A 113,193-nucleotide genomic window follows, 5' to 3' on the forward strand; every position below is an offset into this window, starting at 1 on the left:
GAAACCATGACATCCTTTCATATCTTTTATATATTAACATATATCTGATCCAGTTCTGAAGGTTTTGGCGTTAAATGTGTGCCCCTGATTAATTGCTGCATCAGTAGCATTAGCATTTTATAACATGGCCTGTGTGGATTTTAATGTAAGAAAGAGATGATAACCATATTGCATTGTTTCTAATATGGATTTATTTATTTTTAAAACATTGAGCATGTCATTTTACAATAAAAAAAAACAATAAAACATCCTGTATATGATAAATATATACCTTGAATAGTAGAGTGAGCAATGGTGAGGTTTTTTATCAAGAGTGTATGGTGGTGTTGCACTCGGTACAAAAGCATTTAACTATGGTACGGTTTACAGATGTAAGACTGTTTGTCCATGTGTGCAATTATTCACATTCATACAGTATGAATTGTGGCGCAGTGGGGTGTTATGCCGATACAAATTGCTGTACTCGGTAGAGAGCCAATTTTAAGGTATTATCTCAGATAAAGCAGTAGAAAAATTGGCAGGTCAAAAATCCACTGCACTATTCTGCAGAAATTGCCAACAAAAAGGCCAGGTCTTTTTTAGTGGCGGAGGATACGCCGCAGTGTGTATCAGGGGAGTGGCTGGGTTAGAACAGGGCGCCCATTGAAATGAGGTTAATTGGCCACCACTGGTTCCCCCACCACATTTTGACCATGATAGGTAATTGGCCTGTTGATTTTAATGAAGAAAGTGCTCAGTGCGAGAAGCCTTTAAATGTAGAGGAGACGCTTTTAAATTGTAGTCCTATGTGCATAGCAGCTGACCCCGGGCCACACACACCAACCGCTCTCTACTATATACTTTATTAGATTGATATTATTTATTTACTTTAGGAGTCAGTATTATACGTAAGTACCATTGATTCAGTAGGGTGAGCAATGCTGTGTATAAATATGGAGATTCTTATTTGTGATTTTTCACAAGCCTCACATTATACATATTAGTCAATGACTCTGACAGACATAAGTTTAAGCCAGAAAAACATTGAAAGGTTCGAGAAAGTTCACTTTTTTTCTTCCTATTCTGCTACATGTCATAACAGGGTTACTGCGAGATGGATTTTCTATAAGAGTCTGAATGTTAGTATAGGGTTTAAACTCGAGATGTTTGCAGAATCAGGTTCACGGTTTTTTAACAAGTGCAGGGAAATAACAGTGCCAGACTATACAGCAGCATCTCAAAAGCCCCTTTGGAAAACAGGCCTTTGTATGTTTCATCTGCCCTGTGTGTGTTAGCCTAATAGTCCCTGAGATATTCTGAGTGCTACAGAAATTGATGTAAGAAAAGAAAGAAAAATAAACATGAGTGGGTGATGCCTACCGGAAACATGGGGGATTTCAAAGATAAAAAAACAAAACGGATACAGAGGAATAAATGGCACAAACAAATCACTGCAAGTAGATTCAATCAGTTGTTGAGGCTTCTGGTCATCCACGCTTTCCCTTGTTTGGTAATTAGATCTTATTTATTTCCGATTCGAAACAAATCCAAGTTGTAGGCTCTGCATTATTTAAAATGTACATTTGCTGACTCCATGCCAGTCTTGTGGCTATGTTAACAGAAATGTTAGCGTTGGATATAATATATTTTGTGAGTTTTTAGGGAGGCGTGTGGCGCAGTGGGTTGTGCGTTGGTGTTCAAACCCCACTGCAGTCAGCGTGTAGTTGTGTCCCTGGGCAAAACACTTCACCCCAAATTGCTCCTGTGGGGATTGTCCACAGTATTGAGTATGTAAGTCGCTTTGGATAAACGCGTCTAACAAGTAACATGTAATAATAATAATTGTACTAAAGTAGGGCCTGTTTCATGTGATGTCAGCTCATTGCGACTGAAATAAACTTGACCTTATGCTTTCCAGCGAGGCAACATCAGTGTCTATAGATATGGTAGGCCATACTGTATCTCTGTTTTATGTTTATGTATTCCTCACATATTATAACTATTATTCATCATCATCACCCATGTGGATATATCTGCTCCCACATAATGGTAAAATTATGAGCCCAAGTTACTCTTAATGAGCGTCTCAATGGGAGTTGCTGCAAAAATAGTTCATCATGTGGCGAGGTTATGAAGCATAAAGCACCACATGCCTCCTTGTCTTTTTACATATAATCATACTAATGTGTTGTTTGTCTGACTCAAAGCGAGCTGAACTCAGGCACGTACTGTATATACAACTGCGACAGGTTCTGAGATTCATTTCACGCACCGTACCTGACCCTGGCAAATTGCAATTCATCCTATGAAGAGGGTGTCAGTTTTTTATGACCTTCCAGGATACAGCAATTCCCATGATAAACCTGTCTATCAGAAGGGTTTTCTCCCAGCCTGGAGCCTTCTGATACTTTGAGGAGAAACTTTGATTTATTTGCTTTGATGCACTCTCTGTTGCGACATCTAGTTTTAGCAAAAGAAACCCGGCTGTGGCAGTCCCTCATCAGCAGGAGGCCCAATCGAGGCTGTAATTCCCTGCAGACTCAAACTCGTATTTTATATCTCTGTGGCAGAGATTAAACTTGCATGAAATACTTCTGCTGCTAGTTGAGAAAGGCCTATAAATGAAAGAGAGCATGGTGTAACGTACCATAAAACATATTTATTGCTTTTAGACAAATTAGCTCTTTTTATGGTTCAATGCAAACCCCAGAGCTTTTTCTTGATATAGTATTTAGAGGTAATTTGTATTTATTGTATACATATGGATTGAATCAGAGTGGATCAACCTCTTATGTAAACCGCAACAGTATCTGTATTTCCTTTTCTCTTTGATGAGGATGACTTTGTGAATGTCAAGAGCAGAAAGCTCAACATTCAATGTATACACACTGCATTCTCAATCAAACATGTTGTGAGTTTGATCAGATGTGTAATGTGTGGCTTGGAATATGGTTGGCTTTATTCACAACTAAGTAAATTGTAAGTCGACTTACAATTTGTTGACGTTTCACCAAAAAGAATCATGCAAAAGCAACCCGTTAGATCTTTTGTATCCCATAGATGTGCTCTTTGTATAAACAGTCACACGTTTGAATACCCTACATTTAGGATTTCAACATGCTAACTGTTTTCATTTTTCCCGAAAAAAAATTAATAATTAAAATATACACAAAAATATACATTTTAATAAATAAATCAAATTAAATAAATATAAAAAGAACTAGGAAAAGCACTCGTGCCTTTCTTGGAAATAAATCATTCAGAATGAAAAAGCTTTAAACTTGACCTAACGAAGAGGAGACAGATAGTATCGAGGCATCCTTGAGAACGACAGTGTTGGTCCACTCTTTCGTGCAAATTGGTTGTAACAGATTACAGCTGCTGATTTTGTTTTTGATCACTTAATTGGATCACACAACGGTATAGCTCTTTTATGTTTTTTTAATGGGTTTTGGACAGCAGTGGAGTTCTTTGGCACGGAGGCACGAGCTGTAACAGTCTCTGGCTACATAGACAGCACTTGTCTGTATAGCAAATTCATTATTGGCTCTGCTCTCTTTAGGGAAATTGTTGTTAATAGTGAAAAGATCAAATAAATGCCACCATCATCCGTTGAATATAAATGATGTCTCCTGGAATAGGTTGTGTTAAACTACACGGTCGGTCACCGGCTGTAGATTTTAGTCTTTATAAATGGTAACAATGAGCCAGGGGAGGTTCCCATTTTGTTTGTGTCCTGAGGTCTGTGAGGCGCACCATCTTTTGTTATAAAGTATTGAATGTGGTGTTGGTTTGTTGTTCGGTTGGTTTGTTTCTAACACAGACCTCTTCCTTTTTATCGCCCCCAGCCTCTGGCCTGCATGTGTTGTTTAGCTGTAATGTCTTAGCTTGATCCCAGGAAGCGCAGTGGGCTTAAGGGGCTCAACATCACTGAAGTTAGTGAGGCCATGGACTGAACCAAAACATATGTGGGGGTGCTTACGAATCAGAAGGTGTTCCACCAGCTTTTGGAAATCCCTCTGTTTCCCTTTTCTGCGTGGATGCTAAGACATGAGGTGGGGCGCCAGGATTGAGATGTTTCTCGGCTTGGGCATCGTGTTGAGACCATGTTTCTGGACTCCATAGGCTGTAGCTGCCATCTTAATGCAATCTAAATTAGAACCGCTGCTAATAAAACCCTACCATATTTCCCTCTTCACCATTTTAAAGGTGGGGTAGGTAATTTTGGAGAAACCAGCTCGAGATCGCTAGAATTTGAAAATACACAGCCGGAAAAAATCTGCCACTTCCTTACAGAGCCCCTCCTCCAACACACACGAACGCGCACATGACCAATGAGGGCACGAGATAAGTTTGTGCACAGATGGAAGGCTGACAGGCAGGTAGGCCATCCAGTTATTTTAGCCGGGCCGGCTAAAATGATTGGTCGTGCTTTTTACAGTACTACGGCTTCCACAGATGACATTTCTTTATGGATTTTTTGTCAAAGCACTTAAGATATTCATTGCTATCGGGATGTTAAGAGCATTCCATGGAATATAACAAAAAGTGTATCTCGAGCCGGTTTCTCAAACTTACCTACCCCACCTTTAACTATTTGTCACATTTTCTAGTTCACTTCCATGTCTTTTATAATGACTGTAGAATATTTATCTTTCTTTTTGTAGAATCATCTGTTGGTATCCCTCCAGCTCTTCATAACACATTCTTCTTTCATGTCTTAGGATGTTGGGAGGCTGAGCAGAATGGAAGCTGTACCTAAGCTGTGTGCCTAGCTAACCCATGGAGAACTGACAGGAACAGTGCTGGATGGAGGCCAAGACACTGGATGGCGACGACGAGGAAGCACACTGTTTTGTGGATCACTTGTGTTGTTGGTTCTCTTTCTCTGCCGATCCAAAGTAGATGCAAAGTGTTCTCAGATGTGCCTCATTTGTTCACTCTGTCACGTGTCCCCCATGGAGAGATGGCAAAAAAAATCAAGATAGACAGTCAAGGCTAAAGAAACACATTCACTGCATGTGGGATTTGCACTCTTGTATCTGCGAAGTTTTTTTGGTCATTAACTAAGAAGTGTAAACTCTAGATAACGTTATCTTCTCACAGCTCTGTTGGATTTTGTATGAATTATAGACCACAGGGGAGCCAGTAGGTGTAGATAGTAACCACAATGGGCAGGTGTAGAGACGAGGCTTCCTGGTTACTGTTGTTAGCCGGGTTGGTGCTAACAGCTAAAGCTTTGGAGTATGAGGGTGTTCCTGGGCAGTGGACCCGCTATGGCCAGTGGGATGCCAAGGCGACAGGTGAGCTGAGCTTTATCCTCAAAACCAACATCAGCAAAGCCCTCGTTCTCTATCTGGATGATGGCGGGAACTGCGACTTCCTGGAGCTTCTCATCGCAGACGGGAGGGTCCACATGCGCTTCACCATCCATTGTGCCGAGCCGGCCTCCCTGCACACCGAGACGAGAATCAACGACCTGCGCTGGCACAGAGTCCTCCTCTCCCGTAACCACAGAGAGACACGGCTGGTGGTGGACAACGAGGAGAAAGTGGCTGAGGTGAAGTCCAAGAGAAAAGAGATGGTGGTGGCCAGCGACCTGTACGTAGGGGGGATCTCCCCCGATGTACGTCTGTCCGCGCTGACGTCCAGCACGGTTAAGTACGAGCCACCATTCCACGGCCTTATAGCCAATCTGAAACTAGGGGAGGCGCTACCGTTACTTCTGGATGGCCAAGCTGTCCATAGTGATTTGGAGTACATATGTGCCATACACTCTCCATGCAACAAAGGTGTGTGCTCCGTCAGCCAAGGAGAGGTCCTCTGTGACTGTATCAACACCAGCTACAGGGGAAGGTACTGCCATGAAGGTAAGAAGAATATCCTTATTTTTGTATTAGAATACATTTTAAGCATGAGTTTATTAGTATTTTGTGTTGTTTGATCTGGGGACAGACATGTAATGTGTGGTTTTTTATGAATATTAACCACATTATTACATTTTCTTCTGATTTGATCAACTTCTGCACATTTTTTTTTTTTATTCAAGGCTTTTATTGTCATTTGTACATAGCTACAGTGTAGTTATGACAATGAAAAGCTTAGGTCACAGGCTCCTCCAACAGTGCAACACAATAAAACAGAATAGTCTACAAGTAATTGGAATATTGATATATATAGGTTTTAAACAGATGAATGTTATGGATGTTCTTTGAAAAGCACATCCATAACATTGTGATAAACAATTTCCTACTGCTTCCCTTCATGATGTGACCATCAAAAGGCTTCTTTTGAACATGTACTTTTGCAACTGAAAACCTTTGGCCTTATGATAAGCATAGCTTTCAAATGGTTAAATCCCTTATTAACATCACCTTCTAAGTATACTGTTGGGTCTAAACACTCATTAGGCTCTGGAAAATAATCAATAAATCCCACTTTAAAGCAATCCAGGTCAAAGTGTACCGCAGCAGTACTTAAAGGCTGCTTGGATGTGCGAGTCCGGCTCTCAGCAATTATCTTCACAAGTCAAAGAGGATAAAAGCTTCCTAATGTGTGAAATGTTTGCATGTCTTCAATAGAGATGCATTTAACAGGCCACAAAATGGGCGCAGTTTTTTTTTATTCTTAAAGGTCTACAAAAGGGTAAGGACAGTAAATTAGCATTTAAAAATAATCTTTGGAACTTGCATATACATGAGAAAAATGGAAATGAGTGATTTGTCAAAGATGTTTTCCTCTTGGCCAAAATACTTAAAGTTGACCTCTTATAATAATACACGTTTATCTTGGTAATTCTGCAGTTGTTTTTGACAAGGTCAGGGGTCACAGGAGGTGCAAAAGGCAAAGGAGGATCCTTGCATGATTTATAAAAATAGACAAGCAAACTGCATACCTTTTTGTTGCATGTATTAGAGCACCTTATTACCAAACTCTACAACTAACTACATCATTATATTAACCACAAATACAGTATTTAATCACAACCTATTAAGTATGTAGGTTAAGTACAATCATTTGCTTTCCGACTGTTGAAAGACATCAATCTGCCACTGGACTGTGACTATCTGTGATTATATATCAGATCAAATACCACTTATACTTTCTAATGGTCGAACAAAGGACCAAACTGTCAGGCTCTGGCTGATTCTCATGTCTGTCTTCATGCATGGATGGAGGCAGCAAGGTTTAGCAAAACATCATTAAACATGTCTGTTGTTTTGATTCTCCTGCAGCTGTCCAGAAAGAAGTAGAAGGTAAGACAATGTATTTCATAATGATGAGCATAATTTGTTTTTCATGATGCTCTTATTTGCAAAGGCTATTACCCGCAGCCTCAGTGTGTGAGAGTGTGTTGGCTTATTATCAGGTTGTTATTGTCGGTTTGGACTGCAGTTCTGACATCCAACAAATTAAGCTGAAAGGAGATATACTATTGCTGGTCACAAGGTCACAATGGGAAAAGCACTTAATGTGCTCAATGCTCATTGTATATATAAATATTTGCTCAAGGTGACTGGAGAGGTCTCTACAGTACGTGGGTGTTCAATAGGGGGAGCATTCATATACTGCATCGCAAAAAAAATGACTGTACAGACATGCTTTGTTTTATTATTTATAGCTTCTGTATTTTTCCTTTGTCTGAAGAGCATTCTTCCTCACTGCTGTTTAATGTTAGGGTTTTCTAAATCATCCTGCCATTATGATTTAAGTTCAATATGTGGATTGAACTTAAACATGATGGTGAAATGTGACAGGTAACTGAGACGAATTATAATATGAATTGCACAATGATGAGGAATTTTCATTGGTGCGTTTTTTTAAGAGGAACACATGTCTTTTCCCGGGAAAATACACACTTCCCTCGTTATTCGTGGATTTTTACCGGACATGATTAAACTTGGGTTGCTAATGAGGTGCACATACTCTGAAAAATTGTACAACTTTATATAAAATGAAAGTATTATTCAAGAGCCAAACCATTAGTGGTTATGAACAGTACCTGTAAAAATTCTTTTTGTTATTTCCTGTAATTGTAAAAGTAATTACTTCCTGATTGTTTTTGTAAAAAAGTATCAAGACAAACATGTCGCTGATGACCTAATTACTTCATTTATACTGCAAGGAAAATGTACGCTAGAAGGGGTAGGACCAGAAAAGTTTTTTAAGCTTCTTCTTGCCCCTGTTGAACACGACAGAGACTAATTTAAGATTTATTGTTGTTGTTTCTTTTTATTTTTTTTTTTTTTTTGCATTATCATTATTATTTATTTTATTGTACTTTGGTATAATTATTATTATTATGAGTGAGAAGGAAGAAAAGGAAGAAGCAATATATATTATTATTAGTATTGATGTATGTTTTGTTTCTGACATGTTCAATAAATTGACATAAAAAAAAACATACTGAACCTGAGATGAAGATTGAAGGCGAGGAGGGACATTTGTTTAGTCGGCATCAGAAGGAAGCATCCATCTCCCCAGTAAGGACTGCTGGTTGTGGTGAAAGGGCAGCCAACAGGCTCAGGAGACCAGCCAGTGTGCACTGAACCACTGCACATTATAAATCACTGTTACTGACTCAAATGCACCAACCCATGCACACCTGCTCTCCAAAATCCTGCATTTGGCGTGCGACAGCAAAATCGAACAAAACTGCAAAGAGGTTATTGTCTTTATGCGTTGTGGCTTTGCAAAGTGCACTAAAGTAAAAAGTCACTCAGGTAGAATAGCTTTTATTTCAACGAACAACACGATAAAACAGATGATATATTATTATTTTTTAAGAGGATACATGTTTTGGTATAGATTCTGTTTTTAAAGCAGCACGTAACTAAGACTTAGTGACTGGGGTATATGGCTGTACGCTTCAGTAACAGTTAATAGGTTTCATCGCGGCACTATTTCCAAAAACAAGCATTAATCATTCTTAATAAGACCAAAGATGGCGCGGGGCTGCTCACAGGAAAAAGGCAGGCGTTATTAAATGACATGCTGCAAAGAGAGCACATCACAATGTTTATTGGATTAAAGCTTGTCATGGAGACAATCCCCAATGCACAATGCATGAAAACAACAATGACAACAGCAAAATCACCAGATGCCTTATTTTCTAGCCTTCATACAACTCCATGCGCTATCCCGCAGCAAGTCTTTGATGTCCTTGCAGCAACGGGAATAAACAAATCCATGCATTAGCTCCTCTCCCCAGGGGTGGCAAACATGGTAACCCATATGCTATATTTGGTTTTGGCAGTGGGTTTTAAGTGGTCCGGGAATTATCTTTATTTATCTGAGGAACTGCTTTGAGGCAGATAAACCTTGGGAACAGCAGGTGAGTCTTCGGAGTTGTTCATCTACAGTATGCAGCACATGGTCTCCCGCTGATCTGTGCGGACAAAGGCCATGGCAGGGCATGCTCTATTGCCGAAAGAGTGCAGCATCCTCTGATGTTCTGTGTGCAAAAAAATAAAAAAACAGGTCTGTGAAAGAGAGATAAGGACAGCCACCTCAAATACAGAGGAAAGAAAAATATTTCCAATACGTAAGAAAAACCTTCCACACGTGTCAAGTGCTAACACATTGTCATTGTTTAGTTTTGCCTTCAAATTTTAATGTGTAAGCACACTGATGACTCACTACTACAGGCACGACAAAGAAAGCATAGAAATCTCGTTAAACGGGACACAGTTGTTCCTGGTGGGCTCGCATCTTTCAGCCGCAGTGACCTTGGTCTAATCCCTCATTACAACAGGCTGTGTTATACTGTACTTTTCACAGAAAAACACATTTGGCAAATCCTAATCCTCGAGCAATGGCTCTTTCTTCTCAGATGCTCATTAATTAACGTCGTAATAATGACTGAGAGGTCCTTCAACATCTGCATATGTTTGTTATTTTTTCTCTGCTATATTTGTTTAATACAAGTTAATTAAATTACAGGAAATGTAGTATTTCCAAACGTTCATAATGTTACATGCAATTACAAAAACAAGATGCATTGAGCTTTTTACGGGATATAAACTAGTGAAGAGAAAAAAGAGGGCAGAAGAAGGCTAGGAGGTTAAAATGTCAGCAACATATCAGGCGGAAACATATATTCAATAAATAATGTATAATGCGAGGTCCATTATCATAAATTAAACATCTGACTTGAATCGGGGATCAATCCAGACCATGGTAAATAATAATAACATAATATATTAATATAAGGAGTAAAAACGTTCTAAGCTCAATGCTAAATAAGTCAAAAGAAATGTATAACATTTCAAAGAAATGTAGCTTCCATCGCCGGGTTATACATTTTCGTCTGCCCTTAAACTTGCTTATACTCTTAGGGTTGCCTCTTATCTATAAATAACAAAATGCTAGATTACTGGTAGGGATGGCGGTTTATTTTCACACAGGCTTTCCCTTCTATCGGGGCTCTAGGTCTAGCCGGTTATCTCTGCAGTGCCACACAGAGATTTAGATGGAGGGCTCAGCCAAGTAGGATGAGCATATTCAATGGTTGGCTGCCCATATCGAAGGGCATCGCGAGCACCACTCCCCATCCACTTTTCTTCAACTCACAGCTCGATGGTTGAGTTAGACTTTTCTAGCTGAGGCACTTCTTATGTGCTGCCCATCGTGGCCTGTTGGTTACCAGCACCAGACTGCTTACGTCAAAAAGCCTGGGTCAGTTTTTCTCGCCCTCAAACTGTTCTCATAGCACAAATCCCCTGAGTCATGATTAGATAGACTGGGCATGACTAAGCAATGGCCTGTGGCTTCGTGCCTGCTGCTTATTAGTTGATTAACAGAAAGTCTAGCCCTCCACATCCCTGCATTGAAAAGGACAAAGAAATGGAATAAAGAATAGAAAATAGACTTTACCAGATTCCTCCTGCTGTGTCAGAATGGGGTGTTGCTGGGAGAGTCTGTCACTTTTAATGATCATCAAGCTCCCCTTTTAGCCCCTTGTTGCCATGTCATAATTCCACCGAGCAGAAAATACAGACACCATCTTAGTATGTCGTGTACGAATCACCTGAAATGTATCGCTGCTTATGCCTTGATTGAACATACGTTGGCTTGTCATGTAGCATGCAGAGCCACAGTGGGGGGGGGGTGCCAACAGCAGCTCGTTGTCTGCTGCGTAGACAGGGCTGTGGTTAAATCCTGTCTACGCAGAGGCTCAGTCACTGGCTTTTCAATGACACACTGTATCAAAAGCCTACGTGTTGGCAGGCAAGGACCCTCCCAGGGGTAATCATGTCCATTTCTCACCAAGTGCGGCAGCATGGACAGCCTTGCTCAGTGGAACGTGCTAGAGAGGTATAGCCCCACCTGCCCCCTCGCAAGATTTTACCTAATGACTGACTGGGACTTGAACTGTGAGTGACTTGCTGATGCACTGAAGAGAGCTGTTTGTGTTGGCTGGCACAGGGGACTCAGGTACCCAGCGCTCAGCAGAAGTGTTGCATTGTGTTATCCCCATCTCCTCTTTTGGCAATAGTAAAGGTATGCCTATATAATTGCTGGCTGAGGTATTGAGAGATGTGTACGTGGCTGTGCTTAGCAGACTGAGTGAGGGACTGGTGGTGGTGGACACAAAACCTCAATCAAATTTGGCTTTGATCGCCTCAGTGTGTGCAGTGCGACCAGCTGGACTATTATACACCGTCACCTGCAAAGGCTCAGCAATATCCGGGGATTGATAGGCTGCAGTGTAATTGCAGTTTGCTGTGTCCATAGATTTACTATAGCTTTTCTTTGTGTTCCCTGTATGAGCATTGCAATACAGTCCAAGGAAGTACTATGTTACATTTGGTTTGTGGTACCCTGTCTGTGTTAGTTTGTAAGAGTAGTAATTCCTGCATTTTACTACTCTTTTTGTATTATGTTATCAGATGATTTAATGGGCGTTATCAGCGGTTACAACTATAAGTCTAATGTGTCAGACAACCCAAACTGCACCTACTGCTTTGCAAAAGTGAAACGTAACGTTTTGTAAGCAGCCAAAAACACTTGTCAACAAAACTACCTGGTTAGATTCAGAAAAATATTGAGACTTGGGGTAAAATATCCATGTTTCTCTAATAAAAGTGAGGTTTAATGTCTAACACAAAGACTCATTAGCGCCACATGGGACACCGGTCTCCTGGGTGAAAGTACATACATGTTCTCCTTTTACTACATCCCCTGACTTTGCCTTTCCTCCTCTTGTAATGACTAATATTGCGAGAGGTCTATGTCGCCTTCTTGTATTTCTTCTTTGGGTAATCGACCATGTGAATAGATCATCGACCCTTCTAGTGGGCACCTGCTGACCCACATATATGATGCCACTGATAACGCCAATTTAATCTGCGATTTTAATCAGCTTCTTGTCTCGGCTGGTTGCTTTATGATACTTTCAAATCAGTGAGGCTTTAATGCATTTTCAATTTGCAGCGCCATTCTCCTGTTTCCCCCTATTTTTTCAGAGTGAACTGGTTAAGTGTGGCAGATCATTAGCGGCTGACCTGTTACATGATGGTTGTTATATCAGTGTTCCACCACCTAAACCTAGTGAGCTCCATTAGATGGTAAATCCTGTGTGAAACACTGATGTTGGCTGAAGATTTATTGGATAAGGAATGGTGTCACATCTGCCCTTTTATAAAACGCTGCCATATGAATGTTAAATAGGATCAAATGGAGTGGCAGACCACCATATCAGCGCGTAGAGATGAGCGACTAAGCCTATAGAGCCCTGTTGGAGATCATAGAAGTAGTGTTACCAAGTGTAATATTTAAACATCATTATAAAAGTAGGATTTATCTGATACATCTCGAACACTGTCTGCATCAAGTAAACATACAGTATGTGTTCCATTTAGAAAAAAGCATCTGTGTGAGCAACTACCTGTAAGGGTTGCACCGATCAAGATGTTTTTTTCTCTCCTTGCCTTCCCTCTCCTCCCTTTTGAGATGTTTGTCCGTTTTTAGTTTATTTCCCCTTTTATATTTTAGTTTGAACTTTGACATCCGTACCTGCCCCCAGGATGTCTGTCACAAACTGCAGTCCAACATTGTGACAATGCTTTTGTTCTCCCAAACCTCTTTATGAACTTCCTGTTTTCGTATCCTTTTTCTGTTCTTTCCCTCAAGGTCTGGCGCACATGATGTTAAACCGCCAAGGTATGGGGTCTATTGGTTTTGCTTTTCCTTCCCAGCCACCTGATCACAACATTCCCCTTCCCCTGAAATCATTTCAGTTAACTGTGCTGCACTAATATTTCCTCTCCTCTTTTTTCATATACTTGCCTATTCGTTTTTTGCTTCCTGTCATGTTTTACTCACTACTCACTCAATCTGTGTCCGTCAAACCCTTGTCCTGACCACTGACTGAGCTTCTGGAACATCATCTTTGACCTCTACAGTTTTTCGCCAAGGTAATCCATCTATGCTCATAGCATCTCTTCGGTTTGGTTTCATGGTGTTTTCCTTCAAAGGAAAGAAACGGGTTTAAAAGAAATAAAGAAAAAAGGGTATTACATGCAAAAGGTGTCTCAGATGTGCACGAGAGCAGCTAATGACGCTTCCTGTTTAAATAAACACTCAAAAGATACATCGCAGTTATGGTAATGTGTTTCATATTTACAAAAACACCGATTTAAAATGACTGATGGAAGAAAGTGTTTGAGCACACTCAGCACAGTAGGTGGTTTCTGCCAGTAAAATATTAAGAGCCTGCAAGAGACACTACTCTGATGTTCAATTTGGGTTCAAGAAGAAATAAAATACATCAATTGCAAACTCTCTTAACAGTTTTTAACTCAAGTACAGAATACATTCATTGATAATCGTTGTAGAATTAAGGTTCTAAGACGTAAGTACAAACATTGGAAGAAAGACATTTATTCATTGCAACATTGGGAACAATTTCAGCATTAGAGAAAGTTGTCATTTTGAATGAATGATACGGGTGGCACAGATCTACATGAAATCTGCTGTGTTTATTTTTTGTGTTTTCTACCACGTTTTGTGAGATTCAGACAAAAGTCACCATCCTGTCTCCATGGCAATCAGTGTTGTCTCTAATCATAGAGGCTTGGCTCTCACTGAGAGTATAATACACTGCTCGATTTCGCCTTTTCCTCATCAGCTAAATGATATGTAGATATGACATTTCTCCTTGATTGAATTTTGACAAAATAACCCTCTAAAAACGACTAAGCTTCGTTATTTGGTTGCTCCTTTTATTAGGGACATTTGTACAGGTTCGTAGAAGGAATATACATTTGATTCTGATTTCCTTCTTCGGACCAAATATCCATAGATACTATTATAAGTACCCTGCGGATTTAAGATGAAATAGCTTTTATGTTTGAATAACATTATTCCCACTCACACTATTGAACAAATGAAGTGAAGATGAGAAGAGTGTGAGGCCGTACCCTGGGTGTTCTCATATAGATGTTCTGGCGTAGGGCTGATAACGCTAATATTGACGTCTTTTATAGTAGATGAAAAGGCTTAAGAGAATACTTCCGTGTGATTACATCCGTTTTTTCACCCCACTATAGATGGTGGAGCTTGAGGCTATACTTGACTGTGACATTATTGATTAATGTCTGGATTCTTCGGTTCCCCGCTTTGGGACAAAGTCGTTCATGTACAGAAGCAGTAATCAGTCTTTACAAGGCCAAAAGATAATGTTCAATTTAAGCTACTGCTTTAATTGACAAGTATGCAGAGATAAGAATGTAGTCGGATATACTGTATGATGGTACTGCCTCAATGATGGTGGCAATGTCTGCTATAGTAGAGTAACAATGCTGTATACACTATGTAGTAACTCATATAGAAAGTGAGTCCCAAAGGCCAAGCACAGTGTGATCTGTCGTGAAATTAGAGCCAAAATGTAATTGCTCCATTTCATGCATCAATAAGGAGGAGAAGTTAGTAATTGATTGTTGAGCAAAGATTCTTAGAAATAAGCCTGCGAGGCGAAGCACATCAACGATTAGTTACAATGTAAAGTGCATCTGACTTCATGGGATGTACATGAGGCATTCAATTTTTATTCAGCCATTTAATCCTTTGACAGACATTTATTATTAACTTCGACAATGTCCTAGCCTTAGCCTGGGGGCACACTCAAGGGAGAAGTTTGATTTGATTTGAATTAATTTGGCCACAAATCATTAAAAATGAAAAACACGCCGCAGATCTCCAGTTTTGAGAAGGAATTAAAAGCTTTTCGCAGACTTGGGAAAGTGGTTCAGCCCCAGATTGCTTCTTCTAGTGTGTACACACAGATGTACAGTAAATAGTGTGTTTACTGAGGCACAGGTGTAGCTCAATGAACACCTCGAGAGCTTATGCACGTCCCTGCCTCCAGATCAATAGTGAACTGCTGCCCCTCTATCCCCATGCTCACTACCTGACTTATGTTTGGGTGCAAACAGCCGTCAACTTTCACCTCCGCCCCTGAGGAGGAGATGAAGTCGGCAACTGCCATCTGCGCCCCGGGCTATTAGACCACTTTCAAATTAATCATGTGCAAAGCTTCATATTAATGAGCAATCCACATGTTGACATTTTCATGTGGTGCGGCCACTGCAGCATGGTGTAATTGCGGCGGAGAGTGGAACAGGTGGGCTAATGGGAAGAACCTGATGGCAAGACCCTCTTCCTCTACAGTGTTTGATGTGAATCTTACTGTGACAGTAAGCAGCTAATGTGTAGCTCAGGGCAGTCCCTTTAAAGATGATCCTTTATGGTCAGGGGCATGGGGGCAACGCTGGCTGCTATTAGCTATTTCAATGTTAACGTTTCACCCAGGATGTTGTAACTCCCTTCATATTTTCTTGGATTGGCCGTGAGCAGCGCCCGGAGGACTGAGCAATATTCATTTCCTGAATTTAGGGAGGGGGTTGCCAGTAAGTAGGAGATTGGATGATGTATAGTAAGATGGAGCCAGTGAGCGAAGGAGGGCTAGCAGCAAGCAGCTAGATCTGGCATTGAGAAGAGAAGATACACATGATGTTGTTAGCATATTCTGCTGAGCCTTCTTTTTCTGTCTATACAGGCATGCGTTTGCAAGGAGAGATATTTTGGCCCAAATGTCTTAAAGCAGCCAAGGTAGCAGGTTGATGGCTCTGCCCCCGCTCAGATGCAGTATGCCTAAAGTAACCAGGCTGCTTCTCTTAGTACTGACTGCAGCCAGGGTCTCTGATGGCATTTCCTCTGAGTTCCAGCCGAAGTCTATCTGGTGTCAGAGCAAACACAGCGAGTATTGCTTTTTTCACAAGCTAGTAAACATTGTTGCTGCAGACAATGAGCCTCCTCTAAGGTAAGCAGGAAAGCAGAGATATGGCTCGCTGCCTTTTTCTAACACCCCCACACTTCCACACGTCTGCTAGTGACGTGTTCATTGTAGAAAGCTGGGAATTACAGGAAGACGATTGCACAGGATGTGATGCACTACTCTAGTTATATGGACTGTAAGAGACAAACCTTTTGTAGATATTAGATTCATTGTAGCTCTGCCTGAGGTGTTATTAACTGCACATGTACAGTAAGCACTTTGCTAAAGTAGGCCGCAATACTTCTGGTGTCCCATTTATAATTTTTTCTCGAGCACCAATAGTTGACTTTCGCTGCACTGACTGTGCACCTGTAATTAGGTTTTCCCCTACAACATCAGTCAAATGACAAACTCCACTCTTAGGCGCAAAAACAATAGCTTGGCAAGTTGCTGTCTGCTCAGTAGATGAGTAAGTACACTGCTCAAACAATAGAGACTAATGGGACCACTGATCCTGTTGGCTTAAATTGGTCCCGGAGTTCAGAAGCCGACATTTACTGTACAAACAAACATAGGCTTAAGGGACAGCTTATCCGTCTAGTTTGAAACAGCTTGTTCAATAGCTTTATCTTTATCTCACAAACAAGCAAAAGGGAGGGTGTCTATGCTGGCTTTAAACAGCCCGTTCAAGAGTTCAAGAATTGAGTCATACATAAGTTAACTTTACCCAATGTGGTTCAATGTAAAACAATGGTTAAGTGTTTTACCTGGAATTGTGTAGTTTGTAATAAATTAGGAGTGCTTGTCAGAATATATGATATACTCTGTTGGGTGTATTCACATGCAGAGGTGGAGAGGTGCTGCAACACAGGCAGTATGAGAAACATGAGGCACTTTTGGACACTAAAGCATGGAAACATGTCACAGTAGAGGCACAACATACAAATATGCACCTGAAAATGAGCCTAATAGGGCACCTTTAGCGATAGTGTTTGCGTCACTGGAGTGCATAATAATATATCATTGGTGTTAGCTAATAAGCTATTTAGCTAACTGTGGGCTTCAATGACAGTTGTGTCATGAATGTTAAATGAATAACCCTACCGTACATTGAAAATACATGAAAATAAATGAATAAAAGTATGATAATTATAGAACACATTTGATTTATATGTATGTATTTATTCTCTCTTCCTCCTTCCTTTTCCAAATAATTGGCTGATATTTTTCCCTTTCTTCTTTTTTCATCTCTTCCTTCTGGAGGTATGGATAGAAGTGGCACTCTTCACAACGCTAGTTAGCCCCATAGATAATTGCAGCAAAAAAAGGCTAACTGCACAAAACCTTTACGTAACGTCCACACGGTTCCGTCGCGTGCTGAATGGGGTGACGTCAAGCTTTGCCGAACTGCATTGTGGTTCCGTCGCGTTGCTTTGCCTCCGTTGCTTTGCCTCCGCTGCTTTGCCTCCGTTGCTTTGCCTCCGTTGCTCGCTTCGAAAGTTGAGAAAAGTTCAACTTTTCAAGCGTCGACGGAAGCGCCAGCCAATCAAATCATATGCCAGTACAAGCTCTAGCCAATCAAACCGCGTGCTTGTGTGTCCGGGGCGGGAGATTAATGTGATTGGTTGTTGGTTGTGCGCCAGACACGCCCCCGGGAAGCTTCAACGCGACGGAACCGTGTGGACGTACCGTTAGTCGTCTTTAACACATGTGCAATATCTTTTGTGACTCAGAGTTGCAGATAGTGTGTAAAAGTGATGCTAAATCCATGGTGCGGCAAATCATTCAGTTTGAATTTGCCTGACCAGTGTGTTTCAGCATTCAGTTCACAACACTGAGACACACACATCCCACAGGACGAGTCTGCGAAATCACAAAACAACATTTTAAGACGAGCTGTATGACCTTTGCCACCGTGGTGTCAAGTTCAGTTTTTAAGAGTTTGCTGCTGTCTCCACTCAAGTGGTTGCATGACTTCACAGTCTCAAGATTTAAAACTTGGTCAAAATAGTAACATTTTCCGCAAATTCATATTGTAGTTTATAGAGTACATGTGTTTTCAATTGAGTGTGTGTATTTCTGTATGTGTGTCTTTCTGTCTGTCTGTTTACAATATGTTTTTTTTATGTATTTAAAAAGGTAATTTAGTTAGTTATTATTCAGCCTATATTGGCAATAGTTGTCTAAAACACAAATAAAAAGCCTTATTTTCTTTTAAGGTCCAATCATTAGTTGCATCATTTCTGAATGACTTGTATTATCAAGATTGGTTTTGTGTTATCTGTAATGGTTTTTGACACCAAGGACACATTTACAAGAAACGATTAAAAATAACAAACATCTACCTTCTGCTCCGGGTAAACCTGAAAACTGCTTTTATTTGAGCAGCCAGGGAAATAGTTAAAGCCATCATGTTTTTTCTGTATATTTTACAGCCTCGATGGAAATTATTCTAACAGCAGTGGTGAATTAGAGGTTTAGACAAGACTGACACCTTTATATTGTTCATGGGTCAATCATTTTTCTTTAAATGTCACCGTTAAATAAAGGATAAGGCTGGAAATGTTCTATACTTGTTCTTATTGTCAACAAATCTTAAAGAAAACATTTCATTTTTAAAGTGCACATTTTGAAAAAGGCTGAATCATTTCTTTAAATAACTTAAAGCAAACGTCTGTTGGGGAATAACTTCAGCTCTAAGATTTGATGTGCTCCTGAGAATATACAGCACTAACACAGACTATTTGGGATCATCTCACAGTAAAGAGTTGTTTCCATTTGTATCTTTATTAAAATAACCTTTTGTAACACTCTGTCTTACTATTTTATAGAGATATGCAGCACAATGAAAATGAGGCCTTGGCTAGACAGACTGTAGGGCCAGTTTATTGTCAGTTTTGGTCTTTTCATGTCATTTGTTGACTTTAGAAGAAAAGTAGAATATCGCTTGACTTATCCTTTGGTGTGCAAACACACAGAATATTGTGATCTTCCATTGGCAGTACATTCGATCATCAGAATGTACAGTGATTTTTTGCATATGTGAATAGCTCCACAAATACCTGCATTGTCTGTTCAAATTAGTTTTGGTGAATGATAATAATGTATAGGTCTTTTATGATTGCTCATCAAAGCCTTACCTTTCTCAACATTAAAGTAGTTAATGAACTGCAGTAGGTTAATTAAACTTAATCCTGATGACCTTAACAATTATCTAAGATGTTTTTTCCTCCCCTCTCAGGGCAGGAGGAGTCAGTGGCCACCTTCAAAGGCAATGAGTACTTCAGCTACAACCTGTCCCTGACTCCCATCCAGAGCAGTTTGGATGAGATCACGCTGTCCTTCCGCACCCTGCAGAGGAACGGCCTGCTGCTCCACACCGGGAGGTCCGCTGACTACGTCAACCTGTCCCTGAGGAACGGGGCTCTGTGGCTGGTCATCAACCTGGGCTCTGGTGCCTTCGAGGCCCTGGTGGAGCCCTCCAAAGGAAATTTCAACGACAATGTCTGGCATGATGTTCAAGTGACGCGCAACCTCCGCCAGGTGTGTACTGTTTACATCTTACTGTCTGTGATTTGCATACACATTACATCAGGATCACAATGAGGTCCCCTATTATTCTGTTTTTCATTACTTTATTATAAGTCTCAGATATATATAAAACATGTCTCTGAAGTGTTTGGCCTCGAAATACCAAATATATAATCGCAGCATCCCATAATCCCCTCTGTTTCAGCCCTGTTTCCAAAGTGCTGATTCTCTGTCTGTTACTTTAGATGAAAATAAGGAGCCACTCCCCACGCCGCTCTGAGAGATATTTGGTTACAAAGAACACTATGGGGCTCTAGGAGGAGATTCAGGTGATAAGGTGTGGGGGGCGGGTGGGGGGTTGCTGGTTGCTGATTGGCTAATGGTTACACAAGCCAAAAAATCGATATGACATCATAAAGTGGCGAAAATCTGATCAGCTCATTTTCAGACAGGTTTTTATATAAATGGATCAGGACAAAAAGTGAGAGAATCTTTTTTCCTGAAACTTTCAGAATCTCTTTACACAGAGGGGACACATGTTGATGTAGAAGAGACATGAAGAAGAGGGGACACATGTTGATGTAGAAGAAACATGAAGAAGAGGGGACACATGTTGATGTAGAAGAGACATGAAGAAGAGGGGACACATGTTGATGTAGAAAAGACATGAAGAAGTGGATTTTGCATAATAGGTGACCTTTAAAAATACCCTTCTTCAATAACATTTTCTGAAAGATTATTATGGAGCTTTTGCTCAATGACGCCAAAAATCAACCGCCTCCTGCAGCTTGAATGAATACTTATCTTTAACTTGTATCAGTTTGTTATGAGGTCCAGGTATTACCAGTGTCATGGAATAGGGTTTGGTATTATCGTCCACTATCAGAGCAAACACTAACACAACTGTGTTGCCTTCTGTTGAATTATTAATATTTCTGCTCTGCTGAATTCCCTTTTTTTCATGTTCTGATAGATATTACAAGCACATATTAGGTCATTGCCCTCTTTCTCATGAAATAGATTGCTTTGGCGGAAATCACTGTGTCCTTTTATAATCAGATGCAGGTTTATTCTGCAGTCTTCAAAAGACTGCTGTAAAGTCTTTTTACCTTTTTTGAAATGAAGACTCAACTCATGCAGCAATATCAATCACATTTATGTGTCTTGCAGCAGTGATGACAGTTCTGCAGTCTGGTCTTTTTTATACCTTTTACAGGACAATAATTTTCTATCAGATGTTCAGATCTTGACAAACTACCCTTAGACAAAAAGACCATAAAAAAAATTCAACTTTGCAGCACTGTCCGAGCGGTCATGGGGAAAAAAAGAGCAGAGCTTTTATTTAATGAATACAGTCATTGCTGTATTGTACTGCTGTACCTACTGTACCGTACTCCGGCCAAGTACAACTCAGCCCTAAGGTTTTATATTCATTAACGTCCACTGGACAAAGAACAGTGCTCAATTCCCAAACTAATTTACAGACTTCCAGGAAGTGTCTGTATAACATTAAAAGTTACCCTGCTTAACCCTAACCCATAACAACTGCAGTATATTTAGCTCCATCATAAGGTACCTTAAAACTCTACTAATGAATTAACAAATATGAAAAAGAAAAGGGTTGTTTGAATAAACCCATACATAAAACATTACCCCCTAAGTAACAAGTATTTCACGGTCATATTTTCTGGCCACTCGAGGCCAGCTGAAACAAGTTGTGAACACAAAACATTGGCTTATTATCACCACTTAAGTTGATAGGGAGAGCTTGTTGGCAAACAGCTGCTTATTTACACATTCAATTACAGAGTAACAGTGTCATTCATCAGCCAGTAGCAAGAGTCGTGTTTCTGGCCAACGATTGTATGTCCAACATTTGGTCTTTTGTTGCAAGTTTTTTGGTCTCCTCCAATCGGTTGCTTAAACATTCTGAACTACTACAAGTTTTCCATACAAATGTAGCTCACATTTTAGTCATATTGTTTGGAGAGAATCTATGCCTTGTTGCCATGAATTATGTTACGCTGATATTAGGTTTATCGTGATAAGTAGTTAGCGCTAACTTTCTCGTCAGGTACCTATTGACCACTTCGGAAAGAAAAGTGCTCAACAAGATGATGTAACTAAAACAGAGGCAGTCAAACAGTGGCGGCGCCAGAGTATTTGTGTTGGGTAATCTATGGTAGGGCTAACCCATACAGTGGTGGGGCTGAAGTCAGTATTTGCAATGTAATTACATACACGCTATATTTCCCCCCTTGACAGTGAAACGCCATGCGTGAGGTTTCGATTATTTCCCTGTCTCAATCAAAATTGAACTGTATGAAATAAAACGGCACATTTGTCTTGTAGTAAATAAAAAGGGATCACTGTGAACGTGACGTATGATAGTACACGTTGAAGATCCAATGGGGATACTGAATGGCGGTTTCGATTTATCTCAATCAGTAAGGCATGACGCAGATCCAACGTTTCGTTGCTCTGATTGGCTGTAGGTCTATTCAAATTGCATTCGGAGGCATTTTGATCTGACCGCGGCCGCGCTGATATTATAACGCGAGAGAATTTCCACACCTTTAGTGTATAAAACTCCCCCACTACTTAGACTATTCCTTGCACCCCTCTTCTAGCATAAGCCCGAATGGTCTCAACCATATTGCATTAGTAACGTGCACTTGTTGTTACAGCAGGATCAGTTTGTGTGTTGTGGACACGACCCGTATATTTTCGCAATCCGTGTTCTCAACATGGTAACTTTAACATAATTTTTCATGGTGGGGCTAAGGTGGGGCTAAGCCATTTCTTGGTATGGCTGTAGCCTACCCCAGCCATACCCTGGCGCCGCCACTGCAGTCAAACAACAAATAGCTGAAAACAGTGTAGAGAACAATGTGATATTATGACATTGATTTGTCTTTCATGGATTAATTTGAGTAAGGTTACAGTCTCATATTCACTCCACACAGATTTGATGTTTATGTCTGCCTCTATTTATTTCTTCTCTACATTAGAGCGGAAGCTTCAATGGACGTTTAAGTCACATGCTTCATGTATGTCATGATTAATTAGCGCCTGTCGTTCTTAAGCTAGTTGCTATCTGTGTCTGTTTGGTGCTGAGCCGTGCAGAGTGGTGTGGGTTTTTAGAGCTGCTTTGCTGAAACAAACGGCAAACAACATATGGTCTCGTCTAATATTACTCCTCGAAAAAGTCCTAAATTGGCACATACTGGGCTGTGTGACCAAAAAGTGGAGGCACAGAATTTATGACAACTCAAGCAGAGCTCCTTTCAGCCAAGTTGCAATTCAATATTCCTACCTGTATACTGTAAGTGCATTTAGAAAATACAACATCCCTGGGGAACATTTCTATTACAATATTGAAACCTTAGGAGAACTGAGCCTTTGAAAGCAAAAAGGCCCAACCCAGTTTTGTGCCAAAAAAATAACCTCTTAGTGAATTTACCTGAACCACGGTTAGACCAAATATGTTTCAATGAGCTTTGTCAGGCACAGTGCATTTATGTGTTTCATTTCTTATCCTCAGTAGGACTTATATTGTATCTAACTCTGTCATCATCACCAATGTATTCTGTACCTCTCACATTGAGATGAATATAAAGTTGCATCCTCTTCCTCATCTATTTCCTCATCTATTTCCTTACCCCGGCTTCCAGAGGAGCAATCCAGTGCTTACAATGTCACTTATGCTTTCAGGCATGGATTTGATCCCTGTGTAAATTGCTTTCCCTTCAGATAAGTTACCCCACTGACATGTAGATAGGGGAACTGTAACTCCCAAGATAGGGCTGCTGGAAACATTTTATTAGATCCGGTGGAGCTTTTCAAGCTGGAATTTCTCCTATTACCCTTCCCTATATTCTGTCTTTTCTTCTACTGTTGTGGGCAAACTGACTCGTGATCTACCCACCCCTTCTGCCCCTTATTCATCATTCATTCATTATTTATGGGCAAATACTGCATAAACACACATGCAAACAATCCTAAATACTACTCACAAATATTACTGCACCGGCTATGTAAAAATGCAAGAGGAATGATGATGAAAGGTTGTCTAGCAGCCAGGAATGCAACCTGAATATTATCCTGCCGTTTGCTTCCACTTAATGCTATGTTAACCTTATTCAACAATTACAGTACCTTCACCTCTGAAATGCCAGTAAATAGATATGGATAGGGTATATAGTCATCATTAGGAACTAGTCATGCTTTTTCAGACGAGTGAAAGAGAGAGCAGCATCAATCAGTTTCCAGGCATGAAAGCACTTTTCTGAAGTTTCATGCATTATCATCAACCCTCCATCAAGCCCTGCCATTGTCCACCTTCCAAGCCAAAGATACTGAGGGCTTCAGCACTGGATAGACAAAAAAATCAATACCTGCCAGCAGCAGTGAATGGTGAGGCAGGACCTTGCTTCAGAGACCCGACACCTGAACATACCCTGTCAGGTCGCTCTCTTGTTTTTATACTCTTGCTTTTAGCATACCAGCGATTTCACACAAGACACACCACACATTTCACAAAGTTCAGTTGAGCTGAGATACAGTTTAAGGACCTTTAAAAAATCCTGAGTGCTTGAACACATTGATCATCTTTTTATATATGAGCCATTTGTCCTCAATGAGGCCGCATCAATTTACTACTCATCTACTTATACAGTAGGTATATTACAGGATGAAACAGTTCCGCATTAAAAGGTCTAAAAACGACTAGAGCTATGTTATATATTTTGTTGAGTCGCGTACTTACATTACCTCAAATGTTTCAAAGAAAACTATTAACTAGTAAAAGGTCGTTTTAATCAAAGTAATGGGCTGTTTCATTTAGTAGCATATAGTACTTGGGCATTCCCTTTGTGCGTGCTTCAGCATTGTGGTTGTCTGCCAGAAGCTGTCATAAATTGACTTTCTATCCAGTTTAAAAGAAGCCCTATCATGCCATTTGGAGTTGTCTCTTCTCTGTAGTGTGGCATAAAGGTTTGTGTGCATGTAAATGGTCTGGTCATACCTTAAAACGCCTCCACTGGACTCCTTTGTTTCCTTTAGTAACATAATGACATTACTATGTAACACTTACACTCCAATTGGCTAGCTGCAACACATTGTTCGTGATAGGCTAAGGAGCAGGACACCTCTAAGCAGTGGACCAATCACAACAGAGCCGCGACCAGCTAACCAATCAGAGCAGACTGGGCTCTGATTTCAGACAGAGGGTGAACTGTGCTGCACATGAGAAAAATAAGGTCCTTTTTGAACATTTAAGCATGTAAACATGTCACAGTAGTAGCCCAAAATACAAATAAAACCAGAACATTTACGTTATACAGTAGGTCCCCTTTAAGCCACATTTTAAGGATACTCTTTTAAGATCACGATGACAGAGGATTTAAGTCATAGGATGTATGGATATTGTGTTTGAAGAAAAACAAGCTGAACAAGTGTTTGCTGCAGCAGAACATCATCAGAGAAAAACACATTTTTACAATTAAACTGCTTGTTTTTGTGATTTTTCGAGTATTAATCACCTGGTTTGTTCGTTTTGTAGAAGAGGATACCTCTGTTGTTAATTTGTCTCCCAGTAAAAACCTCCCGAACAATAAAGGACTCCTAAGTGACACAACCTGAAGGCACAGACAAACTCCAATGATCCCATTCTACTTCCCGACTCCACAGAACTCTGTCTTTGTTATTGTTTTGATTGAGGGACCCAAATGGCGAAGAATGACACATTGTGCTTTTAAGTCCATGTCTGGTGGATCCGGTGGTGGTGGTGGTAGCCTAGTTTGTATTCATACTCCAGAAATGTAGCTCAGATCTCTTTTATCTGTTGGTCTTTATATAGAAATCATCCCGTTATTATCTGTGATGCCAATTGCTCTATAAAAATGTGTTATTTCACTTGCTTACATTTTTCAGTTGCATTTCAAATTAAAAGAGGTATAATGTATATATATAAGTGTGTAGTGAAGGTGTATTTGACAACTGAGAGAGCAGTCCCCTCTCTTACATATGACTTGATCTATAATATTTTATAAACATATACAAAACATTTTCTGTATTACACATTTCCACACAATCATTGTGATTGTCTTAAAACAATAATTCAATTAATTAACTCTTTGAACGTTCATGTCCCCTGCCTCTTTAGAGATCTTTAGTCAATTTAACACAGGAATAACTGTTAACTAATTACCTTTTTCCCAGTTGTTTCCGCCGCACTGGGAGCTGTTACATTAGAGCAGGAGTGCGTGTTAACTGTAGGCTTATTGGCATGGCAACAAGCACCTACATTCTTCTCCTATAGCCTTTTTTCAGTCATTCGGTTGTCTTCGGCACATTTGGTTTGTGTGCTGATGAAACTGATATGGGATTGATCTTGATCCATCTGCTGCCATTACACACGATGCAATCTTAACATCTTTAATCTCACATTTCCTGAGTACGATGTAGCAATTATGTTTGCAGTGGAGGGTATATCTATGGTATATTGACTCCTCTGCCATCCTGCTAAGATATCAGAAACAGAGATTAGCTGAGATGAGTGAACCATGAGAAGCTGTTCTTGTAATTGCCTTCAAGATCCGACATTAAGGCGAGCTCAACCCGAATCAAGAAATGAGGCATTAAAAAACGAGACGGTTCTTTTTGTAAGAATCTCTCCATGTCCTGTCGTTTATGTTACTCATACCCTGTTCCTGCTGTGGCTCCTCTAGGTGACAATCCTGGTGGATGGGATTCTCACCACCACAGGCTACACCCAGGAGGACTACACCATGCTGGGCTCCGATGATCTCTTCTACATCGGAGGCAGTCTGAACACGGCCGACCTGCCAGGCTCCCCGGTCAGCAACAACTTCCTGGGCTGTCTGAAAGATGTGAGTACAGCCTGACCTCGGTCCCATCAGAGGACTGGAAACACAATCCTTCCCCTACTTAGATAGCACTACCCATTCCTATAAGCAGAGCATGTTCTGCGTATAGAAAACCACCCGTCGCATTCGTATCGATTCTCCTCCTGTAGGGTGTTTGAAGGAGAAACATTCAGCTGTGGAGAGCATATGCATTTACAGATTCCTGCGGGACTCCCTTTGAGAACGCAGCACTAATATACATAAGAAACAGATGCATCTCCTCATGTTCATTCCTGAATAGCACAGTATGAACTATTTTCCACATTTTTTATGCTTTTTAAACCCCAGCCCGTACCTGTCACGTTGATTATCTCGAGCAAGCAAGGCTCATGCACTCGGCATTAGAATTAATATAGACAAAGCAGTGAATAATGGATTAATGCCCAATTTCAGCCTCTGCTTACAAATATTTAATGAAGAGAGCAATCTCATAAAAAGCAAAAGCCGAGCAGCAAAAGGGCAGATTAGGAGAAGACATGACTAAAACAGAATTTAATTATTAAATATTGAAGAGCAAAGTAGCATAAGTGTCGAAGAGGCAGATTGGTGTGTATATATTTCCTTGGGGTCAATACCCGGCTCAAACAAATGAGTTTTCTTCTACCGGAGACATTATTGTCAAAGACCTTTTATTCCATAAGTGTGTATAAACTATTATTAGGCTTTGCTCTTGATCCCCATTAAATCCAGCTGTATGGGATTCAGCAGGGAGTACAATGCACCAAGGACAGAGCAAACTTGTCACAAAATGCGCAAGGCAAATAGAGAACCAAAATCTGACTAAGCTCGTCCCAGCAGCAGCCAGGTGGAGGAACGTATAACAGACAGCAGCTTCTTTAGAGTATGTGTGAGGATGAGACATTGGCAGATTACAAAATCTGTCAGTGCCTTGTAATGTGAAGATTGGTGATCTTTTTAAATATTGATGGAGACTGTGCCAGACTTTGATGCTCTGTCAGAACTATTTTTCAGACTTTCTTACTCCAATCCAATCGAGTTCTACCACTTAGCATCAGCTTTGTGCAGTCACAGAATGTAATTATGTCGGCAAACTAAAATCTAAGTAATTTGTGTGCCGAAGTTCAGTGATGACACATACACAGAGATTTTAGGGACACATTTACATAATCTTTTCAGCTTCGCAGGGCTTAGGGCAGGGGTCGGCAACAGGCGGACCGCGGTCCGGATCCGGACCCAGACGCCGACCTATACGGACCCGGACCTATAATCAATACATTAATAGGGGATTTCAATTTTGACGGGGCGATTCTATTTTAACCGCTGCCGACAGGGGGCGAAAGAGACGAGTGAGCGATACATGGAGAGAAACACAGAAGAAGAGACGAGAGAGCGGCAGAGAGAAGTGGAGAGGAAAGTGAGTGAAGAGAATAATTAGCGATACAGGGAGAGAAGACGGAGAGGAGAGTGAACAGGTGTGTTAGCGGCAGACAGGGAGAGACAAATAATTACACATGGCGCTCTCCAAGAAGAGGAAAGTGGACAGTGAGAACAGAATGGACGGACTCATTCATGTTCATCCTGCCCACTGGGAGCACAGAACCAGTGTGTCTCATTTGTTCAGAGACCGTGGCGCTCATTAAAAGTGCCAAAACGCCACTATGAGACAAAACACAAAGTGTTTGACCAAACATTCCCTCTCAAGTCAGAACTGAGGTCACAACAAATAAATATCGTTCCAGCGCAGGCTAACCGAGGCTAACTAATGAGCACCTGCATGTGTGTATGAGAATGGCCCTGACACCATTTCAGCCCAGATCTAAACTCCTGGCAGGACAAGCTCAAGCTCAATTCTCGCACTGAATTAAAAAAAGTGAGTGAGGGACTGCAATATAAGAGGGAAAGAAAGAGAAACTTTAAAACTGTTCAATTGTTATGATGTGTAAAGACTGATATTGTTCTATAATCGTCTGAGACTGTTAAGTCATGATGTGAAACGGTTAACAAAGCTATTTTATTTATTTTCTCTATTTTATTTTTAAATGCAGCCAGAGAGGAACATTACACATATCCACAGTATTTTCCTGTACATAGTTCAATGTTAATTGACAATAAATATTGTTGTTTATGAATTGTACTTTCTTTATTTGATTGGCAGTCAGTTGTTGATTACATGCAGACGTTGATACAGCTGCAGGCTACTTCAATACATCACACTAATTCATAAAGCAAGTTAGACATTTTGAAGTTCCGGACCTTTGCATGGGGAGATTTTCTCTAACTGGACCTCGTTGAATTTTAGTTGAATACCCCTGGCTTAGGGTATGGCAATGTCCTCCGTCTGTTGTCCGCCAGATTTTGTCCTCATTGAAATATTTTTGCAACTTTCCGATGGATGCCATTAGAGTAGTTGTTTCCTAAAGAATGAATGGTACAGTCTTTGATCCCCTGAAGTTTGCTCTTGTGCCAACATTACTTGCGTTACTATTTGTGTTTTTGAGTTGTAATTTCTCGACAACTATTGAATGGATTGACGTCATGCTTCAGTTAATAAATGTCCCTACAGGAGGAGTTGTTTCGATTTTAGTTATCCCATGACTTTTCATAAAGCACCACCATCAGGTCTAAATTTCTCAAAAAATAGTACTGCTAATTACAACATGCTAACTAGCTATAATGCTAAACTAAGAAAGCAAATCTGGCAAATATTAACACTGAAATGATTCCTTAAAAAACTCCAGTAAGTTGATAACTGGGGCACGAAACTACAATGAATTCAGATGTTGGACGGTGATGTTTTCACAGCAATTTAAAATATATATTAGAGAGGAAATTATGCCCTGTTTAACTTCCTGAAACCAGCACTAAGCAGCTTTTAGACATAATTATAACTACTAACGCCAAAGCAAGGACTGAAATATAAATACATTTATATCCGAATCATTTGAATAATGTAATTTTTTGCATACAACCACCATAGATGACAATAGAAAAGTAAAAGGATAACAATTCGATTTTTTTGTTCGTTAGAGAATTATTTCCCAGGCATTTTAGGGGTTTAAAAGATTACCCTTGAAACCAAAAACATAACATTTAGATACAATAATTCAGTTTGTTTGCAATCTCAGCAATGAGAATGTGTAATTTTCTCAAAAGGAAACCAATTAGTTGTTCAGTCTTAATTTCTTTTTTGTACATTAATATTTGTGTAGGAGCCATGAAACGTGTATAGTAATGCGTTTTGTTTTAATATAAGATATTTGTTTGATCACTATTGATTGGTTGGCTTGGGTCACATGGATATGGGCGGCTCTCATTATAATCCTGTTCACCTGCGTGACGTGTGTGTGTGTGGAAGAGAGGGTGACACAGGGCCGTTGTACTTTTTGTTGACCGCAAGATTTATGATTGCTTTGATTATTATAACAATGTATGTCTGATCACCGAGTATTTTTCATTAAACTACAATACTATTCAACAGAGCTTTTGATCTCAGCAAGTACTTTTTTAGCGTGTCATACAACATCAAACAGGCCCGGCCTCAGCCTCTCAGCGACTTTGTTTCCTGCTGTCGCTATAATTTGTTATTACTCAAAGCACTGCTGGACCAAAGCATGTTCTTTATATATGAGGCTTATTTTAGGCTTTACTTATTTACTTCTTATGTCATAGTCCACAGTTGTATTTAATGTCGTTTTAATAAAGCACATGACATCAACATTTCAAGCACTGTGCTGAACGCATTTGAAATGGAGCTTCTACATAACTGCAGTGTGAATTCACAGAAATTAAAATTAGATGTTATTTATGGATAGGTTATTGTCCCAGCACCCTGCCAATGCTGCAGCCCCCGCTCTGTGGGTGGTGCGGCTGGTGGTGGTGTTTATACGTACTACTTGCTGTGCGTAGTCACACAAATGCACTTTAGGCATGCAGGCAGGCTATGACAGGGATAAAGAGTCATGAAGATGTGATGACAAACCCGCAAAGTCCCAGAATTTAGGGCGCGCGATGGCAGAGCTGATCAAATGGGATCAGCTCTGCCTGGAGATGCAGGTTCAACGCCAGGTCAGTCGAATCCAGAGCTCTGAGTGGAAGTAAGGAACAATGCTGTGAATGGAGAAACATACATTTCTCTTAATCCATTCGGGACAGAGAAATGACTACAATATTTATTGTATAAGCAGTGCCTCTATTTGGGGGATATCTGTCTTATTTTATCGAACGCACAGAGTTTGGGCCATGACTCATCTCTCATGATGTCTCTTGATAATAAATGTGAGGGCTGCTGGGTAAAGGCCATCAGGTAGAGGAACAAATAATGGCCACTTTCAGACGAGTGTCGGGAATACAACAACTACCAGGGACCGGGAGAAATGAATTTGTCTTTGAAGTCACCCCGCTTATTGGTCTGTAGTATGTGTGCCCACAGGATATCCCACCCTGCATCATTAGGGTCCCTCACTTTAATGCTTCAAAGATTGAGCACAATTTGGTAATGAAGAATGTCCTCACACGGCTATTAGCAGCGGAGAAGGTCTTCATTCTCACACTGCTTTTATTCTTTAACTCTTGAGCATAAAAGGCACAAGGGCTTTTTGTCATTCGGCCCCAGAAGGGCTTTATTCTTGTGTGTCCGGATACACTGTAATCCTTGTCACATACAACAGGCGTCTGATTTGGTGGAATAGGATTCCACTTCCTGTATTGTCCTTTGGTTTATGTAATAGCCCTGCAGAGGTCACACTGTGCTTTTTTTGCAGCCATCTATGCCTTTCTGTTAGCTCCTATTTGTAAATATTGTGCCTCATGCAGGAAGCAATATGCGGACAAATCACCTCCTATTTTCTTTCCATGATTTCTTCTTATTTTGTTCGTACCCATCGATTTCTGTGACCGTCCAATGATTTCTTATCACAGTAAGCTCAGGGTCTGTTTTATGTGAGTAAACTTATTTTAAAAGATTTCGTATCTCTCTCTGTTTCCTGTTATTGATCTAAATGTTTAAATCCATTGCCAGACATTCTTCAGAAACAGAGGGAGGTCTGTCGTATATTGGCTTAGAGAGAGCTCCTCCGACACACAGGAAGAAATAACATCTAGTTTTTCTTCCAATTGTTTGTCACAGAAAGGAAACAAATCAGATTAAAGAAAAATGCATGAACATAATATGATTGGATTTAGATCATCAGTATTAATGATTATTTTATTTGTGATAGAAATAGTAGGAAAAAATGCTATTCGTCTATTGATCCCAATAATGACTAAAAAATCATTGGGAGATAAGATAGTGTGAATATGACCCACATACTGGTATTCGATGCTCAATGATTTTCCTCTAATGCCAGTATTGATGTCTGGAAAATCGAAGTTTACTTGATTTATTAAACATTACCTGAGATTCAATACTAGTGCAGTTCTTATTTTTCTTACAGCCTTTTTTTGTTGGCATCTCCCCAAATGTTTGGGACCAGTAGACTGTCTGCACACGGCACAACACCTGCCTTTATTTAAGGATTAGGGTGTGTTACCTAAGCTCATAATAAACAATTAGCCACACACATCCGATTTGATGAAGTGGGATTCATCATTCAGAGCACGTAGCTGAGAGCTGATTTGGATGGGGTGGAACATTTGATGCAAATGGGGTTGACTATTTTTCCGTTAATTAGAGAAAATATAAGAGAATGTTCCTGCATGTCGCCTATTGTCTGTTTATAACTGCTAACACACAGCTCCCGCTTTGTGTAAGTGACTTGATTGACTGTCTTCCCATCTAAAAATTGCCTGTTACACTAATTTCTCGATGGTCAGTTTCACCATCTGATTTCACTGCTTAATTAGTGAGGCAGTGTGAAGTGTGATATTGGCTCAAATTGTCTCTCAGCTCTGCTGTTAGTCCCCTGTGCGGCGTGGTGTGTCACCTCCGGCAGTGACTCGCCACAGAGTGATGTGGCAGATAACAGAGGGCTCGGGGTGACTTACAACTGATACAAAATGAGACAAGGATTGTTGTCTCCTGCTGTGCATATTGATGAACCCAGAATGGAAACAGAAAATAACAAAGAGCCGCACAGAGGAGCGGGCATTCTGTAGCACACTTGCATTAGAAACAGGGTGTATTTGATGTATTAAAGGTGAATATCTTCCTCTCTGTTTCCGGTAATTGATCCAAATGTTCAAATCAATATCCAGACAATCCTCAAAGACAGAGGCAGGTCTGCAGCCGGAGTGTATAATCAGATTTCTTACCACAGCTTATCTGTATCTGCATCATGAGCTCAGCAGAGAAAACGAACACTCCAGTTCATGCCCTCCTACATTAACTACCTATTTAAATACTGCATTGTGTGTTTTTACTTTTTAAGGATCGAGTCCACCTCTCTCCCACTCACCACCTCTGCTTGGACTTGATCTGTTTCACTTTACTTCATATAAACACATATAATTGTTTGTCGCTGTGTACAGTAGGTGCTAGGTCTGTGATTCCTCCTCTCCGAATTTGAGATTATTTTACTGTCGGAACACATTTTTTGTCTTTAGTGAGTCACCTAAATGTCTAAAATGTAAATTTTCGCATTTGCATCTAAATCTAAATGCCAAGAGCATTTCAGCACTTCCTGCCTTCTTGTTTTTCTTTGCCTACCTGTAAAATACTCAATAATACACGTTCCTCTATCTCTTCCTGTGCACATAACAACAATCTTATAGAGACAGACAAGGGTGTTCTTTTTTAACACATTAAGCACCTCTACGTCTGTTTTAATTAAAGGTGCCAGTTTATTGGACTGAACTCCAGGAAATGAAATAATCAAAACATTTTTGATCCTGCGCTCTGAGTTCAGGGATGATTCATCGCATTTCTAATACGGCGTGTCCTTGTGAATGCCGCTGTGTCATATAGAATCTTATATTAATGATGAGTAATATAAAACCTTTGCACTGAATTTATTGTCGACTTCAGCTGTCATCTCACCACGACATCTCTCTCGTTTATTAGGTGGTCTACAAGAATAATGAGTTTAGACTGGAGCTGTCACGACTGGCTGAACAGCGGGATCCAAAGATCAGTATCCATGGCGACCTGATATTCAGCTGCGAGGACGTGGAGGCCCTGGAGCCGATCACCTTCGACACTCCCTCTGCCTTCTTGACTTTACCCAGGTGGAACACAAAGAAGACGGGCGCCATATCTTTTGACTTCCGCACCACGGAGCCCATGGGCCTGCTGCTGTTCAGCCATGGCAGTCTGCAGGGCGCGATGCCAGACAAACCCCGCGCCGACTTCTTCGCCATCGAGCTGCTGGACGGGTTCCTCTTCCTGGTCATGGATATGGGCTCTGGCAGCATCAAGATGAAGGCCAGTAACAAGAGGCTGGATGATGGCGAGTGGTGCCGTGTGGACTTCCAGAGGAGGGGTCGTAACGGTGAGATACTTCTGTGTGTTTGTGGAAGCCTTCTGTCTGCTTCTGTTACTCCAGTTTTAGCTCTGGAGCAGAAAATGTTCCAAGCTGTGAAACCGCCATATGTCAGCATGGAGCCAGTCACATTGGCCCGCTCTGGCTTTCTCTTATCCGCAGCGAAACATGCACGCATATTAGGTTTTAATTACAATGATATTTTCAGTTGCTATAATCTATCTGTGACATTTGGAAATCTGTGTTAACCTATTTCACAAGTGGCCAATTATACAGACATCCACCTCAAATGTGGCCTTATTAGTGCAATCCAAATGTCTACCTTATTAGGAAGAGCCCAAACACACACTGTTCCTCCTCTTACTTCTTCCTACACATTTCTATGAATACATTTCCTTCCCTCTCAAGCAGAGTATTATGACAATGCCATTTATAATTCCTCCCTTTTCAGGGCGAGTTTTAGTTTTGGCTGCTGCTTTTTCTCATAAAATCAACTCCCAAGGACTGCCAGTGCAGTTTTCTTTATTCACACTCTTTTAGGCAAGCAGTGCCTAATGCCTACTTCCCCAATATCACAGTTTGTTCTCACTTCTCACTAGGCACAGCCCACACACACACGTCTTTCTTTGCTCAGACAAAAACCTTGTGTAAGTACAAATTGACTCATTTCCTGCCCTACAGGCTTCATCTCCGTGAATAGCCAGAGCATCCCCTTTGCTGCTAATGAAGGCAGCGAGATCCTGGACCTTGACGGGGACATGTATCTCGGGGGGTTACCTGAGGATCGGCAGGCCCTCATGCTGCCCCCCGAGGTGTGGACCGCCTCCCTCAGCCTGGGCTATGTGGGCTGTGTGAGGGACCTGTTCATAGACGGACAGAGCCGTAACCTGTGGAGGCTGGCGGAGGTTCAGAGCGCCACAGGTGTGAGCAGCTTCTGCACCAGAGAGACCCACATCAGGTGTGCCAGAGACACTTGTGCCAACGGCGGACACTGCAGGGAAGGCTGGAACCGACACATCTGTGAATGCAACGGTACCGGCTACCTGGGTGCTAGCTGTGAGAAGGGTAAGAGTTTCTGAGACATATGACGGTGCATGAGAAGGATAAGTGATTTCAAAATGATGCTGAAAAGCTTTTAACACACTTTGGCCTGTATTTTATTTATTGATGTAGCTGTGTAGTGCCTGGAAAGGGCCTGCAGGAATAGACAAATAAGAAAAAAAGCCTTAATATTCAGGCCTCAGACAATAATAATTCAATTTACAATTGAAGTATCATCATCTGCATGCTTAATAATGTCATTACAATTCAAACAATAGAGCTCCACGTTTACAAAGGATAGGAGGTGACAATCAAAGGACCAATATTTTTTTTATTTAGGCCATAGTTAATTATTCTACAGTTGTACAGTGCTTCATTAATGAATTATCAGTGTGGAAAGGTTCTCCGTGTTCTCCGAGTGTTTCATTACAAATGGAGTGCTGCCTCTGCAGTGATACGGCCTGAATCACTCTGTGAGGAAACCATCTGCATGGGAAATGCAGAGAGGCCAAATTACGCAGATCCACTAGCAGCTAATAGAATGAGGGATATTTGAAAATCCCCCTTGTATTGCTTCATGATGGGTATAAATCCTTCAGAAATGTGATTGCTGCCGTAATCTCACCACTGTCTTTGCTCGTTCTAGGGCTTTTTCTGCCATCTGGTGAGACTGATGAAAACTGCAATCTAAAATCATATCATGCTGTACTTTAGATAAGCTCCAATTCAGGTTTCAATCTATAAATGCCACTTTGCTTTGTGAATTCCTCTGAGGTTCAATGTCTGCTAACGCCTCTTCCTGAAATCCATAGAGGCCACGATGGTGAGCTACGACGGCAGCATGTATCTGAAGGTGCTGCTGCCAAGGACACTCCACACAGAGGCAGAGGACGTGTCCCTGCGCTTCATGTCCCTGAGGGCCTTTGGCCTGCTGGTGGCCACCACCTCTCAGCAGTCAGCGGACACACTGCGTCTGGAGCTGGACGGAGGCAGAGTGAAGCTCACTGTGAACCTGGGTAATGCTGCTGCTGCGAGCAGATAATGCCTGTTGACCTTCTAAATGTGTCAACGAGCTATCATGAAATTAGTTGTGTCTCAGACTCTCTCATATCCATCTTCATACACAACAACTACAGTTGCTTAAAAAGACAAGCAATTATTTTGAGCCTTTTTCCTCTTACTAGGATTCATTATTGTTTCGAATTAAAGGGATAATATAAAATGTGACATTAAAAAAACAACATAAATAGTTTGACCTTTTTAGATAGAGTGAGATCTAGTTAGAGGAGAAGGTATATACCACTATCAGATATGTCCAAGAATTACAGGCAAGCAGAGGGCTAGCTTAGCTAACACAAGGTCTGCAAACTAGGGAATACAGGAAGCATGGCTCTGTCAGGGCGTTCAATTACAGCAGAACAACTGAGGTGTAAAAAGCCCAATTCCTGGTTTCATGGGGGGGTTATGTATCAGACTATTTTTTTTAATGTAGTCTTTGTTGGTAGCCTGGCAACATCTCAGTGCCAGAAAATAGTCTAATACATAATGACAGTAAAAGTGTAAAATGGTTATATTTACACTTTTTAGCTCGCTACTGGCTGCAGTGTGTGATCTTCTCATCTCACTAAAAACCTTTTGAAGAAGAACCTGTCTCACACAAACAGCTATGAAAAACTCAAGGGGTTTAATGCCTTTTTAAGCAACTGTGTGTATGAATATTCTTTCTCTCTATCTGTCTCTTGGTCACTTTCTTTCTCTCTTTCTCTGTCCCTCTCTCTCAGTTCATCCAGTGGTCAGGTCCCATCTGACCGTCCTCTCTTTCAGCCCTTCAATGGCTTTGTCTGCAGTTCAAGGAGAAGGCAGTCAGAGATCAGATCTATCATTACACTCAGATATTACCACTCACATCGCTTAAGCTGTCGATGTGACCATTGGAGTTCCCTCCTCTCACATTTACTGGCCTGTCCAGTTTAGACTCGCTTCACTGAGCACATGGTGCCGGTGATGGACACACTTACGCACACACGCACGCACACCTGCAGCACTCTGGTCTCTGGCTGTCTGTATCCACTGCTCTGTGATGGTTGACAGCTTGAGAGCACTCCTCAGCCACATGGCTTACACCAATATATTCATATACAGCGGGGAAAATGGGTTCCATTATACAGAACATGCTAATGATGAGTGGGTGAATCCATTTTGAGGCTAAAACTGTGAATATTTCAGATGGATTTGGAAAGTATTAGCTGTTGTAGACATGGGGAGATGTTAGCAAAGCATCACATTAGTGCTGGTGTCATTACTTTTTCATGGGGTAAGGTTCACTGTGGCTGCAGGTTGTGCAAATCGCCCTTTTCCTCTGTATTCAACTTGGAAAATATATAACTGTCAGGCCTGCAGGAACGAGCAAGCGACGAGGATCACGGTCTGGGATTTTAAGTAGAGGTGCATTGGTGCAATACTCTATCAGACTATCAAGTATGATACCTTTAAGACACTTATTACACATTTACAAACTTCTTAGTACTATTCAGTGAAATAATCAATCCCATTCACCTATCATATTTTTTACCTTGAGTTAACTTTATTAAAATGACCTCTAGGATAATATACAGCCGAAGATGAGGGTTTTTTATGTATATTAACTAAAGGGGTTTTTGAGCGGTCCCCTTAACACAGGGGTGTCAAACTCAAATACACAGTGGGCCAAAATAAAAAAATGGGTACTAGTCGAGGGCCGGACTGGTTCAATGTTTATTGCAAAACTTATTGAAATGAACTTATTGCACATATTAAACCTGGAACTAACAAAGCTTAAATTATTGCCTATAAAAACAACTTTAAACATTAAATAATCAGTTGCATTCATTTCTTATGGCTCTATCTGCAGCTTTTCCAGAGTCATTTCTTATGATTACATTTTTCCACAGGCCAACAACAGCTTCAAAAAAACAATTCCCCTCAAAGAAAAAAACAAACATGCCCTGTTGTTGTGAGAAAAAAAGTGCAGAAGGAAACATCCATGTAAACTCAGTGTGCTGCTGTGATGCTAGTTCAAGCCAGATACTTGGCATCTCATCTTGGGTGCAAGTCAATGTTTGGGGTCAGGCTCTGAGCTGAGGAGACCCTCAGGATTGAGTGAAGGTGTGCGTGCAATATACCGGCGGGCCAGATCTAATAGTAATTTTAAATTATCCTGCGGGCCGAAATTAAATCCACCAAGGGCCTGATTTGGCCCCGAGGCCTTGAGTTTGACACATGTGCCTTAACATAACAAAAAGCTTATTTCTTTACAATTTTCTCAAGCTCTTGAAGTAATATTGAAGTATTTTCGAGAACATTTTATCAAAATATGAGTGAAATCTTGCAACAAATCTGTCATCAGCTTTCAAATGAAGTACACCACTTCTATGTGGCATATGCTGTGGACCTGTTATCTACCTCTAAGGAAAAGAACAATGGGTCTATGGTAGGAAAGAGCAGAGTAGAAGAGGTTAATGTATGCTTCACTTACTGTATGAATGCATGTATCTCGTCCTTAACATAAATAATAAAGAGGCTACACATACATCTGTATAACAAGTGAATGAAAAGAACTGAGAGGAAACGACAGTGAGTTGAAAAGAATGCATTATCCCATAGCTCTAATTTATGTCGTGTTAATTAGTCACCCTCAGCTGCTTCTCTGGATGACAGGCTTAAGATGCTTTATTCAGCTTCCCGTGTTAAAAAAACAAATGGAGCACAGGTTCCATTTTGGTGATCTGCTTCAAACAATTTTCCTCACAGCGGTGCATGTTTGCTGTATTACCCCAGAGCACGCGTCAGTGACACTATCAGTCTCGCTATCTGGAGCAGTCAGATTCATTTGCAGACGCCTGAATGTAAGCAGCCGTATCCAAGCCGATACTGACGCTAAAAATAAATACCAATGCACCTCCACTTTATGCTCAATACAACTCTTATTGATCCCAACGTTGATCTGCGCTATTGTGCTTCCAGCTGTGCCAGACACATGCTCAGGTTTTTACTTTGACTTTACTGTTTCTTTTCTAATGTTATGTACACTACAGGGAGGAAAGTGGCGGTTTAGACTCTCAAGGCTGTCCCCGGATGGTGGGCTCTGAAAAGCACTGAAGTGTCTGCAGAATGTACCTTGAAGGATGTGAAATATTCTCCTCTTTTGTGCTGTTCTTTTTTCTTTTAACCTCACCATCTCACTCTCTCTCTCACCAGATTGTATCAGGATAGACTGTAATCTCAGTAAGTGTCTCCTATGATTATTTACTGTACCATGATGTAGAAAACATGCACTGTGGTGTAATCATATGCCTCTCGCTCTATTCCCTTGTGACAGAGAACATAATTAATTTCTTCTGCCCCACAATCCCCAGTGTTTACTGTTGCTGTTATGCTACTCACAACCATCATTACAAAGATAAGAACGAGAATGAGACTTCACTGTGGCGAGCTTTTGTGCGGTTGAATATCATTGGCTTTTTCCCCCCCTTAGACTCATAAATTCTGCATTTTAGTAACACTGTGAATGACACATGTTCTCATTAATACAATGTAATAATCTTCTAATCAAATGTAGATTTGACGCTGCCTTTTGTGCCGCAAATGACTCATTAATTTGCTTGTGACTAATTTGCTCGCATTGCTGATAATTGGGTACATTTCAAGTACAATCCGCAATTATCTGTCGTGAGAAAAGCAGCACTCGAATGCAGTTTTGCTACTGGGTAAACACTCTGCAATGTAGAGCTTAGATTAGTTTAAAGGTTAGTCTGATATCTGATTACTAGATGAGTATGAAACAAGACTGCCGGCTATCAAAAAGACTTGTTGTTGCGTAAATGTTGAAAGATGTTAAGTAGTTTATTTGATTTGATTTTGGCGTCAACTATTAGAATTGTAAAACTAATTTATGCACAAGGACCAGATGCAGTGTGTATATAGTGTTTGTATCATCACACTAATTGAAAAAACTGTTCCTAGGAGGTTTTCTTACTAAACATTTGAATAGAGAGTGTACGTTTGTTGCAGCATTTTAGTAGATTACTGTTAATGTTACTAAATGTTACTAGGGCTGTAACAATGTCAGCTATAAGACCTTAGACCTATAGAAAATGTAAAACAATCATAATCATGCCACAAGTCAAATTCACTTTGTGCTATAACTGTGTGTTTTGTCTCTTTTTTGGGAACTGAAACTCAAAACACAGTTAAGGGAGGTAGATAGAGTCTGTAACCATAACTTTACAAAAGAAAATAAACAGTAAGGGTTAGTTGAAAGGCAACCAGATGAACTTCTAAAGACAAAAATCCACAAGGAACATGTATATTATTAGCATAACATAGATATGTATGTTTTAAATGTCACAGTGATAATCAATACTGGTATATCCAAAGACCCTTAAGTGGAAAATATTCTTAATATTCAAAATAAATCAACGGATGTAGGTTTTAATGAAAAAAAACAATTAAGTATTTAAGTCCACCTTGTTGTCATGCGTCAAAAGACACTTGGTATTATACTTCATTATACCACACACGTAATTGGCTTCTAGGGCCATATGTGCTATAGATGCAGGGGGGACAGGCTGGATAAATGTTCTGTACTCAAACCTTTTAATATGAAACATTACTGAGCGACCTGTCAGCAAATCATCAAATACATTATCATGATCCATGCTGCATTTAAATAGGCAAACATACCTCCATTGGGTCGATAGCAGATGAATGCCAAAGGCCAATTTCCCTCCTTTATCAGCAGAATACATTTTCTGGTATTCTTTGTGTGAAATAGAGTGGCACTTTAAGGTTGTACTGCGGAAATGTTTGAATTCATGATGTAAATTGTCGCCCTCACCTGATACTGAGAGACAGGCAATTTAAATGTAGTTTCAGATTACAGCAGTGGAAGAAAGTCGTTCGGCAGTGAAGAGGTAAACGGCTCGCTGATAAAGATCATCAAATAGAGAGGAAGCTATTGAACACTTATACAAAATTATCACTATAATCGAGCGTCGACTGAAAGCTTGTTTCCAAGCCTCATGTATGAATAATTCCCAGACTCTCTAAAATAATGGGTTTAACTGTTATTGTTCAATTTCGCAATGATTTGCATCCTATTAGTTTTTATGCTCACCGGAGATGAAAGGAAAACTATTTGTTGCGCACTATAAAACATATTTTACCATCTGAGCACGTACAATAGAAAGATCAATAACCGACCGTCTGGTTTGAAATGTTGTTTAATGTTAACCTATTGATCTGAGATGCTGATGTAATGGCTATACACAAAAGGGGACAGTTTTACTGTTACTGCAGATTTACCAAACATGTGTTAGCCTAAGCAACAGTCCATGTTATTGAATGGATTACTTGTGTTCCTCTGATTGAGGTAAGTAGTGTGTGTGCGATACATGGGTGTGTTGTTTGATAGAGAGTGCATGTACTGTCTCTGTAAACCACTTTGATTTGGTTCATTTCTGGTATACAATAAATTATAAACAATAACAGAATATGCAAAAATAGCCAAAACCCTAAAAACACATAAAACTTAAAAATAATCGTTCCAAAAATGGTGCTTAGTTGATTTCAATGTTAAATGTACATATATTATCCTTTACAAAATATAATTATTGAAACATAGATTAGAATTTACACAATCTTAAAAAAATAATAACTGGCTTTGGGTATTATTAATAAAGTGAGAAGGGGACAAATATGGAAGATTGACATGCTCCGCCAAAGTAATTGCCCTCTCTACCAGCAGATGGCATCGTACCATCATAGACTGTGCACAGAAAATATGAAATGTCTGTGCATCATATTGTGTGAAAAAATGCATTCCTGATCAAGTCCGCTTCATGTTTGCCACATCGGTGATCTCTGAAGATCTCAGTACTGCAGATGAGATAATGGATGGCTTTTTAATGGATTTGATAAGTGATGACAGCAAATGGAGCCAATTATCCCACATTATCTTCCAAAATAATTAAAACAATTGTCGTTTAGTGAGAACTTTCAGTGGGGAGCAATACAGATTAGAACATAGACTCGTTGTGAGTTTTAATTGTCCTTGTTTTGAACACCTTTAAGGATTTTCGTTACTCAGATTGCTCAGGTGAGGAAAATGGCCAGGAATCAAAGAGACCACCGAGCTGCTGGGAGGCTTTCAGTGGGAGGGTAACAGATTTAAGAACAAATGTTTCTGCAATGCTCTTGATTAATTCTCCAGGATATGCGGAATAATGCTTCACAACATAAGACAGTTTTCAAATGAAGCATTTGTCCTACAAAATTACAAAATTACCATAACATGCTTTGATTAACACGCACATCGAGCGTTCAAAGTATCCGCTCACTCTTAATGCTGACCTGTATAACTCCACCATGCCTTTGAAGTTATTCTTGTTTGAAAATATGAATCACATTCAATTTTAACTGAGGATCAAACTGGACCAAATAGACCTCTTACAAGTGCGGCTTGCTCTCGAGCCACTGGAAGCTGAGATTGTGAAGCAAAGGCACTTTGAAAGGAGGCCACATTTCAAAGGATTTACACTCAGAGGTCTGTGTGAATACTTATAACATTACACCATTGTCATGCCCACTGCAGTGTTTGAGATAGTGTGCTGCATTTTTTATTCATACTGAGATAAAAACATCTTAATGACCCCATTATCAAATATAATATTACTACAACAAATAATACTTTTATTTGTACGAATAAAAGTAAATGTTTTGCATTTTGACATTGATGCGGTGGAACAACAGACATCTGCATTTTTTTTTTAATGTTTTCCTTCATTATCAAAAACCGGCCCACTACATACCCACAATGCAAATTGACAATCGACAGTTGATCCTAGACTCAGATGTGTTATGCGACCATCTTTGAGCTGGGGTACAGAGGGGTCTCTTGCTTCACACCCAGCAGAAACCTGTAGGGGGCGACGCCATTGGCTGCAAAAAAATAGTCAGATCTCATAGAAGTCTATGAGAGAATTATTAGTTTACATTATGACATTACTAGTTTCATGTCTTTTCAGTAGGCACGATGTTCATTTATTAAACCCTAGTCATATATTGATAAAAAAAGATCGACTCAAGGACATGGATTGCGATTGACAGGTCGGTTTGGGTGCTCTCCTTGTTTTTGTTTTTCAAGTGTATATTTTTTAGGGTGTATGTTCATCTCATGAGAGTTTGTTGTAACAATTTGATCACAGTGTTCGCATTTGGCTGTGCATTTGGCCTCACCCTGATGTCACAAGTTGGCAAAGGTCAATAACCAAGATCGCAAAACGGCCAAAACGCCAAAAGCAAAGCTTCAATATACATATTCCACAAACTGATGGCCGACGTCACGATGACTACGTCCCCTATGATATAACTTGAGGCGATGTATCAGTATTTGTGCAGCTCCCTCTAAAATTATAATCCCATTAAACAACTTGTTTTCACACTTGTAGTCACATAAGTACACCTCAAGATATGCAAACAGACTTTCATCCGTCCTCAGAGAAGCACAGATAAGATAAATATTTATCCAGCGTTCCACTATCTCTGTTTTCATTACAGCAAATGTCATCTCTACAAGATAAACCTTTCTGTTTTTGTGTTGGAGACGATTCCAGTGAGTGGTTTGTTTCTCATTATGGAAGTAAATCAGTCAAACATTGTGAGCATGATTTGATGCGATTGATCTGTCTGGTGTACGCAGTCGATATTCGGCAGGTGGATGATGATACCATGCTGTGTGCTGTAAAGACACTTGATATGCAGCTCTGGACAAAGTCTCCAGTCGCAGTTTTATTTCCCTGAGGATGAAACAGAGCAGTGTTCGGAAAGCAGTTGATGTTTTCCATTTATTGCCCTCTGTACGTCCCCTGTAATTCTCCTACACCATGAGCTCAATTAGACAGACAAACCCCTAAAGGCGCAGTCAGCTTAGGCATGGCCAATTAGTTTCCCAAGCGATGTCAGAACTCCTTTGAACTGCCGTGTCGGCCTGTTGCATCGGCACTGATTCGGGATGACGGTGCTGCAGTGGCAAGCGTGTGCACTGTGACCTATTTTGAAACCAACGAAAAAGGCAGAGGATAGTGCAGGAATATTGAAACTTAAAGCTGCATGTTTAAACCAAGCCCCTGGGTAACACAATATCTAAGTAGACATTAATCAAATCACTTGCTATTCAGGACAGAAATAACCAGGGATGAGGTGGTTACTCTAAAATCTGATGTTCAAAGTTGTCAAGTTGTTTTTTTCATTTAATCGTTTATTTGAACCGGGACAGTGCACATTAATGAACATTTTAAACAAAATAATGCTTTTAAATGTGAATGAGCCGGATTTTAGCTTTGAGCTAGTTTCCATCCGTAGTCCCGTCACATACAACATTTACGAACATAACATTTTTTAACATTACAAGTTACCTGTAATAAAGATTTAACCAGCAACCTAATCTGAGTATCAGAAAATAAAAGTACCCTGATTACCTTCTGTTACTTTTGAATCACCTCAATGAAAAATGCAATGCAAATAATACAAAATACATTTCAATAAGATGTTTTTTACTTAGTGTATTATGTAAGACAACAGGACAATGTAACCTTATTTAATTAAACATGTTATTTTGGATTTATTAGCCTACAGAACAGTACAACAGTAACATGTGCTCCTTTAAAAGCAAACACAATGTGCTCTTTCTTAGGTTTCTAGCATTGTAATCCTGCTAGTAATCCCCGTTTTTTCTTTTTAAATGTAACATTAATCTGATTAACTCTTTTATTAATGTAAGGAATACACTTAACTATTTTTCGTAATCCCATTAAATGTAATCCGTTGCTCCCCGAGCCTGAAAATAACCCTTACAGAAAAGGAGCTACTTTGATTTATTTGATCCTCAAACTGTGTTGTGAATGCAAAGTATTGGATGCCGGTAAATGTTGATGTCTGTGTGTGTGTCTGTTGTTCTGGAAGTGGATGAATGCATCGACCCTGTGAAGTGAGCCTCATGTTTAAAGGATGTATACTGAGCTGCTGTGGTATGATTGTCACTTTACTCACTTTACTCCTCTCAGGCAAGGGTCCAGAGGTACTGTTGGTAGGCGAGAAGCTGAATGACAATGAGTGGCACACCGTGAAGGTGGTGCGGCGTGGGAAGAATTTGCAGCTCTCTGTGGACAATGTGACAGTGGAAGGTGTGTAGCAGGATTGAAGGAGCTGTGCTTACTGAGCTGCAGATATTGAAAGGTAGTTGAAATCTGAGCTTCTTTTTTGTCCCCTAGGCCACATGACAGGCGCCCACACCCGCCTGGAATTCAACAACATCGAGACGGGGATCATGACAGAGCGGCGGTTCATCTCCGTGATGCCTTCCAACTTTATCGGCCATCTGCAAGCTCTCTCCTTCAACGGGATGCTGTATCTGGACCAGTGCAAGAACGGAGACATCTCCTACTGCGAGCTGAATGCTCGGTTCGGCATGAGGCACATTGTGGCCAATCCTGTGACTTTCACAGCGCAGGCCAGCTATCTGGCCTTCTCCACCTTGCAGGCCTACATCTCCATGCACCTCTTCTTTCAGTTCAAGACCACCAGTCCTGACGGGCTGATACTTTACAACTCTGGAGATGGTAGTGACTTCATCGTGGTGGAGCTGGTCAAAGGGTAAGTGATGTTTGTTTGGACTCAGATAAGTATAGAAGGGGCTTTGGGTAAGGCAAGTTTATTTATATAGCACCTTTCAACACAAGGTAATTCAAAGTGCTTTACAAAAATGAAAGACACTAAGAGCATTAAGAAATAGTACCGCAGAAACATATTATATTTAAAAACACTAATTTAAAAGCAAATGTAATAATTTAGCAGGAGATTACAAATGTATTTTGGCCCTAAACCATTCAATGCTTTATAGACCAGCAACAGTATTTTGAAATCAATGATTTGACATACAGGAAGTCAGTGTAAAGTTACTACTACTAGAGCTGTCTCTAACTAAACTGTTAGTTGAGTTGTGTCCCCACAAAGAACCATAAAAGCAAACCCGTTAATGTTCTGTTCACCAGAGATGTGCTCAGAATTCTTCGGGAAATGAGTCATTCAGCAGGAAAAAGAATATTAAAAATGACTAAAGTAATCCTAAGCGACTTAGCCGATTAGTTGGCGAAAGTGTGCAGTTCTGATATCCATCAGTGCAAAAATATTAGTCTTGCAAAGCTTAAGGCGCCTTGAAGAGTGCATTTTCTACTTTTCTCCTTGTTTGGGCTCAAAATGTCTTAATCATGATTCATTTCTTCAATGAATCAGCCTGCAGCAGTGGAGAGGCACACAAAATAGCATCGAAATGTTGTCATCATAAATTATTTTGGTATAGGGAGGGATGCTGATAGAGGAAGTATGACTACAAAAACAATAACCGCCATCACCAGAGCACCGGTGTCATTCTCACACAAACACATTTGGCAACAGATATATGTTCCTCATGTTTTATTCAGTGTAGATAATTTGTTGCCACTGACAGATTAGCAGAGAAGGGTTGTCGAAACTGAGCAAGCAAAGCAACGATTGTAGTTTTCCTCTGTCAAACCTTGCACAGACTCTTTTCCCAGTTAGCAATTATTCAGCAGGAGGCCTTGTTCGGCTCCGCAGCCTGCAGCAGAAGTCGCACAGACAACACAGACGAGAAATGGCTTCCAACGCTTCTGTCATTGTTTTCCAGGCTGCTCAATATTTAGTGTGAAGTGTGGCAGCTTTGAAATAGATGCTGCTTAACTTTGAAATAGATGCTGCTTAACTTTGATTTAAACAAGATTCCGTTTTTTGACAGTGCACTCTGTGTGGTGATCAAATGTAATTTCAACATGATGTAACGTTTTGCCGTTTGTCGTCATTCATTCACTGTTATCTGTGTCAACAAAGAGCATTTCTGACTTTGACCCCCACCCCTCAGTTGTTATATCGCAAAGCACAGCAGTTTACGCAGCTTGAGGTGCTTATTTTCTACAGTGTGATCCCATAACAGCATATTGGAGCAAACGAACACAAAAGAAACACTAAATGTAATAATCTGTATTGTTGTGTAGGTACGTTCATTATGTTTTCGACTTGGGAAATGGGCCGTCGCTAATGAAGGGAAACTCTGACAAGCAACTTAATGACAACCAGTGGCACAATGTGATGATCTCCCGGGACAACAGCAACGTGCACATCCTCAAGATTGATTCCCGCACCGTCACCCAACACGCCAATGGAGCCCGCAACCTGGATTTGAAAGGTAATTAACTGGACAAATCAAAAGAGTGTATCAAGGGACACAGTGAATACAACAAAGTAAAAAATACAATTGAGATTAGTACAAGATTTCATGATAAAATATGACTTTTTATAGTATTTCTCAATGTATTTTGTGCCTATATACTGTATGTTAACACAAATACAGGCACATGTTTAGCATGTAGCAACAACTAGAAGCAGGCACCATTCAAAAGACTCCACTTTTACAAAATGTATAATGAGATTGTCCAAAATGTGTAAAATGATTCACGTTTGTTCTAAAATTGTTGTCCTCTTCACACATGAGTTGTATTGGAAACAGCTTTTAATATAATGTAGTCCGGTCAACCACTAACTAAATGACCTAAATGCTAAAACGCAGAATTACATTTCTTAATTAAATTATGGATTAAATGAAAGGAAAGACTTCTGTATCTCACAGGTATGGAGGAAATTCCACACAAAAACAAAAATAACCTGTTTGGCAAGAAATGAAGAAATAATAGAAGTTTAAAGCAAGGTTTTGTTATTGAATAAAGTCAATAAAAGTCAAAAGCATTTCACAGAGTTCATCTATTTCAGCTGAAAGGACAGAATCTTTGCACCTAAAGGTTTGTACAAGATCTTACAACAGAAAATACAAACACTTTATACACTCGAGAGCAAGGGAAGGGGAAGGTCTTCAGCGAATTCACATTACAGGGAGTGTTGGCCAGACGGTGGAAACTTGCATACATGTTAATTATTTTTGATTTGATTTGATTTATTTTGAATGTGTAAAACAATAAGACAAAAATGTAACATGAGAATTATTATACAATACAAAATTAAGCAAATTGATATAAACAAATATTACTGATTCTAACTTATGTATAAACAAATGATCTACTTTATTACACATCCGAAAAGGGGTGGGAAGAAGTTTACACTTATTTAATCCCACCCCTTCACCCAAAAACTGAATTATTAACATTTATAAAACGGACAAGTCAAATCAAGCAATCTGATTGGTTCTTAGCCGTGATATACTGAGCGTATACCACGGGTAGAATTGTAGTTACTTTTCACAACAAGTCAGTATCCCTCCGCGTCTGAGAAAAACTGTATACAGTTGGGCTGAAAAGCAAACTGCCTGCTTCGCGTCGGGCCGAACCACGCCCCTTAGCTGTGATATACTGAGCATATACCACGGCCTGTCGTGAGCTATTGCTTAAATATATATTAGGGATGGGAATTTGAAAGCAAATGTATATTCGAATATTCAACCCCCAAAAAAACGGTTAACCGATTAACCGAAATGTACATATCCTGTAAAAAAAAAAAAGAAATGTGGGAAAAATGTTGACAACATTTTTTTATTTTATTTTGAAAAATAAATAAATACATGTTCAAATAAGTATAGAAACCAAGTCGAATTTGTCAAATGTATTGAACTGCTGATCACAGTTTGAACAGTTGACAGCTATAGGGCTACAGCTTTCATGCCTAAAACATAACTTGGTTTTTAAATGAAAGAGGGATCATACGCGAACAACATAACGGGTTAGGGTAACGTAACCCTATTACAACAGAGATCAACAACCTATAACAGGGCCTATGCACAGAATGCAGCTATTCAATACTCAATTCTTGTTTAAGAATATGAGCATGTCTACTCTGATAAATACACAAACAAATAAGCAGATAAATAAACAAACAAATAAACTAACAAATACATAATGGAGGTAAATTATATTTTACCTCAATAAATAAATGTGCAAACTGCAAACACCCAGTTATGATTAAACAGCGTCATCCCTATATCTTGTTAAAATCGTGTCCTTATACCTTTTACAAATGACAAACCAATGGTTGAATAGACAGCCTTTTGTCTGTCCTAAGGAAGTGCAAATTAGAAGCTAGATGTGAATTCAAACCGTGGGAAAATAGAAACCAGAGAATGAAGTTACAGTAATGAAATGAGACTTAATGATACATTTCTACAACAACAGGCGAGCTGTACATTGGTGGTGTTGGGAAGAGCATGTACAGCAGCCTGCCGAGGTTAATAGCATCCCGGGAAGGGTACCAGGGCTGCCTGGCGTCTGTGGACCTGAACGGGAGACTCCCCGACCTGCTGGCCGACGCCCTTCACAAGGTCGGAGAGGTGGAGCCCGGCTGTGGAGGTGAGCTGGGAACACGCTGGGCACAATGAAAAGAGAATGCTCCTGTAATCTGATTTCATCGGCACACAGCACACATGAAACCAGAGGAAGTCAGCGTTTACCAAAAGCTAATTACACTGCATGTGTTCTGGTAATAAACAGCTTTGTTGATTGCTCCATTATGCCACAGAACATATCTTATTATGTTTTATTATGATAGCGAACATGTAATAATAATATCAAGAACTCCAGTGGCTTTGGTTGAATTGTACTCAAACAAGAGAGCAATCAGGAAAACGTTGACTGAAAATACTTAATAATATTGATTAATATCCCAGGTAGAAATTACCTTCACAGAAAACACTTCACAGGATATGGCAGAGTAGATCTGAGAGTGTACTCAAAGTTTGGCTCAATGGTGACGCAAAGGTAAAGGACATAAAGTCTCCAGTATCAAACAAATTGTATGAGTTATTAATGAGGAGATTTAATGATAAGTAGTGAATGATGTGTTCTAAGGGTTTCCAAAATGAAGACAGGATTATATTAATTGTTCTCTTGAGTGCGCACAGCATTTTTTGTTTTGTGTTAAGACTTCACACACACAGAATCTTGTCAGAGTTAATCACATTGCTTTTATGGAGATCATTATTAAGTTGTTTAATATGTTGTTTACAATGTGAGCGTTCAGCATTTGTGTACTATTATTATATTCATATATAATAGGTATATGACATGTAGGTCGTGTGGGAACAAGACCTCTGCAAATCTTGACGTGTTGCTTAACACTCTGGGCAATAAAAACAACACATCGTCTTTGTAGTGTACGTGTTGCTTGCACATTTAAACCTAATGCCCATAAACACACTGAAATGAAATGAGAGTATTGAGTGTATGTAAGTCGCTTTGGGTAAAAGCATCTGATAAGTAAGCAACAATGTAAATCAGCCTATCTGAGGGTTGTCTCTTAAGTGCCATTCAAGTTAACTTGCTGTGGCTGAATGCTTTTTAGTGGAATCGTGTAGAATACATGCTAAAGTAAAAACATTGTGGGGGAAACTTCTGTGTAGCAATGCAGGAGGAGTCACCGACTCAAAGGAGACACGGGGAGAGCTGGAGCTTTGATGTCAAACACTGATGGGTTTATTTGGAGCTTCGGCCGGAGAATTCACAAAACAAGTCAAAGAGTCAGAGGTTCTGACTTCACGGTAGAGTTGCCACGTCAATTCTGAAGAACTCTACCCCAGACCCATGTATTTAGCTAGTGCAGAGAGAATAATCCACATTGTGCATAACAAGATAGAATCATAACACCTCTATCAGCTGACGCCAACAGGCAGGAACATAGAATCATAACACCTCTATCAGCTGACGCCAACAGGCAGGAACAGGGAGACAAAACACTGAGAGCACAGCAGCCAAGGTTACAGGTGCGTGTGCTCAGTCAGGACAGTATGAACTGATAAACTGGGTCAAAGTTATGGGCCTTGGAAAATATTTCCCCAACAAACATTATGTTACATTTTCCTGGTTTCAATGACAAGCCTACAGGTGCAGTAGTATTCCCTTTGGATAGTAGTGAAGATGCATTAATAAAATAAGGACAGGGCGCCTGGTTAACCTGCTGTCCCCCCCCTGCAGGCCCCAGCACCACCTGCACCGAGGACTCCTGTCAGCACCAGGGAGTGTGTCTGCAGCTGTGGGAGGGCTTCTCCTGCGACTGCACCATGACCACCTACGGGGGGCCGTTCTGCAATGACCGTGAGTACAGCTTTATTATGCCTCACGGGGAAGAATGGTAGGGAGAGTCTACTTTGGTCAAATATTCCACTGGTCTCTATAGGGTTAATTATACTAAACTGCAATTAAAGGATTGATCGACAGTTGCTGTAAAATCTGAATTCCCTCGTAAGAAAACCAGTCAGACTTATGTTGGTTTAAAGCAAGGGTGTCCAAACTTTTTTCACTGAGGGCCACATACAGAAAAATATACGAAGGGCTGGGCCGCTCACTAGAGGTATACTGCCTCATAGGTTCATGTATAAGTTAGCAAAATCAATGAAATGTAGGTAAATGATGCTTGTGAGTGTCGGCAGCTCATCCCTTAAAACAGAAGCCTCAGATTGATTATAATAAGGAGAAATAGGAAGGGTGTATTTCAAGCTTGTTATGTTAATAAGTCATTGGGCTTTTTTCTTATCAACTAAGATATGTTAGAAAATGTTTCCAACTTACATTGACTGAATGTATTTGAAAAGTGGTCATGAATACTACTGTGTAATATATTTTTACATTTATATTTAAGAAGTACAATATAAGACAAGCACAAGTTTCATTTGTGGGCCATATTCCATTATACCTTTTGAATTTGCTGAGGGCCGATTCAAAATGGTCCGCGGGCCGCATTTGGTCCCCGGGCCGTAGTTTAGACACCCCTGATTTAAAGTCTTCAGAAGTAGTTTTAGATTACATCAAATGTGGCCGACTCAGCGACACACTGTCTTATGGCCTTTAGTGGTAACAGTAAAGTGGAAAACACTATAACCCCATCATCAGAACTGTTCAAGAAATGTATCTTAGCTTATCCAGCTCAGTGGTTTCTCACCTGTTTGGCTAGTGAACATGTTGTGCTTTTGGATTATTATTTTTTAAGGATTATAAAGTGATATTATGTAATATTTGACCAACACAAGAAGAAAGAAGAAACATGGAAAAGGTAAGAAGTGAACTTTTTTCTTACTTTCTTTATTTTCTTTTTGCTCTAACCATGGTGGCTCCTAATTCTTATACATGCCAGTTCAATCTGACTTCATAACTATCAAACCACACCAGTAGGAGCACACGTGATGCTTTCTTTGATTTATATCCCATTTCCAGGATCTGCAAGTGCCCACTGTTCTCTCTTTACTTAAAACAAAATCAATTGATGCTCAGAGGTAGGAAATCAATCAAGGACTAATGTATCCTTTAGAAAATAATCAACAAGGATGCAACCTATAAGGGACTTGCATTCGATGGGTAAAGAGCGCAAAAAATACTACAAACAATGTCTTTTTACAACAACAATGATAATGCAAAGCAGTGTTTGTGGTGACTTTTCTATCACAACAACAATAACATGTGAAATGTGTGTGACACTATTAATTACTTTTTATTCTCACACCTTACATTGTTATATTTGAGTGCCATCTTTTACTCAGTGTATTGGAAAACATGTCTACCCTTATTAAGAATATTTACATATTGTGTTAGCGTGAGGATGTTGATGTATTGTATTTCTAACTTTAGGAGACGATCGCACGCTAATGCACGACATGATTGATAGCACCACATTTGATAGCTGCCTCGTGCCATAAAGAGCCCTCTTTGTCCAAAATAATAGACCCGACTTTTACCAGAAGCTTTTCACTTATAATAGCAAAAGATTAACATTAAGCTTTTTGGTCCAGTGGTCACGGCGAGTTAAGCTTCATTTTCTGCAGAGTTATTAAAAAGAACTGCAGGAAGGGTCCCTTTGTGGTGACCATTTATAAAGTGTTCTGGCATGTAGCATTGTTTTAAGAGAGAAAAGCGTGTTATACTCTGTAGGAGGTCTATTTAAGAATCAATTGAGGGTATCAGTGCGTAAGAGTCATTGTGCAGAAAGAAAATAAGATGTTTTCTGTACCGTATAGTGTTTCCGACATATTTTGAGAAAGACACACCTCACCATGGATTATTATTTTGTTAATTAGAACAATCTAATTAGATAATTAAGGAAGTGAAAACACAAAATAAAGTACTTTCTGGAGTACAGTTGTTACTGACCTGCAGATACTGCATCTCCTTTAGCTTCTACAGCACAAAGCTGCTTTCCTCCTCCATTTGTTTCGACAAGTTGTCTCATTAATCTGCGTGCTTCCTGTGTTACAAACTTACAAACACAGCCAAATGTGCTCGCTGCCGTAATGTATCGATCGAACCTGAAAATCAATGCTTTGTCCTCTGTAATCTTTTTCTATTATGTCCTGTACTGTGTATATTACGCTGTTCAAGCTGCTTTTTGCTCAATGCATAAACGAGAAGGCAATATATTGGACAAAACAGGAGAGCTGCATTAGTTTACAGTTTGTTTATGTGTGATACACCGCAGTAGTACAATCTGGGGAAGACTTCACGACTGCTACGGCAACATTTTGTATCCATGTAGATGGGACTGTACAATTACAAATTGACATTCCACAACAGGTAGAGCATTAATAAACCCTGTCATTGTCTGGAGCACATTATCACATTATAGGAAAGTAGCCAAACAACGTTTTAAAGTTCCTTCTTGACAACATACCCACAATATGTCTTGCAGGATTGAATGCATTGATTGAGTTTTTTTAATGTTCATCTCTTATTCCCATGCAGTCATACTTGCCAGCTGATCTGTGTCAAAGCAAAGCAAGGATACAAAAACAAATTGATCTTCAATAAGTTTCATAATGATTCCCTTTGAGGGAGATTGCATTATTCATTATGGTACTCTACTTATGGTACTAGTTGTTCAACCCAATGTTTTTTGTTTTTCTATATTTTCTCTAGTTGCAGCTAGTTTGATATCAAACATCGAAGCCTGTATTTCAAATTGCTGCCCTAGGGCTAAACATTCATAGCACTCTTTCTGAAAAGTGTACAGCAGCATTTTGTTTCCCAAAAAATGCAAAATGTGGCTGTTTTTAATTACAAACAATACAGATCTTGTTGATTTTAATTATATAAAAGCATTGCGAATACACATTTTTTGTACAAGAGCTGCAAACAATTTATTTACTTATATTTCCATGCCCCAAAAAATAATCTATTCATCTACCAAAGGTCCCCGAGTAAGACACGTTTACATTTTTGGTGCTTAAATAAAGCAGTGGTCTGCACCTTTGCTATTGTTCTGATAACTGTAGAATGTATTCCTGCATTTAATAGACTATTATTGAACAATAATCGGCACAAAAAAGATTTTCAAGAAAATCAAAAACAATTTAATTGCAGCATATTTGGTTTTCATCCAGCAGCGTTCAGGGAGGACTCTCAATCATGCGGGGGGGTAAATGGCATCGCTGACCGATATAAAAGGTCAAACCAATACATCAGTCGAACGCGGAGGAAATAACAAGCCTCATGCTTCACATTGAGCTATCGTGAAAGTCATTCAAACAAATGGAAAATATGACAATAATGTGCAAACACTAACAAATATGGAGGCAGGACAATTTTCTTGTTACCATCAGTATTAGAGGGTGTCGCCTGTCTTATCCAATTCAAAATCTGTTGCTTTGTTTTTATCGCCACTACTTACTCCACCCATCGATGTCTTCTTCTACAGAAGGTCAGTCAAATATCCAGAGTATTAAAATCGATGTGTGGAAGCCTATCAAAGCAAAATCCCATAGTTGGTTTGTGCTTAAATATTGATATGCATATACAGAAAGCAATTTACCAAGTATGCCACAAACATCTGTGCTAATTACCCCCAGGTCATCGTTTCATCACCAAAGTCGGAAAGATATACAGTATAATGATGATGTGCTTTCCATTTCCAGCGCAGCTCTCTTTAAACATATGGAGAGTGTAATGATCAGTTAACCTCTGAAGCTACAGATGATTCTTTTGGCATATTCAATACTGGCTTTTGTGTGTGTGCATGCGTGCAAATGTTTGTCTGTGTATCTGTGTCACTATGCACAGACAAATACCAACACTTTCCTGTCATAACAACATGTACAAAATAGAGCGGGTATTTCACTCAAATTCCATTTAACCCATAGAAAACAACAACATAGGTTAATATGTATTGCAATGCATAGTAGGCAACCGTAACTTTTGACTCAACTCTTCCTGTTTTCTCTCTACTCGTCCTGTTTTTCCTTCCTCCCAAACATGAAATTCCAGCTGACAATCTCTAACTCACCACAGTGTTTTCCGCTATCACTCGAACCCACCTTGGCGTCCATTTTGTTAATCAACATCCCCTTTGAATTGTTTTATAGTCATAGACTGTAAATTGTGCCTGTCGCCTCCGGGTAATATGGCACAAGACAGCAGCAGTCTTACGTTCTTGTTTCCGATGGCGGTTAGCAAGATTTATCCAGCCTTCATTTAAATGTGTGCCAGAATTGAATGCTTTTCAATTTTCCTTAAAGGAGCTGGATAGAGTTTGTAAAATCAAGGGACACTATAAAACATATGCAGAGGCTTTTTGTAAACCTGTATACAGATTACATTTTATACAAAAGTAGGAGGAAGCAACCTGCAGTCTAGATTTATAATTTTAGTTACAACCATTAGACACGTTTTTAAGATGTTTTTGGGAAATTCGAAAGGTTTTCTCTCAAGATCTATTGCCAAAACTATTTGTTGAAAGTGCCAAAAAATGCCAATGTACTTATCTTTAAAGTACTATAAAGGGTGCTAAAACTGGAAGCTCAAGAGCTCAGTCAAATCCCATTTTCCTTTTGACCTTCATTTCAGGTGGAGACATTCACGATTATGAGTGTTTCCCAAAGGCTGCAAGGATAATCCAGGATAGAGGTTCAGACTTAATCTCGCGCCCCGGGACTGAGGCTCAAGAAAAACATATTGCAGTTCATAACATGGTGGGCTACCCAAAATAGACTTGAGAGACACTTCTGGGTCGCATAAGGTCAATAAGCTGGATCTAGCAGACATGGCTTTAAGAGACTTTCATGATGTATAGTATGGAAACAAATTAACCTAAAAAACAAAACAAGGACCCCTCTGTGTCCTCTGTAAAAAACACATTGTTGGTTATATTTAAAGGTCCCCTATTATACTCTTTTTCATCAATATATTATAGGTCTCAGATATATACAAAACATGTCTCTGAAGTGCTTGGCTCGAAATACCAAACAGATCATTGTAGCATCCCATAATCCCCTCTGTTTCAGCCCTGTTTCAAAAGGGCTGATTCTCTGTCTGTTACAGGTTTTTATATAAATGGATCAGGACAAAAAGTGAGAGAATCTTTTCTCCTGAAACTTTCAGAATCTCTTTACACAGAGGGGACACATGTTGATGTATAAAATACATGAAAAGTAGATTTTGCATAATAGGTCCCCTTTAAGATAATTGACACTTAGTTGCATACACTTGTAATCACTGCATATACTGTATGAGTGAAAGTGGAGGCAGGTACCTCCAACGACGAGTTCATTCTACAGTCCTAACCACTCAAACATCAAATATAGCACAGCTGTGTGCATTTGTACATTAATTGAGCCGTTGACAACCTCAAGTGCAGTCTGAAGAAATAATTATCAAAATAGTATTGAGCCCAAGTCCAGGAAGGACTTAATCAAGAAAGAGGCTTTGACTTTTCGTTGATTCTTTACAATTTATTTCAAAGGGTTCAAGTCCAATTCTTGACTGAGCTGTACCTCCTGCTGGCTTGATTCAACATAATGATCATTCAAAAACACTTACTCGCTGCCTGAAACGGCATGATACTTTTTTGAGCTCCTTAATCGAGTCCAGGTAGAGAGTCATTATAAAAAGGTGTACTAAATTATCGTTTGGGATCCAGTATTAAAGGAGAGGTGTCATGGCCATTTCCACTGATCATAATTCCATTGTTGAGGTATACTAAAATAGATTTATACTGTGCATTTTTCCAAACTCACATTGGTTTCTCATACAGCATCTCTGTAAACTACTTGTATTCACTGAATTTCACTATCTGCCTTTAACGGCTCGTTGTAGCTCCAAAAGCTCCAGCCCCCACCCTCCCTGTGAGCACAGTGTGCTCTGATTGGTCGGGACGTTGTGAATCGCGCTGAGCTCCGTGGAGGTGTTGCTTCCTTGTTTAGGATACATAGCGAAACACAGCCAAATTCATCCTGAGCACACACAAACTCACAGCCGAAGTAAAAACAATAAGTGTGGCTTGATATTGAGTAAGAAAAAGGTTGATAAACGCTGTGAGAATGGGTCTGCAGAGAGAATTTCGCCCCGATCCCAACTGTCTGTTATCAGCCTGCAGCCAGGGAGGAGAAATCAGCTGAGCTGCCTGCTCCCTGCACACAGATGTGTGTGTGAGGAAGTCCGTGGATCGGTCAATTTGGACCAATCAGCAGGGGCTTAACGTAACGGCTCCGCGGACGTAACGTAACGGCTCTTCGGGATTGGTCCATTTCGTTCCGGGTACCGCTTGACATCAGGCCGTACCCGGAACGAAATGGAAGACTCAAATGGGCAGTGACGTATCTCCAACGAGGCGTTTTGGGGAGCTATTTTCTGTGTTAGAGTTTTACTCGCTACAGGGTGTACTTTGAGGGTTTTGACTCTGCACACCGTTTACATGCATAAAAACCTTCATAACACACAAGGGGACGGGTAATAACCGAAAAAGCATGACACCTCTCCTTTAAGGCCCGCTCTGAAGTGATTGTATTTTGTATCTTTCTGAACACTGTGGAGAGACATTAAAAGTTACTGCTATAAACTTTTCAAACAAAGACATTGTATAATTACATGCTCATGTCATGTAAGCCTCGTGAACCTCAGAGTCGTTTCTTGATAAGTGTAAATTGCACTCATGAATAAAAGCTTGTAGAGTGATTACAGTAGTGGCCTCCATCAATGTCAATTACCTTTTATAACTTTGGAAAGGGGGCTCTTTAAATGTGCTTAAGGATTTTGTCAACAAGGTCACTTGGGTATTTTATAACAATCCAGTTACTGAATGTAGTAAGCTAGTAAACTGAAATATTTTCCCATATGTTGGCTCAATTAATTCATATAATTTGTTTCATTTTAACCATACAGATACTTTATTTAAAATACAAGCAACGTTTTTTCATACAGTATAAATACAAATTAATCAAAGAAACATCCATTAGCGAATGCCTTAAGTCAGAAGGCAGTTTTTTTTTGGGTCTAATTTTAAATATGAAATCGGCCATTCGTGCTGCAGCTATATTTTTCGGTTTTTAAACGTTTAGTTTTCTTGGTGATAATTCTGTAAGACTGAGGTTGATAAGAGTCTGTACAGAGAGTGGATGGATGGTTGTTTGGATAGATGTACATTTTCAACCTTGATTTATGCTTGCAGAATAAAAAGTATATGCCCAAGCACTGTTTTGCAGACATCAGATGAAAGACGATGTTAGTATTTTCCCATTGGTTACATTATCTCAGCCACCTGGCTTTGTCAGCTTTGTTCAAAATAGAGACAGTGTATCCCAGAAATTATCATCTCTGCCAAATCTGTGCATCATTGTGAGTCATTTGGATCCTCTGAGCCCAGAGCTGCTGGCACGGCTCCCTGCTGCTACATCACGGACGTAGAAATCGTGAGCATTGTGTAGTTGACTGCTAGTGCTTACAGGTATACAACACCGAACCTGTGATTTACAGGAAGCACTGCTTTGAATCTTTGAAATTATTTGTCTTGTATTACTTGTCTTCCTGTGAAACACACCACAGGTCAGGCCTGACCGCTCACTGCCACAGCGTTTTAGCCTTTAAGGCACGGGTGAAGAACTTGAGACATTTACATTGATGTGAAAAGAAGTCAAGCACCTGAGGGGATGCTGCCACTTTTGACTTATTTTGGCTTCTCTGTCCTTGCAGTTTCTCACGTTAGAAATGTCTTTGTTTTCTTATGTGTTGTGTTTTTAAAAGGGTTTTCTATAAAGGTACCAAAAACACTTGAAATGACCAGTTTTCAGAGAGGAGGGCCATCAGGAATTACTGCAGATTTTTCATCAGGCGATGTTTGACAGAATATTCAAGAGACTGGCTGACACACTGACTCGTGCTGTTATTTAAGCTGTTGAGGAATACATGTGGTTGTATGTGCAAAATAAACATGGTCATTGCTGTTCTGCCAACCGTGAATTTCAGTAGACACTAAATGAGCGATTTGAGTTCCTCTGACCCAATTTATTTTCAATAAATAGCGATGGCAGCACACACAAAACGATGAAGGGATTATTGAAATGGCTTGCTCGCACCAATTTCCTAAACTGAAACCATTAACGGCTGTTTGTGGTTGTTATTTAATATCATAGATGAGCTGACAGTTCAAACAGGGCAGAGGACAACTCATTAGATCTGAATCACTTGAGAACCCCTCTTCAAATGTCAGAGGATGCCATTTAAAATAAATGAAAAATAACTATCTCAAATAATCACTGCTGGATGAAATTAAAATGAAATGTGACCTCAGACTAAGTGAAGTCAAAGGACAATAGATGTTGTATTTATGTCACGAAACATGTCTTTCATTGTTTGGAGGAAAGGGCTGAGGAGGGTTTTTTTTGTTTTAATGTATTTTACGTTAAAGTTAGAAATGATATCCTTGTCTTAATAACAATTTGAAAAATGTCAAATTAAGAATGACTACCTTAAATCATTTGGAGGAAAAAAATGCCACAGCAAATACTCCCAATTTTCTTTTTAATCCCCAGTATAGTTACCTCCTTAATTGTTGAGCTCAAGACGAAGTGAAATCTTTGACTTTTATCTCCTGTAAACTCGATTAGTGATGTCTTAATTAAAGGGGGCCTATTGTGCTTTTCAGGGTTTTTCTCTTTCTTTTAATGTAGGTTTGTATGCATGGAAATGTTCTGCAAAGTTCCCTCCAGAGGGTGTTTGGTTGTTTTGTTAAAGCTCCTACACTTCTTCACATCCCTTCTTTCATTTGACTCCTAGATATCTCTCATTTACAAAATAATGTTTGCACTATTCTTTTCAGATACCATGCAACCTTTTAAATAAAATGAACAACAAACTTCCCTCAAACTAGAATCATTCATTCCCTTTTTGAGATGTTAAGGCTTTATCATAGGGTTTATGATTCTTGTTCTGAGTTGAAAGACATTTGTATCTCAATGACACCAGAGTTCAAGTATGTATTCAAATATGTATTTATATATTTTTTCGGCTTTTGTTTTTATCAGACTCAATGGAATTTGAAAGTCAGTTTCAGAAATACATGATTTGCCTTTTCAAAACCTCTTTAAAACGACCTAAGAGATGCAATTAGAGCCTTTCACATCACGGAGTATTGCTAGTAGTGCGCTCACAAAGTCACTCAGAGTGTGGGCACCGCTGTCTGATGGAGGCGTCTTCTATCCCCGATGACGTTTGTTGTTTAGATAACAATGTTCTCCTCTATTCCTACCCTGCGGGTATTCTACAGAAACTGTGACTGAATGGCTTTCTGTTCAGCAGGAAATGTTTGAAGTGCCGTGTTATTGTTCACCTTTAGTATATAATGGTTCCTCTTGGTTAATACAATATTTATAGAAACATCGTGGATGTTACTTTAACACAAATACATTTTTATTTTACAACGTCTGTTTCAAATATGTTAAATATAATGTTGTGTAAGGAGAGGGATTTTTGTATGTACTTAGGTGTATGAATAAATATAAATGTAATCATGTACATAGCAGTCAATTTTGTTTACATAAATGTGCGCAAGCCACAATTACACACAGCAACTGTTGAAAAATACAACCCTGTGCATATCCAATGTGGCTTATTAATGAATTATTTTGCATATTTTCTTCTGCACATATTGACTATAGTTTCCATAGCTGAACAAAAAAAAAAGTTTCACCTAAAACTTCTTATTCCTGTTACTGTATAACTTTCGTTGGATTGTCTGTCCCTACCAGTCTTCACCCAAATAAACAAAGATCAAAATACAGATGCATCAAAAAATGTCCCAAACTTCCTCTGGGGGAAAATATCTACAGGATCCCCAAACTGTCAGTGTGTCATGCTGACAGGGAGAGCCCTTTGATTAAAGGGAGTGTAAGCAGTGAAAATGATTGGGCATTATTGTCAGAGCCTGAATTGCACCCAACTATAAAATGGGCTAATGGGTTCAAAAGCCTGCGTTGTCCTCTAGTGCGCTCAGAACAGCATCTTACTGCACAGTCCACTTGTAAATGGTAAATGGACAGCATTTATCTAGCCTTTTATCCAATCTTTACAACCCCTCAAAGTGCTTTCAGATACACAGGTCAGTATTCACACATATTCATACATATTCATACAGAGACAGGGGCTGCCATGTGAAGTGCCACCTGCTCACCGGAGCTCACTTTCACACAGATTAACACATTGTTGGCCCTGCTATCAGGAGCAACTCAGGGTTAAGTGTCTTGCCCAGGGATACATCGACATGTAGACTGCAGGAGCTGCGATCAAACCCACCACCTTCAGATTGGAAATGGCTAACTACCTCACAGCAGAGACAGTACTGACATCTGCTGGTTAACAAGACAGACAGAATGAGCATCTGAATCATTGTTAATTGAAACACGGCATGAGTACCAGCATTCGCCTTTTGTCAATGAGTATTTGCACACTTCCTTCTGCATGGTGATATGGTACTGAGAAAACAGTTACTACATGAGTGCTCACAACATCTTGAGTAGCTGTGTTAGGATTTATTGAAGGGACATTGCTGTTGAGTTTTTCAAAAATATATCTTTCGGCACTTTCATTTGAGAACCACAAGCAAAGTGCCATCTACTTCCATTATATTGGAGAAAAGGCAGACATCTCTGCGGCCAATAACTCCACCATTTGACAAATCACACCAATAAAAACCGTAGAGATGTTTTCAATTGCTTTCGTCTCACAATCAGTACGCGAGGGTTGGCAACCCTTAAATTGTCCAGAGAGCAATTGTACCCACCATGCCTCATCATGTACATTTAACATTTATAATAATACTGAAACTATCGTATGAATACGTAATATTGCAAATTGTATTTGTAAACCTTTGTTTTTCTTATGTATGGTTAATTTATTGAGTTTGTTCTTCTTAGCAAGGAGCAATCCTCACGGCTGCTGAGTCTTAATCTTGTTATTTTCAGGATTAAGATTGAAGTTGTATTTTTCCCTGCAAACAGTGTAAATACTGATTTAATGCTCTCATTGGCTCCAAGAATTTACTTCACCGACGATCAGTAATTCATTCTTAACAAATAAACTCTCAGCTCACTATTTAAAGCCTAAAGACATTACCTCCCTGACCTCTTACAACTTTTGGGTGAAGTGTCACGGATCAGGATAATTTAATGCAAGCTGATAGCTCATTAGAATGCAAACAGACACAGCCTGTGCTAAACTATGCTTAACAGATTGGAAAATACAAGCACCACTGCCAGTTTCACTCAGACTTGAGACAGGTTATTTCATGATTAGTTATGGTCTCTTATGACTCACCCTACAAACACTGACTGCTGGAGAGGGAGTTCAATCTCCTGCCAATGTCACACTGACTAACAGAGTTAGGAGAAATATCCAAACCTTATAATGCACACTTCCTTCACTTGGGTCCACCAAGGACTACACTTACATTGTAAATTACAGGATGCAATCTAACATCACTCTGCAGCCATGTGTTGTTACACAACACAGGGAAACTAATATGGTTTACTTCCACACTCATTTAAGAGTTATACTGACTTCTCTCAGTATCCAAGTATTTCAAGGGCATTCGACTCACATTGTGTTTATCTACGATGTATATGCATGTCAGATACATTGTGGATTGACTTTATTGTTAATAGTGCTGAGCTTACAGCACTGAAAATGACTACATTTTCTGCAGATCTATACAATTACATTTAATGATATATTATTATATAATGTGGGAGAAAGACTGCTTACAATAATCCATACTGTAGCAACGACAATTTCTCCGCTTTTTTGGGAAGTTAATGATAAGCTCATTTGTTTAAAGAGGTCCTATAATGCTTTTTGTGGTTTTCCCTTTCCTGTAGTGTTATATAGGTTTCTCTCCCACACACTCCCCCCCCACCCCCCCACATCTCTAAATCACAACAGAGCCAGTACAGCAGGTGATATCACCAATACATAACTTTTACTTTCATTATAATTATAGGCATTCAGAGTTTCATTTTTCTGATAAATACAGAAAAGTGTACCTTTGCCATTTTCTTTATAACCTGAATACATCAGTGTCTTTGCACGGCTATATGAAATAGACTTGATTGTTCAGATACATCAGTTCTCTCCCTGCTTTCATTTTGCCTCATTTAAGTATTTTTTCCATTTGACAAAAGCGCACCTAGGAGAGTTCATCTCTGCAGAGCAGGTGTTGTATTGCCTTGAAGCTGACACATATTGAGGGAGGGCACTCATTAAAGTCGTCTTCCATTTGTGCCTGTGATTTGAGTGTCGTATTAAATGCCTGCATTATTAAAAGTAACCGAACCTATTCTGTCTTCAACATCCTCAACAGCTCCTTCAAGCAGAAATCACTTGTATTACGAACAAACTGTGTCAGTGTGCTTTCAATGGGGTTCAGGAAGTAGAGTTCTGTAATTATCAAGTGAAAACAGTAATATTATTAAAACTATACTAACACTCGCCTCCTTCTCTAAGGAGCACTTCATATATTTGTGAAATTGTAAGTATATGTAAAATGAATAGAAACAATGTTAAGTTCCAAGTTGCAACTGGAGGGCAACAACAGGGTTTCAATTCACATTCAAATGGGTACAAATGTGAGAGCTCTTTTTTTCAAATTAATTTAGTAATTTATGAAAAACGCAAGCAACAGCAAGTTCATAACAAGGCACGGCAATTTAGGCTACCGGCTCTGAGATGCTCCAGAAAAGATGTGCCTGTGGTTGAAAAGCAATTTCCACTAGATGAGATTATGTGCATTAATAATGTAGAGCTTGATAACGGTTTTATGACACAGTTGCAATAAGTTTCTGTTTGCCTATATGGTTTGAATGTATGTAGTGTCTTCAACATTGCTTAGTGATTGCAGTATTTATATATCCTTCTGTCAATTCATCCAATCATGCATCCATGCCTTCATGACAAAAGACAGACATAGGTATATTGTCCCAGTTTAACCTCGCTCATTGTGTCCGATGTAGACTAGAGAGGGAAAGCCTTGATTGCAGCCTCGGCAAACAATTCAACTGAAAGATTCCCTTGAAACAAAAGCCTGTATAGCATCCTGAAATAGCCTTTGTGTGGTGACCGATTTAACTAGCCAAAGGCAGTTTTATACTCCATAATAACAAAGATGAGAGCTGGTAGGAAGGCTGCATCTGAAGCAAGAACCGAGTGTCATATCCAGAGAGCGTCCATGCATCAGAGTGGAAGGTTTATTTGTATAATAGCAGGCAATTTGTTGAGGTTTTGTTACAAATAATATTCCTACAAAGGGTTTTTATTGAAAGAATGCTTTGTTTTAAATTGCTTCAACAAGTAATGGCAATCATAATATGACAGCAGGTGAAATAAGCAACTGCACATATAATTATGGCAATAAAAGGAGTGTGGTCAGAGGCTTGGTGCTCCTGTGGGTGTGTAGTGATACAAGGTGAAGTCTCACAATGACATTCTCCCATTTCTAGGATGATATTATTTGTCTCTGAGGCAAGGCAAGGCAAGTTTATGTATATAGCACCTTTCAACACAAGGCAATTCAAAGTGCTTTACAAAAATGAAAGACATTAAGAAACATATTTATAAAATGGCATTTAAAAACACTAATTTAAAAGCAAAGATGATAAAACATGAATATCAAAGGTATATCAATAAAAGTTACAGTGCAGTGTGAGATACACACATCTGAAATGTTTAGGTCCGACGCAATCATTGCTCACTTTTTAGCAGAAATTGTTTTCTTTGACCTCAGTTTCTTTCTACTTTCTTTTTGAACTTATCCTTTAGTTATTTCAAGTGTTTCATGCAAAACGAACCCACCTTTGGAAGATTCTAATCTGCAACCCAATGTTCCGAAAATTCAACAGATCCTGGCCATCATTTGTGTAGCATATAAAACTAGAAAATTCAGAGAAATGTTGACTGTGTGACTGAAACTTGGGTGCGCGTCCCGATGCTAACATTACCCCCGCTGAGCAAGTATTAATAGCATTAGTTGTATTGTTACGGTACAACAAAGAATATCCATTCATTTTAGCTCACTTTTAGCTGACTATATTTTAACTGTTTATCTATTACATTTTTGGATTCTTGTACCACATTCCTGCATCGTTTCTGAACATCTTTAGATTACCACTGGATTTAGTTAACGACCGACAGGTGTGTTCAAAGATCAAAGCGATCATTATAGCTCCTCTAGCCGTGATGTCACCCACTCTAAGTCGAGCTCTCCCATTCATTCCTATGGGGCAAATGATCGCGATTTGCGTGAAAACAGCTAGGCGAATCTCTTATAAAAGACATAGCAACCTGATCCCGGTCATTCTGTACGTTTTGATTTGTTTTTTTGTGTGTTTCGTGTCAACGTTGCTGGACAAGTAGCATGACAACATTTGTGGCGGAAGAAGGAGAATAAGATGAGATAAGTATGTCGAATACTATTCTGTGTGTGGCTTTGCCCGCCAGTCACACAGAATGAATTTGCTCCCAGACATTCATGCGGCTAGTTTTTGAGGCACTATCCAGTGTTGGGACTAGCCCTATGCAAGGCTTGATTACTAAGTGGAGCCCCCACCCTGCTCTGACTGTCATCTCTGTGCCTCGCTCTGCTTCGGGAACATGGTGGGATTCACTTGACTCCCAGGACACGCAGCAGCTGAGCCTCACATGAATGCTAGTCTATGCCAGGTTCCCGAGGGGGGGCTGGGGCTTCCTAGTCCCTGCTGCAGGGGCTGTGTGAGAGAAGAAAGGTTACATTCAGTTTACATCATAAAGGCTAGACACAAACACAGAGGCCTTCAGATTCAGAGTCTGCCAAACTCCGGCTTCATTTCTGTTTCTGTGTCGCCCTCAACACTCCCTGACACAGTGACACACTCAATTATAAATCATTTAGTCGCTGTTGCAGAGCTTTCACTCTGTTTGGTCTGTGATGAAATTATAACCCACCGTAATGAAGAATTCAGGAAGAGAGTGCATGCGAAGCGGCTTGGTGGTTCTCTACATGACTCTTAGGCAAGCCTGTGTCCACATTTTGGGTTGAGGATTCACAACATGACTCCATTTTAACCTCAACATAAAACAACTAATGAATATTCCATTCATCGACTTTAATGTTATGGATTTCATTTGATTGCATATGTCATAAATAGGACTCACCTCCTAAATGTTTTTATATGTATTGCTCCAGATTGGATCATATTTATTTAAAAAAATGGCATAGTTGTAAAAATAAACGGGTCTGGCATTGTAGACAGTTCCTTCAAAGGAGATGTAAGCCATTTGTTTGTGTTTTGTATGATTAAGAATAGGCTTTGTTGTTTTAGCTGTCACCATCATTGTTTGTTATTTGCAACCAGAAGGGGCACAAGAGTGTGGAGAAAAAGCACAACCTAACTCTTTTGTTAGGCAACAGAATGTTACAATTAACTTGCATTGATATAAAAGACACTGTAAAAGGATAAAAGTTTGAAAATGAAAACACCCAGAGCAGCAGACAACATCATTGAAGCATTTGATGTTCTTTTTTAGTATACTTTACCAAATAAACATCATGCTGTATTGGTGTACTGTAAATACTAATAGATAGAGAAACACACAATACACTTGTCAGGAACTGTTTGACTCAAATGATAAATGAGGTGAGAAGAAGGATAATGTTTTCATAGACTTCCATACAACCAGACTCAGGCTATTGGAGAGAATGTTTAATCATCATCATCATCAACAGCTTTATTGAAGAGACTCTAGGTCCATTTTTAAACTTACAACATTCACACTTAAGATCCATTTGCAATAGGTTGCTACTTATTTGGCAATCCATTTTCTAAAACAACATCAGAAGATCATATGTGCGTAGTTTACAGATGCATCACTGCATATGCAAGCATACTGTAAGCTAAACAGCATCACTAACAGGGATCAGGTTAAAACATATTCAGCCACTTATACTGTAGCTGATATTCGTTTCCGTGTTGGCGATGGTGATGTAGAGTAATTAAAGTAAGGGACCTAAGTTATTTATATTACGAAAAATGATACAATGCATACCATTAAATGATGGTACACTAAGTACCATAAAGATGTGTTTTCTTGATGCCTATAGTGCAGATGTCACCTTGGATTATTGCTGAACAGACTGATGTCACATGCTAAAAACCACGTAACATGCAGTCGATACAAAGCATCTACACTTTGCATACGGTGAACTTCAGACTATACATCACTCGTGATATACTTCAGAAAAAGATGGATTTCTATAGTTGAAGTCACAACTGTCGTCTGCAACTGGCTGTTGTATTCATCTGCCTCTGTGGACTGATAAAACCCCAAGTACTAATCCTTCACTTTACCCAACCCACTTCTGTAACCTATTAAAACTCACGATACATATGAAATTGGCATTCAGCAGATTAGTTTATAGAGACAGGACATAATAAGGCACTCAAACAGCTGCAGCAATAGTGAAAGACATTGTAACTAACCCATGTAATTAGCACACTTGTAGATGTCAGTCAAATCCCTTTTTTCCTTCATAGACTATTTACTATTATGTTACAAAATGTAGCTTTTGATCTCAAATTCACAACACAATTTAAAAGTAATTCTGCTCCATTCAGCAAATCCTACGCGAGATAATTTATATAGCTCCTTTTATTGCAAGTAAATGTGCTTCACATTAATTTGCTTTTGTAAACACTCACCCACCGAAAGACAATTATGAGGCAATTGGGCGTAATATAACTAATTATGTATTTTGATTTAGGACTATGATTGCAACAAAAAGACCATAATATGCAGTTGATCTACCCTCCCAGGTCGGTAGGAAGCTGGTGTGTTTAGTGAGTGTGTCCATTATTCTACAGTCTGTATGTGTAGCAGTGTGAAATAGTGCTCCCTCACATAGTAACTTACTGTTTCTGCACGTACACGAGCTAGAGTTGTTCACAACAGAGTTTTACTGTATGGCTGGATATTGTTTTTCTTTGCATTTGTGTATGCATTGCCATTGTTGATCTCTCTGTTCCTATACACCTCTCTCACACACACACACACACACACACACACACACACACACACACACACACACACACACACACACAGCAACATCTTCATTCCCTGCATTTGTTTTGTTTACTCTGACTCTCTTTGTCACCTTCTCTATTTCCCTGGCTCCTCATCGTGCAACACAACACCAAGTCTCTGCAGGCCCAGCAGAAGAAGATTACCTTTGCTTTATTTTCAATTAATAATAGAAAGACCTGTTTACTAAGAACCCTTTATTGAATTACACTATCTAATACTTACATGATTAAGATGTAATGCAGATAAATGTATTACTTGTATATTTAAGCAATAGCTCACGACAGGCCGTGGTATATGGTCATTATATCACAGCTAAGAGGGGCGTGGTTCGGCCCGACGCGGAGTGAGCTATTGCTTTTATAAAACGGTTACCAAGTGTGGCAATATGAAAGAAAAAGACACACTCTAATTTAAATAGTTTTTATTAGTAAATAATGATGTTCAAAATAAAATAGTCCCTCCGTTGCCTTCTGCACAAAACATACAGTAGTGCGAGGTGGTTGCTATGCAACAACACTAACAGCTAGCGAACATATTAGACAGAGAGTGTTGATCGATTATTTGGCTATGTATTTACATTCATTTGTATGTTGCCGTTTATTGTGCACCCACTGAAAAACTGTCCAGCATCAGTAGAATGGCTTACGTGCGGTTACTTGTATAGGTTGAGGTTCTTCTAGGCTGTTGCTTGGCGTGGCGAGAATATTGCTCCACTTTCTCCGGTTCCCGAGATTCGGCTTCCAGTAGCTCTGGAGAGAGCTTTCGCACCTGTGGCCACTAACGGTCATCATTTCTCTGCTTTGTTTCAAGACCCGCATCAGAAAGCTTTTGAATGGTGGTACCTTTCCAGTTGGTCTACTTGCTCTTCACGTAGCTCTGCATGTCGTCGTTTAGGTGTTTTTTTTTCTGGAGATAGGCACTGCTCAATCCACTCCTCCATAGTAAGGCCACCCCGGAGGTCGAAGTTAACCTTAAATGTTTCCATCTTGAGCTTTGTTAGTTAATTAGTTTCGTATCGGACGTAATGTAACAGTTGTAGCTTTTTCTCAGACGCGGAGGGTTACTGACTTGTGAAAAGTAACTACAATTATACCCGTGGTATACGCTCATTATATCACGGCTAAGAACCAATCAGATTGCTTGATTTGATTTGTCCGTTTTATAATAATGAAACATATGTATTTATTTCTTATCTATATACAGTCGTCAATCCTCAGTAGTACAGCGGATAAGCTCTCATATTATAACAATTGTGCATTTTATGAGAAAAGCATGACATTTCTAACATAGTTAGTGCATACCATAAGGTTTATTTTCAGATGTGGAGGGAAGTCAGATTTGACCTGTGAGGACCGTGAGCGGTCAAATCCAAGATGGCCGCCAGTCTCTCGGGTCAAATGTTCAAACACGCTTAATTTTGGAACCAAACATTGTAGAAAAACATTTAAGGTGTCATATCCAACTAAATTAGGGATGCCCAATCATTTGGTGATACTTTTGAGATCGCATTTAGGTGAAGATAAAGGTAGAAATTGACCAAAAATAAGGTGTGTGTGTGTGTGTGTGTGTGTGTGTGTGTGTGTGTGTGTGTGTGTGTGTGTGTGTGTGTGTGTGTGTGTGTGTGTGTGTGTGTGTGTGTGTGTGTGTGTGTGTGTGTGTGTGTGTGTGTGTGTGTTGTGTGTGTGTGTGTGTGTGTGTGTGTGTGTGTGTGTGTGTGTGTGTGTGTGTGTGTGTGTGTGTGTGTGTGTGTGTGTGTTACGAAATATTGGATTATTTAGCATTTTTTTGTTGTTTACTCTCTCATGATTTTAAGTTATTTCAGGTTGAAAATATCCCCAAATTAAAAAGGGCTTCAGTACAGGATTAGTGTAGCATCAGTGTGGACATTTATCATGTCTCTGCTGTTATGTATGGGTTGTAGATCTTAAGAGGATGACAAGGGATCCAAATTAAGTTTATTATCAGAGATATTTAAGTTAATTGATTTTCTACATAAAAGGAAGGCTCCTTGCGCATTTGCTTGAGCTTGAATTTAGTTCACCTTATAGTATAGTCCCTGTTCATCCCTTTATAACCATTTATTGCCACCACGACAAAGAAATGGTGTGCATAATATATATTTTAAAAGTAATAATTCCAATATTATGTTCTGCTTGGATAAAACTTGTTATATCCTTAGAGTCATTTAAAATGATTTTTTTTCTCCACCATGGAGTCTAAATGGGTAAACCTTTGTATTTGTAATTGTACAGCCTTGCTAGGACAAACAAATCCCCTTTGCCCATGTTCTCTCTGCACTCTGTCACACACACAACATACATAACCCTTTCTTTGCATGACCTCTAAGTGTCCATGTGAGCCACTAAAGAACAGAAAAAAAGCTGCGCTACCTTGGGCGTTTTATAGGTGGACAGGCAGGGAATCGACCCCCAACCCTCTATAAGTGGAAAGGGACACCGGTGAACCTTGTAGTTGAGTGCAGCCCTTTGTTATAACAGCGAGGGTTAAGAAAAAAGTGCTCTACATGGAACTGTTTTCTATCTCCCTCTTTGGTTTACATTCTTTCAGCATTTTGTCCTTCTCTAAACCTCTCTGTTCCCCATTCTTCTTTCTCCAATAAGAGGTACATCATTATTTTTCTATTAAATATGACATTGGGGAATAAAAATCCTCCTGTCACGGAGTTCAAGCACTTAGACTTAGAGAGTTGGGCGGGGAACAAATATTATGCTCGTCACAATCATGTAAGTATGTATTTGAAGACAAAAAAGAAAAAAAAAAAAATGTTTTCTTCAGCATGCAGACTGTGCCAAGTAAAGCCATATTCCTCCAGTCTCTGTATTAATGCTAGCGCTGGGTGACCATAAATCCACTGGAATATACTATACCACATCACTCACATACACACACACACACACACACACACATTTGGCAAATTTTAACTGATTGACAGCTTATTTTTGGTCAATTTCTACCTTTATCTTCACCTAAATTCATTTTCTTGAATTCTGGCGATCTCAAAAGTATCACCAAATGATTGGGCATCCCTAATTTAGTTGGATATGACACCTTAAATGTTTTTCTACAATGTTTGGTTCCAAAATTAAGCGTGTTTGAACATTTGACCCGAGAGACTGGCGGACATCTTGGATTTGACCTCTCACGGTCCTCACAGGTCAAATCTGACTTCCCTCCACATCTGAAAATAAACCTTATGGTATGCACTAACTATGTTAGAAATGTCATGCTTTTCTCATAAAATGCACAATTGTTGTGCTTATCCGCTGTACTACTGTTGTTGTTAAGCAGTGTTAAAATACTGCGTGATTTGATTTAGTAGTTTATATGAACTTGTCTTAAACAGCTTTTATTTGGTAGAACCTTCAGTTGCATCCAATAAAAAATGTACCCATGATGAACATTATTTACAGGCTGAATGATGAGGTCCTGTTTCGATGATACAATGTGTTTGGGCAAGAAGAATCTAATTAGAAATGTGATCATTAATATCAATAGTAATTGTGTAAACATTTTTTATTTGACTGGGATTTTCATGCAGCTTTTACACACCTACACATAGCGATGATTGGTGCTCATAGAATTGAGAGAGGACTCACCAAGATGTCTTATATCTTTACAATCAACAAGGGACACATGTTTCTACAGTAGTTCTACTTGTGTGTGCTGCGTTATAAATGTAATAGCTATACTAAAATGAAAGTATATGATGATATGATTGCTGTTTATAACTTTTTATTTGTATTTGTTGGCTTCTCTATCAACAACAATGTGATGATGACTCAATTAACAAAAAGAGTTTCACACCCCAACTTGATGACTTGTTTTTCGTGAGTTTAATGAATCTGGATCAGCACCCTAAATAAATAGACGTTGTGATAAAATAGAAAATAAACAGTCAAACAGGTTGAACACACAGTAGACTCTTATGGCTATATATCAGAGTACTGCACGGGTCTGATTTTCAAGACCCGCTCCCGCCCCGCACCCGCAACGTGCAATGACGAACCCGCCCCGCCGCCCGCACATATTAATAATTAGTTCCGCAAACCGACCTGACCCTTCGGCACAAGATCCGCAAACCGACCCGAACCCGCATATCCTATGAGCAGTGAAAACTTGCAATTATTAACACACGCAGTTGCATATTTGGTTCAAAAAGCGTGGGATGTTGGGTTTTTTTCTCCATCTAGGATGACACCAAAAGTCTCCCAGACGTTGGATTTCGCTATTGAGGAAGAGTTATTGACAATGCTGTATTCTCCGCTAGAGAGCTTCACCTCAGCCATTTCACATGTGGCGCGCTCAGCAGCAGATTGATGCGCTGCAGAGGTTATGATTATGCGCGGTCCCGAGGGGGAGAGGTCTGAGGATTTAAACATTACATTTATTATTATTATTTTAATATATTTATTATGCAACACCCGCGACCCGACCTGCATCTTCTTTGTTTTACCCAGAACTGAACCCGGAAAGAAATGTTTAAAAAAAATACCACCCGCGAATCACTCTTTTTGCGGGTCACCCGTCGGGTACCCGATGCAGGACTCTGCTCTATATTATAAATCTTTCTCTAATTTGAACAGTTTTTCTAACGTGGTCTGGAGCAGTAGTTTTTGCTTGGTAGTGGAAAAAGTGTTGTGGGCGTTTGTCAGGGCATGGCTAGATTCAAACAGGTTGGGGTGGACAGGGTGACACTGCGGTGGCTTGAATGAGAGTAATGAGGCAGACAAAGAGTGGCTTTGCAAGCTGCAGCACCTTGAAGAGAGACAGAGGGAGACTAGCTTTCCCCCACGGAGAGAAACTGATTATCCTATTACCTGACAATGCACTCATTGATTCACAGTAATTGTGTTGTTCAGTCAAACAAACAATGTGTTTCCATTATTCATCATATAATAGTATGTGTGAAGTCTGCTGTTATCGACAGGTGGATCCATTTTAAATCTTCCACCCCACTCGGACCCTGCCCCAGTATGTCTACTCGCATGACCTGATTACGCAATTTCAATCGCCTAAGGGAAGCAAAGAGGGACATTCAAGAGTCTGAATTATCAATGACACGTTGTCTCGAAATACCCACATGGACATTACTTTCAGCTAACAATTAAATGCATTGCGGTTCATTTGATGATACAGAATGACAAAGTGTCTGTTAATCGACTAATTACTGCTAATTTTTGAGTAAACTGTTCATTTAATATTTAGGTCAGAGGCCAAAGATTGTGTTTGTGTGAGCGGTGTCAAGATATTAACCTTTATAGAAGTAATAACAACAACTTATAATAGTTAGACAAATGTTCTTTTCAGCCAGTCAGTCATTCAGAGAAAATAACCGTTTTTAATTGGATATTACTTAAAGTTAAGTACAGCATATGGAACACCATGATAAGCCAATTAATAACAATAGATGCATTTATTATACAGTAACATTTAAAACCCTATGAATAATTTAAAACAAAAAAAAAACGAATAACTACTAACCCTACATACTAAATGGTCCCGAAACAGCATGATCAGATTAATAGAGAGATATGGCAAGTGATAATTCATGTCTTAATTTGTTTACTAAATGTACATTTATGATCAGACATGACAAACAAAAGCAACATATCATCATAAAAAGGGCTCCTCAAAAGAGACTTTAGATTTGATTTTGAAATGTTTGAACCGCAAGCTTATAAAAATGTGATGACAGCACGTCTTCTCACACTCATGGCTGACCTACTAATTTATAAAAGTCTCGAGTCTGAGGATATCACACACTCACATTCATAAAGGGATTTATTAATGTATGCAGTACCACTGTGTTGTAACTTGCTAAGAAAGGCAACACTCGAAAGACATTAAAAAGGCAATACCTCTGTGCCCAATTTCACACCAAACAGAATGAGAAAAGACGGAAGGTTCTCGATAAAGTGAATATACAGTAAAAGACGCACCATAATAAATCCCTTTAGAAAATCCACAGTGTACAAAACAAACGGGTCTTCTCTTAACTGGCATATGTTTGTTTTTTTTAAGGCCTAAATATTTAATATGATATAATATCCTATACAGAGCCCCTCCTCCAACACACACAAACGTGCACATGACCAATGAGGGCACGAGATAAGTTTGTGCACAGATGGAAGGCTGACAGGCAGGTAGGCCATCCAGTTATTTTAGCCGGGCCGGCTCAGATGATTGGTCGTGCTTTTTACAGCGCTACGGCTTCCACAGATGACATTTTTGTATGTATTTATTGTCAAAGCATTTAATTTATTCATTGCTATCGGGATGTTAAGAGCATTCCATGGAATATAACAAAAAGTGTTTCTGAAGTGAATTACCTACCCCACCTTTAAAAGGTGCCAAAAAGGGCAATTTCATCACAACTGTACAGATGAAAATGTGTCACATAACTCCACAGTTTTAAATTAAATTGCTTAAAGGTTTTGTTCAATTTAGGACTTTTTCTTTGTCTCTTTGTCCATTTTTGGGGACGTTTGAAGCCACCCACATCGAAGCCACCCACATCGAGCTTTGCAACGACATTTCAGACTCCTTTGGATAATGACATGGCGACTTTATCCATATTTAGTCAGGCTATGGTCTGCGCTTACCTCACCCACCATGTAAGTTTAAATGAATGTACTATTTTAAACGACACTAACAAGTCAAATGTTAATGATTGCCTTTAAAAGCTTAATTTTGTCCAGCCATAATTAGAATCTCAATTACCATCAGAGCTAACACGAGTTATTGACGCATCTTGCTTACAAATTTAGCTAGCTAGCATTTACATAAGCTAATATCTTAGCTTATTCTTACGATACCAACCCCACCGCTCCTTGCTCTCTCCAGCTCCTCCCACTTATCCAAATATAGTCTCTTGTACCTAAATAAAACCCCAAATGGCTAGCCTATTTCCACGGCGTAGATACAACATATGGTTACCACAAATGTCTATCACAGTTTGCAGTCATAGCAATGGTACAACCCATCATTCATTTCTACTGGTGCTTTTTCAGGCAATTTCTTTTCTAAATTAGGGTCCAGAGTGAAAAGGGGAATAAATCTCAGCAAAGGAACATTTGTGATTGTCTTCTGTGGTGCAGGCCCATTGCCATCTCAGGTCCTGCCCCAGGTATAGCCGTTCAAGCAGCATATACTGTATTTCACTCATGTCGTTTGCATGAATCCAAAGCACAGATCATTTAGGAGTTGTGATTGTTCAACTGTCTCCTTGTTGGTGTGGCTTTCTTTGCATGGTAAGTATCTCTGCTGCTGCTGCTCTTTTCCAGGATACATGCTGAGGCTAGTAAGCTCAGCTAAACAAGCAAATGGAATCTATTTTTGCCTGCGCCATGTGCAGCCAACAATATGCAATCTGCTGTCACATGCAGTGTCTTCTCAGTGAAGAGTGCACACATTCTGCCAAGACACTGATGTTGCTATAAAAAAAAAAGTGGAAAATCATGTTTAATCGAGGTGTGAATCTGGAGGAAAAAAATGGTGTGTGAGTAAAGCATCTAGGGGCCTTCCTTTAGCCACTGAACTCTGGACCTTTTGTAAAGTTAGACATGCCTGACCTCTTTTAGAAATCCCCATGGGTGTGCAATGCATTGTCAGCTCTCCATGCAACATAATAATATAACACAATGGAAGCAGATGTTTCTGTTTACCGTAACACTAACATGTATCTGTCGTTGGAATTGTCGTGTGTTTCGTTGCCTTCTTATTTCCCTTCCCTTGCACCGTCTAAGCCGAGCTTATTTTAGGTGTTGTTAGCCTAATGAAATCAACCAAACATCACATCTGCAGGCCATGCCTTTCAGAGGATGCTCGCATTATGAGTAATTAATCTGAAAGTGCTATGATTAATCCTGCTACTTTACCCCCCGCGGCGAGACTGGATGCCTGTGAAAAATCTTCTCTCACAAATCCTCCTGAGAACAAACAGTGCACGTTTAGGTTTCTTAGGTCTTTAAAACGCTGTTCACGTGTTCCCACATCTTGTCATTTGTCTGCAGGCCCCTCGACTTAATGTATATAAAGATTTTCCCTACAAAGAAACCTAAACACTTTCTGTTCATGGTTTCTTAACTATACATTTCCCCCATACATGCCAAATAATATGATTATGCAAATGATTAGAGAGCTGCCAAACTGCTATGAGTGGGGGGGGGGGGGTGTTAGAATACCCTGTAGGAAAATATAAAAATGCAAATCAGAGTTGTATTTAACTGGATGTGCAGAAGTCTCATATGACAGGCTTTCTATTTTCAAAATCCAGGAGGTATCAATTGGAATTCAATTATAAATGAAGCTCATCATCATACATCAAATGCGTATGTGTACCCTATGATGGTTATCAAGGTGTGTGTTAATAAGGAGAGCCAAGGGGATGCCCAACTTATTAAATAACCAAGGACAACACAAGGTTACAATCACAAACCCCCCGCCCCCCCCCCCCCCCCCCCCTCCTTCGTGTTGTCCAGATAGCAGCTTTCATCATGTTGAGCAACCCTCAAGCACGTAAATTGATTAATGCAAGCCTCTCATTCTCAACAGCTCACACCAAGATATCATCGCTGCCTCGAAGGATGCTCACACGCTGGAGAGCCTGACAGTTCGAGTCACTGGCTATAAATCATCCAACTTCTCACACCCTGTCCTCACAGTTACTGGGAAGGAATGACTGGTTTTATTTGGACATGAGTTGTGTGAAAGTGAGAGTGAATTTCCAGCACACATTATTTGTCATGACTGCCCCTTATGTTAGCCGCGTAAAACTGACTGAAGCCTCGACAGTAGAAATAAAACTGACTTTTAGAGCCATTAGAGGATTATTCTCAATGCTTTTCAACACCAATACTTTATTAAACGTTTCAGCCAGGAAGTCCTTGGCATCATCGCTATTGTCTGTTTGATTTAGCTGGCATGCACTTTCCCAGCATTAATATTTACTGCGCGACATATAGAAGAGGTAACGCATAAAGGATATGAATATCCCTGTGACTCAGATTGGACAGATGCGAAGAAATTGTTTCAATTTATATATGTTTTATAATACCAGCCGAGGAATGTATACGTGCTATTCGGGCACTTTCCATTCCCGAGTGTTATGCACTCACCCCTCCTCAGTTCTTTTTGTTCAATCAGCCTCGCTCCCCCACGCGCCCCACCCCCCTCCCCTGCTTGAGTAATGGCCTGCGTCCCCTTCTTGTCACTATGAGAGGTGGTGCTGCATGGCTTGCCTCTGTCCTCCTGTTTCCATGCGTGTCCTTTCAACCGACTTGGCAATCCCAGCTGATATCTCTATCGACCGTGATTTAGCTGATAACGCTGCAGTCTCCCTTCCTTTCCCTTTCCTTCTCCCCCCCTGCAATTGCTCTCCCTCTACGTTTCTCCCATCTCCTCTACCTTCAATCTCCCCACTTTGTCTCTCCGCTTCTGATAATGTGTTCATCCTCTCAAGTGTCAATACACTCCAAATTCATCTTGCCATCATACTTCCCCACCCCAAAAACTCAAGCAGCTCTAAGACTGTCAGAATACCTCTGAACTCCGATCAGTCACAGCGAGGAATAAGTTGTGCATGGTTAAGCAGCATGAGAACGGAGAGCTATGAGCTCTCTAGCAGAGGGGTGACTTGTATACAGATATAAGGTGAACTCATCAGGCAGAGGAACAAATTGATTTGTAGTGTTAACACAGCAACGGTAAGCAAGGCAAGGCTGGGCAAAGAGGGGCTTTGGTGTGTTGCCCATCATAGCAGCTTCCTCAGTGACCTGCATTATATCATGATGACAGGTATTTATGTTGCCATCATCCATGCCTATTGTAGCTCTCGAGTCTTTATGTTAGCAGCACGTCCATACCAATACCTCTGTGTTCATTCTGTATCAGCTCTGACAGGTCACCTAAATCAGGCTCCTCCTCTGCAGTATGATTCCTACGTGTTCCTGCCAGGACCTGCGAGCCAGAGCGCTGTGAATCTCTAGCATGTATTTATTCTCACAGCCCATTTTCTTGCCTCACTATTTCCCTGTGTGTTTGCGCCGTGGCTGCCTGTTTTCTCTTTCGCTGTCTCTTCCTGTCTCTCCCTCCCTCCTGCTATCGCTCACCCACCCTTTCTCCCCCCCCCCGCCGCCTCACTCATTTGCTCACAGACTCTCTTTCTCAGACGCACACAAACACACACAGAGGCACATGCTGTGCCGCGCTGGATCAGAGCCTCTGACTACAGTATGCCTTCAGAAGAGCTCCTTTATCTCGCCTTCATTAGACCACAACTCCAAGTCAAGGTTGTTATTTCTGGGGTCCAGGCTGTCCTGGAATTTCACCCATTCGGGATTCATTATGATACGACGTTTCTTTTCAATTAGCATATTTGTTGCTGCTGCAGTGCAAGGAATCATCTCAGTGTCTGCCATCCAAGACATCTCATCTGAGGAGAATCGCCTGCCCTCCTCCAGAGAGAGACACATGCTGCTGTCACGTTGATCGTCCCTCAGTCAGGCAGTACAGCAGATGTGGACGAGGTAACAGGAGAAGAGAAAGGGAAAAAAGGAGCAGCAGTGAGGGGAATGCAGCAGTAGTCTTTGCTGCATGAGACTGAGCAGGTGGAGCGCGAGGGAAGGATCATACGTGCATTTGAAATAGAAACACTCGCGTGTGGGACTCTGCCGTACCGGAGGTGGATTTGCTGCGTCTGTGAGAGAGTGAATGAGGAGCTACTGAGAAATTATTTATTTATTTTGTGGAATTTCTTCTTTACCGCGCTGCTGCAGATACTGCTCCCTCTCTCCCCCTCCTTCCTTCTCTCTCTATCTCTCTCTCTGTCTCTCCCCCTCCCTATCTCTGTTCTCTTCCTTTTTCCCTGGCTAAAGGGGAACAAAAGCGCTGGTTCCTGCATCACCCTTCATCGCTGCATCTTCACTTCACGTATTTTTATCTCCTTGCCCTTTTTGCTTAATGAAATGATCCAGTTTCCCACGGCAGCGCGTTATGTCTTCTACTGCGGTGGAGGGGCACTCTTCTTAGTGGGCAGGCTCAGCTGCCCTAAAGCTTTACCTGTGGGCGATGGAGACTCTTATCAGAATTCTTGTCACATGAATCTCTGTCCTGACACTGTGCAAGCCTAATTATCATGCCTGAGCAACGTGCCGGTTGGAAATCGCGGTTGGATTCATCGCCATTCTTTATTTGGATGTGCATTTCTTCTGTATTTTGGAAACACTCGGCTCACTTTTTGAAGAATGTGCTTTTGGATGCTTCTAAATGAGCTTTTAACGTAGGCTTTTCTGTGCCGTAGACATCTTGCCATAGCAAAATGTTAACCAACAATAGAACAATTGCTTTTCTACAAGGACATTAATTGGATTTGGACTGCTTTCTCGAATTCCTTTTTTGTTTTCTTTCTCAAAATTTCAAGGGATATTTTCTCCATTATCAACAAAACTAAGGAATTATGAAGAGAATGGGCCCAGATTGTCTCTGAGATGCCCTGTGGTCTTCAAGTTGAACTGTGTGAGGCCAAAGCTTGGCTAAGTTCTCTGTCCTGGGCCCATGAGGATATATACATGGGTAGACTCTTTGCAGCCACCCCTGTGCTCGGACAGCGGAGCAGCTGGTCATGCTGTAGCATCGGCATGGGCCTGAGTTATTGTTCCAAACTAGCCTTCTGGTTCACCTTGCTAACTCTGCTCCCCATCCAGACTGGAACAGCACGTGTGTCTTCTAGTCTCAGCACCACGCACCATGTCCACCATTTCCACAATAAGCATGGCACTGTTCCTATTGCCATCAACAGGATGCCTTTTCTTACCAGAGGGGGCCATGGTAAGATATTTCCCTCCAACATTCTTAAGTTTCTGTTTTCAAACATGTTTTTGCCCAAGTGTTAAATATGCTTTTGCTATTTGATCCATGTGTGGCATTTAAGAGGGTTTGGTGTTTCCTTTTAATCAGTGGCACCATTGGGCGACTCTTGTGAAAGAGGGAAAATGGACCCTTCACTAACTCTGGATTTGTCTGCAGCCAGTGTGCATCATTAAACCTATTTTATCTAGCCATCAGTATACCCTTTTCCCGATATTGCTTTTCAAGATGCGCCAGCTCTGTTTGTTGTTTTGCAGATGCACATCAATGGCGTGATGAATCTTTGAAGCAAATATCTTAATGTTCTTTCCTGAGTTCCTGTTTATTTCAGCAGCGTAACGCGTAATGGAGCCAGTTTTGTGTCAAATGTGATTCCTACAGTGCTTTGTAATTAGTGGCTTGTCACAACAGGCATATAAGCAATTATATGTACATAGTTAGAGTGAGAGACAATCGTTGTTTTTCTTCGGGTAGCAGTATTCACTAGGAGTTATGGCAACATTTCCTTCCAACTCCACATAAAATCTTATCTTGATAATCTGTGCATTGGGCAATTTAACAGAGGGATATAAAGTATTGATCTATCTTGAACAATCTACATCAAAATGGTCACGCAACTTGAATTGGCTCTTTCAAAGCTCTGACAGCAAAGTCATTGCTCCTTTTTATTTGCACTTTCAAATTCCTGTCCAAAGACTCACTTTTATGTCCTATAAAAAGAGGCCCAGTGGATTTGTGGTGTCTTTTTCATCGAAGCAGCTTTGTCACTTGCAAAAGGGCTAAAAATGTGATAAATTACATCTGCGCTATAATAGCCATATCATTCTGGACCAGGCCTTTACAGGCACGGCACAGCCTGTGATCAAACAGGCCTATAAAAAAAAAAACACTTCAAAGAACTCACTGATACATTTTCAATTACCTCTACTGTAGATGTTTTGCTGTACATTTGTCTGAAGTATGTGCTTCAGAACAAGAAATCCATTTACTGCAACATAAATGGTACAGACAGTGCTTACGATTCCACTCTGCCATAATAACTGTGTAGAATATGCAGATTAGTTAACATTGATTGGCATGATGTTCTGAGTTATGTAAGCATTATCACAGACGCACAAACCATTTAAATAATAAAACCAACTTTGATGTCATTAGCTGCCTGCCACACAAGCCTTAATGATGTGAATTAAGCTATAATTTTTCGGACACTTGCTTTATTAAAGCAGATATGCGTGTGTGTGTGTATGTCAAGGCTAGTCAAAGACTTCTAGAGGCCCTGGGCTACGGCTATTTATAGGCCACCTACCCTGCTGCAATGCCTCACACTCCTCATCCTAAACACAGGTTATTGCATGCATTATTGAACTGCACTGGTTACAGGATCCGGCACGCTCTCCCACAGACACAGACTGGTTCAATAATGAGCCCGAAATAATCTAAGTATATCTATGGAGAGTCGTTCAGATCACTAAACAGTAAAAAGTACCAAATGAAATACCATGATTAGTCACCAGTGGATTAATCGGAGGCATTCAAGTTGTGAAAGAATGCCAATTCTTAAGAGCTGCAATGACTTAGTGCATTCATTGATTAGTCAATATCCAGTAAAGTAATCTGTATCCATTTGGATTGAATGATAATACATTGTAAAGGTGATTTAAAAGTAATTTTAAGCAAAAAATCCAATCATTCACTGGTTCCAGCTTCTCTAATGCAAGTATTTGCTGATTACCTTGGTTTAATATCATTATTCAAATAGTCAACCTTGGGCTTTGGACTACTCGTAAAATAACATCACCTTGGATCGATTAAACTGAATCGTGCGTTTTCTAAATAAGTATTGGAATTGTTGAGAAAATAATTGGCAGATTGATTGATGATGAAAATATCAATTCATCTGAGTGAATACAAAAGATGTCCTCCTTTTATAGCTCAGTGAAGAACTTACTACACCTTTTGTTTTGTTTTGTTTTCTACTTTAGTACAATTACAATTTGCTTTACTTCATGTAAAACAATAATTACTTCAAAAGATTTGTGATAAAAAGGGTTGTGATTCTGATGAAAAATCCCTCAAACCCTGACAAACTCTTTTATTTCTTAAGATGTTCTTTTCTACCCTTATTGTTTGCCTTTAGCAAAACTCATCTCTTTCGACTCCACTTCGAGCAATAAAATGACTAACAAAGCACTGGCTTATCTAAAGCTAGTTGAGTAGCACTTGAAATGTTTTAGCTCTATGAAACCTGATGTACTTATATGATTCTGTTTTCTTCAGGTTTGTATCTTCTTGGTCGAATGCACTTATTGTAAGTCGCTTTGGATAAAAGCGTCAGCTAAATGCAATGTAATGTAATTTAACAGAACCTCAGATGAAGCCCTGGATTGTCCATTGTAGGCATTGTATCTGGTCTGTTATGAATAAGAAATGATGTTTCCATGCGCCAAACAAAATGCGCTACATGAGTGCACCAGATAATATAAGGACTTTATTAAGAATGCTAACAAATTGACTGAACAATTTCTCATATCAGGCGGAGCCAAGATCCCAAATTAAGTCATGTTATGTAACTAATAAGCTCACTGTCTTCCACAGTTTATTTTACCCTGCAGTGACATGATAGGTTGTTGTTGTTTTGGTTCAATTTCTCAACTAGTTGTGGGTGGGCTCAGTAAATGCAATGCAACCTAACCCCCTAACATTAAACTGCAAGAGAGCTAGCCATTATTCCCTCTACCCTCAGTGTCCAAAAACCTTGAATGCTCTCAAGACATTCAAGAATGGTTGAACTGTAGCTGACCCCTCATCACACCCCTCATGTTCAACACACTCAGTGAGAATCTGCTGCACTCCATCCTCCAGAGCCGCATGTTGGTGTAAGAATGGTCTGGCTGTAGGAAATGTGCAGCTAATGCTTCCAGAGACATGTCTCGAGTGGAGGAAATGGTTTAGTGAGCTCCTTTAATTCAAGATATCTTTGAGCAAAATTCGATATTCTTCAAAAGCATGTTTTCCTTAGATCAATGCGTTTACTGTAACAACCAAAGACAAAGGACGTTTGTCCTGTCTCTCTGCAGTAAGACAACATGCAATGTTTATTTCTTGAGCTGCAGAAAGGAAAAGCAAAAAGGGAGAGGGGCATGAAAAGGTCCATCAGGGACTCAGTTTCTTCTAGTTCACATATTGGCTTACCTGCTACACACACACACACACACACACACACACACACACACACACACACACACACACACAGTCATTCATTTGCACACACACACACACACACACACACGCGCACACACACACACACACACACACACACACACACACACACTCATTCATTTGCACACACACACACGCACACACACACACACACACACACACACACACACACACACACACACACACAGTCATTCATTTGCACACACATGTACAATAGCAATAAACAAGCAATAAAAAACCCCTAATTGAAATTCTCTCCCACCTGTACATTCAGATGCTGCCTGTGAGTTTTATACCTGATATTATTCTATTATCATCACCGTCATTGCTGTTCAGTAACCGAATACAAATGCATTGATTGCACTTGTCATTTTGAGTTTTTGCCAACGCGTTGAGGGGGAGAAAGTGGACAAGGCAAACAACCGCGCATATCAGAAACCAAGGTCACCACTGCTCTGCTCTATATCTGCAGCAAAGCAGAACAAACAGGCGAGTGTGAAGAAGCAAGCAGTCACTGTAACAGATAATGGATAAACCGAGGGGCGGGAAAAAAAAACATGGGCTGATCCCTTGCTCAAGTAAACAATGCAACATTTTAATACTGAAATGCAAATAACCTAAAGAAGACAGAAGTGTTGAGTATCATCATTGAAGAGAGAAATGTCTTATGATTCATTAACACAAGAATAAATTCACAGTAGCTGCGATCACATACATGCAATTATTCAAGCGTTGCATTCATTTACATACATATCACTTAGCAAACACTCTACCTCCATGCCAGGTTTCAGCAGTTATGAAACTGTGGCCCCACCAGTTATGAAACTGTGGCCCCACCAGTTGTGAAACTGTGGCCCACTAAAGGTAGGGGAAATGTTAGTGGAGCTACACACCGAGCTATAGAACTGCATGTGGCAGCTACAAATACTCAATGAGGTCATTCATAGGGAACAAAGAAGAAGAAGAAGAAGCTCCCCGCTAGTTCAATTCTAAAGGTAATGTTTTGTGTAATGGACATGGACGTCGTAAGTAGCACTTTAGCGTTTAGCATTGTCTTCAGTATGGTAGTGGATGTATATGGGGGATGGTAAGAGGACTGCATTGTCTTGTCCATGTGGAACAATTTGAACAGTAAAGGGCAGACTTGTTGTGGCATGATTACATGGACTCCAGCACAGAGAGGACTATTTAAGAAGGAAATGTTGGAAAGAGTCATGTTTCTTTCTCATTAAGAACATGGCAAACGCCCCGCATCGCATTGTAAGCCTCTGATTCCCTGTAAGAGATCTCCATATTAAGATTCTATTATTTTAAAGGAACGCAGTAATCTCATTGTTCCCCATTTTGTGATAATGTATTAAAGCTACAAAGTAAAATTGCAGGCATTTCACCATGAAGTCATTATTAAGTTTCTCTTGTAAGGACATCTTGCCGTCTTCAAGTAAAGAAGTGATGAGCCATGAGTAGAATATGCTAATGACTTGTAAAGAGAACAGCAGAAGTGCCTCATCAACAGCTAATGTACCTGCCGCACAATTCTTCAATGGAAACCTCTCAAGACATTTCGAAGACAGAATGTAGGTGTGAGGATTGTGCCGAGAAATCACTTTTGTTATAATTTGGTTACGAAAAGATTCAAAAAGCATTGTGAGTGTTCCTTTGCTTCCAAGTGCATACAGTATGAACTATACATGTGCCTTTCACAGCTTAGTATCACATACTTCAGAATCTCAGCTCTCAGATATGTCATTGAATATAAAGATTATCTTGTGACACCCTTGGTTACCATGACAACAACTGCGACTCCACACTATGGCAAACACTCCTTGAGCAGCTAGCTTGTTAGAAATACAACAGAAGAAGATCCGCTATTTAACCGCCCATTCACACAAAGTTATTTTTGTTTTGTCGACACATTCTTGATTAATAATGGCAGATGATTGTTCCACTTCAGATAAATCCACTTTTGTCTTTTGAATTATTTGAATCGGAGGCAGCAGTTATTTAAAAAAATACTACAGAAAACTCCTATAACATTGTCAGACACACGTTTTTGTTTTAAATATTAGAATCATTGAAGCAGATATACACAATAATCTTTCTTCAAACGTGCCTACTATACCCACACTGCAACACGACCAACAACAGTCTGAACACCACCAGATTATTTATTTTTTCATTTTTTCAATGTTACTCTTTAGACCCAACTAATGTATAAACGTTTAGAACAGCTCCTTCACAAAAAGCCTTTATACATTTTTCTCACATGTGTGGTAGTTCTTCTCAAGGCCTGTAAACTCACTTTGATCAGTTCCCCTCATAACGCTCTGATTCAGTGATAACAGAGTGAACAGTACACTGGGCTTTATTACATGCTGCATCATTTCCTTTGAGTTACCTGGGTTTGAAAAATCAATTTGAGGCGAGAATGGAAGACTACGCCACTATCAATAAAACCTACTCTCTATCGAGCTGATAACTGAATGTAAGGAAGAGAAAATATATATTTATTGAAACAAAAATAGTTTTTGAGTTTGGGAAAATCTTAAGAATAATATCTTTAAAGAGGCCCCATTATGCTTTTTGGGTTTTCCCTTTTCTGTTTTTTTTAGGTTTCTGTGCATGGTAATGGTCTGAAAATGATGAAATCCCACACTCTCCGGGTGTTTCTCAATGTCGAGGAAGGCTGCTCCAGAGCCACTATTTCAAGCATACTACGTCATCGAGTGCCGCCGAAGGACTGTTCCAATGTCCAGTATACTCGGAATTCTACCGAGGCCGGCGTACTTCGTAGCGAGAAATGTCGAGGCTGCACATGTGTAGACTCCGCGGTCTTAAAATCCCCACAATGCTTTGCGCACGGACCAATTTCCAAATCTTTGGCGGAAATCGCGCTCCATTTAAGGCGGGGCCTCTCATATGACGCACACCTGCACACCTGTTAGCCTGTTCCACAATTCTTCGTTTTCCGAGGCTAGGAAGGATTCTTGCCTCGCTTCTAAAGCAACTGACTCGGAAGACATGTGCTACCAAGCAAGCGTCCTCGACATCGAGAAACACCCTCCCTCCCCTGCCTGAAACGCTTCCATTGGACTCCTTTGTTTTCTTCCAAGACATAGTGACATCACCATGTAACACTTGTACTTCTATTGGCTAGTGCTCCAACAAAGTGTACATGATAGGCTAATGGGACATCTCTTAGCAGGTAACCAATCAGAGCAATCTTTGGTTTCAGACAGAGAAAAATAAAGCACTTTTTGAACATTAAAGCATGCAAGCATATCACAGTAGAAGCCCATTACACAAATATACACCTGAGAATGAGCATAATAGGGCATTTTGTTTCATTACAAAAATCAGTAAAGAAGAGACCAGATGATTTGAACAAAGACAACTGACACAACCTTACAAATATTCCAGTAAAAAAAGAGACATAAATCTGAAAAGCTGTAAAAAATAAACGCCACAACTACCTGTCGTAAAAGCTACTCTGGATCATTTATGGGAACTGTCGCTGCGCCTTTGGCAATAAGAGGAAGCATTACTGCAGTATTTCAAAAATGCATTTTGGTGTAGTTTGGTTTCACCAAAATCATCTGAAAGTTGATATAGGGAGAAAACCTTGACATTATTATAGAGAGGGGGAGTTGTTTGAGGCGCTCTGAGCTGAATGTTACATCTGAGAAGTGACAGTCTGGATACATCTGGCTGATCAGAGCAGAGAAAGCCATTCAGCTATAATACAGTTTTCATTCGCCAGCTGCTTCTTCAGTTATATAATAATCACAAGATTTTCAGTGCAGCTTTTAATTGATTGAATTCAGGTGAACTCTGTTTTCGCTGTATGTGATTCCACTTTCTAATTTCAACAACTTAAAGATCGTAAGTCCTTTCTGTCAGGCTTTATGCTGCACCATTCATTTTCATCATTTCACTGAGCCCTATTTAATAGACCATGGAAGAAGTGGGCCTCAGATGCCATAAGTCAGACGATAAATTCAAAGGTAATATCTCTCCATAACTCTCCATTTCTGCAGAACTGCTCACAGTATAGAGATTTATATTAGTTCATAATCTTAATCAATCAGTTTTGTTTTTCCAGTAAAGTGCTCTTGTTGAACTGTCTTTGCCTAATGCCTCCGGAGCATACTGTGTACTGAGCTGCACTAACTTACCCTACTGAAGCCATTCAGAAACCTGAGCACTCAAGTATGAATTTAAACTCTATTTGCAGGGTTCGCAATCACTAAGAATGTGATAAATATTTATTTATGAGTATGTATAATTTACAGTTTGTTCCATTAGCTATGTTACATCTGATAGTAGTTGCCATCATGAGTCATGACTGTTTTTCAGGCTCATAAAAGTCGTGATGACTAATGTTATTAGAGCTAATACTCTCTCACTGGCTAATGCCTGAAGAATTGTCCAAATTTCTACAACAAGAAGCTCAGGGGAGCTCTTTTAATGCAAATTATCCCCAGCGTCTCGGTGTATTTTGCAAGTCCTATGAGCACGATGCCTCATTTGTCGTGTATTCAGCTGGCTGAGAGCGCGAATGAAAAGGACAGGATGTTTGTGTGGGTAGCATGAGTCTTGGCACAAACAAAGAATCTATACTGTTGCATTTGTTGTGTAAAAACCTATTAAGACACGACGACAACCAATCATGGCTGCTTTATAGAATTTCTCCTTCTCACTTACACCATGGCAGCACCTGTAAAAAGCAGCCCTCTGATACTGCTGACCTCTGTAATGTATTTAACCAACAAAGAGGGCTTTTAATATGCCTCGAATTACATTTTTACAGTGAATATGTTATCGTGCCGCCTATGTAATATTCATGAATAATATGGTAGGCATCAAGGGTATAACAATGCCTGCACACAGTATAATTAACTACCGAGGCTCCTAACTAATGATGATGTGATATACAGCACACATCGCAGTGGAGAGTCTCCAAGGAGCGCTGTTATTGGAGCACAGATGCATTGTACGGCCATGAGAGATGAGCAGAACGCTCCCATGAGAGAAAGAGAGAGGAGAGCTGCTGCAAGGGAGAGGACTGTGATGTTTATAGTCATAATCTTAACAAGACTGATTTACCGCCTGCTTTATTTGATGCAGGTCTGCCACGGAGAGCAGATAGCATGATGTGGAAGAGGAAAGGCAGAGAGGTGTAATGAAATGCTTCAGCCTTATGACTAATGCAGGAGCTACTGCCGTCTATAGACAGATGCTACTGCAGGTGCATTAGCACTCCATATTTCATGATGCACATTACAAGGGTGCGTGTTACCTTTTATTCACCCTTTCACTTTGTCTTTGCCTGCTCATGTTCTCACGGCAACGCTCAGAACACTCCAGCTCTCATCTTCAGGAGCTGTTTGTTGTGAGGTGTTTCCTTCACATCGAAAGAAGACGTTATTTTAGTTTCTAACAGTGTTGTGAAATATTAATATGTGTAATTAATGTGTTCACATGTGCAAACCAAGACATATACTATAGTAGCCTATATGTGAATTTAGGCTGTGTTATGTATTAATCAAGAACTCATTGCAAACCAGAGATTGGTTTTAATAGCCTGTTTAAATAAAGGCAATTAAAAAACAATAACATCTGATTTACGAATTCCCTGAAAATGTAAAATCCAAACCTGTAATGGTGGATTGGTTAATAAAAAAAATAAAAGGTAGCATAAAGCTGATGTGTTGGCGTTGTCATAAAATAGGAACATCTCATAATATTTGTATTTGTAATTGTATACAATTATAGCCACCTTTTAGAGGTTGTTATTTTGCACAATGAACAGTATTTTAATCCTCGAAAAAAACTCTCCTCTATAATCATACAACTGTTTTGATCAAATGAACGCTATCAAATAGTTAATGTCTACACTGAGAAAACTGAAATGTTGACTTTAATTAAATGTATGTCAACATATTTCACATACCTGTATTAGGTTAGTTGTAATAATACATAAGCCATTTAATTAAAGTCAACGTTTCAGTTTTTTCAGTGTATCTCATGCAAAAACACATTATCAATTGTAAAATCAAGTTGTGATTAGATATCTCTGATTCGACATTAATTTGTGTCTTAATTTAATCTTAAATGTTCACTTGAGAATTACATTTTTCTAAAATAACGTTGCACATGTCTTCATGATTTTCTAGTGTGGGTTTTTTTTGTTCAATACTTTTCAAAGGCTGACGTGAAGCTACGGCTGAAATTGTCCTCTTTTTCTAATAGAGATCATTTTCCTTCTCAATGTTGAAGAATGCAACGTGTGTAATGATCAAGCAGGCCTGGTTTCACATATCCGAAATTGAGTATATAAAGTTCATGAGGATTGAGTCTCCTGAGTGTACTATTTAAATTTGTGTTGAAAGCTTTATTGCACAGTGAAATTTGAAATGAGACCAAGTGCGAAATTGGGTCTCATAATAAGAAGATTGACCACATTATGGCTCGCCTGCTTTTTTTGTTTGTTTCACAAGAAAAAGACTAGAAATCATTAAGGGTTGTACGGTGTAATGAAATGTGGTATTATAGCCTGTGTGAAGCTTAATGTTGTCTTTTTTGGTTGAGATTGTGTGATATTTGAGAGCTACAATTTATACATTATCACACAGGTAGTATTATTGTATGCAGGGCTGTTTTATTAGAATGAATAGGATGTGCATTGGTCTGTGATCTTGTGTCCAAACATCCATAGCACATTGGTGTTAAAAGCAAAAAGGTCTATACTCTCAAACAGAGAAACTGAACACAAGGAGCAGAAATGAGGGCAAACTAATAAAATGCCAGATGCAGACAACATTCACTGAAAGGAAGAAACTAATACAACCACTCATTAAGACTCTTTGATGTAACTACTGTCACTGACTCAGAATTAACTGCCAATCCCCGGCGTGAATTAAGATTACTTCAGTAAGAAATACTTTGGTTTGACTCAAAGACTTTTATTTTAATTAAAGTCAAAGTAAGTCTGAAGTGTTGGACATTGAGGAAGCATCCAGCTAAGCAGTTAGATCCCGTCAATAACAAACCCATGTGCTGAGTGGCCGTTAAACCGTTTCAAAGAGTACTCAAGTTTTCATGACAATTTTCCCTCAAGTGTTTTTCTGCACTCCACTTAAGAGATTCGGATGTTGAGAAAAAATCAGTGGTAACAACAACACTCAGGCTTCAGGTGTTAAAACAAACCCAGAATGACCCAAATGTGCAGTGCACTACTAAAGAGAATTGTTTCTCCTGTAACATAATGGCGATGCGTTTATTGAGGACAGCAGTTTGCCTCTCTTTGCAGTCTATAACACCCGCAGTACTCCTCTAAAAGAACACTCATCCCATCAGAAAACAAACTTAGTTTTGACCTGACTTCAACTTGCATGCACCGTATAAAATGGATAATAGCTCTGATTTTGCTGCTCTCACCCAAATGAAATAATTCCGCTAATTCAAATGTAATGTAATGCTAATTCAAATGTAATGTAATGCTAATTCATGCACTCTGACGTGACTGAGGGGATAGGAATAAATCGTATCACATTATAAGAAAAAGGTGTCTCGTTTACGTGCCGATCAGAAAATGGATTTAAGCACCTTTTTTTTAAGGGATCTCAGCGATTCCAGCAAGACTTGTGAATTCAAGATTAACACCAGAATGCCTTTTTATCTCGAGGACACAGAAATCTTTCTGGGTGCAGATGAATAGCTTTCATTATAAAAGTCAAAGCAGACACTATCGCTTTTCCATAAACCTGCTTGACACTGTATGAGCAGGTGGATGAATTTAAATCAGATTTAAATCAAAATGTGACGGCTGTTGGAGCTTTTCACATTTTATATTGAGGTGTGTCACGAGTTGACACAGCGGTTGCCAAATTCTGAAGAACTTTTCTGCAGCTCGATGTTTTAACTAGTTCGGAGTGTAATAATCTACATTCTTTATCAGTGAGACTAAAGCAATATGGACCCTGAATCTAACTAGAGCTCTCGTCCATAGGAAAGAATGTGCGCCAGGGAACCTTCGTCCCTGAACAGTAAACTACCTCATGGCGGCTTGTGCTCTGTCATAGACTGGCATCAACAATGCGCCCAAGCTGCTACTCCTTAAGAGAGATAGCAGCAATACCCAAGGCCGTAGACCTATGCCGTGGGAAAGGAGACAGTGAGAGGAGAAAATGATGAACTGGGTCGAAGGTTGAATACCTAAGCAAATTATTCCCTAACACTTTTTATGATTGAAATAAGGTTTATTAACCTTTGTGTATTCTGTGGTTCAGTGACCTTTTTTAAATAAATAAAAAATACAAGTTTTCCTTAAAATCATGATTCAAATGGTTCCATGTGTATTATCCTAGATAAGCATGAACATACAACCCAACCTAAATACAATAACACACATAAACTAAACTTTAATCCATCTAAACCTACATCCTGAAATATCTACTATTTGTCTGTGAAATCATTGCCAGGCGAAGCTTTATCCTCAGTGTTTGCAGTGAGAGCCATGTGGGATCATGATAAAAACTGTGGTCATTTGTTTTCATCTGTGAATGTTAAGCTTCATCATACTTTGTAAATTGGGCTACTTTACTGTGATTTAAGAGCAAAGCCGACCTCTTTAATAAATCATCCTTCCCGGTTTTTCTCTGCCTGCTGCGTGATTTTGAAAAATGAGCGTTGGTGTCAGAGCAGTGGGTTGAAAAGGGGGGGGGAGAATCTGAATCTCATCTTTATACAAGGCACGATACTTTAAGAAATAAAAATATATAACAAATCACTCTTCTTTTTCTGTCTTTTTCTCCAGCTGGGACCACGTACATTTTTGGGAAAGGGGGGGCTCTCATCACTTTCACCTGGGCCCCCAATGAGCGGCCGAGCACCCGAGCCGACCGGTTAGCCGTGGGCTTCAGCACTCAGCAGAAGGACGCCATCTTGGTGCGAGTGGAGAGCACCCATGGGCTCGGAGACTATCTTCAGCTGCACATAGTAAGTCTGGGAAGCAGAGTGTGGGGCTTGAAGCAAACATTTCTCTTCTTTCTATCTCTCTAAAATACAAGAATAAGATAAGAAATATTGTGCACTTTCCTTTTCTGTTATACAAATCTAGAAAACCAGGAAGCTACTTACATTTCCAAATGTAGGTAGATGGAAATGATTTGACAGAGAGATTGTCTGATATGTGTTGCTGTATTTGAGTTTATATCAAATTTATAAACAAGACAATAGACTCATACAAGCTGCATCCAATTCACAAAAAATATTATAAATATTTGAGAGGCCCCAAAACCCGTAATAGCACTTAAGTTCCTTCCTTTTGTGCTATTTTTAATTTGTTGGGTACATCTGTGAATGCCCAACAAACAAAACATCATCTATATTAATGATTAAAAAAGAAACTCAAACTCCTTAGATCTCAGGGGAATCAGGACAATGTGAAGTGGGCAGCTGAGTCGAACTATGGAAACTAGTCCACTCTCCAAACACAAAATAACTAAATAATGTCTGAGCAACAACAATGAGTAATGTATTCCCAAGTTTGAAAGTAAACAGCTAGTGACTAACATTGAAAAAGAGCTAAAAAATGATGGCTCAGAAGCCGTTTTTCGATACCCAAAATGAGGAAAACATCATAATCTCCCCCTAGATGTGTTGATAAAAGTCTGCCTGGGAGAGTGCTGATGCTTCATCTTGATTATGTGTATTATGAGAATAAATAAATCTCTGTTTTTAAATTAATGTTGTAACTTGAAGGATCAGCACAGTGTTTGCTAATGCTTAAACATGTTCTGATAGCTGATTAATGGAGTGCAAGCATTGAGAAGAAATTGAACAAATAAATGACTATTGTACCACCAGATAGAAACACAATAGAGTGAGTCAGTAGACAAAGAGATGTCTTTTGGTGAAAGACATGTGTGTCTTTTGGTGAAAGCAAGTGACTCATCAGCAGCTTGCGGCAACTGAGGGTTTTCTAGAGGGAAATCAGCCTTTTTAGCATGTAGCCACGGGACAGATGTGCAGTGATGAAGACCAGCGGGGAGATCTGTCAAACGTCTGCGTGTGGTGTAATAATTAAAATCACACCTGTTGTCAAAGCACGGGACGCAACCACTGGAGTTGGGCCCTCATTATCAGACCACCCAGAGAAAGCTTCATAATAACCTTACTGTATAACAGAAGCAGATACTATTCATAGATTATTTCCAAACTGCACTGAAGTGTTCTTAAAGGTGGAAAAGAGTGGCAAATCTACTTAGCACATTTAAGGTATTACAAATAAAACATGATATAACAGAAAATGGAAACCGGCTTCCATAATCAATCAATTCCAGTAAAAGGAGACATCTTAATCATCTTTACACTGGCTTAAATACAATCGAGTACATATTTTGATTCAAACTAATATTCAGTTAATTCAGTTTGCTATTAGAAAGTGGCCTTCCACATAGAGACGCTAAGGTAGTATAATATGGAGAGGCTGGTTTCTGCACTTTCCAGATACTACACATGTTTGGTACAAATATCTTGCCTTGGGGGTTTTTCAAACTGTCTCATCTAAATTGGATTTCCTGTTTTAAAAACTGTAAAACTGACCTTGCCAGCTTTGAAATGTTGCAAGTAAATGCAACGACTTCTTCCTGCGTGCAGAGCTAGCTGAAACGTGTTTTTTTTTGTATCCAGCATCTGCCAAGTCTTTGCACCCTGACAGATTGCTTACCCTGACACCCTATCACTGCTCAGCGGAGGGCAATCAACAGAGTTCAGAGGTTGTGGAGGTTGTCTTTTTCGGTTTCTCTAACTGAGCTTCATCAAATCACGCGGTCTGGTTTCGTACAGACCCGGGTTGCCATTCCTTGTCCTTCTTCTTCAGGATTTAAATTCTACATGTTATCAGTCTGTTCCCTCCCTCTGCTTGTCTATTGAAGAAGAGCGAGAATGTGGAAACTAGGTGAAGACGGAGAGAAGATGTACTCCGGTCAAATTAACGCCGGCCCACAGGGGAGATTTGAAAATAGTAAAAGAAGCAAATGATAAATGAGTTTTATGTGCTACAGGGGTTTAGGTCTCTCAGATGTGGTGCCTGAGAACATAATTCATTTCTTGAATAAATATGCAGTATACCTTAGATATCAATCTTTATGTTCTAAACCACCATGCAATGAAGGCTTCAGAACAACGCCTGGTAATAATCCGAGCACACTTTGTTCAAAATGCTCTGGATGGTGAGACATTTTATTGTTCTTTTTTATTTTTATCTGTACTCTTTAAATCTTGCTCTGTGAAGCACTTTAGCCTGCATTATTGTATGGAAGGCGTTAAATTATTCAAGTTGAGTAGAGCTGACTATTTGACTATTACAGCGAGTGAGATGAAACGTCACATTAGTCTTGCACCAGAGAGATCGTTTAGGAAATGATGTCGCCTTTACTGATGCAAATAGCACCTGATTTTCAGTGCTTATAATGCGTCATCGAAACAGCAAAAGGAACAAGCGTCACTTATGTGAACAGAAGATTGCTGCGTGAAAATAGTCACATGGTTAATTGACATTGTAACTGCGTGAATGGCTTTGAAGACCAATTGCTCTGTGCATAAAAAACAAACCACATTCACCAGAGTGAACAAAAGAGATGCAATTGGTCCTGTTTGTAATGAGTAGCTAAAAAATCTGAATCAGAAACAGAGGATTCGTTGTGCAAAATGATGACAACTAGACAAAGCAACGTTACGCAGCAGAGCTTCAAACTACAGTAGATGAAGTTACACAGACTGACGTGGAATTAAAGGGGCCCTATTACGCTTTTGGGGATTTTCCTTAACTGTAGCGTGTTTATCAATCACAACAGAGCCGGCCAGCTAACCAATCAGAGCAGACTGGGCTCTGGTTTCAGACAGAGGGTGAAAAGAGGTGCTGCAGCACAGGCAGTATGAGATAAATAAAGAGCTTTTTGAACACTAAAGCATGTAAGCATATCACAGTAGAGACACAAAACACAAATATCAACCTGAAAATGAGCTTAATAAGGCCCCTTTCCTAATACATTTTCCGTACTATGTTAGAATGAAAATGCTTGATCAAAGAGCAATGAATATGCTATAATATATATTTCAGGAGGGCAGAGCTCAACCTGCTTTCTGTAGGTATTCCCAAACATTTGGATTCCTCACTTTAAATGTATGATACATAATTCAGCCACAAGACTGTGTGCTGGGCTTACTAAATAGTATAACTATAAAAGAAAGTTGCTTTTTTTGATGGCAGCTTTTCCACCAGCTGAAATATATTTTACAGTCATAAGTTTTTTCAGATAGAACTCATTTCAGAGAAAATATGGGGCTTTGATCGTTTGGGAAATGTACAACTGTTCAAAGGAATTAGAAAACAACGCGCACTATATTACATGGAGCAGTTTGAAGTTTTGTTTCACTATTTATAACGATCTGTCATTTCCATTCAGTAATCTAAAATAGGCACTTGTTTCCCCGCTCAGGATTAAAAAGCGCTTCACAATAATCTGTATTTCCTTTTATGTTATGCTATGCTGAGTGTGATGAATAGTCCTTTATTATATGGGAGTAGGAACGATAATATCCTTAATTACGGTGCCACCATTTTATATGCAAGCTCCCTATGTGCTTCTAAGGAAAAGGCTCCTGTATAGTAAAGAGACGAGTTAACATGTCATATGCAGAGAATGAGAGTTGGCTGCTAACACTCTGAGATAGAAAGCTTGTCTTATTTCAAGAATCATGATCTTTCCACTCTGTGCTAGGTTTTAAAAATGTAACCCATCATAGAAGAAATGTATATGCCATATAGTGCTTTCTCTTTAACATCTCATTGAAAAATGTAAGTATATTAAGGGACACATTCACTGTTAACTAGTTGCCTATTAGCATGCATATAGCATTTTGGCTATTCATTATAAAGCACTAATAAAATAACTCTTTGTAGCTAAGAATATGTTTCCCATTAAAAAGTTAGATCTTGCTCATAACTAATTCACTTGTTTGACATAATTTACACAGGCCCCCTATTCCAAAGATGTTTCCTTTTCCAAACACACACAAACTGAAATCTTCAGTGATTGGTTACACCTTGAACAAATGTAATAACTGAGAAAATATAATCTGCTGTTGATTTGGTTCTACCAACTCATAACTCCCCCACTGAGCAAATCATACAAAGAACATAATTAATATTGAACAACCTTACTATTAATACTCAAGTAATTTGAACATTCTTGAGGAAAGCCTTTCATAATGGCCTTGTAGTTGTTCAATATAATCATGCGGAACAAGGCATTGCAAAGTTCTATTTAGGGACTAATAAAAAGACATAACTCATCAAATGTGTGCTTTTAAGAAACTAGTTAATAGGTATAACCATGGGCGTCGCAGCCATTATATGAGGGTGGGACAAGTCCCCCCCACTTTTTCAAATGATTAGTTTAGACCCCCCCACTTTTACTATGCGGAAAGTCCGTGAATCGGTCTATCCACTCGCTGCACTTTGTCGAGCGCTGTGTCAGTGCTTCACTATCAAATGAAATCCATTCCACTTGCTTATTGAGAGAATGCCCAAATCAATGAAACTCCGTTCCATGTTTTCACTGCTACTTTGTACCAAGGCAGATTCTCACATAGCGCGCGCATGTTCAAGGAGTGATGTCATAGTTGGACAGCTCAGATCTGTTGTATGAAGCGATGCCGGTAGCGGAGGTAAGGCACACACACCAAATGTTCAGGAAATGGTTAATACAGCGAAAATCAAAGCTGACGATCTCTTGGTTTGATATGTTTTCTCCCCCAGACAAGATGGACATAAGAACATTTTTTTCAAAGAAGAGGAAAGTAAGTCATCAGCTGGTAGCAGTTAATCAGTTAACAGTGATGGCGGTGTCTCACTTCTGGAGAGGAGTTTCGTCTTTATGTCATGATAGAGAGATACAAATACTGAATAGTTTAGATGAGAAAAGGCATCGAAATGCCAGGTTACTAGTATTTATCAGTATTTATTATCACTTCACCACCTCTCTTGACATCTAGGCACTTGAGAGTGAGTCAGAGGCAGAATACAGGGACAGTGGAGAGAGGTCCATTGCTGAGGTGAGTGATGAAAGGGAAATGACAGTTGAGAGTAAATTGTGATGTGGACTCTCATCCCAGGATTTTAAGGAAATCAGTGGGGATCTTGAACAGGAAACATTTCAGTCAAGGGGCATCATATGACCAATATAGACAGAAGAGCAACATTTATTTGAACATTTAAGTCAATGATACCATTCCTAGGTGAACTTAACATCCGTATGGAGTCAGATCAGTCTCAATATTAATAAATGCTCACAGAAGGATTCACAAATGTATTTTGCGATTTATATATAAATGACTCTCCACAACAATATCTCTCAATGCACTCACAAATATTTATTGTTGTATATAAATGTACAAAAAATGGGCATTTAAACTGCTTTTTATTAATTCAAAGACAGCTCTGAATTAATAATCAAATATGTTTCCTTTCTTTACTACTGGATGAAATTACAAAATGTACCCATCATTTTCCTCATGCTAGTATAGCCACATAAAAGTATCAAACCACCTGTTAAAATGCACCAGAATACAGGAAATCTATTTTTTTTTTCGCCCCCACACCCCCGTTAAAAATGTCCCCCCCACATTCAGGATGCTTCCTACGCCCATGGGTATAACAATAAATCCTTCCTTTCCTCTAAAATGAATGAGCGCTCTGAAGCTCCGATGGAAACAGACAATACTCCAAGAAATGTTTTTTTCTGTCAGAGCTGCTGTCCAAACAGCTAGGTGGGACACTGCGTGGCTTTTCATGAGTATATATGCCTGTCTAGCTTGATACCCAAACACATGGGCATTAAGAAAAAAAGTGACCTGGAAAGGCCAAACTTTTGTTTATCAAAAGTGGGCTGCAGCAGTGATGCTTTGCCAGCTGTCAGAAGGTGCTTTGGGGCTGTTTTGTGATCGTGCTGCAAAGTAAGCACAATAGAAGCATCTCCTTTGTTAAAGAGGGTTTGGACCCTGGAGATGTTAATGTGGTCCAGAGGACATGCACTAAATTCGACCTGAGACTGCACTACACTGAAGTTTCATAATGAATACTCATCAGTTTGCTTCTTGGGAAGAGTGATTAAACCTCAGTTACAGTACAGCATGCGGAAGATGTAAGTAAGACAGGAATACAAGAGAGATGTCTTACAGATGATATAGGGATTATAAAGTAAGAAAAGGTTATAGTCTGTTTTTTCACCATACATTTTTTATGATAAAATACGACTTGTGACCCTGCTGATTCTCACTAAAGCTGACTGTAATTAGCTCACAGTGTCAATGTGAGTAACTGTGAGTGGGCAGACATTTGTCATGAAGGGGTTTCATTTTCCTTTTGACTTGCGTGAGTTAGATTATCCAGCTGTAGTTGATGAGTCATACATCAGGAACACATTTGCTTCCTTCTTGGTTCCTAACAACCTTCAAGTGATGACAGGAAGACAATTGAAAGAGCCATCGACCTGTTACTGACCTCCAAAATGAAGGACTTTATTTAGAGATAGAGCTCCTTAATGTGAAATAAGCTGAACATTTCTCAAGATTGAAGTGACATTACTAATAGGAGGTTCAAGGTCTCTTCAGACTTCTGTGCCTCACACCAACTTTGTCAGCATGAATAATTATTTCAAATTGAAAAGGTTTCCGGAAGGATTTTGCATATAATTAGCAGTTGAGAGAAAAGCTCCGAGACAGGTTTTACTTCACACAATAGCAGCCAACATTACAGAAATAAATGTTTCGGTCTTTCAATGAGTAATGCAGTATTAAAATCCAGAGAGAAAGGAAATATCTGTCATATTATTATAAATGTGTGGGAGATTTTTAATATCCATATGGGCTGTAAATATTGTCTCCACCCTGTGCCATGCAGGCCCCTCAGTATGCAGTATTTCATTTCAATAAACATCCAATTTCTGTGTTTACTTCTTCTCGCCTCTCTTGTTGAAGTTGTGATATAGTGCAACCAGCTGTGGGAGGAGAGGCTGTTTAAATCAAACCTGCACACTCTTGGCCCTTGAAACTAAACAGCTGAAGTATATCAGGGAAGCTACACGGCTTATTATTAATATCGTGTTATTTTAATGACTTTCTAATTATGTGCCCATGATCCTGCATTTAAGACATATTGTGCAACAGGCACTCGTTGCATAACCACTTGATCACTTGTGTTATGAGTGCCAATGAATTACATTGTAATTTGGTTTGTCGACTTTTATTGTCACACTTAACCTTCAGGCTGTCATGTTCCGGGTCATACTGTAGTGATTAATGAGCTCTCTTCATTGTAGGATTTTTTTTTGTGTGTGTTTCATCGTAGTACAAAGGCTATATCAGTCCACTGGTTTGTAGATGGCTCGGTGATAATTCAAAATGTTAATTTATTGCCTTGCAGTACAATCATATGAGGTTCTATATTGAGATATCGTGATTCACAATTATGATTTCTTAATTGATAATAGCAAGCAGGACAGGTTTCTATCTGCATTGTTATGGTTATTATTTCAACTTTGAAGAGGATTTGCAGGGTTTTCATAATTTAAACGTTAAGCTTTATTTTTTTAGCTGCGTGCCTACACCCAATTGTTCTGCTTAAATCAAACTGATATCTTAATAGTCATTGTATAGCTGGAAATATGGTATAACAATAATTTAAATCAAACAAGAATGAACAACAATAGGCATTAATATGTAGTTATTTCATATGGACTAGTTGTTCAATTACATGAAAACATGCTATATGTTCTGATATATATTGTTATCAGGATATGAACAACAACAGTTCAGGCCATATTGCACAGCTTAGTGAGCAGAGTGTGTGTGCTCCTCTGTGATCTCTGTGTTGCTCACACACACATGTCTCCACACATTTAGCACTTTGACCTCGTGTTGCATTTTAGAAACACTGCAAGGCGGCTGATGAACAAAGTTCAGACAGGCACTGACACCCCCACATGCAGTTTTTATCACGTTTCTTGTAAGTGCCACCCAAAGGCTTGCTTGAGAAGCAGCTCTGATCTTTAAAGAAGGATGGCAGGAGCAGGGAGACGCTGCAGGAGGAAAAGTTGGTCAACCAAAAGAGAAGCAGAAGGATTCTGTCAGGAGAGATCCACATCAGGAAACCTGAGCTGCCCGCTGAGGGGGAACGATACTGAACCCTGAAGAGAGAACTAAACATACTGTCCATGTCACAAAAGATACGCTTTTAAACAAGGTCTCTCCGCAACCCTGAAACCGACGGAAACTCTATAGGCTGCACGTTTGGAGTGAATATAAATGTGAAATACGTGTCATTCTTTGTTTTTTACCTGCAGGATGAAGGAAAGATTGGTGTCATCTTCAACGTGGGGACAGATGACATCACCATCGATGAGCCTGCTGTCATTGTAAATGACGGCAAGTACCATGTAGTGCGCTTCACACGCAGCGGAGGCAATGCCACCGTCCAGGTGGACAGCAATCCGGTTATTGAGCGATATCCACCAGGTAAGACTGATTGGCCTCACTATGTGGTTATTCAATACATACAGAGTTGGCATGGAGCGTCTGGATTAACGAGAGACGATTGCACGTCTGCCTCTCGAACATAAATCCTTGAATGACCACTTGTGAAATGTACTGTTTGAGAAAAAAAGATTGGCAATTTACCCAGTGGCTCATTTTAATTCAGCTCTCCCGTCTAGTTATTTCATCACTCTGTGAGCTCTCTATTAAATTGCCACACACATACAACTGGACATAACCATATTGCGCAAATAATGTAATAAGCTGAAATGTATACATTTGCTTCAAGCTGCCTTGTATATGTTTAGCAATGAAATAATTTTCATCAACCGCTGTCGTTTTTGAAGCCAGTGTGCCAGACACTTGGGAAAAAATGTAGCAGATCAGAAAAGTAAGTGAAGCAGTATGTCTGTGAGTACATAAAATATATCCATGGGTAGCACAAAAACAATTTTCAGTTCAATTACTATGTAAATCTAAATTAATATGTATCTTTTTTGGTTGATCTATTAGCCTGTTCCAGGTCTATAGAAGCAGTGTTAACTAACCCGGGTGGATGCTGTCGGTTCAGCTGATAAATTGTTGACATTTACAATTCTCTTGAGAACATGCTTAAATCCATATTCATCTGGCCACTTGTGTAAACACCAACAAGGTGACCTTACCATAACATCTGTTTTGCATAAACATATTGATGGATTTGGCTGAATTCACACTGTCTTCTGCCAGATAAAAGGCTCAGCTCTAAAATTATGGATATGTGTTTTATATTTTAATCAGATGCTATAACATAAAATACTATGCTATACATAAATATGTACATAATTAAAGTAACTCTGCCTGAGGATAAAAGTGTCATAATGTCCTAAGACAAATGACCTACTCCATATCCATACTCCAAAATTATATTATATACACATTTTATTCTGGTTTAGTGTTTTTGGAAAATGCAAATACCTTCATGGCATTGCATAGTCAATGTGGATTATATCTGCCCGGGCACAAAGACAAACAAAGAAGATAGGATGCACCTTTCACACAGATTTTTTTCCCCGTACAAAAAGTTCAAAGCTCATCCATTTGTATACACTCATACCAAACATATACGCATAGACCAAAAAACCCAACGTTCATAATGTGATCACGACCGGCTGTGCTTTAACCTGCTCTGAACCAATCAACCAATTAACCTTGTTTAGAACAGGTGCTCCAGCTGGCGGAGCGGGAGGAAACCGAGTCCCTTCTGCCTCCAGCTGGTGCTTAAAGCACACACGCACATGGCATCTGAATCCAGAAATGGTGCAATGGGTATAAAATAGAGTAATAGTAGTAATTTTGTGAAGTGTACATATAACCTCTTGGGCAAGTTTCCAAAATGCTTGTGAGGCCTTTGTGGATGCTAGGCCTGCACAAAAAAGACTTTGTAATTGTCACAGGAACTGCTCTGAAGCTGTGTTTTTCTTACGTAATGTTTCTTTAAGTGTATAAGGATTTATAACTATTGTTGCCTTCACACGGAAACCAAGCAACGACCTTTGTTTGAGGCAAAAATGCAAAAACTCTGCTTGCATTTCTCGAAATGCTCTGTGAATGGTTCACATATTTTAAAACCTGCTTTTTTATTTAGTCTAAGGTGAGACAAAAAAAATAGCCTAGGTAAGCTTCAATTCAATTTTCATGCACTGTTTATTTACTGTGCCTCCCTTTCCGTTTTCAACTGTAATCCTAATCCTTTTTATTCATTTATTGTCCAACAACATGGCTGACTTCAAACTGCTCTTTGTTCGTTTGTATCAGTTTATTTACATATTCATACAGAACATGTGAATTAAACATGGTTTTCGAAAACCTGCTCCACATGGATTTGGTACCCTACACATGTGGTAGTTTATAAATAGTGTCAACAACAGTAAAGTCATAACAGTGTGGCTGATGATTGACAGGACTTCTTCTAAATCAACACAAGACTGAATGAAATGTATTTATGGAACTAGTATACACTGGGCAATTCTTATACTTTGAATCAAACAGTATATTTCCTGTCAACGTTTGTTTGCGATTAATTACTCTTCTGTGTATGCATGTGGTATATAGAGAGGGGAAGTCCTATTAGCCCTGATTCCACAATGTAGTTTGGCGTTTAATAAATCAATAGAAATAGGTTTTGGTGATGGAGCTTACTGTTTATCCACTTGTTTATTTAGTCTGAAAATCTTGTTCAGAATTAAACAACTACTGCTCCCATTGTATTTAACGCAGTATATCATGAAAGTACATTGTGGAATAGGAGTGGGGTGAGACTTCAGCCCTCTGTAATGACTGTAGTCAATTGTGAATGTATTTTTGGCTGCAACTACAGAATGTGTATCACTGTCTAAATGCTAAACTGTTTTCATGTATTTGTTGAAGTGGCTGCTTTTCTTAATGCTTTCTTACCTGAAATAACTTCTTCTTTTTGATACAGTACCTAAAATAATTTTAAATTTGACTGCAATTGGAATCATGCATTGCTTAAAAAATAACTAAATAACTCTAACTAGGGCAGCACATTATAAATAGCCTAAACTCTAATTAATACAACCTCTGCTACTCGTAATAACTAGATAACACTAAGTAAAGCACAAGTTTCTTTTAACTCACAGCTGGGTTAAAATTGATAACTTGTTAAACCTGTTAGCCATTATAACTCTGTTTCTAACCATGTGATCTTTCAGCTTGCAGACTTTAACCTTTAATCTGTCTCTCCAAATTCTTTGAAGGACACTATGATAATGAACGACTGGCTATTGCTAGACAAAGAATCCCATACAGACTTGGTCGGGTAGTTGACGAGTGGCTACTCGATAAAGGTAAAAAATAAACTGATGAATAATTAATCCCTGAAATAAATACTAAATAACTCTTCCCCATGAGAGGTGCAGTGCCAGAAGACAAGGGTGACAAGTGACCCAGATGTAAACATCCATTTTAATTTGACTCTCTATTGCCTGTTGATTATGATTACCACAATATAGCTTTAAGTGGACTTCAAAATTAATGTCATAGTGAAGGGGAATGGCGTACTTGCCATTTAATCTTTGTCATCCTTAACCTTGTGGATAAGCTGCACCTTAACAAAGATTTAAACCGAATACCTAAAAAAACATAACCCTTGTCTAACCCTCTATCGTCCCTCTTAATGTGTAATTAGATACTGTGTGTAATTGCTATACATAAAATATCATTAATATGCTGTGTAACATTTACATGGAACTAAAACCTTACGCACTAAATGACTATTTGTATATCAATAACTTACCCCGTGTTACCTTAACATTTTGAAAGAACATGTCTTTTCTTGCATGCCTGGATAAATGAGAATTCGATTTTATTGCGATGTGTGAGAGTTTGTAAACGGGTCCTCCATTTCCCTTCAATGCATTCAGACCTTTTTGTCACCCTGGAGGCATCCAAGAAAAACCACGTTTTTTCACAAATTCAAGGCTACACGGGATGAATAATTGAAAAACAAATTATCATTTTGTGGGTGAAAGACTCCAATGAACACCATTGAAACTAACATGTGACACCATAGTCTCGTTCCTCCTAAACTGAACATTTAAAAAAAAAAACTCCTGGATGTTATCTCACCAAATTAGTTTATTTTCCCTTTCGTGTTCCCTGCAACCTTGTATTACCTTATCTTGTACTACCACAAACCACATCAGACTCCCAAGCTGATGTTTTCTTTGTTGGTGCGACAAAACAGGCCCTGACAGGCTGTTAAAGTAGATCACTGTTTGTAGCCAATAACTTTGCTAATAAGTATTCTCCAGAGAGGGGCCCATTACTGGAGCCCTCCTCCTCCTCTGATGTAACACTGCTTATCAGTGAGGCTGCCGACAGTCCTGCTGTTAGATTAGATATCATTGGCCACTTTCAGGAGGTGAAACAATCATGGCGCCCAGAGCACAGCATGCATCAATGGCCTAATGGCTGATGAAGTCAGTGTAAGGGAAGGATGTCTTTTATTGTCATTAAGCTTTACAGTCTAAAGTATAGCAACACTACCATGTTAATAATGTGCCCATCTCTTCAGAAAGAAGCCATAAGACTTGCATCCTAGCACCATCTGTTCTGGAGCTGAGTGATAAATAAATATCCTCGAAAAAACATCTGCTCTTTCTCCTCTAGTGATGAATGAAAAAACATTCTGTTGTCTTAGATAAATGTATTTATTAGTACTGAAACCTGGAAATAGAGTACACAGAGTGAGCTTGTTAAACCCTCTCACCACAAGCTGCTTATACCCAAGCTGCCATTAGAAAAAGGTTGTACAGAGGGGCGCCTTATTGGTTATCTCTCTTAAATCCAACAAAACCAGCCAGAATCGGTTCCCAAAAAGCATATCCCAGGTGTTTACCAATCTTTTGGATGTCGTTGGCATTTTGGAGTTATCCAACAGATGAATTTACAATGATTCAGCAATATATAACATACATTTCTTAGCACACCCACAGACCGTCTGCTTACATCGTGATAATTCAACATGTCTCGGTCCAATCAAAACACTTAAATAAGAGCCTAAACATATAACCCTCCTCTGATTGTAACCTGCATGTGTAAAGTCTAAATAATAACCTTGCTAATACCTAACCTTCCCCCTTTAAAGTTAGCGTCTAATTACGTTTTAAATAGATGACTAAGTATGATGTTATAATCACAAAAGCCCACCTGGTTCAAATGATGTTCCTATGCAAGCTCTCCCGTGTGACTTCTGTATGTCTGCTCCACTATTCTCTTCCCTTTTTTTTCCACCTCTTGCTCTCTCTATGTCTGTGTAACTTCAGGGAGACAGTTGACCATCTTTAACAGCCAGGCAGCCATTAAAATTGGCGGTCACGACAAGGATCGGCCCTTCCAGGGTCAGATTTCAGGGCTCTACTACAACGGTCTCCAGGTGCTCAAGCTGGCAGCAGAGAACGACCCCAGTGTTCAGGCGGAGGGGAACCTGCGTCTGGTCGGGGACTCGTTCTCTGTTTTGACCACCGACATCACCTCCGCCACCCCGCTGGCAGTGTCCGATATGTCCACCACAATCATGGAGACCACAACCACCATGGCTACGACCACCACCCGCAGACAGAGGTCGCCCAGCTTGAGCGAGAGCATCTCAAAGGTCAGATAGAGTATAAAAGTTGTGGGTTAGTAACTTTAGGGAAATAAAACATATGGGATATTAAAATGGCTCAGTAACAGAACATCAATCAAAGTACATACATCTTCTTTTTTTAAGTGGTTTGTAGAGATTGGGCTTTATTTCCTTTTTTTTAATATTGTTGCGAATATTTTTAAGAATAATTTACATTGTTCTGTTTTTCCATAGTATTTAAAATGTCTCTGACCCAAACATAGCTCATAATGAATGTGCATGTGAACAACGTAAGATGGTAGTGAAAAAGTGCCATCTAATTTATTTAATTCAAACAAACCGTATTTGATATTATAACATTTCCAAAACTATTTACAACGACCTTATTCATATTTTAGAGCATTCATACTGGGGTCAACCAATATTCACCTTTTTATTTATCAGTCAATTGTAATTTTTCTCTCAAAATCACACAATAAGGATTCATTTGGAACCAAAATTGAATGATATGTTAATCACCGGAGGCTAAAAGGATTCTGACCCTGAAATCATTCAAATCAAATGTCCCTTGTTTTCGGATGTCTGACACATTTGTAGAATGCCATAATTATTAAAATGATAGGCTACTTAAATCCTTTAGCTAACTGCATGCATTCTTACAACAGGTTTGGTCCCACTGATTGTAAATGCATCACGTATTTCACTTTATTTCCAAGTGTGCTAGGATAATAATAAAATGCATCCTTCAATATATTTGTATTGAACCCTTAAGAATTGTAGGCATGGATCAGTCACAATACTGCATCCAGACTGGTGAACATTACCAACCAACATTTAAAACGAATTGATTTTAATCCAAAATGCTGCAAACCTGCCAAATTGGAAGGATTTTAGCGCTTGTACTTGAAGTCCTGAGATTTCATTAAAAAAATCCCCTGTCTCTTCTATTAAAAATACAGAGCGCATTTTTCATTATAATTCTTTTGTCCGGGCTCCCTTAAATTATCTTCTCTGTATTTTCAATTTATTTGAATAATCCAATTGTAAACCATCTATTCCCCGCTCTGCTCAGGTATTCTGAGTCCACTGTGCGACCTAAAATCCAATTTAGACATGTTCACTGATTTACAGTAGCTTATTAGAATTTGTTTTTTTTAATGTTAATAAAAAAGAAAATTATATAGAATCTAATGAAAACATCTGCTTACTGAGAAATCCTTCTCCATCAGCAGTACTCTGTGTAAACACATGAATTCAGCCACAGGGGTGGAGGATAAAAAGCAGCTGCATATGGGCACATTTTGAGTTTGTAGTCTAAGTAGCGTTGCTCCAAGCTAAAAAAAACATGAAAGTGGCACAGTGCTGTATGCTGCAGTTTTCCCCTCAAATAGGGCAGTCAGCCAGCGAGACTACAAGCTGAGCACAAATCTAGATGATGGGAATGTGATGACTCTATATTTGTAAAAAAACAACACTTTTTCTATCTTTGCCTTTCAGCCGCAGAACTCTGATGACATTTTGGTGGCATCAGCCGAGTGTCCAAGTGATGATGAAGACCTGGAAGAGTGTGAACCAGGAACAGGTGGGTCAGCCACAGAGAAAAGAAACCATGGGAGTCCAGCTCTCACACACCAAGACAAAACCCATTGAATTCAGGCAGCCATTATTAATTTTCCATTCTCCATTTTCAGTTCATGTTTGTGCAGCTTTCATTTATACAGAAGCTTTGTTCTTACAGTCTCCACTGGTATCAATTCATGCGGTGCATTAGCTTTTAAATCATGTCAGTAACTCACCTAATTGGATGGAAGAGTAGCGCAGTCATTAAGTGGGGAACACAGTGGACAGTAGATCAGGCTGTGTGACAGAAATGAGCTGTGGAGCTGAGACAGGAGTCTGCCCTTATTATGGCTGCCTCAATTATTAATATGACCTTATCAGAACTGTTTGTTGTTGACTGGCCCTGTAAAGTGTGACTCAAATAATGATGAAAGAGAAATGAGTGGCCATAAAAAACAACATACTAAAATATTCCTCCACAACCAGAAGACATTCTGACCTGAGAGTCAAAGCTCAATGCAAAAGAAGTCATAAACAGAAGAATATCTATATAAATATACAGCTACATATGTGAGGGCGTTGTTTGATGAGGAATACAAATATACAGAACACACACATTGCTTTCAATAGGCCAGAATATTCCATGTGTGATTCATACATAAAATAACTTGCCTGTGTTTCTCCTTTTACCCCCTAAGCACGCCTTCAGATGTTTATACAGCAGCATGTCCTTTTCATTTACTCTGCTTTTGCTTCTTACCATGCTCTCCATTTAGCTGCCGCCTTTCAGGGATCATCTTGTATGTTTGTGTCTACATGTGAGCTCTCTAATGTTCTTGTACTATATTTGAATAATGTTACACACACTATGTGCGCACACACTCCACATGAGAAATGTAGGTTGTTAAGAAAGGTGGTTTTAATTAATTAGTCTCTTCTTGTGCCGAATGTTTGTCAATACTCTTGATTATAGAGGAAGCATAATATGTGTTATGATTATGCATACTAACACTGATAAGCCAGCTAATATTAGTTTAATTCCTCAGTCAAATTATACGTAATGAGCAGATTGTGCCTCTATTTTAATGAGCACAAGTTTACTGCCTGAATTCAAATTGTAATGCCGCTCTAATTTAGGATCCCCTACCTTTTCTGTTTCCTTTTTAGGAGGTGAATTAGTGTTGCCTATTATAACAGTGGATTCCCTTGAGCCCCCATCTATCGCCACCCGTTACCCCGTCATCCCTCCTCCCCCTACCCTCCTCTCCCCACTTGACACCACCAAAGAGTCCCTGATACTCCCCCCTCACCCTTCCTGCCCCCCGGACCAGGAAGACTGTGGTGACCCTGTGGAGGTGTCGGCTTTCGGCTCTGGGGAGATGACAGAATCGGATGACGAGGACTTTTACAAAAATAACTCCCCCATGGTCACTGACAGGACAGTTCTTCCTCCACCTCCCACCGATGGTGAGGGTAGAGTCCAGAAACCCCACCCCCTACCTCCTTATGTTCCCACCACCAACCCTGACAAGCTCCACATCCCCGCAGGCAAAATGAACACCCGTGACCAGGTGCTTCTGCCTCCTGCTCCTCCTTCCTCCCGAAACACACCAGGACTAACTTACCCCCCCAATTTCCCCCATGTGCCCACAGCCAACCCCGCAGTCTCTGATGAAAACAGCCAGCCGGGTGCCGTGGAGGTGATCAGGGAGTCCAGCAGCACCACGGGGATGGTGGTTGGTATCGTGGCTGCTGCTGCTCTCTGCATCCTTATACTCCTCTATGCCATGTACAAGTACCGCAACCGGGACGAGGGCTCCTACCAGTCAGACCAGGGCCACAATTTTGCCAACAATTCCACTGTGGAGGACAACGGAGCAGTGATCAAAGACAAAAGCACAGCAACGGCCTCTGTGGCCAAGGCAAACACAAAGGGCAAAAAGAACAAAGACAAAGAATATTACGTCTGAGAGCGGAGTAGGAGAGAAGTGTGGACTGAGACAAGAGGATGAGAGAGAGATGATGCTTTCGTTTCGCTCCCCGGTTTTGTCATGAGAGAAATGTTCACAGGCCACAAAAAACAACTGCACAAAGCGAGGCTTGCTTTTTTCATTTTTCTCAAAAGTCAAGGTTTGCCCAACTACTGTCAATTATAAAAATCCTCCTCTACAGCACAAGATCTGAATAATTATCCGGGTCATAATGTGCACCCGGTCTGCGTTCACCTGTTCTTTGTTAGTGTATTATTTTTTTCTAAAGATGTTTTCAACAGGATATGAAGAGGCATACCCATTTTGGCTTTGTATATAGCATGGTACAGTGGAGAAAGTGCGAGAACATCTGGACAGATTTGTCTAAATGTCTTCTTTGTACCTCTTTGTAACGCTCTATCTCAAGTCTCAATGTCCCCATCGTGATATGTGAAGCAGAACAGGGCAGTTATTGAATTTTTACGGTAGATGAGCAGAAAGCCCCCACGTTATTCTGACTACACTCGAAATGAAAGCACTTTTATTTGGATAAGACATCATCTCTGCAGTCTCATTGTTATGTTAGGTGGTTTTAAAATTCCCAGGTCACTCTGCCTCTGTCCATGAGAGTTGGTATTATGTTGCTGGTGCAGTATCATAAATGAAGCATATTTAGCTCTCCTGGAGAAAAAGACGGCATTCAAAAAGAGGAATTATGAAACACTCTACGTTCTCCGGCCAGTGAACCTTATAGTATGATGGATCAGAAATGTTATTTATGTGAGATCTCAGTCAGGATAAATGTGATAAAGTCAGTCTACACCAGTGAAGGTATTTCTCTGTAAACATTGCTTGTATGTACATATAGAGGTTAGCCAATTGAAAAAGCATTGTGTCCGCTGGGGAACAGGTATGAAGAAGAATAAACGTCTGAGATGCTCTGCCCCCCCCTCACACTCTATCACATCAGAACCGCTGCCGCCCGAACTTCACAGGATCTGTAGGAAAACAGAAACACATTTGAGGAAGCATTTCTTCTTGGAAAGGGAGAAGCATCTCGTCTCACCAGAGGCTGGCTCACGCTTGATCTCTATCTTTCTCAAAACTGTCACGGGATCATTCAAAAAGCACACGGAAAATGTAAACATATATTTGAGACATACATACTCCTTGTAAAGCAGCCAAACATGTATTGTTTTTTCTATCAGTTACTAAGAGACTATTCTATGAGATGAATAATTGAAGGTTTGTGAATTGTATTGATATTTCGATGTATCTTGTTACCACTCCTCTTAACACATACCATTTTAGATTGCCTTTTACTTAAATCCAGACAAGAAGCACACTTTCCTCTGAAAGCTGCAAATATCTTCTGTTTTTGCATTATTGACGGTTCAGATTATGCAGAGAAAACACAAGGATGGAACAAACGAATGTTTTGTTTTGTTGCATTGTGCATTTTATATGTGCTGAATCTGTTACTCAATGGATCTGAAAATATAAAGCCATTTTCTCTGTTGAGTTATGTCTACATTTACTTATTCATGCTCTGTGATTTCCTGTTATTTTTTATGAAAGTGCCATTCAACATGAGCTGCTCAGCACTCAGAAAATATTCCATTCCTCACTCATTGCTATTGTATAGTGTTCATGTGAAATGGATCTTAATATGTGTACAGAACGTGGATAAAGATGAAAATACACTTGATTATATACTTTGTACACACCTGTGTTGTGTGTTGCTTCTTGTAGATTCACAAAGAAAATGTACTCTTATTTGTCTTACATTTTTTAAACACAGGTGTAAATGACAGAGTTTTGAAGGTCAGGGGAATTTAGATTATAAAAGCCTTTATATCGGGGTATAAGGCTTCTTTTTTTAAATATAATATACTAATCTATCTACTAGGGATAATCATTGTGAGTTGTGAATCTTTTGGGATAAAAGAAACACAAAGAATTAACAGTGATGTAATTTTAAAATGGTCATACTTTGCTAACAAGATAGTTTAACATGAAGAAACAGCATTTCACACAAATTGCAGGTCATGATGTGTTTTAAAATCGTGTCTTACACTGGAGTTTCATCATCATCTCCTCTCTCTCCTCTCTTCCTCACTCAGGCACTGCGTAGTTCTGGTGTGTTAGTGACGCCTAGATGACCATTATTTAATATAGAATGAAATGTTTAAGGGTTTACTCACACGCTACACTTCCTTCTGTCGTTAAGGTCCACTCTTTACTTAAAAAATGTATTTCAACGAAGCAGATTAGGACAAATGAAAAAATATATAAAGTCTTTTGAACCATGGTTAGGGCCACTTATATGATTCAGGACTATACTGTATGGCCTTTGCTGAAAGTGACATCCCTTGAGTAACTTCAATGTTCAATGTGAGTGTTCATCTAGTAAGCAGAGAGTGTCTAAAAGGTGCTATCACATTGCATAAGAAGTAAAGGAGCTACTATAATATTAGGAGAATATAAATGTATGATTTAACAGCCTCTGTTATAATATTACGATATTAAGTAAGTCTACTTTATTTAACATCAGCAATATCAGTAACATACTGTACTATACCAAAGGTTGTTGACCATATTTTGAAGCTTCAACAAGTGTCTCAAATAGGTCAGCATAGGTATTATTATTTACTTTGACAATATGCACAACTTCTGATTGTCCAATGTATTGATGGTTAATTTAATTAGCAATTTGTTGTGGATAAATGTGTCACCTGACCTGCATATTTCAATTTAAGAAGATCATGTTCCACCATCTCTCGGATGAAAACACTAATCTGTATGCTTGTCAGCAGTAGCGTGGTTTGTGTTGTTTGACTACCCCCTGCTGAGAATACAAGGAACTGTAAAATGGAGGGAAGGTTATCTCCACATCACTGAACACCAGAGTGATGTATAGACTGTAGTTGCCCCCCACTAAAGCAGCCATCATTTATCCTGTGAGAGCAGATGAGGTTTATCACAAAAGACAAGAATTTAGACAGATTGTATTTCAAGCAGGCTAGGTCACCTGTCCCATTAGCCGTTTGTGTCGAGACAGATGGGGAACAATCCTGTGGGCTTATTGTCGGTGCAGGTCTGGTCTATGTGACGTCTGATATGTGCTGACATTGGCCATGAAGAAGGGGTAGTTTGAGGATACGAGAAGCCACTATTGAGCATTGCCAAAATGTCACAAGGCTAATTCAACAAAACAGCTATGACAAGAG

At 39.6% G+C, this 113,193-nt stretch overlaps 1 protein-coding gene across 2 annotated transcripts; it reads left to right on the top strand.

Annotated features, from left to right (window-relative positions):
* Positions 1–5,149: 5,149 nt before the first annotated feature.
* Positions 5,150–111,689, top strand: LOC117490610 (neurexin-2-like). Of its 2 annotated transcripts, XM_034140369.1 has the most exons (18): positions 5,150–5,849; positions 19,500–19,801; positions 26,521–26,682; positions 33,677–34,103; positions 34,776–35,159; positions 35,948–36,151; positions 39,372–39,398; positions 45,236–45,355; positions 45,443–45,824; positions 47,240–47,430; positions 49,421–49,594; positions 51,215–51,334; positions 92,520–92,701; positions 101,113–101,284; positions 104,062–104,151; positions 106,132–106,460; positions 107,931–108,015; positions 109,161–111,689. In XM_034140369.1, exons 1-18 carry the CDS (start codon positions 5,150–5,152, stop codon positions 109,961–109,963), a joined length of 4,854 nt encoding a protein of 1,617 aa, XP_033996260.1. In that variant the 3' UTR covers positions 109,964–111,689. The 2 variants fall into 2 exon arrangements, with proteins under 2 accessions (XP_033996260.1, XP_033996261.1); XM_034140370.1 differs by lacking the exons at positions 5,150–5,849; positions 19,500–19,801; positions 26,521–26,682; ... (7 more) ...; positions 49,421–49,594; positions 51,215–51,334 and adding an exon at positions 78,869–80,443.
* Positions 111,690–113,193: the final 1,504 nt, after the last annotated feature.

Source organism: Trematomus bernacchii, unplaced genomic scaffold, assembly GCF_902827165.1.
Source record: "Trematomus bernacchii unplaced genomic scaffold, fTreBer1.1, whole genome shotgun sequence".
In the NCBI taxonomy this organism is placed as follows: domain Eukaryota; kingdom Metazoa; phylum Chordata; class Actinopteri; order Perciformes; family Nototheniidae; genus Trematomus; species Trematomus bernacchii.

What these genes read in the sequence shown, in the direction of transcription:
- LOC117490610 (XM_034140369.1), top strand. Translation starts at nt 5,150, where the DNA reads ATGGGCAGGTGTAGAGACGAGGCTTCCTGGTTACTGTTGTTAGCCGGG. An exon ending in CCGCAACCTGGATTTGAAAG is followed by an intron (nt 47,431 to 49,420) that starts GTAATTAACTGG and finishes CTACAACAACAG; the next exon opens with GCGAGCTGTACATTGGTGGT. An exon ending in CGAGTGGCTACTCGATAAAG is followed by an intron (nt 104,152 to 106,131) that starts GTAAAAAATAAA and finishes GTGTAACTTCAG; the next exon opens with GGAGACAGTTGACCATCTTT.